Source organism: Ixodes scapularis, unplaced genomic scaffold (genome assembly GCF_016920785.2).
Source record: "Ixodes scapularis isolate PalLabHiFi unplaced genomic scaffold, ASM1692078v2 PGA_scaffold11__112_contigs__length_91849675, whole genome shotgun sequence".
Taxonomy (NCBI): Eukaryota; Metazoa; Arthropoda; class Arachnida; order Ixodida; family Ixodidae; genus Ixodes; species Ixodes scapularis.
The window spans coordinates 18,314,955-18,459,133 of record NW_024609837.1 but is presented as its reverse complement, the minus strand read 5'-3'; the positions used below and the strand labels follow the sequence as shown (position 1 = coordinate 18,459,133).

At 41.9% G+C, this 144,179-nt stretch overlaps 1 protein-coding gene across 1 annotated transcript; it reads right to left on the bottom strand.

The window, feature by feature from the left end:
- Positions 1 to 44,201: 44,201 nt before the first annotated feature.
- Positions 44,202 to 121,507, bottom strand: LOC8031865 (zwei Ig domain protein zig-8). The gene is made up of 7 exons (XM_042289149.1): positions 121,480 to 121,507; positions 121,002 to 121,267; positions 68,762 to 68,972; positions 61,284 to 61,589; positions 59,624 to 59,626; positions 57,643 to 57,824; positions 44,202 to 44,619 (listed from the first exon to the last, which is right to left on the bottom strand). Exons 1-6 carry the CDS (start codon positions 121,505 to 121,507, stop codon positions 57,691 to 57,693), a joined length of 948 nt encoding a protein of 315 aa, XP_042145083.1. The 3' UTR covers positions 44,202 to 44,619; positions 57,643 to 57,690.
- Between the last annotated feature and the right edge of the window lie 22,672 nt (positions 121,508 to 144,179).

Genomic DNA, 144,179 nt, shown 5'->3' with positions numbered 1-144,179 from the left:
TTTGACCCTAATAAATATGGTATGCATGTTCGACCTCTAAAAAAGAAAACGTAGGTCGCGTTAGACAGCAAACTGAAAAGTGGGGATCTTTTTTCTTTGGTACACAAGTTCTTTAATGATTATCGGTCCTAAGTCCTATTTTATGCGGATTTCCCAAATGATATGTCCAGCACAATTATTGTTTTATTTTTAAAACATTACACGCACTCGTGTTTAACGAATCCAGTTTTCTAGAATCCAGTAATTTTCTACATTACCCCTTCTACTCGCAAATCTGCTCTATTATTAGTTGGGAACATAATCGGAGCAACAACGGTTGTTATAAAAGTGTATTTTATATGGCACTGCAGATACCTTTTACAGCGACACCTTTCAGTGATAACCTCCCAAGGAAATGGCACGGTCGACTCGAAAACGCCCGGTGATGTCATCAAATACATGATTTAAACTGTGCGCCAGTGCTGAGTTTGTAATAACAGAAAGGAAAAATTTTCTCGCGTCGAGCCTGATTCGAACCTGCAAACTTCGAATGACAGCGATCGTTTCCTGCAAAGTCGACCGCTCTAACAACTGGGCTATCGACATGATGCATATCGACGAATTAAAGGCGGTGTAACATTCCACGTATATCTATCTACCTTCGATAAGGCTTCAGCGTCTTCTTAGCCCCGAGCATGCCCGCAACACCAGAGGTGTCAAAAAGCCAACGAACGCGTTCTAGAGGCCGCATGTTCTAAAGCGACACCCCGGCGTCCTCCTCACCTTGTCAGTGCTTTACGGGTAGAAACTAAGGGAGAGTAGGAGAATATAAGCGCCCGGGGACGTCAGACCATCAAGCTCTGGTCGAAATTATTAGTGGTTATAGACTTAAGCTAGCCTCCTTTGCCTCCACTGGCTGTTCAAAAGCGAACGCCGAACGCCAGGCGCCCGTGTTCGGCGTGTCAGCACGCTAGAACAGAGGTCCAGACAAAAGCGGCTGACTTCGCGTCTATGCCCACTAAAAATTCCTTTCAGTGCTTGGCCTTCTGATATCGCCATGCGCTCGCATGAATATCTCTTCTTCAGTTCCTACCACTATAGGAAGTGTTGGCACTAGCGATGCCACCTATAGACGACAAAACAATGCAAATTTCTCCCGCATATGCCATCAATGGGGGATTCACTCAGAGCGAGACGAACCCGTCTGGTGTTCTTGCAGCGACTTCAGTCACGCGACGGCCTTCATCCTCTAGATGGAATTGGCCGAAGAGGCTCGTCGTAGAAGAAGCGGGAATTTAGGACGGGTGGGGAACCGAGAGTGGAATCGAACACAGCACGAAAATCCTCAAGAAGAGCGTGCTCGGGAGTCGGTGCGGAAACGAGACAAAAGGCGCCACAACGATAACGAATTACACCAGTGCAAAGCAGCTGTTTCTGTCACACACGTTATGCGGAATAACGTGTATTCACGTATTTCTTTTTTTTTTTAGTTTGGCATTGCGCTGAGAGAACGGCGATACTTTTACTTTTTTGCGACCACAACACGACACTTCCTTATTGTTTTCTTTTTTCAACACTCGCCGTCAAAGCGATGCGAACATTTTATTACCAGAAGTATAGTCGCAAACGTATAATGCTACAACGGGAACTTTCCATGCTCCGCGTCACTAGAATATTAGGGTCAGGTGTGACAGGCCTTGACGACGTGATCTTAATGAGAGCAGGCACGGCTCTGCAACGACGTTGGTTGAGTTAGCGGAAACGAGGTTGGCTAACTATCATCGCGATCGAAAGCAGATTAAAACCCAGTTTTAATCTGCACTAGATCCACTCGGGCACTTATATAATAAAACAAAAATATATAATTTAATACAAATCGCAGGATGGAAGTACTGTTTTTGCACATTCACGAATGCGCCTTCCAAGAGCCAGCCGCAGCACATGAAATTCCAAACCGCCCGCACCCACAATATCGGAACGCAAAAGTTGCCGCTGCAGGGCGACCCCTCCCGATCGGAAACGTCAAGCCGAGCAGTCGGGACTGGTTTCATCGACAATGATGGATGAGGTTGCAATCTCGCTGTAGAGCTCGCGGTCGGAGAACCGCGAGCCACTCATGGTGTCAACGGTGCATCGCCTTTGCCAGGCTGATACACATACTGCAGTCTTGGTCTTGTGTTTCTTGTCTAATACCACGTCACTCCCACAAGTTTAGACGGAGTCACATATTGACGCCGCGGACAGCTTAAAACGCCCATGCCTACTTATGTTCGTATATTTTGCTGCCTCATTCTTTCTTCGCCATTGTTATCGGCTTATGCTGACATGTTATCGGATAAGGAGTGATAAGAAAAACCTTGAAAATCGCTGGCGTTTTTTAAGTTGTCTGCGAACATAGTTTGTTGCACAGTAAATAGAGATAACACTGTTTATGTGACAGTTTAAAGTTTGTTTCACCTTAAGTTCAAACGCAGTGAACGCTCCGAGCTGATGAGACCAATCGGCAGCGTTAAACTCCCATCATCATGGTGTCCATGTCTCTGTAACTCTTATATCATACCGGAACCAATTACAAACCGAAAATGCCTAGTGCCCCGCGCTTTCGGAGCTCATTGATTGGTCCCTTTAGCTCGCAGCCTCGGCTGCTTCTGGACTGAAGCTGAACCGAAGTATGGCGTCTCTAGAATTCGATTACAGAAGATTATAAGTAATGTTATACTAGAATCTTGTTTCAGACGGAGATGCGACATAATCTCAGCTCCGAATAATGAACCTTTTCTGGGAAGAGTTTAGAAAATGCGCGGCTTTTCGCTGACCCAAAAGCTTTGGTTTGGGAGAACAGGGAGGTAGGAACATAGCATACAACACGCCGTTCAGGAAAGTGTTCATTTTTTTTTACAGTATGTTTAAACAGGTTTCGCTCGAGCGTGCTATTCAAGCTGGATCAAGGGTAACTGAATACTGTAGGTAATGTTTGCCACTACTTACTTAATATTTAGCGTTAGAACGGAACCTGTCAACGACCGTTCTGAATACTGGACCGTGACATTTTCTGACTTTGTTTTCTGACATTTTAAGTGAGGAAGTCTCAAAAATATATGAGCCAAAACGAAGAAAGTGGCGTTATTAAGTAAATAAAAAGCCATACGTTCTCAATATGTGCCGGAATAGCAAGAACAAACATCGATGACAAAATGCCAAGGACGTAACAATATATTATTTAAATCCTCGTCCGTTTCCATGTATTCATGTTGTTATTCCAAAAAAAATAAAGAAAAGACGTGTCTACCGTGAACTCACAATCTCATCCCTCAAACTCGCGAAAAAAAATCTGCAATGCGAGCAAACAAAAGCTAAGCCAGATGCACAAACAAAATAAGACTTGATCCCACCAAAAATCATCCTTCTTATTTCCCACATAGAAATTATTGGATACATTTTAAACCTAAATTAGGGGTGAATAATGGCAATCACAAAAAAAAGCCACAGTTTCTTTGCCTAATATGAGTTATCATCTTGATTATCCCAACTAAAGTAGTTTGCAGTTTTGAAAATTGCCATATCTCACTTGCTTGACGCTCTAATCACCCGGCTACAACGTGCAATTATAACGAAAAAATTTAATGGTGATAATTTAAAATTTATAAAACAATTATTCATTTTATTTTAGTCTGAACAAAACAAATAAAACGAACAAAATATAAAATACTATATAGCAGTTGACTCATCACCCAAATTTCAAACTACATGTTACTGAAACTTCTACATGGTGATACTTGAACGAGTTCAATCATTCAATGATCTTCAAAAGGTATCACGTACTTGAAATAAAAAACTAAACAGAACAGAAAGTGGGCTCTCTTTGATTAAAAATGCGCTACGCAATAGCCCACACACGCGGACTTAGATTTGTGTGAAAGTGCCGAAGAAACGTGTTCGTGCTTCTTTCCTTCTTGAAGCCCCAAACCGTTGCAACATTTGTTTCAGTGCCATAATAATGAAAATATATCTGCAACATCTTTTGACACTGCTACATTTTGTAGATTAACTTCACAGTGAATAGCTTCGAAAAATGACTTCTGTACACTGTTAGGGGGAGTTTAAGGATCTCATGGTTACTGCCCGGCACTAAATTTAAATTAACCTTGCTTCATTAGGTTGCTGGAACTAGAAAAATTTAACCGGCTTAACCGCTTCTGCATTTGATCCTCTGTATGCTACTCGTTAAGCAACCTGTAGCACTGTATAAAGAAACCTTATTTTTTGACGTGATTTTTTTTTTAAATACACTACCGCGGGGAGCGCGGAATATTTAGAGCCCTCCTTAAATAAGCAGTTGCGGTTGACACGCATATCACCGGATAAAGATTTATTAAATTCCCATGTATTGTCGAAGTGAAATTAAAATTTATAATTTGTTCTTAAGTTATGTTGAGAGAACTTCCTTGAACAGTGTTATCTAGCAACACAAGCCCTCGTAGCTTTTCTTGAAATAACTGCTGATTATCCTGGCCTTGATAGATAATAGGCTCCAAGCTTCAACATAATTAAGTCATTACAAAAATTTAGAAATAAACATAGGTAGTCGTTATTTAGGTTTCTACCAAGGCAGCAAAGGTTTTCGACATTGGCCTAAGCAATGCGAGAGTCCCGGCTATGTCGAATATGGAAGCAGAATGCGAACAGCTTCCGGCAACAGCAGCCATCAATCTTCCATTAGGCGAAACATATTTCCTTAGCTACGCCATTATTGACCCTTTGCACTCTTCCCTGAAACCACGGACAAATTTATACGTAGTTGAATCCCAGATGCATACAAAAATAACACACCAATGACAGCCTAGAGAGAACTCTCCAGATTTGTTATATAAGTATGAGTATATTCTTTAGCTACCCTTTGTTAACCTAGAAACGTCTCACAAACATGTCCTTAAATACAACAGGCCGTATTTGGTTCAGGGTGCTCAATGGACGAAGTACTGCAGGCATACATTATACCGGGGGGGGGGGGGGGGCCGAAACTGCGGCTCGCGAGCCGCATACGGCTTTTCGGGGGTCCAAGCCAGCCTTGCGGCTTCTTGGTAAGTATGCCCGCCTTTTCTTCGTGTCCCCAGAATCAAGAATTGTTTTACAGTTTAAACAGAAAGCTCACAGTCGTGTTCGTCTTGTACTACAACGAATGCCCTACGTATGTACAGCTGGACTGCCTTTTGGAACATAGATCTGTCCACCGACACTGATTCTTTATTGTGTTAAAAGAATTTCGAAAAGTATATGTATAGCGGTAGTCACGGGCAGTGGCTAGCTAGCGCACCATGCAATAATATTTGCTTAATCGTTGAAAAAACGTTCTGCTGCCTCGTGTTATGTGTTGAAGTGGTAAAATATATTTTTTCCAATTTGTAAAGAACTGTTCCTTCCATATCGTTTCGTGTTAAAAGTAGCACCCCCCCATATTGTTTTCTCGTGTGCCTCTCTGACCTTGTTTAAGGATATATAGGAAGAAAAAAAACCTTGGTGAAAACAGCACCAACGGACGATTTCTTCTTCGACGTTTCGGCCGGAGTCCGGCCTTCGTCATGAAGAACTTTTACAGATGAACGCGGGTGGTATTTATACAATACTACGGTCGAGTCCAAGCTTCAAAAATTGTGAGATGACGGTTGGAGTTTCCAAAGAAGCGTAGGAAGAGTTCCAGATGGGCAAACGTTTATACAATACTACATCCGGTTCAAATTTCGGCGGGATGACGGTCGTAGCTTTCGCGAGAGAGAAGCGCACGGCAGTTCGTATCCGGGTGAAGAAGCTTGACATATTATCGCAGAGAAAGAATTATCATTTTTTGATAACTTCCAATTTGTTCTGGTTCATAGAGTACAAATACAACTGCTTCAGTAAAATGTCGCATACTAGGTAGTTTATGTGAACGACACTCGTAGCTTTACAATGTGAAAGAGTATATGTGTTGTCGGAGAAAAGAAAAAAAAAACACAGAAAATTCTCTTTGCCGAAAGCCAATATATTGCTGTTCCAAAATAGATGGTTTACCGCTTGTATATTTTTTCCTTACAACTATGGTAGTTGTGCACCAGTACGGCGTAACGAACGAAAGAGACATTATTTTTTTTTTATTGCAAAAGGTAAGAAATCAAGATAGCTTAGAATTTTGAGCCTGCAACCTAGATATAATTGGTATTATACTTATATTTTTTTACTGTACCAGAGTCGGCTTGTTATTCGTTTTTTTTTTACATACCCTTATTTGATTTATTTTTCCTCCATACGTCGGTGAGACCGTTTTCTTTAATGGGAAGCATGCATGTCGGGCTAACTATATAAGATTTAGATTTCAGGTCGGAAGTGGTAAAGAAATGAAAGATTGAATGCGTAACTGAAAGAGGTAAATTTAACCAAAAAGAAAGTGCTGGATTTTCAAAACAGAAGGAAGCGCCATTGAAAGTTGTAAAGGCAGAAACGAGGTCGAAGTTCTGGCAGCTAATTTGGACTAGGATCGAGGCCAAGAATTCCAAGTTAGTATTGATGATCTCACCGTCGCAATTGGGGATCTCAGCTGCGAAAGAAATCCGCCTTTTTGCACTTTCTTTAAATTCGCTTCCATTTCCATTTTTTTTTTGTGGCGGAGGTATATTTGAGCAATCAATAAAAACACGTAAATGGTAGGAAGGGGTACAAAAGGCTCTGTCTGGTGCGATCCTATTGTGCTGTGCAGCAAATCTTGAGTATTCCTACATATAATGATGAACATCAAACTTGGTCTCATTGAATGAGTCATATCATCAAGGTTGGTAATAGAAATCAAGGTAGTTTAAATTCTCAGTTAACTTTTGATCTAAATCCGGATTTAAACCAGATTGTTTTTACTGTGACAATTTAAATCAAACCTTACCTGCAATACATAATCCCCAAAATATTTTTTTTTCACTTGTCTTTCAGTTGCTATGTTCTGTGTGCAGTTTTTAGTACTGAAATCAATAAATGATCAACAAAAAATTTTATATCAGGCGGAACGCATGAAAAACGCTGTGCCTTGCTGAGCAAATCGGAGCACTCGGCTTTTTTCCTAGCTTCCATATCAGTGGTCAGTGACGTAACCGAAGTCAACGATAATGCGAAAAAAAAGAAACGAAAACCGAAAAACCAATATTTATTGAAAGCTAATCAGAACGCGAAAACAAAAATAAAACCCAATTTTTCATCTTTAAAAAATATCAAGCTGATTTTTCCTTGTATGGCGGAGTTTATTGCATATAATGTTGTTAATTAAACTGTGCTTCCAAAATTACATAAATCCTTTCCTCCGCATTGCTTTCAGAATCGAACGAATTAATCGAGTAATCTGCCATGTTTATAAATGCGCGGAGTAAATAAGAAACACCATTCTCTAGTTTCAGAGATTTCTATCAAAATATTTGATCACATAAATCCGAATAATTTAATTTAATCACTGAAGCTACAAAAACTGTTTCTAAAATACGAATTCTAATCACAAACCATTCTCACAAAAACCAAATAAATCATATTTATTGATTTAAGAAAAATGTGACCTTTTGTACCCGCTCATCACGCTGCGCTTTTGCATAATGCGGGAATTCAGTCAGGAACGTACTCACGTAATTTAACTTTATGATACTTACTCAGTTCAACCTGATATGGTTAATTGTATTGTGCCCTTTTGTACACTACTAGGCTGAAATTACAAAAGGTGCTTTTTAAATTTTATTTTACATCTCTTTTAAAAGGAAAAAAAAGCCGTAAAATCGACACGAATGTGGTTTATGCAGGTGAGCTACACGGCGAGAGGTACATAATATGGGGTCGTTAATTATCACGATAAGTTAACTAATTAACTAAAATGCCCTAATTCAATTTTAGCTACTTAAAAGGAAAACACGGTTCCAATGAGAAAGTTGCTGAGCGTCATCAAAAACTCTAAATCAGTCCATTAAACCCCAAATAAACCCCATCTATCTATATATATATTAAAAAAAGTGTAGCATATGGGAAACCTGGTGGAGAGCTAAATGCATCACTCGTGCCGCAGGACAGAGCTACAGGCACCATAATGCGCACGCGGCCGTTTTTTTTCCGTCTCCTATCTTCCACACTTTCCAACCGACAGCCTGCCAGTTGCACGGGTGGTATAACTTTAGCGCACTAATGCGCTTCCCACAGGCTCAAATTGTTTCTAAAAATACTAAGTTAGTGGTTTTCCAAGACGCATGGCAGGTTTATACTTATAAAGATATATTTATTTTTACTAACTAAAAAAGTGAATTAACGAATCTCAGTTAGTTCGACTTATCCGGACGATCAGCACCATGTACCCCTGGCCTTATAAGTCACCTGGACTAACCGCATTAGTGTGACTTTCACGGGTTTTATATATATAAAAAAGCTGTAAATCCTAATTAGGCAGGAACATCGAAATTAAGTCATTTATGTTGTCGGCATGTTTGCTGTTTACGCTGCGGATGGAGATAGTTGGATTAATGTAAAAACAGTTTTTGTCTAGTGAACCCTGTTTTAAACTGATAGGTACACACACATATATCCCCTTCTAGTAAAAATCAGCCATAAAAGTGAGAAAAAAAAAACTGTGTTGTATTTCTAAATTTCGGCTCCAAATTGGGAAGTCGGGTATAGTATGAATCATACGCAGTAAAAGAAAACTTGTGATAGAAGCCGAGGAGTCAGATATTCTAAAAGTAAAATATATTTCCTCTGTCACCGAAATCGACTTCTTTTCTTGTTATATATGACTAAGGTCTAATAAAAAGTCGAGGGCGTGTGAGCTAGTACTTTCTCAATTATTCACAATCGACCAAAATGTGGTGTATCTGCTTATGCTATAGCAGATGGCGGGACATGTTGGGAAGCGCGCGGTCCTCACGTGGTGAGAGCGCGCGGTTTGAAAGAGCACGGGTCTCAGTCAGTCGGGAGCCATGATTAAAACGAACGAGTCGAGCGACTAACGGCTGCAAGTGGGTCTTACTCGCGATACACCACACAAACCATGTAATATAAGCGATTTATTAAGTTTTTTTTTTTTAGTTTACAGTTTTTAGTTGTGACAATGTTTGAATACGAGGTTCTAAGAAAGCTTTTCGTTAAAATATATTCTTACATCCCAAACATACGTTGGATGCAGCTCTTTGAAGAAGGTAAGAGGTAGTTTCTGTCCTTCTTACCTCTTGAGATTTGTCTCTTTCTAATTATTATTTTAATGTTTTTTCCTTCTCCAACCTCCCTCTTCTGGTGCTTTTAAGGCATCCAGGTAATGCAAAGATATACAAAGATTAGGTTAAATGGAGCAGCGCAAAAACATTTTCGTCAAAACATAACCAACAAGAAATATTTTTCTATCTTAAAAGGTTTTTTCTTTCGACACATTTTTTTTTTAACTCTGTTCATGCGCTTTATGCTTTTCTCTCGCTCTTTTCTGACTTTCTTTTTGTCTATTTTTGTACCTATTTTAGCATTGTGTTTTACACTAAATCGGGTTGAGGCACAAGACGCCCGAGGCATCGATCGCCCGTTTTAAATATTGGCATGCCTAAACTACAAATGCTTCTATCCTGCTTTTGTAAGCAATCGCGTAGTCCCTGGGTGCGTAAAGCCATTATAATTTTAACTAAAGGCAATCTGGACAATCATATTTTTTGGGGTTTTTGTAATAATTACATACAGAATATCCGTCTTCCTGCATAGGACGGTTCCGAATGAGAAACCTAGAAGCGACGAAATCAATCGAAGAATTATAACGACGCCGAGATAAATTCTAGGAGCGCTTCCATGCAAGGGTAATTCATCATTCGCGAAGGCTGATTTGTTATCGCTTGTTTCCGCGTTGCCGAAAAGAACATTCGCTTTTGTGTATGTGCGTTGAGGGGGGGGGGGGGGGGGGGGCGCGGTGTACTATTCGATGTACGGCCGAGCGTGTTGATGTTAAAATCAATTCGTCGAAACCTAGGCCTTATTTCAGAAATCTATCGCTATTTCAAGTATAACAGAATGTAATTCTTTTCGCCGTATCTCGCATAACTCAATATAATGTTTAGCTTGAGTTTAGGTCGATAGTTTAAAGTAGTGTATGGTTAATATATCGACGCAAACTTTTTGCGCATACCAAAACTTGTGCTCCTGAATAATGTGTGGGATTATGCTTCAGTCCAACACGCAAGATATCCCTTGGTTGGTTTACATTAAACGCAGCACAAGGTCTGATAAAAAAAAGGAAAGTCTATGACAATAGCATTGTGAAAGTATTTATGATTAATTGTTTTTATTTCACCATTTACAGTTATCCGTCAATTCAACTACGCATTGTTACCGTTTTCCTGTGATCGCTGTAGAGGGACTCGTCGGGAGAAAAAGGGCAAAAAAATATTTGTGACAAACAAGCATGACATTTTATTTTTTATTTCTCTTAACTATTATTGAGAGTAACGCTACTAAGAATAACAATTTAAACCAAAAAAAAATAATTCCGGAAGAAAAACGTGCAAATTATAAACATGCCATCAGCGTAAGTGTCTCTCTCTCTCTCTTTTGAGTAGCTATTCTCGCGTTTCAGATATGATGACGTCGCAGGGATGCATGAACACAGACTTCAATAACAGAACATGCAGCAGACGTTTTATGGAATGGCGAAGAGAGTTCGCCTTTGTAAGGTTCATATTGTTTGCTACTATTTCATCTTTCAATGTGATAATACCGAAACGCACACAGACATAAGTGGATTGAATATTTGCAACGTCGGTGAACATTCAGCTTCAGTAGTTTTCCTTTGGTTGATCTCTCTAAATACAGTGACACTTGAATATACTTCGGTGACTGGGTTCATTAAGCTGGTTCACTACGTTTTAAAGTGAATGCTACACTGAAATCAGTGCAACACTCCACCGTAAATTGAAACCTGTCTGTAGAAACCCTTTTACAGTGACCAATTTATATAATGCCGGTCTTTGCATAAACAGGCTAAAAATGTGTGTGCGGTGGTTAATTTTACTTAAATAAATGCATTATTCCCAGCCCACATGAGCTAGAAAGTTCATTTTGGTTCCCACAGTCTTTGAGAAGGCACTCCGTCTATCAAAAACCACCACACAATTAAAATTAATTTTACGCAAGTTAAATTGTGACTAAAAAGTTCACAAATAAAAGTTTATATCGTAATATAATCAGACCGTTTTGGCGCCGTAAATAGTCCAAAGCTGCACAGAATTGGGACATGTGGTGGATTGCAGCCAAAAACTCCAAGCAGAAACACTACTCTATTGAAATGAACAAGATCGGTTTGGGATATATAATGGAGCATGACTCAAAACGGAATTATTTTTACTTGACTGCATGAAGTTTTTCTTTTTGAAGTGTGTGATTAAGCTTTGGCCATCTCTCCTCAGCCTATATGCTTTAATGTCTCATGTTTTTTATATATATTGTTATTAATTTTTGCTTATGTTGCACGTTCAAAAATGTTTCAAAATTACTTGATCAATAACATGTAGATTGATATTATAAATATAAAGCGATTTAAAAAAATCACCCGAAAATTGTTAGCATACAGTGTGCTTTATATTTAATCGCGACATATAAAAAATAAGTGTCTAGCGCATAAACACTGTATTTGTTAGCTAGTATGTGAGGCTTGGCGGACTTTCTATCAAAGAAAAACGTCACAAACAAGAATAATTAGCTACAATTTGTTAAAAGCCTTGATCTTATTGTTTAATAAAAACCGAGTGTGCTGGTAAGGTCAATTTCTTTTTTGAACACGAAGGAATAAGCAAAAAGGACGGTTTTGTGCTTTATCCATTTTGTTTCTTCTTTCGAGTAGAAAACAAAACGTAATATTTAATTTGCGAGTTATGTTCAATTTTGAATGTTTAGTACAGTCACTATTTGATGTAATATTAATTTAAAAAATCTAAAATTTGAAAACAGGTTTTGAAATATTCGTCGATGCGCTTTGCGGCTGTTGATTTCGGACTCCGAAATGAACGAATGAAAAGTGCCCGAGACGCTTTCCACAACGACACGTAGACGAGTGACGTAGTCGTTTCGTGTATCCTGTTTTTATCTCGGAAGCCTGTCATTGGTAGATGCACTCGGGCCTCGTGGCCGAGATAGTGACCCGATGTCTAAAACAAGTACCTCCCATTTCTGCACTGCGTTAGTCTTAGGATACGTGGCACTTGTCAAAGTTTCAAAATCAAGCGACAAAAACGCGAAAACTACTGTCGTGTTACCCAATACTCGTTCCCCGTCAACCCATAATGAAGTGTTGTATATTTAAATATATTGTCAAGTTTATGTGGTGTCATTTTCTACTATCTTATGTCTAATATTCCTGTAAATATGCGGTGGTTTAAAATAAAATTCACCCTTTATATACTGCATAAGTTCGGTCATTGTGAAAAAACTACAATTGCAGTAAAATATTTAGCGGGATTTGCAATTAAATAGCATTTCAAACAATCCCAGCCGGTATTTTGTCATAGACTAAGGGGCAGTAAATTACTTCGTACTGGAAGTAACCACAATATGAACAATTCATAAAACAGGACCTATAAATTTATTTCTTATTTTTTTTTTTTTTCAAATGTACTCGGGTCAAGATTAGGGCAATGCTTCTTCAATGCATTCGGATTAGTCGAAGCAGATGAACGCACTTTTTACAGCAATTCACTTACGTATACAAAAAATCTCTCGAGAACTAATGGAACAGTGCTGCGTACAATATCATAAAAAAGGTTCTTAAATATTTAACAATTCCGTCCAGGAAAGCTTACCTTCGTTCCTTCCCGAATGAAACCATCTGTCATTCCTTGTTCAATACCACTTCAGTGATTGCATTCCAACAATGCCCGTACAACGCGTGTTTCTCTTGCCGTTTTGAGATGAAGTTCTTTGTACGAAAAAAAACAAAAAAACATAGCGGAATGAAACTGAAATATAAACTTGATATTATTCAGATGTAATCTCGGGCCCTTTGAAGTGTTCGCTCTCCTGCATTCATATGTTTCTCCGAGAATGGATGACAGGCAGACGACTTGTGCTATGCGACTTGAGAATTAATTCCGGACAAATGGCGATGCTATGATTCCTCTCATGTTAGCCATAAATTTACGAGCAGAAAGTTGAGAATGTTATATTTCATGACGAATTGATTACTCCATTTTCGAGGCCGGTATTGTAGCACGATTCTTTACGCGCCATTTCTGAGTTTTTAAAAATATATCTTCTATTTTTGCATTTAATGTAGGTGGAAGAGTGTTGCAGAGGCCGGAACTCATTATGATGAAACAAAGTACACCGATCGACTTTGCACGGGATACGAGAAGTCTGGTTGAATTGCAATATTTGTTATGTAAAATCGGTGTAGTTTTTTCATCCTTTGAATCGCTATCATTTTCATTATCCTAGACACGGGTTTCAATAAAACTCTATTATATTTACTTGCGCTGCGGGATGGCGCCGAGTAAAGACGCCTGCCTGATCTGTTCCCGCTGCTTCTACGGACGACAACAATATCTGCAGTGTTCCGGATGCAGACTGCGTGCGCATACCAAGTGCGTATGTTGGCCTGTCGACGTACGCGGGTTTCTGCAATCCGGCGTGCCCTCTTTCACCTGTGCGAGCTGTGAAAAGATCAGCGGTGGTGCTAGCCCTAACCACGTCGCCATGGCCTCCAACGACCACCGCAACGTGGCCCCCCTCTCCCACTTCTCCGTGTCGCCCTCACCCACCGACGCCGCTCGTCCCGAAAAGGGTGAGAGGTCACTTCCCTCCTCTCCCTACATCGGCAACACGGGCGTCGATTCTCTGCGGGCCCTTCTGCTCGACGCGCTTCAGGGAATCTCGTTCCTCACGGATCAAGTTGCCGCGCTCAGGGATGAGAACGCGCAGCTCCGTCGAGAGCACAAGCACGACGCCCAGCAGCAGGCAGCCACGCTGCACAACATACAGGCGGAGTTGAGGAGCTTCCGCCATGAGCCCAAGCAAGGCGGAAAAAAGCCCCCGTCGTCCTACGCTGCGGCGGCCAGCCTCCAGGACCCGGTTGGTTTGATCCGAGACCAAAGAGGCAACACTCGCCCTGTAACGGAGGCTACGTGTGCGTCAGGCGCCGCTGCACCTGCTGCCATTGGAGGCGAACGCTGCGTGGTCTCTACTCTGGATTCGAGGACGCACCCCCGCCATCAAGACAAGTTGAACCAGGACGGAGGAGGCTTCCGCGAGAAAAGGTCAAAGCTCCCCAGGACGAGGCGTCCTTTGCTCAAGGGAAGCGCTTCAGCCAGCGGTATTCCCGTGGCACCACCTCCCTCTCAACCACGGCGACAACGTGCTGTGTTTGTGACACGACTGGGCCCCAACTGCGACGCTCCAAGCCTCCAGGCTCACATCGAGCAGGGTGGCACCCTGAGTGAGCTTGTGTGCACGCGACTTAAGACGCGTCACGATGGTTACTCCTCGTTCCACGTGACGGCTGCTGAGCAGGATATCGAGAAACTGTTTGACCCCCTTCTCTGGCCAGAAGGAAGCCTTTTTAAAGAATTCACTGGCCAGCTTACAGAGAGCCGCATCTATGAAGCGGCCCGCCAATCGCTGCCCCCCTCCGGAAATGCCGACGAAAATACATAACCTAGATATCTATTACCAGAACGTCCGTGGTCTTCGCACAAAGACTAACGAATTTTTTTCTAACGTTGCTTTTACTGCTGATTCTATTATTGTTCTCACTGAAACTTGGCTTTGTCCAGATATTTCTTCTTCTGACTTTTTCCCACCAAATTTTACGGTATTTCGGCATGATCGCGAATTGTTTAATAAGAAAAAGACGGGGGGAGGTGTTTTGATAGCAGTTGATGCGTCATTACCGTGCATCAGACGTCCTGACCTGGAGACATCGCTTGAGTCAGTGTGGGTAGAACTGCAACGTGTCAATGGTGAACGCATTCTGCTTGGCGCATACTACTTGCCGCCCGACACCTCTCCTGATGAATTCAACCGATGTCTTCTTGCTATTGAAAGTACAACTAGTGCTCTAGATAATTTCAAATTTATTGTTCTTGGTGATTTCAATGTCCCCAATATAAGCTGGGAAACAGCTACAGCGTCTTCTAATAATTACTACCTTGCTCAGAAATCTACGTTCTTACTTAACTTTACATCATTTACGAATCTAAAGCAACACAATTGTATTCCCAATTGCCAGGGAAACATGCTAGATTTGTGCTTCTCAGATTTAGATGATATACGTGTAACTGATTGTGCCTCAAGTTTAGTTCCACCTGACAGATATCACCCCCCTCTGGAGATCGTGGTAGCTCTTCGAGAGGGCATGAGGCGTTGTTTACAGAGTCATTCTAATGTGACTAGTCACATTTTTTCCGCTGGAGACTACGTTGGTTTATACAACCATTTTGCCGAGTACGATTGGTCATCGAGCATTCGATGCACTGACGTCGATGAACAGGTTCGTGAGTTCACACGCATCGTTCGAGAAGGGATGCACCAGTTTATCCCGTTACGGAGAAGCGCAAGTTCTAGGTTTCCCTTTTGGTTCTCACGTGAATTACGCAGATTAATGAATAAGAAGTTGCACGCTCACAGAAAATTTAAAAAGAACGGTCTCCCTGGATGGAAATCAGAATTTAGGCGTCTAAGGTCTTCATGCATGGAAGTTATGAGGCGTGATCGTCAGAGGTACGTTAATTCTGTTGAGCTGCATTTAACTCAGAATCCCCAGGAATTTTGGAAATACGTTCGGTCTCGATCAAAGACAAAATGTGGGAGGGAGATCGCATTGCTGAACTCGCAGGGAAACTCGACCACAGATGTTTGCGAAATTTTTGCCCACCACTTCCAGTCCGTATTTAGGCATCAACAGAACTCTCCCATTAACGCCGCGCCAGCTGCCTCTAGTAATTCAACCTGTATTGCGTTTTTTGATGAGGAGCTATTACACGAGTGTAGAAAGAAGATGAAGCCATCTTTGTCTTCTGGCCATGACGGCATTCCGTCTGTCCTATTGAAGGCCTATAGTGCAATATTTATCCCTATTTTGGTACACATCTTTAACAACTGCGTAAAAACCGAAGTGTTTCCCGTCTTGTGGAAAACAGCACTTGTTGTACCCGTACATAAGTCCGGTTCAAGAACAAGCGTCTCAAACTACAGGCCTATATCTCTTCTTTGTACATTTTCAAAACTCTTCGAAATACCTTTACACAAAATATTGTCGTTTAAGCTCAAACATTCTCTCATCCCTAGCCAACATGGTTTTATGGCGGGTCGCTCAACCACGACTAACCTCACTTGTTTCATGTCAACTGCTGCTCAGGTCGTCTCTAATAGAGGCCAACTTGATGTAATCTACTTTGATCTAAGCAAAGCGTTTGATCTTGTAAATCACGACATGTTGCTGGCAAAGCTGTCAAGGCTTGATGTCCACAGGTCGTTACTTTTATTGCTCAAAAGTCACTTGCGTGATAGACTGTGTTTTGTCAGCTCGAATGGTAATTCGTCTGCTGCTTATCTGGCTACGACGGCTGTACCTCAAGGTTCCGTTCTTGGCCCCCTTCTGTTTTCAGTTTTTGTGAATGATGCTTCGGCTGTGATCCGTCACTCTTCCTTTCTACAATATGCAGATGACATTAAGATGTTTATAGAGGTACGGGACGAACGCGACTGTGTTCTGCTACAAAATGATGTATATGCATTCGAAAACTGGTGCAATCAGAATGCCCTAAAACTAAATAGTTCGAAAACTAAAGTCATGTCCTACACTCGAAAGACACATAATATTATATTCTCTTATGACATTCAGTCAGTTCTTTTGACACGTGTGAATGAAATCAAAGACCTTGGAGTTGTATTTGATAGTACATTACGCTTTTCGAGTCATGTTGACCATATTGTAAGCTCAGCTTTACGTACGCTTGGTATCACGTGCCGCATTACTAAAGAGTTTAATAACCCTAGTACTTTTGTCACACTGTACAGTGCTTTATGTCGACCACACGTCGAGTATGCCTCTGTTGTATGGAATGGAATCTGCGCGACAACCTCGGTTAGAATCGAACGTGTTCAGAATAAGTTATTTTGTATCTACAGACATCGTTTCCCGTCGCGCAATGAGTCCACCTCAAACGATGATCCAGCAGTCCCAGTCCAACATAGCTTGGCATTACCCACCCTGCGGCGTACGAGAGAACATGCCGACATCCTATTTCTGTACAAACTTATTCATGGCATCACTGACTGCACATCATTGATATCAAATGTGCGTTTGAAAATTCCCGTAAAAACTACAAGGCAAAATGCATCCTTCTACAATGCTCCCGTAACTAATCTTCACGACCCCGTGTCGAGAATTGGGCACACCTACAATTCCTCTTTTACAGACTCTATTGATATATTTAACAATAACACACCGGAGTTCATCAGAGCGCTGAAGTTCCTCACCTAAATTTGACTTCCCATTTTTTTTTTTTTTGCACCTGATTAAGTTCCTCAGAACCAATTTTTATCCTCTCGCTTTCCTTTCCTTTCGCCATCGTGGTGGTATAGCCTAGCGAGTTTATGTGACATATGTGATCTTTTTTAAGTGTTTTATTGTTTACTGTTTGTTTGTTGTGTGTAGTGTTGATTTCCATGTTTCCTGAGTGCACCTGTACTAAGACCGCAAGGTTGTTCCTGGGCACTTCAATAAAAACATTGATTGATTGATTGATTGATTGATCTCTACGTGGATCTGTTAGTGGGATGGGGTATTTTTTTGCACGAGTGTTCACGAATACATAAATGGTCTTTTTTTTTCGGGGGGGGGGGGGGGGGGGGAGCGCAGTTTTTAGATGTTTGTTTCTGGGCTAAGCGGGCGTCAGAGTTGGCGGCGGCGTAACCTCGCGTTGCATTATGGGATGTTTCAAATAACCACGTGACACGTGACGTCACGTGTAACGTCACAAAGGTTAAAGTTTCCCGGTAAATTTGGAGAAAACATTTTCTCTTAATTTTGCGATAAATATTATCTCTAAATTTAGCGAGACGTTTCCCATAATCAGGTCATATGTTAACTCACGTGTGACGTCACGAAGGTTAAAGTTGCCTTTTAACTTTGGCGAAAACATTTTCCGTAAATTTTGCTAAAACTTGTATCGCGAAATTCAGCAGGACATTTCCCATAATCACATCACACGTAACGTCACTTGTGACGTCACGAGGTAAATTTTCCCGCTAAACTGCGTGGAAAAATGTTTTGCTAAACTTTGCAGTGAAACCTTTTTCGCTAAACTTGGCGGGAAATATTTCCGCCAAATTTAGTGGGGAAATTTTTCGGACAAATTTAGCGGGAAAATTTGACCCTCGTGCCTCCACGTGTGACGTAACTATAAGAAATGTCCCGCTAAATTTACGGGACATATTACCGCTAAGTTTAGCGGCAACTTTAGCAAAAATATCCCGCTAAATGGGAGGAGGAGGAGAGCAGGAGAGCAGGAGAGGAGGAGTAGAGGGGGATGGGCATATCCTTCCTTCCGTACCCTCTCCTCGTCCTCGAGAGCTGCGCTCTAAATCGGCATTACAAAGTATTGTAAACGTCTTTCATTTTTTCCGTTTAATTACAAACTGTTCTAAAAAAAGCTTGTAAAAGCTACAGAACTGCAATATGAACAAATGAGTTACACGGCCAAGTGGCCTTAATATAGAGGGCTAATTATCACGACAAGTGAAATAAATAATTAAAACATTTGTATGAGCTTTTTAGATGCGTAAGCTAAATATATGGCTCCAATCACAAGCTTGCTGAGCGTAATCGAGAACAAAAAAAGACTGAATTTTAGAAAGACTTGGAGCGCGTGGGATGCGCGGTGGTGCGCTAAATTTATTACTCTGGCAAAACGGAAGGATGTGCTGAATAAAAAAATGCCATGAAATTTTTCCAAGACGCATCACCTGTTTTTATTTTTTTTTAATTCGTTAGTGGGCACTATCGTAATTTCCATGTCTTTCTAATCTGTAATGACTTCATTTGATGAAGCTTAAAATTTTTCTAATTAAGACCAGATGTATATTTAAAAAATTAAAACAAAATTACAGATTTAAATTATTACCTTAGTTATCATGGCGACTAACTCTTAAATTATGTCCCACTGAGAGAAGAACTCGCTTTACCAGATCATAATACTTCAATTTTCACGTCGTTTTTAAAATAATATATGTAAAGTCTAGTAACAGCGCCCAGTTTTCAGATGCTTAGTATGCTATATTTTTTCTAAGTTCATTACTTCACCCCCTCAATGAAGACCTTGTTGTGAAACGTCAATATTAGAAGCAGTCGATTTCACAGTACCCGCATGAGAGTTGTATAAAACAAACGTATTAAAAATATAATAAAAATACAGGGTAATGTCTAAAAGTCCGAAAAGCCAGCGGTATAATTCAAAGTCCAACTATAAAAACATGCATTCAACGAAATAAATCGTACACCGAAAATATTAATCAATAAAGGATGTAAGGCATACTGGGTTTAAAATACACAATCAATTATAAATATATTGTAGCACAGTATTTCCCTGTTTATATCATATGTATTATAAAAAGGAACACGCAAAATTTAATCTGAAGAGATGAGAAATTAGCAACGATCATTTATAGAAATATTATTTACGTGAGCCTAGGAATGAAAGGACGTATATATTGTCGTGGTCCTCTGCGATGTACATCGAGATCATGTCGGTCAATGTATGATTTAGGCGTTCGACGAGGCCGTTGGTTTGATTGCGGTAAGCGCTTGTGATATGATGGACAGTGCTCGTGAGGCTACAAAGCTCATTGAGGACTTTTGCGACGAAGGGAGTGCCACGGTCGGTAATTATGGCTTGCGGGGCTCCGTGCCGTAGCAGGATGGAGTGCAGGAAGAAGTCAGCAACTTCAGAAGCTGTAGCGGCTGACACTGCTTTAGTTTCAGCGTATCGGGTAAAGTAATCGATGGCCACTATTATCCATCGGTGGTTCTGTGCCGAGCAGGGAAAAGGACCTAAGAAATCGATACCAAGGCGTTCAAAGGGATGATTTGGCGGTGGAATGGGTCTCAGGACTCCAGCAGGCTTGGTCGAGGTTTTTTTCTTCGTTTGGCACTGGTGACATGCCCTGACATATTTGTTAATTGAGCGGTGCATACCATTCCAAAAGTATTTTGTGCGTGTTCTGAAGTACGTCTTGGCGAATCCCAGATGACCAGAGGTTGGGTCATCGTGATTTGCTTTAATGAATTCTTTTTGGAGACGGCGGGGGACGACGAGTAGCCAAGGTCGTCCTTGTGGCTCATAATTTCTTCTGTAGAGGACGCCTTTGTGAAGTTGGAAGAGCCGGGCGCGACGCTTGATGCGCGGGGTGGTGGAAGGCGTGCTGATTCCTTGAAGATAGAGAATTAGTGGTCTTAGTGCACCATCTTCCAGCTGACAGGAGTGTATATTGACGGTATCTAGCGTGGCCGTGGCAGTAATATCGAGTGTAAAGGAGTGCTTCGGACCAGGTATGCTAGAAGGAAGTGGACATCGGGATAAACTGTCAGCATCGAGATGTTTTCTGCCTGATTTGTATACAACTGTAAAATCGAATTCCTGTAGTTTCAACGACCATTGGCCAAGTCGTCCCGAGGGATCCTTGAGGGTAGCTAGCCAGCATAGTGCATGGTGGTCTGTTACTATCCGGAAGGAAGAGCCGTAGAGGTATGGCCGAAACTTTGTGATTGCCCAAATGACGGCCAAGCACTCTTTTTCTGTGGTAGAAAAGTTTCTTTCAGACTTGGTAAGAGTGCGGCTTGCATATGCGATGACGCGCTGCGTGTCGTTGATGACCTGAGCGAGGACAGCGCCGATGCCATGGCCGCTGGCGTCTGTTCTTATTTCAGTATCCGCACCTTCAATGAAATTACCGAGGATAGGAGCGGATGTTAGAGTTTTCTTGAGTGTGGCAAAAGAATCCTGCTGGGCAAGAGTCCAGTTGAAGGGAACCCCAGTACGGAGCAGCTGGTTAAGTGGTTCGGCAATATCTGAGAAAGCCCGTATAAACTTGCGAAAATATGTGCATAGACCCAGAAATATGTGTACATCTTTTACTTTTTTCGGGACTGGAAATTCGGATACTGCCTGTATTTTCTCAGGATCCGGGCGTACTCCCTCAGAATTAACGAGATGACCCAAAACACGAATTTCGCGGGCGCCAAAAGTGCACTTCTTGGAGTTTAGTTGCAACCCAGCGGCACGGAAGCAGTCAAGGACCTGGCGGAGCCTTTGTAAGTGGTCGGTGAACGTGGTTGAAAAGACGACAACATCATCAAGATAACACAAGCATATGTTCCACGTGAGTCCTCTCAGCAAGGAGTCCATCGTGCGCTCGAAGGTCGCAGGCGCATTACAAAGGCCGAACGGCATTACGGTGAATTGATAAAGACCTTGGGATGTGATGAAAGCAGTCTTGGGTTTATCGGTATCGGCAAGCGGAATTTGCCAATAGCCACTGCGCAGGTCCATTGATGAGAAATAAGAGGAGCCTTGTAGAGTATCGAGCGCACGATGGACAATTGGGACACCATTCTGCCCTACGTCACATACGCATACAACACTGGTCGCCAAGCTACCACCAATTATTCTCCATATTATCTCTTACACGCACGTGAACCTCTGTCAACGATGGACACCCTCTTGCCTTACCTTGATGACACATCCCTTGATAGTTACGCTGAAGATATATTATGTCGTGCGGAGGAAGCTCGCCAACTTTCGCGCATTTACACATTAAGGTGTCAGCAAGAGCAAGTTCTCCGCTATGCCGACACTCATACTCCGGTTGAGTACACAGTGGGTGAAGAGGTACTCTTATGGACACCGTCTCGAGTGCCAGGCAAGTGCGATAAGCTGCTCAAAAAGTTCAAGGGGCCATACCAAATACTTCGCCGAATCTCAGCGACCAACTACGAGGTCGCCCCGGTTTCCCCACACTCGGACCATCGCTCAAAACAAACTGACATCGTTCATGTTGCACGCCTCAAGCGTTACCACCGTCCTGCACCCTAACGCCGGATTCCGGCGCTTTCTGCACGGAGGAGTAACTGTGGTGGAGGAAGAAGAAGTCAGTTCGTCAAAGACCGCCATCGTTCAGTCAACTATCACCCCATTAAATCAACCCTTCTCAAGTCTCACAATATTTTGAACTACGCTAAAGTGTCACTTGTCGTAAGTTGTAAGTGGCTTTAAATGATATATTAGAACTGCTAGTGAACGTTTAAAGAGTTTAAAGCGTTTAAAATATATGAATATATACCGTGATGGTTTTATTCTAACCCATACTTCTAATACATCCATATATTTTAGACATTAGTTTCACGTAACCGCAGCACATCTAGCATTAATTAACTCTATTTGCATTGCATACAACTACAACGAAGCGGTGACTTTGGCTGCGGCACTATAGATTTTTCACCTCCATTCAGACGAGGTGAGCACATAGTACAATATCTGAAGTCGGTAACTTGCCTGCTACGACCAACGAAATGTTTCAGAACACTTGCAATCCGTAGCTCATTCTCCAGGTTACCTTAGATAACTCCGTGAGAAACAAAAAATAGCGAAGTGGTTCAGTACTATATTATCTACACAATGTCAATATCAAATTAAAGGGATAACTAAAACCTGCGAAACCGCTCTACATACTCGCGAACAACTTGTAACTTGAAAGTATTTCTGGGATTCTATTTAATTTATTGGTGACATCGAAGCTCGTTCTTCTTAGAAAAAATTGTGAATCTTCGGTTCCCCGTTACAATTCTGCCTATTATAGCACACAACACTTACACGGCACCACAACCTTCACATTCGACGTAAACACACTTGTTGACGAAAGACCACATGAAAACAAAGGCTCGTGTCTCGTCTACGCATATCGAGTGAACTTCTACGTCACACACTCAGTCTTAATAATGCTGTTGTTTTTTTTTTTCTTTGTTTTTTTTGCATGCCGGACGTTTAGGATTTAGGTGTTAACAACGCGAAGTTGGACGCAAAGGTTCACGAAGTGCGTCCATTGTACTTCGGCGAAGAAATGGCGGCACCATCGTCGAGGGTCCAATCGGTGCGCTGCGTAAATTTCTGGCTGAACTATTTGTTTTACAAGTCTACACTTTGTTCCAGCTTAAGTCCAGACGCTGCCAACGCCACGAGGTTATAGGACCAATCAAGCCGCGCCAAAAGCTGAAGTCACCTGGCCTTTTCTGTTTATGACTTGTTTAGCGATAATAGAACACGCACAGAAACATAACGAAAACTCTGATGGTGGGCTTTACACGTTCTCTGATTGATCTCATCAGGTCGTGGTGTCGGCTGTGCCTGGACTTAAGGTAAAGCGAAGTATATGGCCCCTAGAGTCTAATAAAGTTGGATAGCCACGTCGTGTAAACATTTTTTTTTAAATTAGTGCTGAAGAATTTAAGCAATTAAAACCAACATCTTACTTTCACCTTCACCGCCTGGAACAAACAGAACATAGGTGACAATAAACAAAGTAAAGAAGAAAAGAAAGTAGTGTGCCCGCATTACTGGACGAGCATCGTCAGCATCGTCAGCATTGTCGCAGGTACTTTGTGGCGAAAACTTTCTGCTGGCCCTGGACGCTTGGCCTGGTTCACGCTAAAGCTGTGCGATATATATAGTAGCAAAAGGAGCAGCCTCGAAGCTGCCAGATAAAGTTCTCTCCTCGCCTTGGACAAAAGCGGCGCAACAGACGACTCTTCGATACGCGGCTAATGGCAGAGTTTCGCGGACCCGGTTTCACACGCTTCTTTAGAGGAGACCTGCTCGTATCCAAACTCGTCTTCTGGGTTCCCCACATAATGCAGGACTTGATACTAGCGCAACGCGTGTTGCTTAGAACATTCTTCGTCATTAACCACAGTTTCGTGCCTCAACGACGGCAATAGCAGTTTATGAACGCGTTAAAGCGGAGGGATCTCCGCCGCTGTGTTCTAGAAAGCGTCCGTCAAAACAAGAATAGACGTTATGAGCGGAAATAGCGCTACCAAGTGCTATAAAGTCCAAACACCTTTTTTTTTCCTTTTTTTGCTAGTACGGCCGCCTCCCCGTCGGCAATACTGTCGGCACAGGCTACTAAAGTACGCACTAAAAGGCGTTTACCTGCTCGATCAAGGCGCAGCGTTTCCCACGGTATGTATTATCAGCTATAGAGTATCTCAATCCGCCGCCGAGATGCTGTGAAGTAGCTGACGTGGCAAAACGAAGTGTGCAGGTTATGATTTCCGGAAGATGTTGGCCTTGGCAGAAATACCTTGCACAGATGCTACTCAGCTCGATGTTTGCTCCGTCCAGGCAAAAAACGATAACAAACCCGTTTGTTCAACATCACCGCCAAAGACCGCACAGTACCTTTTTACAAAGACTTCATCTGCCAGATCGGCTACAAACGAGCGATGTTTTCACCCCGTTCATAAAATGTTTACGAGTTTGTTTTTCATACTTATGACATTTGAGGAAGCTCTAGTTGGGCATTAGTGTAGCATACACGAATACTCTGAAAAAAAAAAGACAGTTGTTTGCGGGTGATACATTTTATAGACTCTTAAACGGATTAGCAAGACTTTCTGCGGAAGTAAAAACACATGCGTCACACCACCCTCATGTGGAACCAAATGCTGCGGTTTGAAACGCGGTAATACAGTTAGCGTAGCGCGGGAAGCCCTGTTCGAACCGTGCGCAAAGACCCCAGACTCAGGGCTCAATGAATCCGGCATCCGAATTTCTTCGGAGCTCGGCATTTTATATTTTGTACTGATAATGAGCGCTTCGGATAACATCTTTTTTTTTTCTTCGTAAAAGCTCTCGATTAAATAGAGAGTGTTTTGCGCACTTACACTTACTTTTGTTTTTAATTGCAATACAAGAAATACCTTTCGATAAGAGAAGTCCTGAATAAAACAATTTTTTTATATCAATAATAAAGTGCTTAGTTTAGTTAAAAAACTATTGTAGAAAATTAAAGTTTTATCAAATGGCATGATCACAGCCACTGTGTTGTAGGTACACGTGCTGTGTTGATTTTAGCCTAATAGCATCTGCATAATATGGGAAGTAATTATGTTTCAAAGCGAGACCACCTGAACGGCCTACTAACACCCGTTGTTTGACCGCTACCTGACGCATCTCGTAGCGTCTTCTCCTTGACAAAGAGTAAAAGGGACGAAGAATGACGCGAAACGCCTACGGGTCCATGTTAGGTTTAATTAGCGCCAATCTGATGTCACAACAAAAAAGGCACTATTGGATGTTCCAAGAATTCAGGGTTCGAAGAAAACCTGAACGTTCCCAGAAATTAGAACGTTTTCGTGGTATCTCAACAGGTCACATTACCAGATCTCGGAATTCCGATTTAATTGGGTCCCAATTCGGGTGTCGTGTTATTTACCCTCTGTCTTACAGTTGACAACTACAGAAGCGAATGTCTTGAAGCGTCCCGTATTGAATTGATTTAGAGCGCAGCTCTTAGGCACCCGTTTCCAGCTTGAGCGGCGTAGGCGCCGGCGTCGGCGTAGCCGCGCGGTGCAAGATGGGTAGATTTCCCCACTAAATTTAGCGGAAAATTTCCCCGGTAAATCTAGCGGAAATTTTCCCGGGTAAATCTAGCGGAAAATTTTCCCCGCTAAATTTAGCGGAAAATTTTTCCCGCTAAATCTAGCAGAAAATTTCCCCCGCTAAATCAAGCAGAAAAATTTCCCCGTTAAATTTAGTGGGGAATTTTCTCCGCTAAGTTTAGAGGAAACTTTTTTCCACTAAATCTAGCGGAAAATTTGTGCCGCTAAATCTAGCGGAAATTTTTTCCCGCTAAATTTAGCTGAAACATTTTCCCGCTAAATCTAGCAGACAATTTTCTCCGCCAAACCTAGCAGAAATTTTTCCCCGCCAAATCTAGCGGAAAATTCTCCCCGCAAGGTCTAGCGGAAACCTTTTCCCGCTAAATTTAGCGCAACATTTTCCTCGCAAAATTAAGAGAAAAATTTTCTCCGCTAATTTTAGCGGAAAATTTATCCCGCTAAATCTAGCGGAGAATTTTCCCCGCTAAATTTGGCGGAAATTTTCCCCCGAAAAATCTAGTGGAAAATTTTCCCCGCTAAATTTAGCGGAAATTTTGCCGCTAAATCTAGCGCAAAAGTTTCTCCGCTAAGCTAGCGGGGAATTACCCTTGCTAAATTTAGCGGGAAATTTCCCCCACTAAATTTAGCGGAAACAATTCCCCGCTAAATTTAGCCAAAAGAAAAATCCCCGCTAAATTTAGTGCAAATATCTTCCCGCTAGATTTAGTGGAAAATTTTCCCCACTAAACTTAGCGGAAACTTTCCCCACTAAATTTAGCGGAAAAAACTTTTCCGGTAGTTCTACCGGACAAATTTCCCCGCTAAAGTTAGGAGAAAATTTTCCCCTAAATGAAAGGCGAGCAGGAGAGAAGGAAAAGCATAGCCCTTTCTCCGCACCTTCCCCTCCTCCTCCTCAACAGCTGCGCTCTAAGTCGGCCTTACAAGGGAGTTGTAAACGGCTTTCATTTTAGAGCGCAGCTCATAGGGCCCGATTCCGGCTTGAGCGACGTCGGCGGCACCGTCGGCGTCGCCGTCGGCGTAGCCGCGAGGTCACGTGACCTCCCAGGTCATGTGACCGCCTTAAGTCACGTGACCCCCTTGAGGCCACGTGACCGCTTGAAGCCACGTGACCGAGTCACGTGCCCCCTAAGGTGTCGGGGCCCCCGAGTTCACGTGACCCACCTGAGGCCACGTGACCTCCTTGAGGTCACGTGACCCCCTCCCCCGAGATCACGTGATTCTCCTGATGTCACACGACCACCCTTTAGGTCACGTGACCTCAAGGAGTCACCTATCCCTCAGTAAGCTTCCATCCTCCTCCTCAAGAGCTGCGCTCTAACCAGCGTTACAGGGAATTGTAAACGGCTTTCATTTTTTTTTATCTTGCTTTATATATTAAAACAAAAATTGACAAAAAATAGAAAATCGAATTGTCATTTCAAATTAGTGCTCGCACTTTTCTTTCAAGCTTTTATTAACGTTTTTGAGCGCGAATATTTATGTAAATGGGGAAACGCACGAAAACCACGGGTTTTATATTTTTTAGGCGATTCAATTCATTCGAACAGTCTCGACAAAACACGCTCCTCGAGTACAAAACGTAGATAATTTTCTCGTAATATATTCTTTATTTGTTCCACCCAATGATATATAGCACAAGGTTAGGCTGCCTCAATCAGCTCACTTCAGGATACATTAGTGTAGAGAATTTTACGTTGAACTGTAAAATATACCCTCGCACCGCTTTGGTTCAAATGAAATTTGTAACACAACTACGTTCCAACATCTTTCCTTAATATTGTGCGGCAAATAAACAATATATACTTAATTATCATAAGTTTTTTAAAATCACTCAAGTAAACTGCGTTCTTCGAAGTCCTCCGAAGCAAGCTCTATTGTGTTTAACCCAACTGCGCTGAAATGCTCACAGGATTAACCGCCTTTTAAAGCGGGCTGGAGATTTTGCGAAAGTCGGCTGAGGTTGCGGAATGATTTGCATCACAAGAGAGCAGTCGGTAAACAAACCGTCGCACCGGGTTGTCGGATTGGGTAAAGGATATACACCCTCGCTCAGGCAACGGAACGCGGCATTAAACTTGTTGCTAGGAGTATTTTGAGAAAAGTGCTTGCTTGTAGGGAAACCATGCGTACACGAACCATTGTAATAAATTAGGGAAGATTCTTTCCGGTTAAAGTTTTAGAAAAACTTAGATTCTTTGGCTGTTGTGTCCATCTTTACAAAACTCGCAATCGCTCATAAAGTCTTCGGAATATTTAAGTAGCGAAGTCGGTTTAGGTGTGAAGTCAACTCCGGCTATTGGTTATAATTATGCTCAAAAAGGCTTCCACGGGCTTCCTCTCATCTTTGATTCAGAAATTAAGAAATGGGTTTTCCTGTTAGTTTCTGATGGTTGAGTTTTACCACGATGTTACATCTTGTTTCAATAGCGGATTTAAAGTGGATTACATACTTCTTTATCTTAAGGTGGTCTTCAACGTGAAGCCTTACGCATTCATTGTGCATTAACTCTCAACATCAAACATTTCCCTTAACATGCTTGCATGGTTCGCCGATTCTTTATTTCAAAGAAATAAATCAGGTACAAATAATGGCAAGCGATCAAACTATGTGGCGGTCATATACGGAGTCTCACGAAGCATTGTTCTGCGCCCAGTTTTTTGTTTTGTTTTTTTTGGTGGGGGGGGGGGGTTAGAACGCTGTCAGACCAAAAGATCGTCACAATGTGAAAAGGCACTGAACGTTGAACTCACTTCAAACACGGCAGACACGCAACGAATATTCAGCTGGCAGGAAAAGCAGTAATACCGAAAGCCGCACCACTGATTGGCTGTGTTTCGTTCAGTAACATTTACGCAATACAGGATCGTTTCACCAGACGCCGCAGGTTTGCAAAGCATAAATACTATAACCCTCTGCGCACCCCGGGCTCGCCTTTGCAAATATAATTGCTCTTGTTCTCAATAGTGAAGTGAATGTGGCACATTCGCTAAACTCTGTTCCTCCGTACTCTGAGCCTCAGCGGACGCTACGTGCCCTCGACGCCAATGCAACTCCGTACAAATGTCACGTGACCATCGGAAGGAGCGCAGCGACACGCAGGGCACGGAGTAACGTGGTATATTGGCAGCGCTGGATTGTTTGGAAGGGCTCGTAGCACCTGCTGCGGCCCACCGAAAGGTGAAACGGTGTATGACGAGCCACGCGGCATCCTCCGTGTCATTTACACATTGTGTTCCATGCTGTGTGTACAGGTTGCGTCATGTTCAATTCGGCTTTACCGTGTGACGCGAAACCATAAATAGCCGCCATTAAGAGAGTGCGCAACAATGCCAAACTGGGGAACGTAGCACGGCAAATGCTTCTTGACAAATCATACGTCTTGCGTCTTGCGGTCTGTCAGTTGTAATCGAACAACGGTAGGGACTTGAGAAATCCTGCCATCGTCCGTTCAACAAGCGGCCATAAAGGGATGAAGCAATGTTGGCTGCAAGGAACCTTTCTCTCGTTGTGATTCACCGCACCTGAATTGAAAAGACCGCATCAAGTTTCGCAACGACAGCGATACGAGGTGTGGGTGCAAGACTTAGCCAAAGGATTTTAGTGATAAATGGCATTGCTCAGTCGGAAAATGCTTAGCTTATCGTGTCTTCGCTTCGGGGTGCCTACACAAGTAAAGTTACTTGGCAATAAAACGACATCGAATTTTTCATTGGGTCTAAGAAATAGTGTTGCAGCTTGTTGTTTTAGGTGAGGTGCTGCTTGGGACAACTTAGTTTTTTTTATTATTTCATAAAAAATAGGTAGCACCACTTGGATAAGTTTGTAAAGTAAAACCTGAATAGTTCAGATATGACTTTCCGAATGTTTCATTTTTGGTGCTGGAGCACATCAGTCTACAGATAACCACATTGATAGAGGTAAGCGTAGAAATGAAACCTTAATCACGTATTATACTCTGCGACCTGTAGCCCCTCAGAATGAAAAAAAAAACACTTCACCTGCTATCTTATATGATACTGCTGAATATTTAGAGAAATAACTTCCCATTTTTGCAAGGTAAACGTGTTGTATCTATAATACCCCAATATAGCATAGTTGTGAAAATTGCTGTGGTACGTAAAAAACGCACCTGTTTGGATTTTTATTTAAAACTATACTACGGGTAAGTAAGCAATGGGTAGGGTGCAGGCTAGCTGGTGTAAATTGGGCATATTTGTAACCCCGAGACTGAAGATACGGAAAAGGGAGAAAGACAGAACGACACGGACTTTGTCCGTGTCGTTCTGTGTTTTTCCCTTGTCTGTACCTCCGGTCTTGGGTTCACAACAATGCTCACACTACAGGTTTTTTACAATTCATGCAAAGACATCATAAAAACACTCAGGAAAAAAATAACCTATGCTGATGTCCTTTTTTATATACCTATTCTTCAAAATATGTTTTGTATTTCATGTAAAAGCTTTGGTTATAAGAAGTCACAATAACACCTGTAGTTTCAAGAGCATTTAATTTTTTTTATCCTCTTAGTTATCTGAACACACACGTAATCCACTGCAAATCAGTTATCCTTCCGCCAAACAGTACCTCCGGTTGGCCTACACCATGTGATACCCGAAACGGGTATTCGGGGTTTAAGCCACATACCCAGTTTCTAGGAAATATTTTACCGGTCATGTTTCATTACAGCTAACACAAGGCGGCAGTAGTGTTTTTCGATTTTAAGGTTATCGATGCTAGGTGAGCAGTTTTTAAAAGCGTATTTAAAAGCGCATTTATTTTCCTTTCTGTGTGAACTATTATCTGATTTGACAACGTTGTTTCTATTTCCCACTGCGCTTTACCCCCTCTAATTTCTTCTTAGGGGTATATAAGCATTCACAGGCTGTAGACTCGTTACCTGATGAAGATCGGTCCCCGCTCGAAACATCGTAATAAACTTCGAATTTGTAAGTACGACAGTACATATCTTTGACTTTATATATATATATATATATTGTATATTGTATATTGTATATTGTGTTGGACGTGCAGTTGGCATTCCAACGCCAGATTCGAATGCGCGATTTGTCTTTCAGTAGTTCCTGTGTAGCGTTTACTTTTTGTTTTGTTGTCAATGACGAGACCCTCCTTCACTCCACATCGTCTGCAATGCTGCAGCGCATGACACCTTCACTCTAAAAAAAAAGGGTATCACCTTACACCATTTTGTCCCATATAATACACCCCAAAACTTCAATTCGACGTACAGCGCCCTATAGTCGAACAGACGGCACAAAATTTTACCAGGGGCTTGATAACGGTACGATATAACTTATTAAATTCCTAAAGTACGTATCAAAGACCAAAGAAAGAAAACACGGAGCTTTTGCAGTACGGCCAAGAAAACTCTGATAATCTTTTTTGTAGTCAATAATACGTACATCAGCTATCTTAATAAGTTGTACCACACGGCTATCAAGCCCCTCGTAAACTTTGGGGCCGCCTGTTCGATTATGGGGCGCTGTACGTCGAATTGAAGTTTTGGGGTGTATTATATGGGACAAGGGGTGTAATAATACACCTTTTTTTTTTGAGAGTGTTCGCTGAGGGGCCAGGGGCGAAGTCATTTAAAGCGTTCGCCTTACTACGGTTTGGTTTTCATTGTGCAAGATGTTTGGTATAAATTTCAAGATATATTTAAGAAGAGGCGGTGATCGCTGCATAGGCACCGTACTCCCTGCTTGTGTTTCAGGCTTAGCGGACATTAAATGGTGAGAAAGCCTCCCACCGCCTACTTTCAGTAATCACAGCTTTTTGTAACGACATGCGCCTTTTATTTAATCTTGTAGAGTAAGAATGATGCTTTAAATTCACAACTGTGATCAATTCCACCCTGAATCATGCCTGATAGACAATATGTCACCGAAATCTCGATGGTATATTTTTTTCCGAAACTAATTATTTCTGCTTTATTAATGTTGTATTATACGTGTTGTGTACCAAGCAGAAGACCATAAGCTGTTTGTAGATTCGTAAAATGCAGGCTCAATAATATTATTATCAACATAACAAGGAGTATAGGAACCAAATAAAATTTTTTCTGTAAGTTTATCTTTTACTTTTTTTAATGAGTCAATTTGCGATTGTACAACTCACGGCGCCTCAATTTGAGGATAAAGGATATAAAGGCCTTGCATAAATGCATCGGGGTTTTACCGGCACATCAGTTGAATTTCCCCGCCCATTTTTTGGGAAAAAAAAGAACGCGTAACCTATAAACCTATTGAGTTTCCCGGTAATAAATTTAGCAGGAAATTGATGAAAAATAACCTCATCTTCACTTTCAAAACTATTGCTCACCTACTTCTAAAAAACCCTCGAGAAAAATCATGTGTATACGAATTTTGTTTTGGTTCAATAAATGCATAGGGTCAAATAGGTTCATATAAAAGCATACAAAAAACTTATAAGAAGACTTAGATACAATATAATATTATATAAGAATTCTAAATACGGATGAGTACTTTCTTGCAAGTTCTTATAAAATCTAAAATCGTTCTTATATTTTCTTAAAATGTTCTTGTGCGGTTTTGTATGATCGCATTTGGTCATATGCGTTTATTGGACAAAGGAATGTCTGATACATATAAGAATGTTCACAAGGGAAATATCAATGATTGCTCCTTACACTGCAGTTCATGCTTTGTACGTCCGTAGAAATACAGATTGCTGAAGAGTTTTGTATTTTAGACCAGTCATCGATATATAAAATCACGTATACATGACAAACACAACATAAAATATATTGCAATAAGATACAGTGTTATATAACGGCTGCCTTTTTGAAAACAACCTTTCCAGATAATAAAACAAATTCCTTCAAATCGAGAAAAAAAGAAAAGAAAAAAATTAGGAGGCCTTCTTCAGGAGAACCAAAGTGCCCCTCTCAGGTTCAACCGTGGAGTCTAGTTCTCAACCCTGCCTTCCAAGTCAGCAAACTTGCTAGAAAGGTTTGGGGAAGGACTGGGGGGGGGGGGCGGTAGGAGGGTAGCTAGACGTGAATGAGAATCCTTTTATCGACCAGAAGGCTCTCCATCCTCTAGATCCGACTACATGTCAAGCCAGTCGATCGATTTTGGTTCAAGCCTGACAACACCAACGGCACCGCGAGGCCCAGGCTTCGTCAGCGGCGTTTAAGTGTGCGAACGGGGAGTCAGCTTTGGGTAAATAGAGTCACTTCTACGGTGGCACAAACTTGGACTATATTTCCCGTAGTCGCTTCAGTCGCTCGGAGAAAGTTGGCCAACAAAATATAATTTTTAAACCCTTTTGATGGATTTAGGTTGTAAAAATAAAACAAAATTTAAACACGGTCTCATAGAAGCCACATGTAATAAAACTTATTGTAGCAAGGGTGCGTTGGGAGGGAAGGAGCCAGAACTAAAAGCGTTCAAGGCTCTTATTTATAAAAAGAGGGGAGAGTGAATGGATACCAAACGCCCGCGTCTTTACTGTGGCTCGCCTAATATTTTTTCACCGCAAAACAGACACCTCATGCTAATCAATTACACTCTTTTGTTTAAAAAAAAATCTTCTGCGTCTATGATCGCTTTCTTATCTGATTAAACACAAGTGGTCTACAGATGAAAACCATCATTGTGCTTGGACGAACTGTGATCACCTCTAAGTAAAAGCCCTAGAATTGCATTTAAAAAATAAAATTAATAAGCAATTTAATCGGTGTTCCCAATGAAAGTGACAACCGTGATAAATGTATAATACATGACATTAAAAAAAAACTTTTATACACCTACCAAATATATGCTGATCTTAGAAATTGACTCTACATATTAGTTCAATCACATGCGCTAAGCAGACGGAAATATATGATGATTTATTTTTCTTAGCTACAATGTTCAAACTTTTCTGCAAAGTTTTAATTGTGGTTTTTCTTGGATATTATAAAATTATAATATTGCCGCGCGCGTGGCCGAGTTTTCAACGCACGAAGCTCCCATGCACCCATGGGTAGGGCTAGAGCCCTCTTAGTCTAGATTTTGTTTTTAAGGGTTTGCTTGAAGAGTTCCAGTCAATTTTCGGTGTTTTTGTGTATTTTAGTTTAGAAGTTCTGTGAATACCGCGGGCGCGTAAAAAAGAAAACAGCAGTATCCTGCTGAATTCAGTGAACCTTTCGCCAGCGCTAGATCCTGCTAACACACTGACAATCACACCCGCGACGACACATTTGCATGTAAGTTTGGTCACAAGATCTCTACATTAAACATTTAGTGTTTTTTCCGCAGTTGATTTTTGAATCTCATGGCATTTCTGAAAAAAATGAACCGTTATATTAAATTAACAGATGTTGTCCCACAATTTCGTAATAAATTCTACAGAAGAAAATCCAAGATCGGTAAAATCAGTTTAGGTTCAAAGATCGCATAAGAATGGCTATTACCACCAGTCGGTGTCAGATTTATTGCACAAAAAGTACACACCCTTTTCACAAAAAAAGGTAGCCACAGATCTATGGCTCCATCTTTTGAGCTTCCTGTTGACTGTTGCACCCTTTACATTTTTTTTATATTCGACTTTTAGTGTCAAGAATTACGCCGGATAGTCCGACTCTCACACGTGGAAAGTTGAAAACCTCAGCAATAGTTTATTTCAGTGTGAAAACCTCTCCATTTCCCTGGTTCGATATCAGTAACCGGCGGATTTTATCAGTCGGTCACAACTCACCTAGCCCTTCTTAGAAATTTCTGTTTTTCCAGTGCCGCACCCCCCGCCGCCCCCCCTTGTTCCCCTTCTCAGGGGATTATTTTCGACAGTCATGTCCAGCTCGCTTACTCCTTTGCGCTTATCCCTACAATATCATCATAACATTTAAATTCAGGCCATTCATCCATGTTGGTGTTAGACTGGTTGCAGCTAAGAAAACCCGTGTGTTCTACTAACGTCTAACTCCTGGTTAGCACAGTTGGTGCCGCGCTCCACAGTAAATGGAGAGGTCCCAGGTTCGGTACCAGGACTGGCTGGATCTGTTAGGTTACATTAACAGTAACCTAAAAGTGTTTGGAGATTTGCATTTTTCTTTTGTCGCCATTGTGACCCTTCTCCAGGGATTATTCTCGTCATTCCTGTCCAGGTCGCTTGCACCATTGCATTCAATTGGAATATCATTTAGAGTCTGTCGGCCTTTGCTAGCCATATACGAGAAATAAAGCGCTAGAAACTGATCACATCTCAACACGTTAATCTGAGGACTCACACCATGTTAGCAGTTTCAAAATGTCAGCTGCGGAGGGAGCAAACATTCCTATATGTGATGACCTTGATCGTTTCATTATTTTGTGTATATATTATCAATTTCATTCTACACAACACAAAAGGTAATTTTTGTTCCAAAAGGGTGTTTCCGCGGTGGGTACTATATTTATTCCGTTATACCCCCCGCTTGCTGGTTTTATTTTTAATTTCCTGGACGCGAAAGTCTCCTCAGTGACGACGAGTCAGACTGCGGGCCTACGGGTTTCCAGTTTTAGCGGAGTATTAACATATTCAATAATTAATGAGCAAGCTCTTTCAGCTGTCAGCGTAACAGTGATATATTATTAATATGGACACCGCCGGTCCCATTAAACTTAATTCATAATGTAATTCATGCATTTTGACGATACAACATGCTTGTATTTCCCCAGTTTTCTCACGAAAATGGTGATCAGATAGCAGGGTATGCCTATTAACGGGTCCATATAAACGAGACATGAATGTATTAAAATGCTTAATATCAGGATAAGTTCCTCGGGGTTCCTAAAATGTCTGCAACGTTGACAGGATTATTTATGCCCTGCTGTTGTCAAAACGTACCAAGGAATTTGATTTAGTTTGTATTGAATATCACCCTGTGGGTTTCTTATGTTAGAAGAATATATGTATAATCCCGATTTCGTGCATCTTCAGAACTCAATAATGTCAGGAAACACTGATATATATATTTAGCTACTCGAAGTTTAAAATATTAGGCACAAATTAAACTTCCATTAGAAGATCACAAAACGTAAGGTCGGTGCAAGTACTTCAAGAAATATTTTTTGGGCCTGGATCTAATAAAGACGAAAAAACTTCACTTTAGTTTAGAGAGTTGACCCAACAGACAAAACATAAAGCTGTCTAACTGGTTTACTCCTATATATAACAGCCCACGAATTTCACAGAAGAGTCCGGTTTCCCTACCGAGAAACCCAGTATAACCTTTCGTGATCTGGATTTTGAAATTGAAAATCTAACTTTATTCCATCTGTAGTTCAGGGTTTCGAAAATTATTTCTTTGCCTGCAATCCGGATTTTAGTTTTATATAAACAACTCCAGTGATATTTCCAGTTACACAATTTAGATAGTGCAAAGTTATACTGGGTTTTTCTGTAGATTTCTAACCTAGTTTACAGTATCTCATGAACCACTAGCCTATTTGCTACTTCGGCTGTAAAACTGCCTAAGTTGTTTTTTTTTTAACCTGAGAAACCAGCGATTGTTTAACGATTTTATTTCGATTCAAGAGTAGGTCAGAGATTGCAAGTAACAAGGTGTGTAGTTGGGCTAGTTCACTGGTCCTGTTGAATTGGTATTCAAATAGCACGAAAAAAACCGAAGGACCAGTGCAAGGAAAAATCATACGCAACGCCTAAAGGACAACGTCCAATAAATTTCCGGTGTTGAAAACTATAATTTTAAGTCTTTGCCTTCTAGCTTTACATAGAGAAAGGGAAGGTGCGGAAGTAGGTACTATTTCTGTGTATTAACTTTGCGTGAATTATTTATCCCACTTCCGCGTCTCAGTCGCAGTTGTATTAGTGTGAAAAAAGAGTGTCTTACCTTAAAAAGAATAGGGAAGAAAAGTACCCGATGTTGACGAAAGAAAAAATAGTGAAAGTTAGAAAGTGAATGAGTGAGAAAGAAAAAAAGAAGTAACAAAAGGGACAAAAAGACTAAATGCACGCAAGAGAATAAAAAGTCAAAAGAATATTTGAGAAGAGAGGGGGACAGGCAAAGGGCAAGGGCGAACAAGAAAATATAAAATATGGGAAAGGTACACCAGACAAGATGTTAATATAAAGTCACAGCGTGTTCTCCTTGTGTCTCTTGTAGTATTGTTGAAGAGCCTTGGCTCTTGGTAAAAAAAAAATATGGTGGACCTTAATCAAACAAAAAAAAGGAAGAACAAAGGAAGACGGATTTAACTGCATTTCTCTGGTTCAGGAAAATAAGATGAAAGTTGGTGAAGCCGGCTAGGCTCTGTCGAAACGTTTTGGCTGAAGCAATCCTTCCGTTGAACCAATTTGGGAGTCTGGAAGGGGCAGCGGTCTTGTGGTACAGGATCCGAATTGCACAATCGTTGTTGCGGTAGAATTCATTTAATCACAATTTTTGTTTTGTTGGGTCGCATTGCTGCGGAGGCAGAAGTACAGGTGCGGGTCTTGCAACGTCGTACGTCCACTGGAGGTTAGGGGAGCTTGTTTGCACTTCACGCGGCCGTGGTAGTGATTCGGTTGTGTTTGGAAGACCAAAATGGAAGAGTAGATCAGAATTAATATCTCTCTCAGGTGCTGATCTGTCGGCTTATATTTGACCCATAATATGATTGCTAAAGAGCAGACATGCAAATAACACGTTACCAGTAACGAGTTACTTCCAAATAGATACTTTTTGGTAACGAGAAAAGTATTTAGCTACATTTTTAAAAAAAGGAAGTAGTAACCCGTTTACTTACTTTTCATGCCAGCTTACAAGTAACGGAATCTCGTTGTTTTCATGTGAAACGTGTACAACTCCGTTTAAACAGGATCGTTAACCTGTATAGGCACCTATTTGCGACAAAAGCAGTTGGGAAACCCGAAAGACAACTAAACAGTAGGACTCTAAAGCAAAGTCTATCGCTGAGCCCGTCAGTCGAACAGTAGAGCTGGGAATGTCCTTCACCAAAAGGATACAATAAGGTTTGTTGGTGGAACCTTGTAGAATTTTGTACAGACCGAATGTAAGCCCGGAGGTTGCCAACACGAGAAGGCACAAAGCCCACTGCAAAATTGGAGCGTTAGAAGTGGAGAGAATAAAAGAGAGAGTTGAATAGCAGATTCGCCAGGCCTTCCTGAAGCACAACACTGCCGTTCATTCAAGCGCGTCAATAAAGCAACTCTCACGCGTCCCCGGAGATGTATTTACAAGAAAACAAGAAAAAATAACCGGTGAAAACTTGAAGACGCAGCTACTGCTTAACTGCAACGACTGATGAAAAGAAAACAAGAAACCATAAAACGAAAGGAATTGTGTATTTGGTCGTCAAACTAACGAGAAAAGTAACTCGCTACTTTTGAAGTAAAATAACGCGTTCCTTTTGAGAAGCGGTAACGAGTAACGTACTTAGTTACCCTCTGAGCGAGTGACAAGAAACGGTATTTAGTTACTTATTTAAGTAACAGGTACATGTCTGCTAAAGAGTCGGAGAGTTTTGCAAAGTATTTTGTTTTTTTGTGTCTGCAAAGCATTCGATAGTATATTTGCGGAGGTGAACTGGGTTGTTTTGGGATTACGTCAAGTAACGACAGATACAAAATGCTTAAGTTTCCGGCTTTATGTTTGAGGAGGGCGCTACATATTTTATAACATCCGAAACCTCTTCACATATTCAAAATTACGGGAGGATGTATTGTGCAACGTTCACAGTCGAATGCGCCGTGAAGCAGTGGTAACATATTTGTAATTAGGATTGTGTAAAATAAGTTTAGCCATTAAAATAAAACAAAAGGTTTTGTGTCATGCAGCTCTCTCCACGCGACTCTTTAATCATTCACGTCATGCAATGTCCGTTGCAGAGAATAAACGATGGCACATTTGTATAATAAAACGTTCCTAATTATATAGAAGGTGCTTGATTTTTAATTCAAACTGAATAATATTTTTTAAAAAATTGTTAGCGAGCTTTATAGGTAAGTGGTGATAGAATTGACGAGAGAAACACTTCGCGTGTTTTCCAGGGAAAGCTTTAATCAGCACAACACCAATCAAACAGTTTCATTAACGCGTGTTTGACGGTTACGCGGGCAAGATGTTTCTATGACTTCAATGTCCTGGTATAGTCACTAACAAAATAAAAACGGCAGGGCGTGTTTTCCGAACTTCGGTCTCTAGCACGCGCTCCAAGCTTTCCGCTGTGCTTCGGGAGCTTGCACTCACTCGAGGCCCAAAAGACGCCGAAACATCGTTGAAAGTTGAACGCTTGCCCTGAAGGCGGAAGAACTAAGGTTCTTCTCCACCATTATAACCTTGTCATTGACTATAGTATGTTCTTTATGCAAAACTTTAGTACTAACACATGCAAACCTTACTATATTACAGGAGGACGCTTAGGCTTCGCCTTGAAGAGTGGAACGCGATAGCTACCGATATAAACCGTTGCTCGTTCTCCAGACATGAAAGCGGGTCTGCGTGGTCTCGTTAAACATGTTTGTACAGGTTGCATAGCGGATCGCTTCCTGTAACAGCTTGGTTAGTTGAAAATGGCATACCAGCAGCGTGGTCAGAAAACTGCTTATTATGCAAAAAGCCAGAAACCATGCAACATGTGTTCCTAAACTGTTGGGACGCAGTTTTTTTTTTGCTTTTTTTTTGTTTTTTTAACGTCCTTTAGAGATCTCTGAAACTGAAAGTCGTTTGCAACTCCCTGTAACGCCGAATAAGAGCGCAGCTCTTGAGGAGGAGGATGGAGGGGTACTGAGAGGAGGGTATACTCCTCCTCCTCCTCCCCACATTCTTCAATCTCCTCCGGGGGGGGGGGGGGTGGTCACGTGACCTCGAGGGAGGGGGGGGGGGTGCTTTTTTTGGAGGTCGATACGGGGCAGTGACGTCCGTGACGTCCCTGCCGGAAACGTAAAAACAAGCAAAGACATGTCTATTTGTTTTTGTTTTTACGTTTTGCGGAGAGCTTGTTGCAGGTTGTTGTGTCTAGTGTTGGGGCAGGGGGAGACGGCGGTCGCGGCGTGTTATTGTTGCAGTGCCATACACTAAAGAACAGGCCAGATACACGAAACGATCTTACGCCAAGAATGTACGTACGTCAACGGCTCCCGAGCCGTCTTTCGATGATCAAATCAACCTGACCGACAACGTCGCTCAGTTACTTGGTCGTGACGATCAACGAACATTTATTTTTCTACGAGCTGCCCCCGCGGGTCCTGACTTCAAGCAAGAAGAAAAAAAGAAGGAAGTACTCGAAACCGGCCACGACGAACATGAACGCTGCATCCACAAACACCCGGAAAAAGGTACAACGGCAACGATGCCACCGACCGAGCGAGCTCGATGCCTAGCCGACACTCCGACTGGTCGCAGCGTTGCCGGCGTTGCTCCGACGGTCCTTGGCCAAGACCGTCTGCCCGAGACCGAATGTCCGAGGCAGTGGTGACGAACGCTGTCGTCGATTCTATCTCCGTGTTTTGTGCGATATGGAGCTCAAATAAACACCGTATGAATTACCTTCGCAACACGGTATGTAGACTTTGTTATAAGGTAGCCATATTTTATTCAGACACGCTTGTCGCCGCGGAGGCGCGTTCACGCTCAATTGTTTCCGATAGTACATTACTGTCCGGTTATAACTGTTTGTGGGAGCTACGCAATGCCGGTCCCACCTTTCTTTGCCGAGAGTCACGTCAGTATCCACTGGTACTCGTAAAAGATCGGTTCCGAAGCACTTCGATCAAACGTGCACTTCCGCTCCGAGTGTGCACAGGTATTTATGCGGCTCTTGCTGACACTCTCGTAGTTGAAACGTCAGCTCGCTCCTGCACCTCCGAGGCCGCGGAAAACGCCGCGGCGATTTGCTTCTATCTGCGTCGCTTTGCAAACGACTGGCACGGGCCGTTTTTTACCAATTATGACAGTTGTGTTGACTTCGGAGAAACGAGCTGGGAGCATACTGAGGTGGAGTACGCGAAGTGAAGATGTGAACCATGACCGGCTTTGTTAAGCCGGTCGTGAGGTGAACACCGTGGAGGTGAAGATGTCAAGGTAACAAAATAAACCGGACGTCACGTCACAGATGTCAAACTACTATTCTGCTATTTCGCTCTGCCTCGTATCAATTTCCGAAGAAGGCAACCCGATGGGAAGTTACGTGACCCCCCTCGCCCCCCCCCCCCCCCCGAGGTCACGTGACCTTGGGAGAGGAAGGTGGGCTCGCGCGGTGCATTATGGGACATTTCCCACAATGCACCGCGCAGTTACGCCGATGGCGACGGCGACGCTGACACCGCTCAAGCCGGAAACGGGCGCCTAAGAGCTGCACTCTAAAAAAAAAATCTCTTTAACGTCCCACGGAATTGGGCTCGCTTTTACCCTTGTAGTCTACCTCGATAACTATATGTGCCACCATTGACAAACAGGCAATAAATTAAAAAAAGAGAAAAAGGTAATCGTTGCCTAGTCGGTAACGTGTCTGGCACTCAACAAATTTTTGTAGAATCTAATCCATTCTCCACCTAAAATTTTTAATTGTTTTTTAAGCAAATTAATTACTTTATAAAGTGAAATCATTTAAGACATGCGGCTCCTTTTAATTCGCATAACATGCTATGTTTTAAACAACTTCATTCCACGCATGAAGTTTCACGAGAGGGCTTTTGGATGTTTGAGATTCCCGCGCGAGGACACGTAGCTCTGACGTCATGACCCTGTCGACCAATCAGGATTTTCTCGTCACGCCGTTTTTTTGGCACGCCATAGAGTACGGCGCAATGCTTCAAACAAATCATTAGTGGGCGCTTGTGTGATGCGTTTCTGGCTACACTGGACGACACGAAATAGACCAGAAGTAGGCTAGCCTCCAATCTTCCATCATTCTCGCGTGATTAGAATGTGTGGCTAGTGAACAAACTTTTTTAAATAGAATAATATATTATCATAATTAGCACTGCATTGATAGTCCATGCACATGAAACGTGCACAAATTATAAGAACTGCTCTTGTACCTACATGGTGGCTTACCTTATCCTGCTGTTGCACGGCCGTTCCCAGGAATGCTATATAAAATCCAGTATTAAAACCAAGCTACACATTTCCCGGGGAAAACAAATTGTCACTTTAGCACACGTTTTGTGTTGATTCATTTCACATATATCAATAATTTAGTTAAGACTTTTTCATACTTTTCTAACAGAAGTTTGAAGTATTCGACAAATGCCTAATGGAGCTTTAAAATCATCGTACACTAACACTGCAACATGTGGAACGACACCTTAAAACCAGCTAAGTAAATATCATGTTGCGTCTCTGGCCACAGCTAGATACCTCCAACCATTTCGCGCTTCACTTAACTATATCCCAAGGAATCATTCTGTTACTTTCCCTAATTGGCCTTCTGCTGTTGCGATCGCTCTTCCTATTATCTGATCCAACAATCGATCGACTGTTACTGAACATATCAATTAACCGCACTAAACCAATATCCTCGACATAGCGTACTAGAGCAAGGGGCAACTTTCTTGTATGCAGTAACTTTAAGTCATGCATATTTTATTAGAATGTTTGAAGTAATGTATGTGCTTTCACGTTTTCGAACAATCAATTCAGAAACTAAAACTGGAATAATAACACTCTTGTGTATGACGGAATGCACGATATAGTTTAATGTTAATATTAAATTAAAACAAGCCATATTAAATTCAACGCGGACGTTGAAATAAGCAATTTTTCGTTTTATTTACAGATCGTCAACAATAAAAGTTCTCGTTCATATATTTACAATTTCATGCTGACTATACAGTATGATACATTTTTGTTTTAAATTGGAACACAGTTTTCCTCAGTTCAAAAATTACTATTGCACAACCCGAAACATCGTGGGACAATTTTACGAAGGGGAATATTTCAGATGTTTGAAGCCCGGAGGAGTTATAAGCACACCCGACAGCTTTGATATCCTCATTAAAGAAATAGAAAGTGCGCTATGCATTGTCAATTCTAACGGTTAGTGAATAAATACAGTGGTTTGAGAGATGAAAGTCAATCTGATGTTTGTCGTAAATTTATAATGAAGGACCACAAAAGAAAAATCATTTCGACAGGCTCTTCAGCAACATCCGCTGTCGTAATAATTTCAACAAGCAAAACAGTCTTTTTTTATAAATAACCTCGTACTCTATGCCGACAAACTACACAGAAACATAAAAGTGTTCACACTGCAAGATAGGACTTTGTCGGAAGTATGTTTTCTCCGTAAGCGCAACGTGTTATTTTCGGTCGCGGCATTTACTGCAATAATATATTTTGTCTTGGTTTGCATTCTCACGTTATGAGTCGCATTGACAAAACCTGTTCATAACCTCTCAATAAACACTACAAGCTACCCTTAACAAAGTTCATTACTTTTTATTGAATTTCATTCGTGAATCTGTTTTGGATAGATTTTTTTATCAAGTAGCAAACTCAGCTGTAATCAAGCAAACATGTATTAAAAATAAACAAGCACTAAGCAAAAAGAAATTCATGATTCATATTCCCTGCTTGCTGATGTCTTCAAAAATATTTACGTTTTAGACAACTGAAAATCAATTTTACTTAAATGAAACCCAAACGACCTTGTGGCTGACGCTACTGTTTATGCGATTTTTGAATTGTCACAAACTTCAAAAACGTGCAACAAAACTCTGCCTTCAAAAAAAAAACAGCGCTGAAAACACATGCACCGTCACAGCAGAAAGTTTAAAAAAAGTGCTGCGCAGGAAATGTTTTCTAAAAGGCAACATATGTGCGCAAAGGGGTAAGTCCTTCTAACAGTTCGTTTAAAATTTCATTTGTTTTAATAAACGTAAACGTTTAGCGGCTTTTGCCTAAAGATCCGTGTAATTTTTAATATGTTTTTTGGAAAGAATGCTTTTTGAAATCTGCTATTTCACCAGCCTTCAATTAGGGGCTTCAGACATACTAAGGGCTTCAGGTTGTGGAAGGTTTTCCACTAGTTTTTGGAGTGAAGCAGCCTCTCATTGAGAATTCTATCAACTCATTTAGTGGTTAGAAAAAGTGGCCCATATAACAGAAGCATTACTGCACGAATGACTTGCTTGGTGACGTAATGTTTTATGTTAGTCTTGTGTTCAGCTTACCGCGATATAGCCCACTGGTTGCTGTCTGCGAAAAAAAACACGTAATCTCATCTTGGCAATCATGTCTGCCGCATAACTGTTTACCCCTAAAATATAGTAGAACTAGGTTGTCAATTTACACAATCCATTGAAAAGTCTATAGAGCACTGCACATTAAAGGCAACTAGAAAATCAATGAATACCAGTGATAAACAATTTTTCAGAGAGCAAGTGATAACTCAGTAGTAAAAAAACGCCATTGCTCACAACGGAAATACCGAATAAACCTTGAAAATTGTATTACAGTAGATTGGTCAGGCTGGAATAGGGCATCCGGCCCCAAGATGATGGCCACATACTGGAAACTGATTGATCAGGAAAGTTTTGCTTCTCATCATCATCTAACTTGTAAGAAGCCTGAGCTTGGCGACCCGATCTAGCGGGAGAGACCAGCACCAGAACTCCTTAACATTACCATGGAATGTGTCACCTTGTATGCCACAGGACGTATTTACAGGTTCCAGAAAGAAGTTCACAACTCGCCCAAGATTGTAGCTGTCCACGCGGGTCGATTATATCAACCAATCATTCCTACACACAATCGAGCAACAGCGAAGCACCACCGATGTCCTTTTGGTGACTTCATTGGTGCGCCTTCGAGGTCCGTTCTTTCTTTCAATGCGTCAGTCTGGATAGCGGCGCTGGGGCACACGCCGAGGTTGAGCCAAGGTGTCAGCGGCGTTCACGGCGTCCCTGGAGCCACGCGCATACAGAACGTGATGGCCAGGTTTCCGGACTCAGTGCGTGTTCAGGACGCCACTTGGGTGCACTGTGAGATCTGAAACGTAATAACACAAGCATATGCTCTAATTAACGTATATAATGCAGCGAACGCCCATGCCGCCTTTCTTTTTTCTTTTCTACTTTAAAAACGCAATGCGCGACATTAAGAGACTTTACATTTAAGAATATGCAAATATGGAAGCTCGAAGATTGTGCTAGATTACAGAATATGAGCATTTCTATGTCTTAAATTATGCTTCTATCGATGATGCAACTTAGGACATAGATTGCCCAATAGTTTGAAAGATGACTTGTGCAACATTCTAGCCACAAAGATTATTGGACCCAATAGCAGAAGTAAAGTTTGTTGTCTCGACAAATAGGTCCTACCTGACGGCATATTTCTTTGTTTCCTTTCGTTGCATGGCACAGATTTAAAGAGACACCGCCGAATATTTTAATTTGCTATAAGTTCGATCACATGCATCTAGATATAATCAATTTCTACTTGATTCTCGCTAAGCTTAAATTTTGCTTAAATTTTTATAAGAAACATTTTTTGACAAGGTCATAAGATCACCCCTGATGGCGAACGATAGCGTCAGTTTCGAAACATTTTGTTATTCAATTCACGGAATATCTTTCTTTAAATGTCAGATAGGATCAGCCCCGTCGCGTTTTTTGGATAAAAATAAAAGAAACTTAATATCAGAAAACTCAAAAGTGGCTAAGTATTGTTTTCTGTAGAATTATTAGTTTAATAAAAGTTAGTCGGGTACAAAAAATGGGCACTGCAATTTTTAATTAAACCTTTGATTCAGAATTTGTATGTTTAATTGCTGACCCTCATCAAAAATTCACGTAAAATCAAAATTTTCCCCCGTGTGGCAGTGTGGATCACTTCTGAAGCCAAAATCGCACCGAAGAAAGACTGAAAAAAGAGCGTTACATTAAACTGCCTGTCCTTCCACTGATGAAAAAGGTATGTCGGAAAAATTAACGATGATATTATATCTTACACAGAGACCAAATTACGTGACGCAGTGGAACAAAACACATTATCATTATGCATCGAAGCATTGACGTCGAGCGGACATATACTTACACGCAGTGCGAGAACAAATTTCTAACTGGAATGGAGGATCCCCCTTTTTAGTGGTCCCCAATCTCATCTATTAGGGAGTGTCACGAGGAAACCTCAGTCGCCTTTCGTACTACCAAATCCCACGCCAAATTGAAAAGATTCTTGCTGACGGAACACCGCCCAAACGACTGCGCAATTCTTTCGACCCCACTCTTCGTAATAGAGGTGAGCAGTCTGTAAAGCACAGGCAATGAGATACAAAAATAGAAGTCCATGTGTGACTTCACTGATGCTCGCATTTCAGGCGGCGCGCCACATTTATGACACCACGCCACAAACCTGTCAGTTTAATAACTGGGTTGCAAGCTCTACAGGGCGAACCCCCTATAACTCGAAGCTGCGAACAAAACTTTTTTCATTAATATAAGCATGTTTTTTACTGTGCTTCATCAAAACGTTAAAAATTTTGGGATGTTCTTATGCAGTACGTCCATTTGTTGTTTTATGTAGCACTTTATGAATTATGCACGTAAAGCTGTGACGAAGACGTTTCACTAAGCGTAACCCGGAGTTTATTCAGTTGGCCACCATTTGAGGGTTAATACGCGCAGAAATGTACAGTTTATTAATCTCTTGCTCAAACGAAAATCGGTGCATCTGCGAGTTAAAGAACGCTATTTAAAAGCCTAGTTGAACCGCAGCCATAATGTCTTAAGGACAAAAAAAAATAAGTGACTATACGGCCGATAAATATATATATTTATATAACTGTTGCTTCAATATAATTTTAGCTGCAATTCGTAAAAACTTGCAGCGTAGCCTTCGGACTGCCTTTAAGCTATCTCCGGTTCCCAAAAGTCCTAAGCGTGTCCCACAGACCGCGGTCAGTATCTCAATCTACGCGCCAGTTTCCTATTTCCAACCAAAGGCAGCGATCCAGACAGCTGGACACAGTGAAATCTGAAGAAAACGAAATGACACACAGATGACTCTCGATAAGGGATCAAAACACCGCGACCCCAGGATATCAAGTGTTGTTTTTCGAACTGGCGAAGGCGTCTCTGCGGATCCTGTCCTTTCAGCCGCAGTTTCTCTCTTTTTTTCTCTCTCTTTTTGTGGGGCGTCAATTTTTACATCTAGGTTATCACAACATTACCTCGCCTTTGGGTTTTTGTCGTGTTTAGTCGATAGCTTTAATGCACATCAATAAACAAAGACATATTTTCGAAAAGGAAGAAAAGAAGGAAAGCGAAGTCTCGCGGAATCCCGTTTCTGCCTGATCTCTTGAGCGACCCATCGCACGAAAGCCGCTCTGGCACCTCCGGATTTGTGTGAAAAAATTTTTCTTTTTTTTTATCCTTATTTTTTTTTCTAGTCGTTTCGTTGAGACACTCATCTCTTTTCTATCGTTTCATTGTGCTCCGTACTTTTTTTTCGCGATTTTGATTTTGGGGGCTCTGGTGTAAGAGAAAAACAATGCGGCCAGAAAGCTTTGGCAACGTTGGCAAAAATGCCGCAGGAATGTCTTCATAGTTTATTTTTTGCAATTTCATTTACGTTTTTTTTTTTTTTTTTTTGTGGGATACAAAGGCAGGGGGATGAACAATAGTGGCTGGGGGGAAAGATTCACGTCGCGGGTGAAGTTTGTGGCGCTCTGAAAGTTTCTTGTTCAGATGATGGATGCTGAATATGATTGACAGGAGGTCGGCTTGCCTGTTAGAAAGCAGAAATGGAAACTGTCGTCATTATTTTTGTTTTTGGCATGTGCCGCGGTCAATTTTCTGAGTTTTCTGATACTTGCAATAACTGTCTTTCAACAAATACACGAATTGTCTATGAACCGTGTGCTGTAGTAGTGCCAGACAAGGGTGCACACGAGCTACCAGAATTGCTTACTTTGGTAAACCCATATCAAGGTAGGAGGTCGCAACATACAAAGTCGTCATTTTGGAAGTACTGTGCACGAATGACTTTTTGGTGGTGTCCACGTCATATCGTTCAATGAAGTTTCAAGCTTCAATTGTTTTTTTTAAATATTTATATAAAACTTCAATTTTTATAAAACTTCAAGCTGAAGTGTTTTTTTTTTATTTACATAAAACATACATGGTCTTTTTTGTTTTTTAAAATATTTTCAGATTTGTTTAAAATATACCGTGAATGTTACTTTCGCGGTTTTTCCAGGTGAGTAACACGACCAGGGGGACATAGAATAAGTAACTAATCGCAACGATCACTCGGCTAATTCTTTAAAATTCATTAATTAACTTTTTAATTTGTGACAATAGAGATATGGTTTTAAATATACGCCTACTAAGCGTCAACGAAAACTACTAAATCAGCTCATTTTAGACCGACTTGAAGCTCGTGGCAAACTCGGGGACGCACCAAAGTAACCACTCGTGCAGCAGGCGCAAAACTAGAAGTTTCGAAACGCGGATGATCAGATTATCATCGCGTTTTGCCACTGCTAGCTTTGCGCCTGCTGCAGGATTCGTTACTTTGGTGCGCCCCCGAGTTTCCCATGAGTTTCAAGTACTTCTAGAAAGAGCTTATTTAGTGGATTTGGATGACGCTCGGTAAGTTTATATTTAGAATCATGACTTTTTTCACTAATTAAAAAGGTTATTCATGATTTTTAATAAATTAGCCTAGTTATCGCAAAGATTAGTCACCCATATAATGTCCCCCTGGTCGTATATTTCACCTGCACAAACACAATAAGTGTAGCTTTTACGACTTTTTTAAACAAATCGGTAAAGCTTGAAAATAAACGCTCTGGATATGTGGAAGACATGTTCTTGGGCTTTCAGCTACACTTGAACGTTCTACCTAACGTTCTTCCAGAAAATTTAATTTTCGATGTTTGAGGCGTCAAGATTTCTAGGGTCTTTCTATGGTAATTCACAAAGCCGCCAATTACCCACCTTAGCCTGCACGTTGTAATAATCTCTTCTACTTATTTTATAAAATGTTCGCGACAACTTCGTAAATTATTCGATATTACCGGTATATATATTTTTTTATTATTTCTTTAAAAGCCACGAAACACTGCAAGTCAACACGTTTGAGGCATATCGTCAGAAATTATTTACCAACAAACCATACTAGTTCGAAGTCTGGGAAACTTGTGAAAGCGACCACTCACCTCAATCAATTCTCAAAGGGATCCTTAACGTGTTGACTAAAACGTTAAGAACATCTGACTTCCTTTCTGGTAAAAATCCAGAAAGGAGGCCAGACGTGGCGTCGCTGTGCCGAACCAGGCTTCGTACACCCGCGACTCGTCTAGAGCGCGATGTTTTTCGGAGAGCTCGCTCCTGTGCCAGCAATATCAGGTCGCAATCCACGAGGTCTCTGTTTGGATGATGCTAGCCAAACCTTGAGGACTACAATCCATGCGTCGATTGCAGAGGGTTGGCAGAAAGGATTTTCACAACAGTGATGCCACCGTATCGTTTTTTCAACCGCAACAGAAGATAAGACATGTGCTTCAGGATGCTTCAAGTGGTCCTCTATTCTCAAAAATTCCAAATGACACTGCATGCACGATCTTCAACGAGGTCACCTACAATGAATGTACGTATTTTTTTTCATACAGCAGCGTGGGTAAAGTTTCATGCTCAAGGCCACACCTACAGAGCAAGAATACCTGTTCATTCTACCATAACGTCATGTGATCAATATTGACAAAGGCGTCCCTATGGGACAAGGCCGTGGTGACGTTTCGATAAAATTTAGGGTGACATAAAATTTATTTAGAGGTTGAAGTTTTTTGGAATCCCTCGTCAGTCAGACAGGATGTCAGGGAAGGTACCGCGTTCAGTCTTTGATGGAACGTTTTCTTTTTTTGTTTTTTTAGCTCAATGAAGACTCTTCGTCATTTTCGGGATCAAAAACTTCCACTTCAAACTTCAAGGTTCATTTCAATTGGCGCCTCAAACAAATTTGAAAATTCATTGCAGTATCAGTATTTCTCTATTTGTTATCCTGCCGTCCCTAAAATGCATTCTTGTATTTATATTTTCAAAGACGTTTTGCCTCTATTTAAAACGTATTTCCCATACGTATCGCGATATATTTTTACAGATATTTTTGTATCAGTATTTTAGCTACTATTTAAAGGTATCCCCAGTATTTACATTTCCAAATACATTTTTCAGTATTTCTGCCTAACCCTGCAATCAAGCAGCATCACTATCGTGTCACGTGGCGTATTTTGCTTACAATCGATTCAGCGATAACAGAACCCGTACATAAACATCACAAGGACCATGACGGTGTGCTTCTGACGGCGTCTGATTGGTCCCATTATCTCGTAGCGTCTGCCATCTCTGTAGCGACCGGAAAGGCTCTAGGCGTGAAATGCGTTTTGAGATATTTTCTAGTTGTGTGGTAAAGATGGACGTCAAAAACGTGGGTTAAATTATAATATGGGTGATTGGAGAAGAGCGCTTTCCTTTTATTAAGGAGATCAAGTTAAATCAATATGAAAAGGGGGGTAGCAGCTAAATTTTCCCGTAAGTTGTTTTTAGTCTTCGTATCCTAATAGTGAGCCTTTAAAGTTAAAGCTTTCTATAAACCTCTACTGTATCTTCCAGAATATAGTCCGCAATCTTTACATGCTTAAAAATTAAAATTTCTCCCGGTACAAACTATCTACAAGTGCGGACTATACCAGGTTTTGTATTTTTTTTTTAGATAGTTCATTGTGACAAAGCTTGAAGAATTTTATGAGTAAGAGTATATTATTAGTGATTTATGTATGATACAATATTCTTTGTGAGCTAACACACCAAGCATTTGTCAAGGTGTGCGTGTATGATAAGTTTTACGTTCGGATTAGACACTAAGTGCGCACTATGCACCGGGTGCGAACTATTTGTGCAAAACCTCTCCTTTTTGACCCCAAATTTACCCTTGCGGATTATGCACCGGTTGCGGAGGAAAATACGCTACTTATCAAAGCTATAATTCAATTAAATACGTCGTCTTCACGCAGGGGAAAGTGGCATTCATACAATATTTTCAAGCGGAGATAAAGGCCGACCCGCCAACGCAGCGACACACTAATATCGCGTTCACAGTGGCGCATGAGATTCGATAGTGAATTCGGCTGCAAATGCGGTTCACGAGCGACCCCGTTCAGACACGCTGGGACACGCTTGACGGTTTCCGGCGATCACGCGTGATTTGTTGAGAAATGCCTTCGGCACCCCTATTTTACAATACAAAGTCCAGATTAATCCAGGATGTAAAGCAAAAATATAGCTCCTTTGGCACTCTGCGGATTTCTCTTCAGGCTCTTCGCACGCATCACGAGTTTCCGGAAGCAAAAAATAAGACATGGAATAGCAGAACCCCCCTGCGATTCTCTCGATTTTGTATATCAGCAGAGAACAGACAGGGGTCGGCGCACCTTGCTGGCTCACGAGGGATGCCACCGACCCTTTCTTCGAAGCGGACCCTCCCCTCATAAGTAGCTAACCTTGTTTTGGGGCTAAAGTGCCCGTTTTTCCTCCACATTGTTCGCTCTTATCATTTTTGAGTTTGTGAGCGGCCTTGGTCGACCTTGGTGCGGGGGAATGTGTTCGGTGCTACCCGGTCGTGGCTTCGTCGGTGGCAGACTCTCCCCCCGTCCCTCGCACGTGGATCGAGCCAACTGTCTGTTTGACATTAAGCTCAAATGCTCGTCTGGTACGTATACTTTATTACTTGGCATCGTCTGGTGCGTATACTTTATTTCTTGGCATCGTCTGGTACGTATACTTTATTTCGCATCGTCTGGTACGTATACTTTATTTTTTGGGGTAGGTACCCGCTATTCCTTTTGTAGAAGTAAACGTTACAGGTCGAGCTAGTGCAGGTACCCTGCTAGCTTCGCGGTATTATTAGCTGCGCAAATGACCTCACGACGTGTCTATCGGTCTTCATGTTGGTCAAGCACGCTGTCGAAAGCATTGAGGAGTTCACGCGACTGCCTTAATGGTTACCAAAGCTGCCATTTCGACAGATAGAGCGAGGGTTTTGATCTTCTAGTAGGGACAAAGACTAACAAGGCAGAAAGTGACGGGCTTTGGCACCCCGAATAATAAACAAACTCCTACCCGAACCAAATTACAGGAGCGAAGCCTGTTAAGATTACGGGTCAATTCTTTTCCCGGCGGATTCAAGTTACGGATGTGTACATGACGTTTCTTCGTTGATTTATCTGCTTCAAGGCTAGGACTACAGCGACTTGGATGCCTCAGCAGCGACAGATGCCATCTTGTTTCCAAAGCCACCAACGTCACGCTAGCGTCACATTCCGATTTGTTGCCGCTTCGCGATTCGTGAAAGCGGTTGGGGCGAAATCAGTCCCAAGGCGATTGATAGAAACCCGCCCCAATCGCTCAATCTCATCCGCTTTGTGGCTGAGAACTCCCGGATCGAATCCGCTTCCAGTGGGAACGCGCCATAGAGCCCGCGCCCAAGCAGCTGTCCTTTCTCCATTCTTTTGCCTAGCTACACTGACATCAGGTAGAGGGCGCGGTGGCCTTAGTTTTTATGTTCAAAAAGCTGAGGGAGGGAAGAAGACGATAGCGCGCGAATATGCGAGAATGTCAAACCCTGGTTGGAGTGATTAGAGGGTCACCTTACAGCTAGCTCCATTTATTTTTACTGCACTCTTAGAGCACGATAGAACTCGAATCGCCAGCGTCCGGCGTTTGACTTTCGCATTCAAACGCATTCAACGAGTGCAGTGCAGTGAAATGCACTTAGCATTTGGCTCGAGTTAGGTCTCGTTAGGAAAGTAGCTTTCTGTTTGAAAATTGCAAAAAAGAAATAAGTATAAAATGTGTTATATGTTTCAGGTATGTTGAGGAGTGCGTTAAAATTATTTAGAATGTGTCTACGTTTACCAAAAATTAATAAAATGCCAGCACTTATTTTATAATGAAGTATGCGTTTTGATTTTTTTCTTCTATTCTTTCGATTTTGTTGAGAAATCCCACTTTTTCTAAAATCCAAAACCCCGTTTCAAAAATAAACAAAAGTAATTGAAACCGGAAAAAAAATATTGATATATCCTAAAGGACCTACAAAGACACTCGACAGCTGACGTCGCCTCAACCGGGAACTGGATAAAAACGTTGCGAGGATGAATGGGGCAAACCAGCAGTGAGAGTAGAATTCGACGCCCGAACTTCCGCATCCACGTGTCCCGGAAAAAGGCCAATAAGAGTTTACCCGAAAGACGAACATTGTAGCTCATACTTCCAACTTGCCGTGCCACGTGTTGTCCGACCTGCAGCCGTACAACAACAACCGGAGCCACGAGGAACATCAATCAAACCCGATAGAAACGCAAGAATAAAAGAAATAAGAAAATAGAGCGAGCGAAGTAAAAGAAATATATCGATGAAAGGAACAACCTTACAAGCTTCAAGTCGCAGACCCACACTCGCATTGAGCAATATTGGGTGCGCGAGGAACTTTCTCGGATGTAGTGAGGCATAGAAGGGGAGAGAAGGACGTCTACGGTCTTTCTTTGTTTACTTGCTCCTTCTCATATTAGTCTCTCTCACTTCGTTCTTTCCTTGTTTCTTCGGGGGCAAGTTTTGAGGTAGCGAACTTGTCAATTTCGAGCCTGACAATACGGCGGATCCATAACAGCAAAAGCCTCACTGCCAAAGCGTGTGCCTGGCTCTCGCGAGGTTCTGGACACGTGGGAAAGGGCGTTGGAGTGGAAGAGGTGGTGTGAGAGAAGGAAGATGAAGTTGGAGAGGGGTTGCTCGATATCACCACTAGTGCTCCCCTAAAACGCCAGCGCCAGATGTTCCTGTCAAAATCGGGTTGCAGAGGAATAAAGAAATCGGTGAGAAAGGGGAACTTGACAAAACTGTGTAGCCTTGTGTTAATCCACAGTAGAGATGCAGCGAGAGCAGCGACGCGTGGCGGCGAAGCCATTGAGCATCGGTGTCACGTTGACGCACACTGGGGTGCGTGAACAAAAGCGTTCGGAACAAAACAAACATGCGAACATTTTGTTTCGAACGCTGTAGTTTATTCTTTTCTTGTGAAGCGAGTGAAAGTGCGTCTCCCGGCACAAACTCTTGGCATTGTCAGGGCTACGACTGCATTTTGTGATCGGCCATTTTTGTTTTCTTTCTTCCTGTGAGCGCGTGCAGTGGGCATTGTGTACTACAGGAAACCCGAGTTTAGAGCAGGTTTTAAACGCCGTGGCGTAGCTCTGTGGTAACTCCTCCACTTCGCACGTAGCAGACCCGGATTTGATTTCCGCGGGGGGCGGGAGATCTTTTTCGAGGATTTCGCGACATCAACGACGGACAGCCTACGTCCTACTGCGCCAACTTCAACGTTAGCAACGGACGTCATTAACAGTGGTGAGAACAGCACATACCAGCTCTCGCTCTAAGACGGAGAGTTCCACCCTCTAGCGTTAACATTTAGAAAATACGACGTATTTGCGTCTGGCGATGTAGGTCCTCAACATCGCGAGTACAGAACGACAAAAAATAAAACAGTGCTAGGAGCTCCATCGTCAATATAGGGAGAGTATGATTGAAATTATTGACGAGGCATCGCCAGCGTATCCCAAGTATTATCGTGTAAGATTGTGACGTATCAACGTCGTGTGATGTCATCGTATCACGTGACATAACAGTTTAACGAGACGTTATGACCTACGTTATTAGATTGTCATTCAATGATTTCGGTCACGTACCTGCCCATAGACGCGGCTTGCTCGGGCAGCAAGCCCCTTTCCCCTAACTGTCCTCCTCTCGTCGTTCGGCGCATCACCCTTTTGCCAAACGGCTGCTATGGTAACTGCAGCGTGTGCTATAGACTGCGTATGTTTCGAAGCACAGCGTCTAGTTGGCGCTGAACCGTTTTTTTTGTGGAATACACAATCTTTAAAAGAAACTCTAGGTGGGGCTCTGAAAGACGGGAAGCAGATGGTGCGGTTCCTTCCTCCTTTTATGAGCTAATCAAGTGACGTTGGTTGTGGTAACTCGTGACGTCCCTGTGTCAGGTGACGTCATGGTGTAATGTGAATATCAAAGTATAGATCATTTTGATTTGTTGACGGACTTTAGTACCCACGGACCTCTATCGCGTGTTTTATGCAAATAACTTTATAATCGCGGGGGAAGTTTGTGTGTGTGTGTGTGAGTGTATATGTGCGTGTGCGTGCGTGCGTGCGTGCGTATATATATATATAAAAACCGCGACGTTTCGCGGTTTCTGTATATATAGAAACCGCAACGTTTCGAAGGGAGACCCTTCTTCCTCAATGAGGAAGAAGGGTCCCCCTTCGAAACGTCGCGGTTTCTGTATAACTTATACATGTTAAATTAAACCTTTCAAGTTTGTGTGACCCTAGGTGGCTTCCACTTTATATATATATATATATATAAGAAGGGTCTCCCTTCGAAACGTCGCGGTTTCTGTATAACTTATACATGTTGAATTAAACCTTTCAAGTTTGTGTGACCCTAGGTGGCTTCTACTTTATATATATATAGTGAAATCCTGGTTTGGTCAGTTTCGTTGTTTAGAAGGGTTAAGAAAATAGACGAAAACGAAAAATTATATTGTTGAGAAGCTCTGAGAAACATTGAAAAGCTCTAAAAAGGTTTTTCTTAATATCTGTTCAGCACATGGCAGAAATTTTAGTGTGTAGATTACAAAATACAAAGGTCTAGAACAAATAAAGTAATAGAAACCGTAGACGAGTCGCGCGCGTACGAAATGTTTGCAAAGATATGTGACAATTTTACCTGCAAACATATACTATAAGTCTCTTTTTGAGCGGTCAAATCTGACTACTTAATAAGCTTTGTACACATATGAGGCGAACAGTTTTGAACGCTGTCAAGCATTTCGGGGTATTTGTTTTGGCAAACAAGAATGTCATGCCTGACACGCTTTACATAGTATTCGTGCATCTGGCCTATTGTAAAAGACAGCCAAAGATACCAAATTCCACCGAGCATGTAGCGATAGTAAACAACTTCTCAAAAGAAGGCCCACTAAACTTTACAAAAGGATTGAAAATAAAAACAAAATTGTTGTTTGGAGGCCACCATTAAGCTTAGAAGGACGTTAAATAACTTCGTAAAAAAAAGTGGATAAAAACACTTTTTTTGGAAATGGGGCATTGAGCTAGACAAAGGACAGAGAAACTCAACTGAACTCAAATAATCAAGGAAAAAATTGAAAAGAAGCTTGATGCTTAACAAAGCCGGGATGGACACCAAATAGTTCGTGTCTTGGAGTGGGTTGGGCAGTTAAAAAGCAGCCTCACACGCCCACGTCCAGAAACAGTTTAAATCCGTCTCCAAACACACACAAAGTAAAAAAAAAGCAGAGCGCTTCAAAGGGGCACTTCAGGGGACGGATCAGCAAATATTTATCCAGAACCAAGCACTACGCTCCAAAGCGGACGATGTAGAAGGAGGAAAAAAGAAGTAATGTTTCTAAAAAAAGGTTTAGCGCAAAAAAATAAAAAAAAATATACAGGCAAACGCGGAAGAATTTTTTTTTCGCTTCCACGAATAAACGATATTTATAAAAAAAAACATTGTGTGAAATTTCATTCCATCTTATATAGTGACAGCCGCAAATCTGAACCTATAAAAGAATCTCTCAGTTTAAGAAATAAAGAGCTTCACAGAACAATCTTTTTTTTTTTTCAGAGACAACCCGACGATAGTTTTATAAAAAAAATTGCGAAGAATGATCTAAATAAATGAGCGCGCTCAATATTAAACTTGGCAATCTATTGAATTCTGGAGACTTATCTTAGAGTTCGTTCAATGAATTAAAACGGTCAAAATTACACAATACAGCTAGTGCTCCCAAAAAAGTTATCCTCGATATGAGGATGAAACTAGAGCTCAGTTGATTCATACAGTTCAACTGTTCGGGGAACGAAAAGGTAGCAGGAGTATTATAAACGAAAACTACGGTTTTATTTGTGAAACCGCAGTTTTCGTTTAAAATATTCCTTTACATAACTTGGAGCCGTCATTTCCGCCTGAAATGTAATCCGGCCTTTCGATTGCGCCTTTTTGGGTCAGTTTTCGTAGTTTTTTCAGCAATCTGGGTTATTCTTTTCCAAAATAATATAATTATATTAGTTTGGGAAACAATTACTCAGATTGCTCTGCTTCGGTTATCTTTGAGCAACAAGAAAACAAAGGCTGCCGTCGAAGAGTTGGAGCTTTAAACCGGTACAATAGAACACTTATGAATGCAATGTTACTCATTAAGCTATCTGAAGTGTCGTCAACAAAATATAATTCGGTGTTATGTAAGAAAATTAAATGCACCTGAACACTACGACTAAGCTCGAGCTATAGGACTGAGCAGCAAGTTCTCAGTTGCCCACGGTAGTTATTTGTTAGCTTCTTCGAGCTGGGCAGTCACAGTAAATTCAGGTAAATTTAGCGGACTTTCGTCCCACTACGTGGGCGACAGCCGTATCTCCCTGAATTTAGTGAAGAATTTGTACTGGAGCATAATTGCGCACCAATTCAGGTTTGTCTGTTAAATTTAAAGAGGTAATTGAAATGGTGCAAGAATGAATATCAATGCAAGTTTCCCCACTGAAATTAAATGCAGAATTAAATTCGTGCATTTAGTGGCCTTACCTTTCCCTACACTTAGCGAGGTATTCCTATCGTTGTGGTTCTGTTCATACAGTTTGAGCTCTTCGCGCCAAATTCACAGAGGAAATTGAATCGCTCATTCTTATACGCCTAGCGATTTTCCCCAAATAAAAATAACCTAAAATCTAGTCAAACGGGTGTAAAATCATACACGAATCGGGTTTTTCTTTTGATAAATTAGGAGAGTAGTGAGGAGTCACATTTCTTCGTGAAACATTGGTTGAGTATCGGTGGAATCCTAAACAGATTCCGTGGAAGAATTACTGCACTGCCCGCAAATCCACGCATGCGAGATTAGCCCTGAGGCAGCACTCGCCTGTTGTCATCAGTGTGGACGGAAGAAGCGGAGAGTGCCCCCTGGCGGTCAAGAAGAGGTGAGTCGGGAGGCGGCGCCTAGCGTCGTCAGGACGGCGCAGAGCACCAGGCTTGAATCCAACGTCACCCGGAGCAGCGCCCCCGACGGGGACAGGTCGTGCTGCATGGCGGCACGTTTCTCGCCTACGCAAAATCAGAAACACTGTCAGAAATGCAAAAAGCAACACGCTGCACAAAAAAAAACAAAAAAACATCGTGAAAATTGCAATAAAGGACAAGCTGCTCAAAAAAAATCGCTCTATCTCCCTCTCTCTCTCTATATATATATTACGAATTCAAGGAGGTGTTTGTTGCAACCTATTATTTCCCCCCCCCTACTGTTTTAAATATTTTTCGCAATTTTTTGTTGACATTAATTTTTGCGAATGAAAAAATTGAGCTTAAAATTTATTACAATACATTTGTGCAAAAAATCTTTAGAATTATGGGAACATGTTTCTAAAATCGGGTCGACGTCACGACTTGCTTGCATATTGCACGTAACTCAACGCCTCTAGACGTAAATACTGCTCTAAAGTTTGTTATCTTTTTTTTCCCGGAAACGTTCATTTTGCAGAAAACATATTCTATCCAGACACTAGATAGACCTTTTTTCAGGGGGTGGAGTTCACTGTGTCCTAAAAACAACGCGACCCGATCCCTGAGATAAAATAAACAAAACAAACGCATCGGAAAACTTAAGGATTGCATGGTGGCGTTTGTGCAACAGCTCACAACCGTAGTTCTTCTTGCAATTATATAGAATTAAATTTTAGAAAAAGAAGAGGGAGGTAATATAAAAAGAGGTTAAACCTTTTTAACAGCTAAACGCTAGAACGTATGTCCTTGGACTTTGAATTCCAAGTATAATAAGAAAGCAAGGCCATGATTTCAACAAAGACATACTTCTTTGCCAGCATACGCATTTATAGGACAAACTCAACAATGAGCAAACTATTTTAATGTTTTTTTCCTCTTACATGTTAAGTTATTCTTCAACAATGAGTGCACCATGACGACGTAAACAAGTTACTGTAGGAATGTTCCAAATTTGTAAAAGAACAAATTGCGGAACTACGCAGTGCTCACAGTGCATCTGAAAGGAAGTTCTTATTATCTTTTGGCCTATACGTCGCTAAACGTTCATTGCGAATTGGATTTAGAATTAATAACGAGCACCACGCCTCTGGAGTTCGATATCAAATAAAAAAATATGAAAACTAAAAATCAACATTTTGTTAAACAAATTCTTAAAATAAAATAAACTCAAAGTAAGCCATAACTAAAAAAAAAGAAGACACATAATCTTCAATCACTCATCAACAATCATTAATTAAGCGAGGTGAGGAGAGAACTAACAATTGGAACAAAAAATATACTAAAAAAAATATTTAGCCTAAGTTAACCAAATATAGAAATGGCGAACGTAATAGAGGTGACCAAGTGAGTTTTCATTATCGTTTAGACGCTTTAAGAAGACCTAACAAAATTATGGTACTGGTATGTCTTATTGCCGTGTGTCTGTCTAAGCGTGTGTGGGCGAAAAGAAAAAAAAGAAAATATAGTCACCTAAAAAAAAAAAAGAAAACTGCAAGGGAAAAGTGGAGGGGGGGGGGAAGGGGGGACAGATATTTTGCAAATCAAAAGAGTTTCGCATGGGAGAGCTAGAGAGGGATAGAGTGCATGTATGTGCTCATACTAGAAGATGAATCAGTGATGTCGGGAGGAGCGTTACATCTGCAGAGAACGTCGGAGTCGTAAAAAAAAGTAAACAATAAATTGCAAAAAGAAATATAAACCAAAATGAAGAATCACACACAAAACATTTAAGCAATAGGTCTCAGAAAAGAAGAGACTGACTTTATAGATGCAAAAAAGGAACAAAACTATTGATGAAATGAAAGATGAAAGATAACCACCAATGACTCTAAAATATAAAACACCTGCTGAATTAAAACGCTATCATTTATGCCATGCATATAGATTTATATGCAAAATTCCTACGTTGGGTCGAAGGCATTGCTTTCATTCTATTCAGCCAAAACCAGATCGTCGTATAAATAAAAAAAAAAAGAAAACCCGCGACACTGAAGAGGTTCTTATCAATCTTAAAACAAGTTACGGACATGAGTGTACTATGATTTAACTTGAACAGTGTTTCAGCCCTATCGTTTGTTTCTTATTGTAGTTGCATTTTTTTCTCTTTTAGGGAACTGAGTACGCTAAAAGTATTTCTTTCACATCTTAGGATAGCTCAGACATGACAAGGAGTGTTGTCAGTTTAAGCGACTATCGGCAAAAGGGGCCGGTTTTTAATTATTCTTAACGGGTGAGAGAGCTTGGTGTTAATGGCATGACAACAGCTGGCATACACCTCTCCTTTTGAAATTACGAATTATTTCGAATCAAAATTGCACCCCTAGATGCTGAAATGTATATTAAAGTAACTTAATACAGAACAAACATCCAACTTCATTCAAGCAACATAAACAAGATAACCCCTTTTTAGTAACAAAAAAAATTACCAAAATAGTATTTCTTAAATGCAATATTACCAAAGAAGATTAAACGAGCTTATGGGTGTCTCAAACTGAGCTGATATATTTTTATACGATAGAGGATATGCATTTTTAAAACAAGAATTGTGCGAATGGCGATTTTAAATACAACCCCTACTCAGTAAATGACTGTTGCTGTGTACTGGTTTACTTGCTCACGTTATTTACCAGATTCGAGTTTCAGTCTGCGAGTCTACGCTTTGGTGGCAATCTGCCATTTTAATTCTCTTTACGACACCATTCTCACCAGTCAAATCCCGTGGCTGAAATTCCAGTCAAAATAGGGAGGTATCTTAGCCCACCTACGGAAGGTACCCTTGAAAGAAGCTTCCTGTTCTTCTTAGTAAAGCACAGCCGAAATGTTCTTAAGTTCCTTGATGAAGACAATATTCTTAGCAAGACATGTGCCTACTCCTAAACTTCCACAAGCTCTACTTGCAAGCTCTGGTCGCAATGAATGAAAACAAAATCCCGGTTTCTTGCTGATTCTTGCAAATGAACTGCGGCGAAACCCAAAAGACTGCTCAGTGTTGCGCCCATTTACACTGCCATGGTGAAATTTAGCGGACTTCCATCACGCTAAATTCAGCGGATTGTGTTCATGCGGCACAGTGGCGTCACGCCGCACCATGACGTCATGTGACACTGAATTCCACACAATCTAGAAGAAAATAGTTCTCACAAAATGTAGCAGAAAATGTTTTCCTGCTCATTCTTACGAATAGCGCAACAATTTATACGCTATATTTAGCGGAAAATTTTTGGCCCCGTGACGGCACAGTGAATCTTCGCGAAATTCGGCGGAAAAAATTGTCCCGTTAAGTGTAGAACAAATTTCCCCCTAAATATATCATAATATATTCTAACGCAATGCGAAATGACGTCCCACTGTCATGACTCGGTGATTCTCCCCCCCCCCCCCCCCTTAATTTAGCGGAGAAATTTTACCGCTGAATTTAGCGGGTCGCCACTTAGGTACACGAAACATACGCAAGATTTGCTTCCAAAAACACTAAAAAATAGCTATCACCGTAAAAAGAATTACCGTTTAAAACGTGCACGACGACGCTGGTTGAGTCGGCGTTCGACGGGCCGCACGTGTAGTTGCCCGAGTCCTGCGGTCTTGCGTTGCGAATGAAGAGGCTACTGACGTAGGCGTCCTGGCCTCGCTTGCCGCCCGAGATGTGCCCGGGTCCACCCTTGGCCGCGTCGTAGTTGATCATGCGGTCATTGTGGTACCAGAACACGAACACCGGGGGCTCCGGGCTGTGTTCGATGGCGCAGCTCACGTTGATCGAGGACCCGCTGTTGATGAACAGCTCGGGGGACTCCAGGATCCGGGCCCGGGGCACTGCGGGGCGAGAGAGGGATTCGCCCGCCGTCACTCGTGTCTCCGTCATTCAGCGGCAACGTCAAAGTGCGTTCACACTGGAGGAAAAAGAGCACGTGCCATGTCCAACTGGTGCGTTTGTTTTTTTGCGGGGGGTTCGGTTATACGTTTACGTACGCCATCCTGAGTGTTGCGTGAAGTGCTGCGAGAGGCACCAGATGACTACATGCGAACTATGGTAGGGCGTTTAGATTTAAGGGTTTCCAGTTGCTAGGTCGGAGTTACGTGGTTTGAGGGCGGAGGTTGCGATACAAGCTTGGACGGGCATTCAAAAGTGTCAATCATCTGGAAACGTCTCCACTTTGCCCCATCTCTTCATCGTCTCTATTCTCCTCGCCACTGGAATACGCATGCGTGTGCACCCAATCTGCCCAGGAAGTGTCCGCCATTAGATTGCAAACGTTTACCATTATTCAAGTTGCCCCCTCTCTTAAATCTAGGCTATCCAGTGCTAAAGTCAGCTTTTGAATGGGCTTGTTTACAGAGCTGTTAGAACAAACCTAACATTTAGTAAAGCTCGAATGTTTCGCATTTACATATCTAATGCTTGCACCATACTTTTCTCTTGTGCGGTACCTGGAGTATTTCCAAAAATATTAGCAAGGTAGTTTTTTTTTTTTTGGATAAATTACGGGTGTGCACGAATTCTCAGGTAATTTATAAACCAACTTATATTGAATCATACTTTGATCCCTTTAATTTTAGAGGTTCTAAATCACTCCGTTAAGCTATAATTATATAGGCCTGATTTCATGTTATACTTGAAATATTACTGCTTAAAAACTGTAACTAAATTTGCAATTACTTTTTCTTTTTTAGTTGCAAGTGCATCGAGAATATCTGTGATCAGGATGGCTATAAGGCTTTTTTTACTTGTACATACGTGACTACGGTAATGCTTATGTCACTTACGTTTTTCTGATGTGCAGAATATATCAACTAATGCTTAATTTACTTCGTTCTGGTTACAAATATATTTTCCCACCAATATTTAAGATTGAATACATGCAAAACGCAATTAGCGATATTTTTGTGCTTTTTAAAATAAAGGCTATGCGTTTATTGCGAACCTCTAGAACTTGTATCGCTTACAAATTTTTAGATGTGAAGAACACCGTTCTTTGTAAATCTATTCCTCGAAAAACTGCTTTTAACAGTAAAGAAAGAGAAACAAATACGCACAGAAGATCTCTCTATGTCAAACGGGTAGCCGAAAACGAAATTCCTTAATAAGATTCCTTTTACTGAAGACATCCTTTTGTGCTTCAGCGAAAGCAACCCTCGTCTCCGTCTTTCAATGCTTCGATCTTTCAAAAGACGGCTCTGCCGGAATTGACTCATCTCTCTTTTATTCTTCCAATAAAAAGCAGCTAACTATTACAAAACGAAATATTCAAAGAATACGTATTAGTCTGAACAAACAGTTCTTAAAATAAAAATGAAGACAAATTATCAAAGGGTTGAGGTGAAGGATTTAATTTCCTTTGCCGTACGATAGTGCCCAGAAAAAAGAAGAGAACGACTGGAAAAAAGTGTAATTTTTAAACCCTCGTCCTTCGCACCCCCAAAATAAAACGCAACAAAAAGACTAAAGTATTTTTTTTTCTTGAAGAATCCCGACCGAAGTACAGCATTTTAGTCTCGACGAAAATATACCTGTGGTTGGGACTAAAATACTTCCTGAATATTTAAATCGGTGGAAGCGTCTGGCTCGAACCGCCCTTCTTTTTTTTTATGAAAAGGTTGAAGTAAAGACCAGAACAATGCTAGTAATAGGTCAAACCCTGTTCATTCTTTGTTGCGCTCATGAAAAACTAAACAAACGAGAAGAAAGTGTAGTACTTTAAGGTGCCGGAAGTTAAGCGTGCGTGGAGTTTCAGAACAGAGATCCGGTCATTGTTAAAATGTAAAAAAAAAAAAACAAAAAAAAAACAGTAAAGTAGCTTACCTCCCCCTCGTACCATTGTAGAGAAAGACTGATAATTAGGGTGACCATATTCCTCAAGGTAGAAAATGGGACATCCCAACCGGAGAGGGGGGTGGGGGGTATTAGAGATTGAGCTTGGGAGAAAAAAGTTTAATGAAATAACTGCTGTTTCTTCCAAACGTCATGATATTGCACTAAATTTTACTCTCTGGGTGAATTTCCCCCGCCTGAGTTTACGCCGCTTCACGGCGACAGTATGCGGCTGCTCATTGCAAAACTAGTAACCCAGTTGGCCCCACCGTACAACCAGCAACCCAAGCAAACCCAATCCGCCGGAAAGGAAGTCCCATACTATTTAGCTCAGGAAAGTTTCGTCAACAACATTAGTTTTTCTTTTCACTGTTAATTGTAAAAACTAAATATAAATATCGCCAAATGCACGACAAAAAAAATGTTCGAAAAAAAAATGTACGCACACTTTGTGGATTGAACCTGGTGGGTTCAATGCGTGCGAAGCAGGCACCTTTCCACTAAGCTACGCTACCTTTCTTTTTTTCGAATTTAAGTTCTTTGTAATTATTCGTTCTATACGAGACCCACCAATTTTCGCGTCGTGCGTATAGCCATTTCCGGTCGAAATGCATGTGCTAGCTGCAATAATATTTTAAAGTACCTAGGGTTATTTTTGTAAAATATACTTGTAATAAGTAGGCATCGTTTCGATTTGCTTCAACTCGCTTTACGCCAATTTCGAAACTATGCACTCCTGCGATAACGGGACATGATTCCTTATGGGCACAAAAAGACGGGACGGCAGAAGCGGACCTCAAAAACGGGACTGTCCCGGCCAAAACAGGACGTCTGGTCACCCTACTGATAATCATCCACTGCTATATACATATCTAAATATTTTTATTGGGAGTTCTTGCACGCCATCTTATGAAGCCGTTCGGAGACACGACGCACAATGTCATGTCTCGCGACGCTTTTCCAGAAACATTGTTTGTCTGGCAAATGTATATTTTTTTTGCTATTTCGTGAAACACGTCTGTTCATGTTTTTTTTTTTTTGTTGTTCAATCAATACGCAGCTATTTGTTTACTGTGTATGAGTGACGAATAACACAAAATTACGACAACGGCTCGGTGCTAGGCCTCCATAGAACGACGATATGGATTTTCGCGGCATCTGCTCTTCAAGACTGGTCCAAAACATGACAGCTCCGAAGAAGCCTCGTGTACTGTCGTGTCAAACCTGCAAATATAAGACCGGGATTCCGGAAATGGCAGTTAAAGTTCAGGGTCAGGGAGTCGGAAAACAACCTACGCATCTGCATGAATATTGTCCGGATCTGAGCTGAACAAAATACATCAAAGGAGAAGTGTTGTCTTTACGGCGCGCGTCTATAAATATATATTTCCATTCATTATTTGCGTTTCGACATTAGGAGTGCGTGTCCGTGGTTTGTATATGAATAGTAATATCTTATTTATGTATTTCAATGGTTCTGAATTTCGTAATATCTAGGAATCTAAATGAAGCTGGACCTTCATTTACGTGTTTTGGTAACTAAAATGCACCAATTTCAAGGAGTTGTAAGAATGTAACTTTAATGGCAGCAATTGTGTAGTAGAACATATTTGAGCGAATAATATTTTGTTTTATAATTCGGCATTGTTATAATTTGGCATAGCAGAAAGGCTTGCAGCTGCTTGACTCTGGTAGGTCGGGGGATGTCGAGCACCGCCAGCACCTTCCCGTTGTCCAGCCTATATTGTCCAGGTCTTATTACATGGCCCAGAAACTTGGGCGACTGGCAGCACACCTGAACCTTGTCGGGATTCATGGTGAGTCCTGCTAATCTAATGCGCTCCAGAACTTCTCGGATATGTGCGACATGGCTGTCTCGCGTCTCTCAATAGACAAGTACATCGCCCATAAATGCCATAGCAAATTGGTTATTGATTCCATCCAGGACTTTGTCCTTCAGCGTTTGGAAAGAGGATGACCACCTGTAAAGACCTAACGGCATCCTTGTAAACTCGAAGGTGCCCTGGTGGCTAATGAACGCCGTCTTCGAAATTTCGTCTTCGCGCATAGGGATTTGTGAAAAAACCCTGCGAGAGGTCAAAGCTTGAAAATCACTCCGCTCTCCCGAGTTGTGCCATCAACCAGTCGGCTCGGGGCATCGGATAGTCGGATACACAGGCACCCTGGTGCGTGCGTTGAGCGGCCGGTAGAGTATGGCCAGGCGAAAGACTCCGGACTTTTTGCCCACCAGAACAGGTGAACCGGCCCACTCACTGGTGCTCTGACGCACAAGTCCTGGTTCCAGCAAGACTTGAAGGCAACTTTCAATGATCTTTTCTTTCTTGTTTTTGACGGGGTGCAACTTGCAACGAACGGATGGACTGTCTCGTGTGTCATTTCGCTGTTCGGCAAGGGAAGTGCAGCCAAAAGGTTTGGTAAGGATTGGCCCAAACATCAACAACATTCTCTTTATAGGAGCATACACTCCCGGTCTCTTGGCAGAGTCTCCATCGCCTTCAGTTGCTTTATGTCTGGATGAGGTGGCGCAAGTTGACTCCTCTTTGTAGAAGTTCTCCAGGCAGAACGAATATTCTTCTGCCCCAAGCTCGCTCCTTGCTTGCTTTAGGGCCTTCACAAATGAAACAATGCGCTGGGGCTCTGTTTCAATTGTTCATCCCCAAAAGCCACATGCAAGGAGATATATGTCACTGTAAGGAAATCCGTTTCTAAAACAATGTCTCCGCAGAGGTCGGGCATACACAGTAAACGTTGACTCCGTGAACCGGTCGCCCACCGATTCTTGCACCGAAGAGATGCAGTGGACTGGGACAATTTTGTTGCCAGTCGCAGTGTGCGCTCCTCCCTTTTTTGACTGGAGCCTGCGGCTTGAGCAGCTGCGATGGCCGGCCCACCCAAGAGACTGACGCTGGAGACTCTGTCGAGCAACGCCTTGAACGTTGACGACCCAATTGTAACGTCAAGGAGAGGCTCTTTCCCCCCGGCAGTAGTCACCACTTGCAGCGCTTTGTCGTAGATGCTCACCGGGACAGCATCTACCAGTGTCCGCTTCCCGGACACTGTGCTTGAAAATGAACCGGCTGTTGGAACCTGAAGCAGAGACCTGGACCCAAACGCCCACTCGTGGCACAGCTGCGAGCGGTGTGACCGATTCGTCCACATCTCCGGCAATGATCGACTCTTTGTTGGCGCTGATGCCACTGAGACATCGGCAGAACTGAATGTGCAACTCACCCTGACGTTGCGGGTCCTGAAAGCTGGTGCCTGTTGTAGGCTGGTTCGATTGCCGCAGGGTGGAGTGGCCAGCGATACGTCGACGGCATAGCCACTGTTGCAGATGACACAGCGGCTGCTAGAGCCGGTGCGAGAGTATCGGGCATTGGAGCCTCCGTCCCGGCAAAGTCCCTGTTACCTTGTACCCGGAAAGCTAGGTTACGGGCCACCTGGTTGCTTCTTGTGGGGGCGGCTTGTACTGAAGACGCCGCAAGGCACGCTCAGTGAGGCCATCCGCTGCCTTGGCAAGCTCGCTCAAATTTTCACACTGCGTCCCTTCTGCCAAATCCGGGAGCTGGGGATGCATTTGGCTTAGCACGCGGTCAACCTTTTCGGAGTCGGGCACCTCTTCGCCGATTCTCTCGTAAAATTCGGCGATGGTGTAAATAAGTACCTTGAGGTTCTCCTCGGGGTGTTGAGTGCGGCGTCTCAACTCGTTCTTTAGACTTCGCTTGGCGTCGATCGAGAGAAACTGGGCACGAAACAAAGCTGTGAAATCATCCCAACTGCCCAAGTCACCGATAAAACATCACCATAATTTGGCGCTCTTTTCCAGTGCCGCGGGAACGACCTGGCTGAGACGGTTTTCAGTGGCGACTCCCGTAATCAAGCAAACGTTTTCTAGCCTCTCGATAAATTCTTCGGGCAACTGTCGATCACTGAAGCCTGTGAACTTCGGCAACTGCGCCGCAATTCTTGGCAGAGGGCCCCAGATGGGTGGACTGCAGCCGCGGTTACCTCGGGTCCGTTGGCTGGGGGCGCTGCAGCAGTCAGTAGCAGTTGGCGCGCTTGAACAGAAACTTACTCCCGCCGCATCGCGGATCCGTCAGTTTGTCTTAAATGCATTCGGTACCTCCAGGTTGTCCATCTTCAATCCCGGACGAGCCCCCAGTTGTTAGGATGGAACATTAAATATCCGTTTGCAATCCAAGGACCTAACTGCACGTTCCCCCGGTCCGTCGTTGTACTCTTTCCAATCCCGTATTTTTCCCCTCGTGACCATCTTAGTGTCTACTGGGGCACGTGCGCCTGGCATAGTCCTTCGCCAGACACTCCTTACAGCGTTTACTTAAAAATAAACATCTGTGCACATTTCTTTGCTAGTGGCTTAGTTCTCAAGCCCGGACAAAACCATGAAGTTTTTCTTGTCCAAAAGTTGAAATATCAAAATGGAGGGCTGATTGGTTGCATTTCGGCACTTAAAAAATAAAATAAATAAATGTTAAATTTAATGAGTTTTGATTTTTGCCGCTCAAAGGAGATGCCACCTTATTCTTAGCTGGGCGCCTACACTGGCACGAAAGCCTGCATTTATAAGTCCAGGGACGCACATTGAAGACTTATCATAGATACCCTTTCAGCCTGTTCAAACTGTGAATAGAATGATGTCTCTCATTCTCCAGTGTCCGCGTAGCTTCAGTCGGGCACTCAGCTAACATCCCTCCCTCCTGAGAGCTCCCGATACGAACAAAAACTGAAGAAGGCGAGAAGAAATGAGCGCGTGGTGTTGTCAGAGCGCTGACCTCTGATTCGAAGGATGGTCGGAAGACTCACCTGCTTTCTCCCTTTGTCTATAACCGCTGTCGTCCTCCAAGCAGAGCGAACGAGCTCGTCGTCTGTTTCTCGACCAGGATCTGAAGTTCGGTGTTTGACGTTCGAACGCCAGACCCTGATTTCGACTTTCTGCGTTTGAACGCCAGAACATCTGCGAGGAGCTGGCCACACTTTTGTTCGCTCTGCTTGGAGATAAGGTGGCAAAGGCAGCTAGCCTTTGTGCCTACCTCCTGTCCTTCCTATCCGAGCTCGCCGCTCCGACGCCATCGCGGGCTCTCGTCACCTTCTCTCACTCAGTTTGTCTCCGTACAATCTCCCCCGGGGTTCTCACCGAGCACGGTGAGGCGTACGAAGTAGGAGATGAGTGGGTGCATGTTTATCTGGCACTCGTAGTCGCCGGCGTCCGTGGGCTGGGTGCGCTTGATCTGGAGCATCCAGTCCTCGGAGCGGTCCATGTGTACCGCCTGGAAACGCTCGTCCGCGGTGTACGTGGCCAGGCCCACCGTGAGGACGTGGAAGTCACGTCGGCGGATCCAGGACACCTGGCGAACAAAAAGTCTAAAATTAGTTTATTTAAAACATTCCTTTTAGATTGCTGGTACCTCCTTATCTTGTTGTTTAATAAGAAATATACACCCGTATTTTCCCTGCCTTAGTATATCATGACCGGTAATGAATTCCATAGAACCCATCACATAAATCCGTTTTGTTTTTTCACTATGTAACGTAACTACAAGAAAAAAAATGGAGTTTAACCCTCGTTTGAGCTTAGGACCAGACGCAGCCCGATGCTACAAGCTAATGAGTCAATCAGACAGCATCCAAAAGCGCCCCATCATGGTGTTCGTCATGTTTATGTGCAAGTTCTATCAGTGCTCTAGATTCGGGTACAAAAAATGCCTAGTTAAGCTACTTGGTTGGTCCAATTAGCTCGTAGTGTCGAACGCGTCTGCATGTAAGCTGAAACGAAGTATAGGCTGCATTTTCGTGTGGTTTAGTGCGGACTGCGCATCGGGCATTCTCAGTTTGGCATTTTTTTCTTAATTTGAAACAGCCGCAAACCTGCATATTCGCTAAAGGATTAATTGCCACCCAACAAAAGCCGAGTGTGAACGCAGCGCTCGTGCAACAAGTAACCGCTCGGATGATGTTGATACGAATAATGCAAGGGTGTCGCCCAGCATTATAATTGGTAACCGCTTGAAGCCGTAAAAAAGCCCTAACAGAGGTTAGAAGTAGGACACTCTTATTGTATAGAATTCAGAATGGACAACAAATTCAACAAATTATTTTCGCGCTCTATGCACTAGTCTTTGAGCCTCCTAATAATCAAATTACTGTTAGTAAAATTTTAACCTAAAATCGTTTCACGCTTTGAAAAAAAAATATTAAACCACCACTTACATTTTTCTATTACTTGTTTCTTTGTTACGTATTGGGTTATGCTAGCGGGAAAGATGAATCGGAGAACGAGTACAATATAAACCAGTCGCCTCTAGGAAGCGATCACTCCTGACATCTCCATCGAAAGGACAAACACTACTCGGTTTTTTATCTCGCCGATCCATCAAATGAGGTCGATACGTTCATCCGGCGTGTGGCAATTTAGAACTCGAGTCGTGGACACGACTACGCCGCGACAAACACGTCCGCATGGGAGCGCACGCGCTTCATTTTCAGGCTGCTGTTTTTTTTTTTGTGGCACATATTGGGGCATTATATCCTAAAAATTGGACATTTAAGTCACTGAACTAGTACTCACCACTTTAAGCCGCAATTTTTTTTTTTTGAAGCAGGGGTTAGAGGATAAAAATGCACCATCATGAATGAACAAAAAACTGGGGAAAGTGCTGATTAGAAATGTCAGTCTGAGAGTTACATGAGTAGCTAGATCAAATCTCGTTAGTCTTAATTCGATAACAAATAAACAATAGCCCTACATTTACTGAGTTCACTGAACTGTTCCTAGATATTCCTTGTCGGTATATTTAACGGCGTACGAGATTTTTTAAAAATCTTTTATCTTTTTTATCTTATCGTCTTGTCCTGTGTTGTATGTTTAAGTGTACAGCCGTCCTTTAACACTGGAAAATACTTCTGTGTACATCACACCAAATGATATATATTGTAAGCAAGTTCGGACAATAAATGTACAACTTGTTTAGTTTTAAGTGATAATTATACCCCCCCCCCTAACTTATTGTTTTATATAGTTATGGGTAAAATATAACCTGGACAATATTTTTAGAAATTTTGACCTTAATGTGATGCGGTAAAAACTTGCAAAACACTTCATATTTATTGAAAAACTACACACACAAATATCACCACCAAAGTTTATTTAAAATGAAAAAAAAAAATAACAGCAGAAACGAGCCCGAGCTTTACTCGCTAGACATTGTTCTCTCCTTGTGCATAGTTCTTTCTTTTTTAATAAAAAAATCCTTACATTACAAATACATAAGCTGCTGCATCCACAAAAGTAGCGCGCCCTTTTTAGGTCTAACGTTGCTCCTTCACCTCTATGCTGTGACGATGTAACATCAAGACATTGCAACTTGTCGAGAAGTTTAGATTCTTCTCAACACAAAAAAAAACATCACAAATTTCACTCCTTCCTGCGACCATATATTGCCTCACTCTATGAATAATATACGCACACAGCTAGCCGTTCCCTATAAACAAGCACCGTCCTGTCAGGCAAACATTTTCCTCTTACGTATCCCACCACACTGCCTTTGTTTCTTCGCAAAAGTAAACTTTTGCTTAAAGTTTTTTGTTATTTTTCATCGCGTGAATGTTTGGAACGCAGCACATGGATGATGCTACTTCCGCTGTCCTCAATATCGATGGGCCGCTGCGGAGTGCATGAGCGAGAAACCTTTTCCGGAGAACAAAAAGCGACCAAAGCGGGACATAGTCTTTGCGGTGAAGCCTCGTTCGGAAATCCAGGGGAGCGGAACGTTCGCACGTTTCGGGGACGTGACTCGGTACACAGTGCGACGACGGACAGTTTGACCTGCGCCACGTTCTCGCACTTCTCTCCAAGTGAGAGGTTTGGGTTGCCGTTTGGTCGATTTCAAATATCGGTTCTTCTAGTTGCACCTGTTTACTCTTTTTGTTCAAAAAAAGCAGAAGGGGCAATCTGGGACCCAAAGCTCTTTATGATAGCATCGTTTCCATGTGTTGTGGAGACAATCGCCGTAAATTATCGGCGTATTGCTTGAGCCGTCGATTTTTGAGGATCGTTGAATCGTTGGCACGGTCTTTCCGTTTTGCTTTTCCAAGCGCCTCTTTCAGAATCTGCTTTCTTTTGGCCATTGAATGCTGGTATTCGGGATTCATTGTAAGGAAGCTACGGTGGAAAGGATTGGGTGATTTTTTTTTTTTCAAAGCACAACGACGAGTGCTAACCTTTACATCAAGGATGTTCCAAGTACCGACTCATTGGATAAAATTAATCACGTATTTAACGGGAGTAATGGCACAATTACGTCGCTTAGCCATACAATTGAATGCTATAATTCGTAAGATAATCAGGTGTACAACGTAATGTACTTCCATCTTGGAGTGCACGGCCTGTTCTTTTTTTAGTTGCACTTTTTTTTTGTAATTTCCGTGTTTCAACTTAACAAAAATTAAACAAGTTTTTCTTTCATTTTGTTTTTGCGTGCATATAAGATAATTTGCAGCTTAATTCGATACCGTTGCGTACCTGAGAACAATTATGTGTGCTGCTTTAAATACCACAATCAATTAGATAAATGAACACGTTTCACCGCGCATAGTAACATTCTTGTATCTTAATTGCAAACGAGATTTCAATTATTAATCCTGGAAACCGTAGGCGCTCGCGCATGTAATTCAATTTGAAGTCGTGCAAAGTAGCTGATCGCTGCAGGCTAAGACCTCGAACACACATAAACTATTTTGTATTAAACAGAAGCCTGTTTTTTATTATACAAAACTCCAATGAGCGTCTTTGTGCATGTTATAATGTTAGTTCCTTTGTTCTTAAATGGGAAACGAGGACGGCGTTCCCTAGCGTCGCGCAGAAATTTAAGCTGACGTTATCCCACTGACATATTGTTGGAGTATTAATAGCTCTGAAAGAGTGATAGATGAGAACCTTTTTTGCTTTTATTTCTTACTGAACAATTATTTTCACGAAGTTTCTCAATTGTAACAATGACTATCCGTCAATCTGTCAAAAAAGCCGGCGTCGGTGGCGTGACGGGAAAATCCTGATTGGTGGATAGGGTCGTGACGTCAGAGCCACATGACCTCGAGCGGGAATCTCAAACAACCCACGACGCCCACGTGCAACGTCACGTCACACGTGGAATGAAAGTGGTTAAAACATGACATGTTGTGCGAATGAAATGTCGCCACATGTCTGGAATAATATCACTTTATCAAGTAATTCATTTGCATTAAAGAAAATTTCAAAGTGTTTTAGGTGGGATTCCAGCCCACGACCCTTCGGTTCCGAGCCAGACACGCTACTGACTAGGGCACTCAAGGCACGCTTGCACGGAGAATGTGAAGGCCATGCGAACGAAGGGGGGGGGGGGGGCTGATAAGGGTATCGCATTCTACTCTTGAAGGGGGAGGTTTAGCGTGCTCCAAGTTTTATATTTTATCTGGAACCCTTGACCTGAAATATTTTGTGTTGTAATCTCAGGCCAAATACAGACTCATTAAACGACTATTCTTCCTTTTTTCGGTAAGATCTAAGCTAGAATACTCTACCTATTTATGGTCTTCATACCAATAATGCATATGTAACAATCTAGATGCCGTTCAAAATAGAGCTTTTGTTTTTATTTGTTGTGGCTTCCCTTTACATACCAGTATATCAGGCTTACTGCTGTTAGCTAACTGAGACACATCGTATAAAAATTCAAAAGCGCAAGCACCAAGCAAAAGAAGAGGGAACAGGAAGGAGCGCTTACTCCAACTGGAAGTTTAATGCATTCCCCGAGGAAGACTTAAAACAAGAATTAGGCTTGTGAAGGTAAAAAAGAAGAAGAAAAATTATTGTGATAGTTTATAGATGCATTAAAAAATTCAAACTAAACCTGACTTCGCCCCTTGACACTAGCGAAAAAAGAATGTAATAAAATTTCAGAAGTATAAACAAAATCAGCACGTCGAAGCTAAGGTTAGAAAACATTAAAGCGACCCGCGTTAAGAAAAAAGGTCGACGTATCTCATCTCTTTCTCGGACAGCGCTATTGATGGTGCGCTTATGCAAGCTCCCCCGAGAGACAATATGGTTTTTGGCTTCATAGAGTTCTCTGGATCTTTTCCTTGGTGTTTGCGCTTTTGAGTTTTTATACAATGTGTAGCCAGCTAGCCCAACAGTTAATTTTGAGTCAATATCTTAGACACACCTTCTCTCTGCCGCAGTGTGTCCCGCCTCTCTCTCTTCATCAAATCTTTGATCAGAATATCCGCCACAGAGAGCCTTTGCTCTCATCTCCTCACCGTGTTATTTCTAATTTCAGAAATTCTTGTAAATTACATGCGATTTCATCGTCCCCCGTACCTTATCAAATGCCAGCATTACCATTTGCTATATAAAAATATATAAACTTCAACGCACCTCCTGTCGGTCTTTTTTATAATAATACAAATATATTTTTGCAGTCACCACGTTCTTCCTTTCTACCTTCGTAAGAATTTTATATCTTTAATAACATGCTTATGTTGTAATGGTTGATTTATGTGTTATACGCACATTCCCTTGGGAAATATCCATTCGGCTCCTCAAGAAAAATCAAGGATGATGTTGATGCTGATTATAAAACACGTGAAAACGTGAAAGGTTTTTTTTTTCTTTAAACAGCTTTGGTGAAAAAAAAGTAATCGAACAAATATTACAAAAAGAAAAACATTTTGAGAGCTATATTTATGGCGCGAAACGAATTTTTAGTTGGCGCGCGCAGGAACCCATGGAAAAGGAGCAACTAACAGGCACCTGACATGCCACCATAGTCACGTGGTGCTTGAGCCTTTTCGGGGGCTTCATATGGGCTCTAAAAGATACTTATTAATCTTCGCTTGAAGTACAACAAAAAATGAAGATTAATAAGTAACCTTTAGATGCCAAAAGAAGCTCCTGAAACAGCGCAAGCACCACGTGACAGAGCTGTGCGCCGGTCAGAAATCGACGGAGGCGGCGCGCCGGAGTGTTCTTATCCGGAGGCGGCGGCGGGGCGCCGGTGGTGGCGTGGAGAAACGCGTTCAGCCGGCGGCGCACTACGCTCAGCGAGCGGCGGCGGCGTGACTTGGTGACGGTGCATGGTGGCGCAGTGCGGCGGCGCATAGGCCTACCACGGGAAAAGTGGCGGCCCTCCCACGGGCTCTATCTACAAATTCGGTTCGCACCGTAAAAATAGCTGTCATAGATTATGTTTGTTTGTTGTTCATTAATTTTAGGCATCCTTTTCTCGTCCAGGCTGTTTAACAAAAAAATGTATCTGTTTGCATGTGTTTTTTAAACGAATAATGGTTTTCAGGTAAGGTTTCTTGCCTTTCACCCCGGCCGCGATTCTAGCTATGTACGCATGAAATTAAGTTAGCCTTCGTTAGCCCTTCTTTCCGACCGGAGTGTAACAAACAATTCGATAGCTAAGCCGAGGTCGCGAGGTTAGTTACATCTTATCCGGACCCAGACGAAAACCCGCCTATTCGCTGGTATTGACCATTTCGCAAGCGAACCTTGTTTTCATGGATGGGTTGCTTTTATCTTTGTATTTGTCCGAAAGGTAGAAGATGTCGAAACGAGTGGTCTGCTCGTCTGGCAACCGTTACTTTGCCGGCCAAGTCATGAATATTCGAGCGCCGTACCCATTCCTGCTTATAATCCCGTACACGCAACGAATGAAAGCTGCGAAAGTCTCGCGGTGATCGCGATCCCGCGAGAGCGTTGCGAGGAAAACTTTCGTTCGTCGGTGTTTGAGGAGCACGCCCTCTTCGCTCGGTGTGCCTTTCCGCTCCAAGCCCGGATGTATATTTCATGCACGCACGCAAATGTGTCAGCCAGTTTATCCCGGGGACAGACCCTTCATTTGGTTTCGTGTTTCTTCAATGTTTTAGGAGCTTGTCTTTATTCTTTTTTTTTGACGAGGAGCATACGAACATTTTGGCAGCATTGACTAGCGATGGGTAAGTGCAACTCCTGGCGCTAAATAAAACATCCCTAACCCTCGTAGAAGCCGTTCACGTAGCAATAGCTATTAAAGTAAAAGAAAGCTCTCCTATAACTGCCCAAAATATTTATAAAAAAACGATAACAGGCGTTCTGTAGGCTATTTAAGATGGTGCTCGGTGCAGTATAAAGATTCCCAGACAAAGGCAGGCAACTGAGCCGTTTGTCGACGCGGCCTCCCTGAGGGATTGATAGTCCTAGCTAAGAGAAAGTAGGAGTTCACTTCGGAAAACGAGTGTAAGAATGCCTGATTTCAGCGTTAAAAAACACGCATTATATATAAATTATTGTAAACATGATAAAACTGCTCCTTTTTAATCTCAATTTAGTTTATAATGAGAGACAACCAACCTAAAGTTTGTACAATAGTAAAGAAGGAAGGAATAAAGGCGAAATAATCAAACATAATGTTATAGGTTTATGCTGCACTTTATTGTATTACTTTAAGCATACACTTAATTTTCTACCCTTGAAGACGCAGCGAAAAAGCCTCTTTGATGGAAAAGTTACTTTCAATTGTTCGCCCTGAAAAAGAAAAAAAAAAGGCGCTAAACGTTGTTTGAAAGCTGTAACATGGCCCATACAAACCTACTTCTGGAGTGACCAGGGGCCATAAAAATTATAGAGTATTTTCTTCCTGTTTAAGATCGGATAGGACTATAAACTAGACAAAAACTAGACACATTGACACCGTTTGCCAAAATTTAACCTTCCGTTCGCGTCAAGTCAATACATTTTTCTACAATAAAAAAGACACCCCTCATTTATCATTTAACGCAAACACGATTAAAAGCTCGTAATTTCTGCGTTTCTTCAATTTCTTTAATCAAGGTGCTTTAATAATTTTAGATTTGGATATCGCCACACCTGTCACTGAGCGAGCGCGCACGTAGTCGTATGATTACCGTGCTTGGCTGTCGCGCGGAAGATCTGGGCTCGATTCCAGGGAGTGGAATGTCGGGTTATTTATTATTTCTACTTGGCATTCTCGCAACTTTGAGAACTTTCTCCTCTGATCGAGCTCCAAATGTCCTACGCGCCCAAAGATTTAGGTTGAATGTTCCAGAAACCCACGCGGCTAAAAAAAGGTACTCCGCATGGCAAGCCGGAGTCAGTCTCGCCCCAGCGTTCGATCCTGCTGTTGCGCCGACTTCGACGCCCGCGACACGCTACTGTTCTTTTCTGTTTCCTTTTTGTTTTGGACCCAAGTTCGCCCCATTAATTGTGTCAGATTTCTCAGTTGTTCGTACTTTCTTCACCTTGTCCTTCGTGACAATATGGCACGAATTTTAGTTTTTGGTAATGAGTCAAATTGCCGCGTTTTAATGACTATATTTTACAAAATTAGACCTCCACCACGGCAGGGAGACAAACAAGTATGCGACTGTTCTGTATGAGAGCGCACGTCTCCAAAGGTCAGCGACACCGGAGAGACCCCGTGCAGACAATGGACGCATACAAGTCCAGAAAAAATGCAGGGTAGGGTTTGTTAGGCTTACGTTTCTAGCGTTGTGATTGGCTCTTCTGCAATCTTTTACGCAAATGCCGGACTCTTATTGGCTCATGCGCGGTAATTAGATGCACGGGACTGGCCACGCCCTAGTCTTCGTGAGCAGTCAGTGACTCTTGTATAGATCAAAAAATAAAAATTACGGAACCTTATCAAAGCGAATTCAGATCCTTTTTACTGCCCAACTCTACCCTAATAAAAGGTTCTGTTGCGCGTGTGAGCGATTGCGTTTGCTGATTCAAGCGTCCTTTGAAATGATTCGGGATTTGGTGCATTTAGCTCACGTATACCCAAACGTAATTTGATTAATCTCTTCGATAGAGTCGCGTTATTAATTAAAAAGCCCAAAAAGTTCTCTCGATTTCTCTTTGCTTTGTACTTTTTGGAATCCAGGATTAATGAGCTTCCGTAATTATGACCTTATCTGCTCACAATTCGGGTTTCGGAAGTACATGGAGTATAGCGAACGTTAGCGCTCCAGGAAGAGACGAGAAGAATGATTTTAGTTTCATCATATGTACTCCGGATATTTCTTGCTATCAAGAATTTTCTCACGATACGGAACGCTTCAGCGTAGAATGAAGAATTTTTTTCTCGCCGTCTCGCGAAGAAAGCAACACGAATGTTACCGCCTAATGCTTCTCACGGGAACCGAGTGCCTTTTCGTCCTCTGTTTTTTGGAAATTCAGACAAATTACTCTTGACCAGCATATAAACTATACCGACGACGATAAAGATGACGAATATGATTGTGATAAGATAGCAGCACTAACGTTTTGACATCTGTAGTTTTGTCCTTATCAATAGCACCTGAACAAGGCCTAACCCTAATCTATTCTTCGTAATCTTCGAATGACACCCAAGGCTAGGAAACACCTCAAATAATTTTGTGCATCTCGGACGTAATGAGGCCGTTTTGAAAAATATTCGCTCTCAAGCGAACTAAAACTCACTTGTTCTTTGCAAACTTGAAAACATCAATACGCCGCAAGCGATATATCGACGTTTTGCAAAAGTCAAGATCTATATTGCTTAATTTTTTTTTTTGTATTTCATTACGATAATACTTAACAATTTCTATGTTTTCTCAAGTCAGAAATAATAAATGTCAATATGTTCGTTTCGTTGGTTTCCGTCGTTCTTTGTAAGGTTCGATTAATGTGTTCGACTATGGTAGACGCTGTATTTCCTAAATCAGTTGAGATCTCTCATTTTGACTCAAAATCGCCGATAAATTGCGTATAAGAAAGTTGATTCTGAAGGCGTCAGAAATGCATTCTTCTTTTACAATAAAACGACGGGTTATCAGATGATTGCAAATCTATAAAACGCATATTTTGTTATGGCTAATATAATTAATCCGTTTAGCCGATCTTGTCCGATCACAGAATCAAGTCGATTTTGATACAGGTGAGATTATGTTTTTATTGTCTTAGATTAATTTTAGAGGGCCTTTTTTAACTGTTTTGAATTGCTCCATATTCCTGTGTGCGCAGCTAGACAAGTTGGCAGCGTGCTTGTCCCCAACACTGATGGCCTACGTTCAAAACCCGCCACCGCATATTTTTTTTTAATGTAAAAAAAAAAATATTTTAGAAAGTGGAGAGAAGTGTTGTTTCTTCATGTTTAGAATGCGTACTTCCACTATGAAAGACGTAGATTATTTTAGAATCCCAGGGAAGGCTCAAAATCAACCATGCCGCGACGTGCGGAGTCAGTCTGGCCCCTGCCCTCGATCCTGCTGTTATGGCGCCAGCGACGCTAGGTTTCTTTTATTTTGCTTTGAGCACAAATTCGCCCAGTCAAACTTTTAATTTCCTTAAGTCATTCGTCACTTTATAAGTTCTCATTAGTGACACTGTGTATATAGATATATTGAATACATAAATAACAATACTTACATATATGCAGGTATGGTAACTATTATAATCGTGATGCAACTGGCTGTTCATAGTAAATAATAACGCCTTGGCTAAGTGACTGTTGTACTACACTCAAAACAGTAAAACAAAAAAAAAATCACCAGGGTAGCTTGGGGACCACGGGAAAGGGGGGGGGGGGGTTGTATTTACGCGCTAACGCGTTCTCTTTAATGTTCTAGCACCAGAGTAAACGGTCATAAAACTACAGCTGTCTTGTCTGGCTTCGTCACAGTATTTATAACTTTTCTACCGAGGCACTTTCTCCGTGCAGATTTCTTAAAAAGCACTTGAAGCACTTATAAAAGCTAAATGCTAAACATATTACGTGTCAGATATAAAATATAAAATAAATTACGCGAAAATAAAATTTATGTATCGCTTGATTATCTAGCGAAAATTTGAGTCATAAGTAAGTTGTCAGATACATTTTATCACTTTTTTTCTGATATCGCATAAACCAGCCAGAGGATACTTGCAGTCAAAAACATGTCAAGGTTAAGTTTTTTCATATATTTTTTTTATTTCGTTTTTATTTTTTTAGCCTCAGCCGGCGGAGGGTATCACCATCAATCTTGCCAGAAAGCCCACTACCCTAGATTGTTCACTGCCACTGCCAAAATCCAAGCCGCGCAAATAAAAAAAAAAAAAAAAAGAGATGAGCGGGCCTTGGCGTACACAAACGTTAGGTAAATATTGTGCTTGGGTTTTTTAACGGCGTCCACAAACAACCCTGTGCTTTCGAGATATATTTTACGACGCTTCCCCCAAGCTATCAGTCTAGAGCGCGCTTTAACGATTGCCTGCCTCTTACAGAGTATCATCATGCGCGAGAATGTATACAAATGTGTGTCCGTGCGCACGTGTGGGTCGTTGCGTGTGTGAGTGTGTCGGCATCGGGCATGTAGTGTCGTTTTTTCGACTGCCTTGCTGATTCTCAAATGAAACGAATAAGAAATTCACGAACGATATTCGCGAAAGATACTCGCGAACTAAATATTTGTAGTCACAAGGAAAAAAGTGAATTGCTTAGGGCAGACTCCCGTTTTTACAGAGGCTGAAGAATGGTTAAGAAATGTGTCCTACGCTTGAAATAAAGTAAAAGAACTGAAATGGTGACCGCCAGAAGACAAAATAAAATATAGAGTGAACGTTGCAATACAAACTAGCCTTCCACGTTACATCGTTTGCGCAGCCGAGCCGTAATTGTTTGTGCAGGTGAGGCCCATATTGAAAAAAGTGTATAGTTACACCAAGATGTAAGTTTAATTTATAGAAGCAGTTTAAAAACTCAGGGACCCTGCTTGCGGATCTAGAAAGCTCTAACCAAGGGAAAGAAAATGCATCTCAGATATTAATATAAAGTTTAAAACAAAACGAGTTAAGCGGACTTACAACAAGGTACTCCCTCATCTAAATCAAAAAAAGGAACAAAACGAGGTTAGAACAACCAGGGAAGAACGAATATCGAGCCCCATCAAATTGTGGACATGTGTGTAAAACACCCCTTATTAATACAACTAAACATATACGATTAAGACAAAATCGAAGCAGGCTTTTATGCCAAAACTCTCTTTTCTATATGGTAGAAAAAAAGTTTCGGCGTGGTACAGCCTAAAAGGAGGATCAAAATGTGTGTTCGTTGCCCTTGAATTCGAAAATGTAAAATTCGGGTATCCACTGTCGTAAAACTTTAAATTAAAATACAGCGCATGGTAGTCGCACCTCGCGTGTTTTTTGTTATTTGAATTAATTGAGGAATTTAAGGCATCTGTTATCAATTTGTTTTGTAGAAAAACTGAGAAAACCAAGCACTCTTGCTCTCTTAGAAGCAGGGAAAAAATCATGACTAATTTGAAAGTAGAAAAAAAAAACTAAATCAATCACTTTTTTTTCAAATTAATTTTATTTAACTTAAATTTTTTTTAAACACTATTTTCGAAAATTGACCAATGTTTCAGACAACTGAAACAATGTATAAAAAAGTATTTCTGGAAATTAATTTTTTCTAGAGTACAGTTCAATTAACAATGCATTTTTATTGGTGTAAAGCCCGAAAGGTTACAGCAAAAGCAGCTTAACATTTTTAACTCGTAAAAGGGCGTTATTATTAATTTCTCGGTAGGGGGGATTTGATTACAATAGCACGTTACTTAACAAACCCATGAAGTCGAAGGTAGAAATAAAGCTCTACGATCTTATTTTCTAAGAACACCGCTATTTGTTCATGTTCAGGCTGCTATCAATAATTCTTGCTTGATTATTTCTTTATTTGCTGCAAAGGTTTGATTGAAATAGTCATAGTAAACATGGTGTGATTTGAATCAGGATTTAAATCATGATATAGATCAAAATTAAATCACGCTTTATTTTACCATCCTGGTTAGGTACAATGTTTCGTTTTCTAAACAAAGTATAACAGTCTAAATAGCCTTTACATACTTTTAGCTAATTATTCTGCTCGCGCATTTATAAAATGTCGTTCACAACATTGATAATAACTGGAGCAAACCCCAAAATTTTGAGGCATGATTTTTTTTTTTTTTTTTTTTGATAACCGGTTTTCAATTTTTGCACGTATTTGTTCAAGTGCATAAAAATAAGCTATATTTTTTCGTTACACAATGCGGAGCGTAAGTCCGTCTTCTTTTGATAGAGTTGTGGTGACGTCATATTGTTGAGCTTTGATTGGCTCTGATTGAATGGTAGTGGGCAGACCTCAGAGCATGCTGCCTCGAGATCTATCCACTATCTTTCAATCAAAGCCAATTAAAGCTCGACTTTTATGACGTCACCACAACTCCTGCAAAAAAAGCAGACGAAATGAAGCTCCGCATAAATTGCGATAGCCAAGAGATTTATCCACCTAAATAAAGATATAAAGGTGAAATTTTTTAACGGGAACTGAAACACTGCAAGCACAAGTGGTTTGACTTCGTACGTAGACAGAATGCAGAACGCGCAAGAAAGCGCCAGCTTACTAAAGAAAGATAAACAGGAAGCACAGTTTTGGTAATGCAGCATGTGGGACGACTGTAATAGCAGCGGATGACTGTCCACGATAAGGATGACAGCCTGTATGCTTCGATGGCAAGGTGCCAAGCATGGCAGCAAATAGTCAATGATTTGTTTGCCGTGTTACTTGTGATGTCGAAAATTACAGGTGGTGAGTAAGGTGGGCAGTCTAAAAGAGCCTTGAGTGGAAGCGACGCGATGTGCTTTTTTTGAGCTTGCCATATGCACACTGCTAATAAACGACGAAATTGCAGTACATCATGGAGTGCAAAAACTAGGCCTATAAAACAAAATAGTCACTTTGCAACGAGAATTATCGTTTTCTTTTCCAATACGATAGCATTTTTTTTTGTGCTTCTTAAACACGAAAGCATTCTTTTTGTGCTAGTAAGGCATTAGTTACTGTAGTGTCCTTAAAAACATGTAAAAACAATATGATTCAATTTCAGTTCTCTGTGACCGAAGTGCACCGCAGGCACAACGAGTACTTGCATGAGTTTGTGTTCCCTACGAGTTCCATTCTTCCGCACCCTCCGCACCCTCCACACCCTCCGCGAAGTGTTTATTTATGTCTAAGAATCAGCCCAACCCAATATTTCCAAAAAATAACACTTTATATTGATCAACTCTCATGCACTTTCTACACCAATAGGATCTATGCATTTTAATACTTTTAGTCGGGGTCACGTTGGACATTCCCCTGCAGTTGCTTCGATTTTGTCAATTTTATAGGTCGGTTGCTGTGAGGAAAAACATAGGCTTGATGACTCGTGTCGTTTGGCACTGTAGCCCTTATTGTCGGTAGTTGGTGGCAAGTCTTAAACTAGGCAACAACTTTCAGTCTTCTTCATGGCCGTATTCAGAATCTCCATTCAACTAATTTATTGCGCACACATGGTGTCGAAAGTAGACGACCTATCGATTTCGACGGCTTTAAAAAAAAAAAAAAAAAAAGATCAACAACCACGCAGTATTTTGTTATGCTAAATATAAATGGCGGGAACCAATATGGGAGTCATTGACTTCTTTATGTTTTGAAGTTCACGTTTCAGACACCTCTACAGCATTAAGTACCGAAAATAAGCGCATTTATACGTTTCAGTATTCAAATAAAAAACTGAAAAACACGACAATGTATGTACAAAACACGCAAATATCTACAAGAGTTATTGTATTGCCCTGAGTGCAATTCTTTTCAATGTTTTGATATTTCTCACTTTATAATGTCGGTTTGTCTTTGACGCTCTGATACAATTGCAAGCTCGTCACGATGGAAATTATAAGCTCTGTCATCGCAGCTTAGAAATCAGTAATATCGTGATTAGGCGCGATAAAGTTTGTTGGAAAGGCAGTAGCGTGCTTATTGCTATCAAAGTAATAGCTATGCATCCCGGAGGCCCAATTATTTGCGGAATGTCTTAAGCACAAATCGTTAGCTACAAGCGTCTAAACACTCCCACAATAGTACATATGGCGATGTAGCTTGGAAAATATTTATCGGCCTGCACTTTCTCCGTTTTTTGGCGAGATCAAACTGTTGCTTTCAAGCTGAAACTCTAATGCAGTTTCGGGGTGTATGTGATGCTCAATGTATATATATTTGCAGACAGGTATTTTCTACCACCTTCGGAAATCTAAAGATTTAAAGTACCAGGTTACCAAGATTAATAGGACAGTGCACGATCACCGAAACATAGAAGACACAAATTAAAAAAAATCCCTTTTGCTAGATTAATATTGCGTGCTCAAGTGGTACACACACACAAAAAGAAAAAAAATGCATCCATAAGCGACGCTCAGTTTTTCTTAAGCAGCGGATTTGCGAAAATAAATGTCATATATTATAAGCGTATCTCGGTCCCCAGGAAGCCGTTTAAAGGAACTTCCCAAAAAAGCAAAGGAAGTCCATTTTTTTTTTCAGGTCTCGGATCTTAGAGACAAGGAGAAATTCTAAGCCATGCTTTTTCAAGGGAATTTATCAAACTCGTTTCCGGATTTAGAGCCGCAACAGGAAAAAGAGGAGGAACGCATGTTGTCTGATCCAAGAGGATTAGCCACACGACAAGACATGACTAAATAAAACATAAATACTACGAGTCAAAAACGAGTGCTTTGATATTACTTTTAGTCAATTGTATTTTTAGGGTCATCTCTTGGCGCTTTTCTGTCTGACACTGGCTACTGGCCTCAATAAAAAACATTGTGCAGTCGTTCATTGCGCTCTCCTCGTGCAATCAACGACGGCTCTTGGACAGAAGGCTTTCATCGGTTTTGTGCTTGGCGGCAGCAAAAGCGATTCACACGTACTATGAAAGCTTTTTCTTGTTGGCTTTGTGTGCAACCAAAGCGGCACGAAAGTGACAGTGGAGCGCTCAGTAAGGGTGAAGATACGAGAACATGGAACGCGTCTGTAATACAGAAGCTACTGTTTCAGCAGCCACGGAAAGCCAGTTACCATTACACACCGGCCGACCGGCCGTTCAAGAACAAGTTGACTGACTATTCGTTCGGTGCTTTGTGTAATGTGTGTGGCTGACCGGGGTTTTAGGTGGACGTGAAATAAAGCAATTTAAATGCTAGGCATTTAGAGTGCCTTTAGGAAACGACAAAAACCACCGGCTTATGCGGTCGGCAAGTTCGTTCACTTCTCCTACCGGGGTTGCGATGGTGACAGAATGCCAAGCTCTTGTAAGCTGATTGAAAAGACATAATGGGTAGATCTCAAGGCATTTTGCATTTAGGTCTATTCGCTATCCTTTCAATCAAAGCGAATCATAGCTCTCGTTGTTCTCACGTCACCGCAACTCCTGCGCAAGAAGTAGACGACTTGCTCTCACCATAGATTTGTTTGTTTGCTCATGCATAAAAAGAATGTAGTCACACGTGAAAAGCTAGATTTCCGTACTATCGATAATATATTGCAATAAAACGTCGCATGTTCTTGGGCTGCTATATTTGAAGATGGTAATAAAAACATTAAGGTATCACCCCACTGAGGCATCCCGAGTACGACGTGTGTCATGTTACCAACAAACAAGCAACTTCTACATTTTACGCTGAAAGACACGCGCAGTGTAACACACTTAGAGCAAACACCTCATCGCCGCTTTCCCACATATTGCTCGGAGCTTACAAACACGAGCGCTTAATTTTACGGTTTTGTCGTGTCGTCAATAAAACACAAACGCCGCACTACTAGTGTTTTTTATGATAGTATTGTAATTGCAAGAACAACCAGGATACAAGATCGGTGATAGCTCGTTCGTGTTGCGCCGCGCTATATACGCAAAAGGACTGCATCAATATAATGAAATTTTCGTTTCGCCGAAGAAGTCAGCTGCCTCACATCGCACGTAATAACGCAAACGATCTACAAGGCCCATTTTCATAGGAAGGTATAATATACACTGTACGACGTTTTTACAGCGAAGATGTTTATACCTATGTTTCTGTGGAATGTGTTTTTTGTGCATCAACGAAAGCTCTACGCTCGCCCCGCCACACGCGCCGCACGGGCCCGCCTTCCCCGTAAAAATGATTCGAAGTAAATAACCAAAATAAAGCCTCGATGAACGCTCGGGCAAGATGCCGTTTTTTAGGCTTTTTCTTTAGAACAGTTACTACTGCACACGCCGGCACGTGCCGCGCGTGGAACACTATCTCCCGTTGATGACTGGGTAATTTAGCAATAGGTCTATTCAGTGGATTATTTGTCACTAGGCACCAGCTTTAAGATCAGCAGACTCACACGTAGATAATAAAGGTTCCTCAAAAATTTGCCGCCGTGCGACTCGCGTCGGCCATGCCTCCGCTCGCACCGACCTCTCCTCGTCGTCGTTGCACGCGTTTGCGTGGTTAGTTTCCTTTCCCTCCGCTTTTCCGGCTTTGGGGGGGGGGGGGGGGGGGGGGGTGGACGGTACCGTCGCGCTCCGGCTCCTCGGGGCGGCGATAGTCGTCCACGCGAAGTAATTACTACCGCTCAACACAAACGATGTGTGTGCGTACCTTTCGTCACAATGACCACCGATCAAGAGAATAAATGTGTTTGTATCTTTGTTCAAAATTTTGTGTCACGTCTGTGTCATGTGCTAAACAGCGCCGCTGGTCATTCACCTTCAAAAAGGAAAATAACTCATGAATTTTTTTTTTAGTTTAGGTTGAATAATACGCAGTAACAGTGTTTCTCAGTTTCGTTTTCTTCGTACATTAACACGTTGAAGCGAGAAACCCAAACTGCTCTGTAAAGGGTGCACCCCCTTCGACAGTGTAGTACTGCGGAGAAGCAGTCTTTCTCCAACGTAGTATTTATAAGCGCGTTGGCATTAGTACCCCCATGTCAGGGCAAACCTGACAGCGTCCTCCTGTGGACAAAACAGGGGAAAGGGAAGCGCGCCGCATAGAGAGGAGGACAGTAGTGAAGGACAAAGGCGAGAGGGAGGTGACGTCACGGGGAGGAAGCCAATGCGCGCGCGGATGCTGGGGCGAGTCTGAACTCGCAGGTGTGCGTAGCGCGAATGCCTTGGTTTGTGCTACGAAATGGAGCACGAAGAAAGTACTAGAGCTGGTCCAAGTAGGCGGCAAAAGAAGACGGATTGTGAACGAAGGAGGCTGTTTGCCGAAACTAGTGAGCGGCGAAAACAGCGTGATGTAGCGGACGCTGCTGCTACTCGTGCAAGGCGGGCGAACGAGAACCACCAAGGCCGGAAAAAAATTAAGGGAAGATCCAATGGTGGATTCTTAAAGATCCTCCAATAGATCTTCCTTTAATTTGTTGTTTTGCTTTGTCGAGGGATTCTCGGTGCAAACTAAACTTTTTTTCTTTTTTTTTAATCCGAGGGAAATTTAATACCAACGGAACCGCCCTATATATTGTTTTATTTACCATAGTGTTTTGAGACGATGAAGAAACTTAGAAGTTAGATATAATTATGAATCTAAAATGGGAGAAATAGACAGTGATAGTTAATCTGCCTTAATATGACGCCTAATATTTTGGTTGTAATGGGTACTCTTTGTGTGCACTGAGGTACTACGCCTTACTTAGAATTCCACAGCGCCTTCACAAAACAGTGATTAGACTATCAAAGTCAACTTCAATTTCTATTCGTGTTGAAACCGGCAAGAAATTCAATCGGATGATCAGTAAGTTCATGGCATCATAAATGTCGAGCATCTTACTATGAATACACAGCCGTCAAATTATGTTGATCTTGCCGAAATAAAGCCACACTAGAAGCCCATGCATGCCAAAGAATATTAAACTATCACAGGAATCAGAGATTAATGTCTAAACGCGTTTTATTTTAAACTTAAATATGAACGTCGATCAGTACGACCGCGGCTATTCCCCATACCAGCTGGAATATTTTGAACTTTGAGCTTTGAACTTTATTTCAGCTACATTGTGCCGAGGACACCGGACAAAAAGCTAACAGAAGCTAGCTTGACTGGGTCCGGTGCCTTTGCATGTACAGGGAACACAATCATATTTAAACAATCCTATATATTTCTTACAATATTCAAATCAAACAATTTAAAACGTTCCTAAAAATTTTTAAATCACCGACACTAGAGAACAATTTTTTTTTCTTAATTTAACAACAGAAAAAAGTATGCAATGTTTTCTTATTTATACAATGAATATCGATGCTGTTCATTACAATGTTGTTAAGCAACGTAGGTAGATTATGAGCAAGAGACTGCAGTGCATAATTTGTACGGAAATGACGAACCTTCCAGAATTCTCTACGACGAACATCGAAGACTGATTCACGCTCAGTCAGGTTTGCTAGCTCTGACAAAAAAGAAATAAACTCCAAAGTTGAAAAGGCGTAAGAAAATAGCAAACGATAGTCATAAATACAAGAAACTTTCATGATATTGTAGCTCAAATATAATGGTTCAGCATGTGTGTCGTACGGAACATTAGCAATGAAACGAATAATTTTTTTCTGAAGAGTTATTAGTTTGTTGACGTTACTTTTGGTCGTTGTGCCCCAAACTAAATGGCAGTAGTTGATTTGTGAGCCGAACAGAGCACGATAATTTTGAATCTTAACTTTTGTAGGCAAAAGAGAGCGACAGTGACCGATGATGCCGGCTACCTTTGCCAGTTTGTGAGTTAGAAATTTTATATGTTGATCCATTGCATAAACTCTGAAAAAATTATGCCTAGCGTTTTATGATGACTTACTATTTCAATTGCCCTGTTTCCAATTTTAAGAGCATAACTAGCATCAATATGTTTATTTACAAGTCTAAAAACAATCGCTCTTGTTTTGGTAGTTTTTATTTCGAGGCCATTTTTTTCTGACCATAAAAGAAACTTTTCTAAGATAACATTACCTTAAATAATCAGTTTATCGATATTCGTCGCAGAAATTAAAATACTAGAATCATCTGAATAAATTATAAAACGTGAGCGTTGACAAATATTGACGATGTCATTTATGTACACATTGAACAGAAGTGGGCCAAGTATGCTCCCCTGCGGAACACCAGACTTCAATAGTTGCAAATATAGCAGAGAATACTGTAAGCGTCTTCCGAAATATTATAAACAGTCCTCTATCTACGTCTGTGTTCGATCATTTTAGTTTTACTGCTTGCTAACGTGTTGTCGCTGCTAAGCATGTAGTTCTGGTTGCCCCGACAACATGCATTGTCGGCACGGGAAAATCGACGCACCGTTCTAAAGGAATTACTAGTAGAAGAGACCGGATACTTTCATTCACTAATCAAACGCTTGAGATTAATACATTGTCTTACGTTCGTGCTATTGATTGATGTATGACTTTCTAACGTGTTGATTAGGGTACGTGAGTTTATTCATTGTTTCATTTAAGATGTCCTGCAAACAAACCAATGTCCCGCAGTAAGTAGGTTACTGCTAGGAACGCCTTCTATGGCAGACTACCGAGTATCAATATATTTTATATAAGGCATATAAAACCAAGCATTTTATGGAAAAAAAGAAAACTTTAATTAAAATGAGTGTATAAATTTAAAAAAAAATAACCTTATGAGCGAACGGGTCAAGCACTATTTCTTATGAAGTTTTCTTCAAACGTATCCTCCCATTACAAATCTCGCAGAGATTGAGCCACCAAATTAAACCAGCAATAAAGTAGCTCACTCATTTGTTTTAATTTACTCCAGACGTACTGCATCTGTATCAGGTATGCTAATACAAAATAGCACGATAAAGTGTTTTTCTTTTTTTATCCGGTCACAATATTGTTTTTTTTTTATTATTATTCAATGCATAAACAAAACGAAAGTGTCCAGAGCAGCGCATGGCCTCGCTTGAGGACCCTCATATAACTCGCTTGAGGTACGTATACAGCCAGCACATATGAGTACTCTAGCCTAGAGTAACGTAATGACTCTGCCATTTAGCTGATCGTGTAATCTGTAGAGTGACTGTATCCGCGCGGGGCCACGCGCTCTACTGGTCCATTTCGTTTCAGTGAGCACTGTACACCGTTTTACCGATTCCGCAGTTTCTTCGTTTTCAGGAGAATAACATCAACATGCATAATAAATAGTACCGGTATAAATTTGCTTAAAAATAAATCAATGTCATTATTGCTATGAAGCACCGCGGGACCACGGATGCTACGTGGTTTGCTACCGAAATATCGCGAGTTTCCCATTCGAGAGAAAACAAGCCTATTTCCCCGTTGAAATAATTACGCCAGCCTTAATTTCTAAAGAAAATCGCATAAAACACATACTTTGGTGTTATTGCTAAACGTTCTGTTTGTAAAATCGAGGCACAGTATCTTAAGGCAAGTTAGCAGCCTAGCGACCATCGAGTTTGAAAAACAAAAAACAAAACAAGCGGTCTTAGAGCGCCTAACTCGACAATATGCCAAACGTATTTAAAACACCCCCTCTCGGAAAAAATATGCCCAAATCTGGAGACACACCATTCTTCACGATGAAAAACGCTTTCTCGAACTCGACACACGACACCATGTATCGCTGCCCATAAAAAATTCAAGGAACCTAACAAACGAACGACGCATAAAAAAAGAAAAAAAAAACAGTCAGAGCAAGGGCACAAATACGAAGTCAAGGGCAGCGAAACTATAAAAAAGAGAAGGATCCTCGTCTAAAAAAAAGCGCCTGAAGAAAAATGACACTGGTTTTATGTTTCTCCATGACCCGAGCGTTTCGTTGCCTTGGTCGCAGCTTCTATTATTACAGGCTCCATTAGAGGCCGGTGGCTGGACGACAAGCTTCATAATCGCGGACACTGAGATGTGTCGGCGAACACCAGGATACCGCTTGCAAAATACAAAAGAAGAAACAAAAACAGCTAAATAAAGAATCAGGCATTAGCCCACCGATGTTGAAAATACAGTAACGACACGTAAAGCATCAAGGCAGGAAAAGCTGAACAAGAAAACCGCATTGTTTAGTGAGTCGTTATGCTCCACATGATGTTTAGGAACAAGAGACTGCTTCGAATCTCCCAACGCTATTTATATTCTTGCATTCTGAAGAATAATGTGCCCCCAAAATAAGATCAATGAAGTCTTGGTTGTCTGTCCCTTTTAATGAAAGCATTTTTTACTACTAATACGTAATCAAGTGACATGAAATTCATTCCTGCATTCCATAAGTAGTACTAAAACGCTGGATGTCCTAGACCACTAAGGGAGTCAAACACTTTACTTCCATGAGGCTAATGAACACAAGAAACCTAATCGTACATGTTGAATGATATTCCGTGAGCAACGTTTTCCTACAATCAGCGACATCAGCGATTAGGTTATGCGACCTACATTATGCAATTATATGTCTCGCGCCGGAAATATCCCTTTTTAGTTGCTTAATTAATTGATCTAATTTGATAAGCCGCGTAATATTGTGATGTTTTTCACTCCAACTTCTAACCTGATAATTTTAAAACGCGCAGCGAACATGAGGAAAAAAAACTACAAAAACAAGCACAATATGCTTTGTTATAACCGCTGAAAGCATTCCTTAAACGTATCTCCCCCACAAAAAAAAAAAAAAATAAAACAATCATAATCGTCTTAAAAAAGGCTTTTAAGAATTTTTTGGCTTTTTATATGCATGCTTAACACACGAATACCAGACTCGCGATAACATTAAAATTTAGTACAGTCTCGCTTTCCCAAATCATACCTTTCGCGAAAGTGAAAAATAAACAGATAAGGTAAAGAAATACTCTGCGCTTCAGACAAAGTAAACAAACGCGCAACTTTGGTCTTTCTATTCTTCGCCGTCACACGCTCCGTGAATACAGCCCCCCCCCCCCCCCCCCCCTCCCGGCCAGGCAACGGAGCGAATATTTTACAATTCGCGCTACGGCGCACAAAAGCGGCCTTCCTCAAAATAGCCGAGAGCAGCGGTGTTGTATTATGAGATCGCTGCAGAAAGCTCAGAGCGCTCTGAGATATTTTGGCACTAACTCACGGCCGGGCAGACGCGCGCACTTTGCCAGAGGACACGTTCGCTACCCATAATTATGTTTATATGCTGCCTCTGCTTTCTAGATTCTCGGGAACGAAGCTGCCTCTATTTCTGCAAGTGTTCTCGAAAGACTAGCGTCTGAAGTTTTCTGGCTGCCTTTTTCTTTTTTGTTGGGATTAAAATAATATTACATGCCGTTTGCATCTCCACGGGATAGGAACACAGCGTTGTAACTTGAGGAGGTATTTTGATATATGTTGAAATGAGTAAATATTAGTTTCCGTTTTTGTGACTAATGGTAAATACAGCGGACTTGATGAATATCTGACATGCCGCGATGTAAACTTAAAAATGAAGATGATAAAAACAAAAACACGAAAAGAACGGAAGATATGGATAATAGTTCTGGTTAGTTTTTATTTCTAGCTCTTAACCATGGAGCTCATCTCTCACTTTGTTTCGTAGAAGTACTTTTTTTATTTAAGGCATTTGTCAATAATTACCGCTGTATGTTATTTAATAGTAGAAAAACTTAGGCTCCTTCATATTTTAAGATTCGATAGGTGTCTACTATAACAGGCAATCATATACAGAATTGGGAACCACTATTTCCTTCTAAATTAAGTCGAAAGCAACGCCGAAAACAAATCTTCTTTTCACCTCAGATAGGGGCTATTTAAATACAGTTTAAATATATGCACATTGAATTCTCCTAACCGAAGCCCACCATGCATTGTAAATCTATGCTATCTCTAATTACCCATGTCATAATTACTTTAGATCCCTTAAAATTTTGATAACTCGTGCGTTTTCCCCATTTTCGTGCATAAAATGACATTTTGAAAATAAAAACATAACAGATAAAACATAATAATTAGCACAATAAATTAACCGTGAATGTGCCAATGGTGTATATAGAATAGCAACAATATTATTAGAATGTCTTGACACTTTTTCTAATTAATTAAAATTTAAAGGCCACAAAACACGTTTAAATAAACAGAGAACATATTTCATGTCATCTACGACTTTTGTATCGTTTTTCACCCTTCCCGGCAAAATAAAACAACATACGTCCGTAATGTATTTTATAGCATTTTTAAAGTTATGCTTATCCCGTTTTTTTCTCTTATATATTGATAGGCAAATAGAAACAAAAACCAAAATATGTGCGAGATAAATAATGCAAGGTTTCCCGGAGCCCGGAAGGAAGATTTATTCAAGTAGTGCGGTATGTCAAGGGGAAACCCCAGAATTCATTAATTCGGACGACATCCTTTTAGTCGCTCCATTACCGCCCTGCTGCAATCGTGAGAATAACTCGCACTTTGAGTTCATTGAGTTAATTCTCCTGGGTCTGTGAACTAATGAGTTTCCTTCAAATCTTAAGGATGGCTAAATGCGCTCGTGTTTAACTGATAAGGTGTTGGTTCCTAATACATCAAACGAAACACCTAGTCTTATCATGTTCTCAGTAAACGTTCGTGCTTTACGTCATGAAAATGTATATTAAGGGTATTAGCAATCAGAAGATTTCATTAATTATGAGAGATGACGTAGCATGATCCTCAATATAATATATTAAATTAAAAATTATAATATAGCAAACGTAAATAAATATCATGAAAGACTATTTTATGTTGGGAAAGTTAAACTAAGTCCACACAAAGCCATTTAGGGTTAAAGGTTCTTATGCTCGAGTTTACAACAAAATGTATCATCTCGGAGACGCGGGAAAGTTTATGTATATAGCAGCTATTTTCAGGATGAAATCTAGGCTTTATCAGTAACTGCATAATAAGTGCAAGTAAGTATACTAGAATATAATGCATAAGCGGTAATTAAATGGTACTAAGATCGCAGCCTTATTTTATTTGCTACATTCGTCATCTTTGTTTTTTGCTTGCTTTTCAGCTGGTCGAATTAAGTCGAGTTTGGGCAGCGTGAGAGAGTTATATCAGCTGAAGTAAAATATGGGGGTTTGGGGCCGCAAATGATTGGGTCAGGTGGAGTCGGGTCGGGTCCGGTCCGGTCAAATAAGTTTATGATGTTTTTTGGTTGTGTTGAGGAAGTCTCTTCTGCTTTAGACTTTACCGGATAACTTTTCAGATCTGTCAAATGGAAATATATATCTTTGACAGAGTGTTGCTCAGGTCCTCCGAATAAAATGAAGGGCGACCAAATATTGGTAGCCCTTTTCAGTGGTTCGTACTTACCTATCGATTAACGATACACAAATTCGCGGGCAAGAAATAAATTGAATTCAATATTTATTTTGCATTGTAACACTGCAACATTTGAACAATAAGATTCTCTTGCTTAATAGGAGCGTATAAGAGGTAAGCGGGCGTTTTCGTTTCTGGGAATTACAAGAACAAATTGACAACGCCAACTCGAAGAGAAACCAGGTTTGGGACGAAACATTTGCTGTACATTCATTTTTTTTTTTTGACAAGCGTTTATGTTGCGGACAACCGGTCATAATAGCGTACAGCAAATATATTAAAAACACAACCGTGACCAAAGGTTACAATTTCTTGTAGAGGTTAATCGAAAGTGTGCGCCCAACCAAACACTGATCAAACAACCGCGAATGAGTACCAGCGCTGTAAACGGGCGACCACCACGACAGCCTGCAACATTAGTGGTGTGCGGTCAGGCTTTGAGCATCGAACATTCGTTCCTGCGTCTCCTATTGTATGCTGCACCTTTTGTAACTTTGTTTTACTTATTCGAAGTCGGCTCCCCTTTTCCATATGCGCGTCACTTGCCCGGCCTTCGATCCCCCCGGGCGGCTCAGTTGACTGACTGCCTGATAGTGGCTTTGGAAACAAACAAAACAAACAAAACCGAAAAGTAAAATGAAGAGGAGAAAAAAGGTCAGCCGGTTTAGTTTTCGACGCCTAAACGAGTGAGTCGAATTGCTAAACGAGTTCACGCGCCATTTGCGAAAAGTTCGTCGCACTGTGATTCATTTCGAGCGTAGCCAAAGCCACGGGATGTGAGACTGCAATCGCTCGGGAGTTGCCGAGGGAGAAGGTGGCGAAACAAAGCCCGGGCCGGCCCAAGTGGGAAAACGAAGGGGAGAGAAAGATCGAAGCAAACAAAAAGAAATTATATTCAAGCACGCCCAAAATGGGGACGGGGTGACTATTCGGTTATCTCGCTGAATGTTCTATTTGCCCGCCTAAAGCGGGATCCGTTTCGCTGATAAGCGTGTCGGGAGCGCGGCAGCGATCTTACAATAGAGTAATCGAAAAATGGAGATTCGTCAAAATGATAAATAGACGCACTCGCGTCTTGCTTTAAGCAGTATTTTGGTGGAAATGTTTGGGTGTTGTGCCAATGTTGAAGTGCCGAGATAGGAAAGGGAGATTGAGTGCGAGGAAGAGAGATGAGAGGGATAAAAAAAAAGGGCCTGGACGACGCGTAGAAATGCGAATTTTATGATCGGCTGCAGGGCCTTGTACTGCGATGGGAAAAAATAAATTCGACTAGGGGAGGGGGGAGAGTAGGGGGGGGGGGAGTTTTCAAATAACTGAAATTAAAGAAACGTGATATGACCATGGCCTAAGTACTCCGCGAAATGAAAGGGACACCGTTGATTCCACGCTGTGTCGGGAAACAATAGGGAATGGAAAACGGGAGATACGATCGCCATCGATGGTTGTGTAACCGTCCGGCTCTACGACCACTCGTGAGCAGCGAATTATTTATGCGGACTATGCCACCCGCTTTCTTGCGTGGTTTATTTTACGGAAATATAATTCTGTTCTTCGAAATAACTAAAATAAATTTGAGTCGAGGTTGTTCACTAAATTTAAAGAAGTTGTTTTTTTCTTTGTGTCATCTAAATGAAGCTAATAGCTTGTTCAATTAGAAGTGTGTTTCTACTATTTTTGTTATCAGTTTCTTTTTATTATTGCTTACTGCCTGGGTCATTAAAAATGTCTTACGGGTGTTATTAGATAGGTTTGTGCTTTATGTTTTCGAAGATCCAGAAGTATAGTATCTAACATATTTATACTACACTATTTTGTATCAACAGCGAATGGGGCAAACACTGCCAATACAGGAATTCCAGTTTGTGTAGTAAATTTGAAAAAAAACCTAATCTCCCTAACGTCCGTTAATTTACTTACCAATTACTTCCAAGTAATCTCGTTCCGTATTTCACTTGTCACTCAGTATGCATGACAACAAGTCGTTATCCCTGGCTTTATGAATGCACTCTTTTCAATAGAGAAACTCTCTTCATAACACAACCGCTATTCCTCTGTCTTAAATGTGTACATTGAGAAGCAGACAACTTGACCTTGAGACGTTTTGTGCATTATTATCGCACCATGTATTCTTAACTTTTTTTTTATATAAAATTGTTGCTCCATCTTTTTTTTTTTAATTATAAACATTTTTTTTTTATTTAATGCATCTCTAATGAACTTGGCTTCCCCTTGACATTTTGGGTGACACCTATTTTCTTAGACATAAAAATGTGCTTTTCTCAACCATAAATTAAAGGTTGGTGTGAACATAGTAGTCTGGAGATAGCCAACAAATAAACATCCGATTATCTGTAATGTCTATCCGCAACCAATGCCATAGATAAATAAGTGCCTCGAAGGTTGAATGCAATGAAAGCATATATTGGTGTGCAGTTTTTAAAAATAAAAACGTATCAGGCAGCCATACGGATACAAAAGAGAAATAGCTCCAATTACTTGCTGTCTTATACTTGTCGATACTTCATCGGTTTATTTTCCCTGTAATTTAAATATAACTATAAGTGCATCACAGCACCAAAGTTCAATTGTCATGAGGGTACACAGTTAATCAAAGGTACATAATTGTAGCTAATGAGGAGATTGCAAATATACATCTGACATGCAAATTTTGCCGCAAAAGAATAACCAGATGAAATAAGAAATAAACCAAACAAAATTGAATCAAATCTTGCTTGTTTCCTCTTGTTCTTTTTGTGGTATATATTTTATCCGAAAGGAGATTGACACATCCGTCTAATAAAGAGAAATAGAAAAGAGAATCTTTTGAATCACATCTGTAGCGCACTACATACTCCGGCTGTGTACACTAATCAAACTAAAAAACACGAAAAAAAAATCCCGTTTTTTCTTCTTTTTTTTCGAATTTTAAGGCCGTTATCAAATCTACGAGTGTGATGCAAAGCGCTCATTTGGGGCGCTATCCTAACCTGCAATTTTTAGTTACCACTAATACCTCTTTAAGGTGAAACGTCATACATCGCAAATGTTGAGCTTGCGCTAACCGTGTCGCGCGGCGTAACACCGCGTACCCCAAATGTTCCGAACACGAGCTCCTTCAGGGATATCACCCCTTCGTCGCTGGAAGACACTAGAAGAAAGGTAGAGTGACTGCCAGCTTAACAAATGCGGAGCGTGAATTCCTACGTATGTTCGAGCGTCTCTAGTGAACGGCACGATCAGGGGCCCTAATCTGGACACTTGGCAAAAAAGTCGGCGAGAAATCTGGCGGCCATGATTGGCCAACTCCGCACTTGACCTTGGCGCCGGCCAATCAGAGCCCCTAGATTTCTCGCCATTTTTTTTCGACAAGTGTCCAGATTAGGGCCCCAGAAGGGTATGAAAGACGTTCACAGCTGTCCCGCCTTTAGGGCGAGCTTAACATCGTCAAGGCTTCGGTGCCTCGTGCCCCTCAAGCGCGCGTGCAGCCAGAGCACGGCGGAAGACGCGGAGCCATAGCCGATCCTTTATTCTAGAAAGCCTGTTGATTCCACGGCGGAGCCATCGAGCTCGAGGGCGCGGAAAATACACGAGGAGCGTCGCCAAAACGGTTACCCGTATGGCAGCGCAGAGTTACTTCTCGTGTAACCCCTCAGCCAGCCGCAACGATACGCGCCGGGTGCCTCTCTGCTAAGCATCAAGGAACCGCAGTGGGGAAAAAGAGAAAGGAAGCTACCGGCGCGTGGCGAAACGGGATAGGAGCGGAATGTGGATGGGTCATCGCAAAATCTACTAATTTCTTTAAAATATATTTTAAACAACAAGGAGGGCGTTCCTGTTTCCGGATTTTACCTCTGGGGCATTGTATGGCGCTGCCCGAGAGAGCCACGGCGCGCACCCACTTCTGTGACCTTCTTTTCCTTTTACAGCGGCCACGTTCTTTCGCAATTTCGCAGAATTTATAAAATAAAGAAGGCTATATTAAAGCGTAGTAAAAAAACTTGCTTTTTTTTTCTTTTTTTTTTTTGTAAGTGGTTATAACTTTTTAGTACGTCCTTCGGTTTTCATGTCCGCTGATGCCGCAGTTCTCAAAGGTTGAGGAGCGCTAATGATATACTCGAGAATCCGCAGGTTCTTCGTTTCTTAAACCGTCGGTCAATATATATATAGTGTTTTTGAGTGCTATTTGTGCGCAAACAAAACTATTTTTACTAGAAACAGAAACAATGCACCCAGCGCAGTCAATCTTTTCTCAAAGGTGTGTGTAGGAGATGCATTTGATATATTAAATATTATAAATGTAGTTTTGGGGGGAAAAATGTATACCGATATATTATGGGATTATTTCTAAGCACAGGAAGGAAAAAACAAAAAAAAAAAATTGTCTGTTTGACTCCTCTACTTACAGATTGCGCAACATAAATCAAAAGCGTTCATTTTTTTAGAGTGCAGCTCTTAGGCGCCCGTTTCCGGATTGTGCGGCCTGCCGTCGTCGTCGCCGTCGGCGTCGGCGTAACTGTGAGGTCACGCGACACCCCCTCAGGTCACGTGACCCCCCCCCCCCCCCTTCCTGAGGTCACGTTACCAAGTTTTAATGCATTCCTTTGTTGCTTTACTTTGTACAATGCTTTAAGTGCCGAATCGCGGTTAAGATCACCCCGTATATCCTCAGGGCAAACCTTTCTTAGCAATGCAGACAACTACACGGGCACGCATGCCCTCTCCTCTTTTCCAAGCTAAATACAGCTATGCGCGTGCACAACTTCCCTGATCGGAGAGGCCAAGAAAAATATGTCCCCGAGTACGGAATACTCTCCGCAGGTAGTATGAAAGCCGGACTGGGAAGCTTAAATGAGAAGTTACGGGGCGTGTTTTTGGAGGTTTTTTTTTTTCGTACTCTGTAGAGACGAACATAAGCGGAGGAATGGAAGAAAGCGGAGTAGTGTTTGCAGGAACGACTCGAGATTCCAAGATGAGCTGAGTCGACGGTCTCTGACGTGCACGAAGATTAACGGAACTAAATGCATCCCCCCCCCCCCCCCACCAAAAAAAAATACCGTTCCGTCGTGTTTCTCGCGCCACGAGTCTTTCTCGGGGTGCTTAATGGCGTTTTGTGAACACTTCCAGAAGCGGAGCGGAGGCAATGCGCGTCGTTTGCCTTTGGGGCGGCTATGAGCTTGACTTGGCGTGTTAGACTGGCCTGACGTGTGTGATATGTCTCCCTTGCGTGTGCTTTGGTAGAAACGGTTGTATGGCGATGAAGGTCTACTATGCAGGAGTTGTGCTGGGGACTGAGGCACTCAGAGTGACGGGGAAGAGCGGGTACTTGAGGGAGGTAAAGGTAAACTTCAGGACACAAAATGGTGAGTTTAGTGTGAGGGCTGAGATAAACAATTAAAAATGCATAATTGAATATTAGATAATTTTCTAGGTATCTATTGCGTGTGATACGTGCCCTCGAGTTAAAAAACGGCTGATAACGTCAACTCGATCGATTTAATTCACAGCTTAATTATTTTAGCACGAATGTATACATGCGTATAAAGTTTAATAAATACCGATATAAAGAAAGCTTGAGTTCTCCGTTTTCGTACCAACGCAAAATACGCCTCCGTGTAACTTTATTCGTATGAGTTAAAGAGATTACTCAATTAGACAAATATTTTAAGTAATTTTAACGCAAAGTAGAGGCGCATACGAAGGCTAAGAACAGTTCGCGTATGCGTAGTTTTTGCTGTAAATATTAAACACAATCTGGCGTTATATCCCTAAAATGTGATTTTTTTTGGTTGTTTAATAATTGTAATAATAATGTTACAAGTGAATAAAACGACCCGATGATACAGAAGTGCAGTCTGTCAGAAAAAATTTTTTGATGCGATAAATTTCAGACAAAGTAAAAAAATTAAACATTCATCGACAGATTTGCGAAATCTATCGACTAAGTTAAACGAGCGAAGTAATGGTGCGGGATCGGGTTCCAATGTTTAATGAACGGCAACTGAGCGTTCATAATCCACAGCGGAACAGCAGGTCGTTTACGCTCACAGACGATTTGGTGCAAACTACCAATGAATACATTTTGGACGACTGCTGTTTTACAACTTCGAATCTTGCAACATACTCCCCTGATATTTTAAAAATAGTTATTTCACAAAACGGTGGCAAGACAAGCCAGGATCACATTATTCATTTCTTTCATTTATTGATCTCTTAAATGTCCACGTAATGCTTTGTATAAGGAGGTCAGGCAGTCTTTGTGCCATTCACGTACACACTACAATAAAGAAAAACAAACAAAGGATATAACGCAATTAAGTCGGCTCCAGGCCGTAAAAGGTGGCAAGTGCTTCTCTATTTATTGAGATATCCGATATCGCTACTATTGAGTCTGGTAATTTATTCGAATTAATAATAGAATGCTGCACAGGAGAAAATTTAAGTATACTTTCCTAGGAATGGATAAATGAAGTTTGCAGGAGTCATCTAAGCAACGGGAGGTGTGAGGTGCAGGTATGCAGTCTAAAGGTCTCTGCAAAGGAAGATAAAAGTAAAATGTATCTAGAATGGTTAAGGCGGATATCGTCCTATGTGTTTTAAGAGAGGGTAGGACAAGTTGAATTTTAAGAACACTGACAATAGCCGTAAAATAACTGATGCGGACTCCAAACTGATGAGGCGTTTTTCAGCTGGGGGTGAACAAGTGAGGTGTATGCTAAAAGCTTAGTTTCCCTAGAGGCAAGACAAAGGTTGAGTCGCAAAAAGCCGAGCGTCTGGTTAGCTGTGCTGACAGTGTTAGTTATATGGCATTCCCATGAAAGACATCTTGTTAAGTAAACCCCGAGGTACTTCTAAGGTAGTACATTTTCGATCCTATCACCAGAAATGTAGTATTGAAAGTCTATTTTATTACGTTTCGTAGTAAACGTCATTTTTTTGTTTTATTTACGTTTGTTTACATCTGCCTTGTTTCACGCTAAGATCCGATAGCGTGTAAATCATTTTGGAGTTGCGCACACTAAGAAGGATCGGTTATTTTAGAATACACAACACAGTCATTGGCATATGATATAATTACAGACTTAGTTAGGGAATGTAAATCATTGACGTAACCAAGAAATAACAAAGGACCCAGCGCGGTTCCTTGAGGTATTCGGGATTTAACTACTATAAAAGACGAGCAACTGTTGTTAAGCGTGACGTACTGTGTTCGGTTTAAAAGAAAATAAGCTATCTAGTTGATCAGAGTTCCTTCAATTTTAGGCGAACGTAATTTTAATATTAAATGGTGATGAAGAACCTTGTCAAACGCTTTTGAAAAGTCAATACAAATAGCATACAATTCAATATAAAGATGAAAGTTTTTATGAATGTCTGTTTTAAATTTTAAGAAAAGTTGGTCTCACAGAACAGAGGCCGTCGGAAACCGTGCTGGTTTGCAAAAAGTAGACCATTATCAACCACGTAGTTCATAATTTTTGAGTAAACGATATGCTCCACCAACTTACTTGCAACACAGGTGAGCAAAATGGGCCTATAATTTGTAGAAATATTTTTCAGCGCTCTTATAGATTTTGCTAACTCGAGCATGTTTCCAGTAAGGCGGTACGTCACCGGTCAATAGAATGTTGGAATATCTTGCATAAACGAGTACTGGAAACAAGTTTAGTTAATTTGAGCAAGTGGCGATCGAATATTGGGGCGCGTGATTAGGTAAGGAAAAAAAAACACTTTTCAGTAAAAACATCGCCAAAATACGAGTTAAGTGTCTCAGAGCTTTCTCTTTCTGAGAGTTTATTTCCACCCGAGCCAACGATGCGGGAGGATGTTCTAATTCGCTTAGGTTTTATAGCTGACCAGTGTTTGTTGGCGTTTGTTTTCAGTAAATTAAAGAGTTCTGTGTAAAGAACTTACGCTTAGCTTTTTTTTAATTTCATAATTACATGTCAAAGCGCATTCTTGGTATTTAGAGCACGCTTTTGAGGTTTTTATGACCTTTGCGCCTATAAAATCATTGCTATTTATTGAGAACCGATTGAGACCAAGAGAAAACCAGGGGCGCTGGGTGCATGACCTGATCTAAACTCTCGGAACAAATGTGTACAAGGCATGGAATTCATTCCAGATTAGGATCCAATTTTATCAAGAGAAGAAGAGCATTTGACGGCTCGAGGACAACTAAACATAGTCTTACTTAATGGGCACAACATAATCGTTGGAATTGACAATTGGACGTAAATAGACAAATGATCGCTAGCAGGAACTAGGAGGTTGACAGTTATAATTCATTCCGGATTGGTAGGAAGAAATAGGTGAAGAGTTGTAGAGCCGCGAGTTTGTTTTTCTAGGATTTAAAGGAGTGAGTGCGCGCTGCACCAGTCAACGAAACATCGGGCCTGAGCGAGAAGAGAACGCCGCAAGTCGAAGGGCATGCGGGCAGGTACAACAGGCCATGCAATTTCCGGGTCGTTGGAGTCACCAGCGGTTATAAATACGTCTGTGTGATACAACTGGGTGAGTGATTCCGTACATTTCTTGAGAAAGGACGGCAGTCCAAGAGAGTCTGGTGGCTTGTAACAAGCAATGACCAGCACGAAGTATGAAGGTGTCTTAATTCGGACTCACAACGCTTCAAAATCATTCACTACTTGGCTTTTTAGAATATACAATGTATTCTTAACCGCTATAAAGCACGCTCTCCCCTGCGTTCCACCCTGTCTGCAAAAAATCGAATGCGAGTCGTTCAACAACATTATTTTACAATAGAAACCAAAGATTCTTTCTCGAAATTCTAACGGCAGACTATAAAAAGGAAGGTATCTAAAAGCTTCTGACACGGTATGAGAAATTCATTGACGTTAAAATATATTATATTGCCGCGTGCAGGATCGAGAAGATAGCTTCTCGATCCTGCACCAGGCTAGAATAATGCTTATTTAGTCTCGCCCTAGCTCTTTCCCAAACATTCTACTTCGAATATTCTAGATCAAGACCATAGTAGATAAAAACCCTGCAATGTATTGCCGATTAATTCACTGATTGTTTCTCGCGATAGCAGGCTGTTATGCCGACGCATCGTCGCTTACCGCTGTTGCCTCCGACGCTCGCTGCTACCTTCTCGACATGTGTTTTTCTTTTTCATTTATGGCACAAATTCGCCTCTATTAAATCTTTAGTTCATTTCGCTTCCTCCTGCCTCATCGTCTGTCCTTTGTGACAATATTAAGAAAATATTCATACAGACAAAAATATGCTGATCTTATGAGGAACAATTTTATACGTTTTCTAATTATTATGTTTTTACTTTTTGGGAGACGCGGCGTTATTTTAAACTGCTCATTTGCTTAGGAAAAATGTGAAGAAAAAAACGTTTATTATCGACATTTTTACTTAGCTCTCTTATTTAATGTTCATTCCACGCACCATACACGATCTCGAGAGAGATCTTTGACATTCGGAAGATTACGCTAGTATCCATTGTGTGCTAAGCAACAACATAAACATACATTATAAATGCGCGAAAAACACCATTCGTCTCTAAAATACAGGAAACAAAAACGAAGCTAATCTTTCTGTTTACCGATTTTTCAATTTCGACGGACACGAGCCTGACCTTTCTTTCACTATTCTTAGTGTTTGTTTTATCTGAACAGACTTGCTGCCTTTCAAAATATTGGCTTCACACAAAAACATGTCGTCTTATGGCGCCGGACAGCCGGTGCGCCTTTCATTTCCCGGATGTTGGTGGAAGCCTCAAGCTAGAACAACCCTATGTAACAATTCTCCCGCATTGAAAAATACAGCTAGATTGCATTGCCGCTTCACGGAGATCTCAGTTGTTTTGTTGTTTATTTATCACACCACTTTAGTGTTTCTTGTAGATTCGTTACACATTACCAGTTTTACAGTCAACAGTGGAGAGCCTTTTTTATAATATTTGTCTAGAAAATGTAGCCTTGCCTTCACTTCATAATGTTTCATGAAAAAAACACTTGTTTAGAAAAAAATAGCACTTTGGCTAAAACTTTGATTTTTATACTCCTTGAAAATGGTTACTTAATGAAGCATAGAAGGTTTCGGGTTCGAGTTTTACAAAGAGCGTATTACAGAGTGTGACGCAACTAGATCACGACATAAAGAAAACTAACAAGTTGTTTTACTTCCGTTTCGTTAGTTAGAAAATTAAAACATGTATTTTTTAATAACCACTTATTTAATTTGCGCGTTGCTAATGTGAAACATGGTGGCTCAAATTGGCTACACAAAACATTTATCTTTTTGTTCAGGACTGTGAACCAATACAACAATAAATCGTAATATTTTCACAGTTCGAGGAGGTTAATGCTGTTATTTTATCTAATAATTTTATACCAGGTCGCAAGTGAAGCTATCAAGTAAAACAGGTTTAAAATAAAGAGTTCGTACATTAGGTATGAACATTATTCAACATATGCCATAAATATCTGTATTACTTATCAATGTCTGAGTGTTCATAGTTGTCGGATTATGAAGTTGGAGAGCATTGATTTTGCAAAGTATGAACGTCTTAGATCCACTTGTTTATTGTTGAGCAGAAGGAATGGTGGCTGATTTTTATGAGAATATTCCAGTAAAACACCCTACCTACAACACACGATTCGGTTAAATTAAGGTTGTCTGAACTTAGTAGTGCAAACTCTGGCTTAGGGATGATATAAATGCACAGTAAATTTCTTTATTTCTCACATGATCACCCATCACAACATATTTCTATCAAGATTGGCTGCTAAAATGACATGACTTAAGTTACGGTGAAAACGGTCTCACCCCGGACGAAACAAAAGTATGATAAGACGTTATAGAAGAGCGAACGGAAAAGTTTTGGATTTTACCATCCTCGTCAACAACATTTCACGAGCAAGTTTTTATGCCAATTCGTTTTGTATCCAACAGGTTGCATAGAAAAAATATAAAACATGACGACTTCTCCTGGAGCTTTACTCATTTCTTCTTTATGTAACGAACTAAAATTGTTTTATGTGCTTTGTTATGTTAGAGTAAACGTGCACGATTCATACTGGACAGTTTTTTTGAGATTGCAAAAAGGAAAACAACAACGAAAGAAAACTACTCACAAACAAGTCTGTAATGACTGTGGGGAACTCTATTATTTTTTTATTGCCACCGGAAATACAGAGCATTACAAAGTACTTCCCGGAAACTCGAACTTAGAGAGTCAAAATTTATATCTAACGCGCTAGAGTGTGCTTAAATGTGTGGAAGCGACGATGTTGTACTCGCACAAATATTCAGGGGGCTCCTTTTAACGTGAAAAATTCTTTGGATAGGTATTCGAAATTTCGAGGAGCCCGAAAGTGAAGCCTGGATAAAAGCGTGGCCGCGAGGCTCGAGACTGATTGATTTTGAGTGAGGGGAGGGTGGAGAAGCCATCGCAGTAAAAAAAAGTGTTTGCGCCAGGCGGGAATTGAACCCATTTTATTTAGAACTCAAGGGTATGTAAACGTTTTGGTTAAATGGCCGGATCTGGAATCTGTCGCTGTCTTTTGATCTGTCTGAAAATAAATAACTAATAATGAGGAACAACTAAACAACTCCTCCTATAGATAAAAATTTAAATACATAATTGAACGATAGAGTGAAAATAAAAACATAAATAAAGGTGATTAGTATATATTATTTATCTTTATATCCAATATTGAGTTACTTGTGATATTGCACAATAAATAGTACTAAGAAAACACTCCAGGCTAAAATCAAAGCGCATAGAATCATTGGGATGTTACGAGAGGGCAGAAGGCTAATGAGACTAATAGAAATGATGCTGACAAGATGCAATATATACGACACAGGACACTGAGTACAATGGATACATGAGAACGCAAGGGAATTTAAACGTACGTAATACACATAGAGAACTGGGGACTAATATTATAAATATATTTTTATTATTATTCCGTGCATTAGAAGGGCCGAACTCTTGATACGGTGATGCTGGTGATAAAAATGTCCGATGAATAATATGACGAGAGGACATACCTTACGATAGGCAGCGTTCTCTTTCGGTTTCTCTGGTGTCTTCGTTTACACGGTTGACTCGTGTTGCGGCGCCGTTAGTCCACGCGAGCTTTTTGTCTTTGCTGGTTTTTGTGCCAGAGGGCTGTCGGAAGGGGGCTGCTGGGAGCGGGACGCGGGCCGGGCTTCATTGGCTGAGCATATATCTGTTAAACATGTATGAGCAAAATTAAGCATAAACCTGTATTGCTGTCCTCTTTTCCGCCGAACGGCCTCCGGTGACCCTTTTTTTTTTTTTTTTGCAAATAACGTGCGTTGGAGACGCGCTTCCTTCACGAGTAAGGTCCGTGAACTTCACTTTTTAAAAACCGGTTTGTACTTGGCAAAACCGGGAAACCGAGCCGTTATATGAGATTCATTACTAAACCGAAACCGAATCAGAAGAAAAGAATGCGAGGCTACTGAACCCGAACCGAAGCCGAGTTGGAATAACAAACGGGTCAACTCTTTGGGCTGAACCCGTGTAAACCAAACTTACGATTGTATGCCTGCGAAGTAAGAACTCGGTTTGAAAGGAAACACACTAAGCTATAGATAGCAATGGGGATTACATTCCTTTGGAGGGCATAAAAAGACCCAAGGGATTAGGTCGGATTAATACAATTTTCAAAGGGGAAAGTGAAAATATGTTAAAAATGCTTTGAAAAAAAAAAGGAACGGCCAAAAATCGCGATAGATCCACTCAACGCGCAAATATAAACAAAATATTTGAACGTTTCCAGGGATTCAGATTATTCGTGAACTGCTTCTTTATTTTGATCGTTTTTAGAGATTACAGTCTTGAGCATCGGTGGTCTTGTTTGAGTAAATTACATTTGACTATGAAAGCTATAATTATATGCCAATCTGATATTTTAACAATATTTTTATGTGATTCAATCATTTAATCATGCGTTCAATCCTTCATTGATTTATTTGTTTGTTTTTCCGTGTTTAAGAAGCGACAAATTCCTTTTAAACGATGCAAAAAGAGCGAAACTGCAAATTAGTAAGAAACAATATACAGTTCTAGACAAACCTCTAACCTTGAAGAGTATTACGAAATGCTAAAACGTGTATGCTGAATCATTACAAGGAAAGAGAGTGGACTTGAATAGTCTGACGTAATCATGGCAAAAAAATATATATATTTCCAGGGTGCAATCCCTACAATCAATCGGAACCACGTCGTCTACTCTAACTCAATGGGATAAGCGCCCGAGAAAATGAGCCATTTAAAAGACAAACGCTTCTTGCACAGCTGCTCTCATCGAAAGCTCGAAATCAATACGCGTGAGAGCTGCTCAGTCATTATATTTCCAAACAGAAATTGTAGTATCACAAAGGCTTTGCGTTGGAGCCTGAAATTGACATCTCGACCTATTCTCTTCCGATTCCTACCCTACCTGATCGAAGAGAGAAAGCATTCGAAGAAGTCAAATTGGTATTAAGCTTATCTTTTTATTTAAACACTTGCCTTTCGCAGCACAACAAATTTGAACACACATATCTGAGAACAAGGTCAAGATTTATAAGGCTGGCTATCGAACCGGTCCAAATGAGTATGTTGCTTCACAATCAAAATCAATATACAGAGCTGAAAACAAAAACAAAAAAACCTTCAAATAAGGTTTGTGGAATAGCGTAGCATATCGAGTTCCCCAACTTCCAGCGAAAATGATTAGACGGATAACCATTGGTCCGAGGTGCTTTCACTCAACTCTGCAATCTCTCCTTTTCGCTTTAAGCCTGTGATCATTCCAGAGCTAAAGCGCGTAGAGCTTTTTGTTCATAGCCTTCCAACATCGATCTATTTTTATACAATCTCGATCTCGAAGAGTTTTAGATAACATATGTATTCGAACATCATCCCCCACACCTAAAGATAGACAAGAGAAAGGGGTGCCATATAGTTGTTGTTTTCTTCTTTGTCCGTTTCCAAACGCTGCAAACGCTTGTAAATGAAAGCAACCCGATTCCACTTCTGTTCAAAGAATGTGTATTATCCGAAATAAGAAAACAAAAAAACAACGTTGTTTATGGAAGGAAAGCTAAAGGATCAGCGCGAAAATTTGTTTCGTCATAGATATATCGGAAGTCACGTGGTTGTTTCACTCGGCACAACTTCTCGTTCCAGTCGGTTTTATTTTTTTAGTTAATAATATTACCATGACAATAAGCGTTGCGTCTTACGAAGCCGTGTAATATTATTATCTTTTTACAAACTAAAACAACTTATCTTCTGCCCTGTGCCGTCATCGCAATATAACGAGTAATGAATAAGTTATTTCTTAAGGCGGCGGCAATAAGCTGACACTCTTTGAACGACGGTCTTTATGTAAGCTAAAACCCGATGTTTCGAAGGAAATACTTCTCGTGCTACCAAACCTTTTTTTCTTTCTTTTTTTTCTTTTTTTTTTTTGGGGGGGGGGGCATAAAAACGTTATGGAAGCGAGTAAATGTTTCTTATGTTTACATGTCAGAGGAAAAAAAACTGAAATTAAACCAACCGCTGTCTAAGGTTTCTCGTCTCGTTTTGCATTCCAATATACCTTACTGAGAACCCTACCTCTTCATCCGGACCACTCAAGCTCACTATAATTATTTAGTTCATTTATTTTTCTGATGCTCTTTTTCTGTTTCTTTTTTTTTTAACAAAATCTACTTGTAAACATTTTTCTTTTGGCTTTAAATTTTACTGCTTCCACTTGGTAACTTTCTCATTTTTAGCGTCGCATTCGCCCTCCCCCTTCGTTAAGCCCAAAATTAAACCAACTATTTCACTAGTCAGAATACCTTTGTCGCTGTAAGAATAAAGGTGAAAAGTAAATAACTTGAATACCAAGCAGATATACGGCGTGAACTACAGAATCCTGCTACTTATCGTACGTATGTCTTCCTTTCAAATTTTTGTTTTGCAATTTACGCCCAGCTCGCCAAGCACACACCCGTCTACCTTTTACGCCGCACATTTGTATTAAACGTCGCGCCGACAAAGCCAATATGTCCCCTAGCGGTATGGGCACTTCGCTTCCAAAAGCACGCGTGCGTATCGCGGGTGTCCACTTTGTCGCGCAGTCCCGCGACACTGAGCGAGAGAGCAGGCGACAGAGCACCGGGATACCAGGTTCGCCAAGACTGCAGAGATTGTTGTCTCAACTGGCGCCCGAGTGCCCACAACGATACATGGCGATAGTCTCCCTTCCCAATTCAAAGGAAGTGGAGGAACCCCTGAGGCTGCAATGCGTCCAGCCGTTCCGACCGCGCAAAACTTGTGCGCACCGAGGTCGCTGGTTTTTTAGCGTACATCCATACTAAAGCAGTTTATGAAACTCCAAAACTTCGTCGAGTGCTTTCGCATTGTTTTACGCTTTTATAGTTTATCCCTTGTCTAACCCGCAATCTCAGTGTTATTTTTTCTTTAAACCCCTCGACATCTCATCCCTCCGTTCGCGTTTCGACCAGCGTCGCAGCCGGCAGTCACTCCTTCTCGTTTCGCCAAACTTCCTCCAACCAAAAACGCAAGTCTCGCCTACGCCCCAGCACGCAGCACACTTCCGTACTCGTGGTACTACGCTCGCACAATCGCGAGTCAAGAATCAATCTTGAACCGCCCGAGCGCGAACGACAAGCGAGTAATATGAGGAGCCGAGTACGCCGAAGAAAAGACGAGGACGAAGACGAAGCGCTCATACCCGCCCCGACCGTCAATGAGAGAAGCGAATATTTCGGAGGTTCTACTCTCCGCTCCACCTTAGCCTGGATCGCAGCGGACGTTAAGAGCCACCCCTAGCCAATCCAGCGTTGGGAACGTTCCACGTGACTACGCACCCTCTTTGCTCGTCGCTGCTGCTCTCCCCAAGATCACGTGAAAGATACACGGCATTGGAGTGGCTGCAATGTATCCTAGCATTCACTGCAGTCCTTCGTAAGGTGAAACTGTCAACACTCGCGCTCCAAAGTGAAAAAAAAAAAAAAAAAAAAAAAAACGCTCCGAGGTGTTGTGAAAAAGAACACAAAAAGAACAATACAGCGACTGCTCCACGGCGCAGAGTGCGAGCGTCGCCGTCAAACTGTGGCCTTCCTCTTGGTGTCGACCGTCTTCCTTTTGCATCTCGCTCACCTTCTTTTCTGGAGTAGTTGATTTTGCATCGAACACTCCGCCTGCGCGTCTTTATATGCGGCGGTTTATTCTTTGTTTGGTTTTACGTTCTCAACGACGAAAGTTTCCATGGGAGCGCGGGCGACGCCGAGATTGTTATTGGATGATTTTTGGTGTCGTTTTGGTTTCTTTTACGAGTTGTTGCTGTTGGTGTTGTTGTTCTGGCCCGTAACTTTGAGGTGCGCCTGCCTGGAAAGTTCGGCTTTTGTTCGAGCCGTGCGCGCGCGATTGGAAGGAAAGGGGAAGCACAAATGTGAGATACGGCTACAACGCCGAGTATGGCTTCGCGAAAAGGTAGAAAGGCGTGATCAAAAAAAAAAAAACCCATAAAATTCGAAAGATATTGAAAATCAAATATGCTGTGACGACGCCCCCTCCTGAAAATGTGCGAATGTGCGCGGAGGCACATTTATCAGCGGAAAATATCGGAAAGGCAATTTGAAGTCATGTTGGGGTTCGTTGCGACATCCTTAAATAAGGGAAGATAAAAGAATTTTGAATAAACTGAAAAAGCGAGTCCTGTGAATAAACTAAAAAAATAAAAGACGTTCACAACTCGCTGTAATGCCGAATTAGAGCGCAGTTCTTAACGAGGAGAAGGGGATTGTACGGCGAGGAGGTACGCCCCTCCTTCTCCTCCGTACCCTCTCCTCCTCCCCTTTCCTCGTCCTCCTTTCATTCTCCTCCTTCCTTCGTTCATCCTCCTCCTCCACTCATTCTCCTCCCTCCCACCTCCTTCGTTACGTCACTCCTGACCTCACTCGTGAACGCCTCGTGAAGGTCGTGACCTTCACGAGTGAAGGTTATGACCTTCGTTCTGACCTTCATGAGTGACCTTCGTGAGACACAACAAATGACGTCACTCGTGACGTCATTTGTAACTTTCGTGACGTCACTGGTGTTGGCACACGTTACGGCACGTGTGGCCTAAATACGGAAAACGTCCCATAATGCAACGCGCGGTTACCAGTGACGTCACACGTGATTTTACTTTCGTGAAGTCGCTTATGACCAGTGTGACGTCACACGTGACCTCACGTGTGACGTCAGTACGGAGAACGCACCACAAGGAAAAGTGTTGTAACGCCGAAGCCGACGGCGACGGCGACGATGCTCAAGCCAGAAATGGGCGCCTAAGAGCTGCGCTCTAAAAAACGAGAGAAAAGTGTAAAGCGACGTCTAGAAGACTGATTACTCTTGCGCCGTATTCTTTTACTTATGTTTCAAAACGTGTTAATATCTTTAATACCAATACCGGTCTGTAAAAGACTCAGACAAACAGCTCTCAGTGTAAGCAAAGCTAAAGTAACCCGGTTGTTTGTGCTTGAAGCTGATGATAGATATCCTAACGTGTTAATCGACTCGTGCATTTAGCCTACGAGAACGCTAAACTTATTTTAATATTTCAATAGTCGAAATTCGTTTTTCAATATTTTGCCAATCGTGATTACCTTACATAGGAGGTTAACATTCAGACAGAACAATATTGACAACTTATTGTGTTAGATTACCAACTATTCGTTCAATGGACACTGATTTTCGAAGTATCATCTACAATTTTTCTGCTCGCATCTGGGTTAATGTAATATACTTCATCACCGCGCACTAATCACCAGTCATACGTCAAATCGCTACAAAAATAGTTATGTAAAAGTGTCCACCAGAAAATTCATGCATACGTATTCACCCATCCAATGCTGCGCCACGGGCCGAGCATACATCAGTGACGCCACGTAACACCCGTAATTACGTGGCCACGTTATACATAGTACCATGAACGACGTCACTCATGGTCTTTGACATTTAACAGCCCAGAAACACATTGTACGCATGATAAGTTCATCAGGTATGTCCAAAATAGTGCAAAATTTGTTTTTGTCGTTAATGTAACGGTGCCTCGAAACCCAATCAGATTGTTTTGCGAAACTTTGTAGAATTTCGTCCTAGAAACTAGTATGCAAGGTTCTGGCTGCTTTTATTTTGAGAAGAAAGTCCCATTGGTCCCCCGATAAATCACATTCACTTCAACCGGACCCGATACTTTCGACGTGGCACCCCGTAATGCAGATTCGGAATCGCGGTAATCCAGGTAAAACAGCAATTAATAATAAAAAAAAACCTTTTCAGTTTCTAGCTTTATCTGGTAATACAACCGTCGGGCTTACTTTATCCGAACGATCTTCTTTTTTTGTATCTGATGGCACACAAACAAAGTCAAGACGAAACACAACAAAAAGCGTAAACAAACGGACGCCCATCAGCTTATTGTTTTCGTCTCCTAACGTTCATTGTTCTCGCTTCCGTGACTCATTTGAGGGAAAAACTGTCAAAGCGTCTGCACTACGGTCTGACTCAGCACGAACCCCGCAGACGGTGATGAACAATAGCGCCTTTGTTCTCCGTTCAATTCGAGTCGGGAATCGCCGCAAATTTCAGGAGCGGGGCACGTTGATTAGGGAAGAGCGGGAAGGCTCCCGCACCTGGCTTTACTCAGGGCGCTTTGTGAAGAGGCACAACGCGACGCCGTCCCACTTTTTCCTCCCGCTTCTAGTGCTGTTTCGTCTCCTTCTGACCGAGCGCTAATGCATCGAAGCCCCGAATGTTTCTCGGTACTTCTGTTCACCTTGCAAAAGCCACGAGCCACCTTAGCAAGTCAAACGCCGCGAACTCATCCCTTCACTACTCGCCCCAAGGCGTCGCTGCACCCCCTCTCTTTGTAAGATCACGTGAAACTCACATGTCATTGTAGAGGCTTCGGCGACACGCTGCATTCCCTCGTGGTTCAACACCAGGTTAAGCGGAGTTTAGGATGAATCGAAAGGCCGGTATTGCCTCATTGTTTGCACAATCTCTCGAGCGCAGTGGTTTTTGAGCGGCACGTTCCTCCTGATTGAAATTCCGCGTGCCACACACGCCCGTGCCTACGCATTAGAAGCTCGAACATTTAGGCCGAATCCCTTACAGGCTGTAGCACTGCCTGGTCTCGGGCTGGTTCGAACACTAGAGAGTAAGGAACGATGGAAAAATACGGTAAAGCTGTGTAGAAGAAGTGAAGAGAAGAGATCAATTACTAATTAAACTTTATCTCAAACTCCTATGATGCAGGATCTCAGCAAAAAACCTGCAGATTGCAGCTCGACAAAAACTCCGACCCGTACAATACTGAATTACAATCGTGCAGAGAACACAGCATACACGCACGCAAATAAGGACCGAGTGAAAAGTACGTTTGAAATCCAGATTTCTACACAATGACGCTAACTTAAACTCCTTGAAACGCTGTGCCTCACTTAGGATATAGAAGAACACCAACAAAGTGGTACGCAGAAAATGAAGCGCTTCAAGCCATTCGCTGTCGTTTAGGTACGTTTTCCGCAACCAAATAAAAACGGCTTCATTTTGAACACAAGCTTTACACCGATGCTGAGACGTACATTTACTAATTTATAAGATGATATAAAAGGTACTGAAAATATAACATCCAATTCCCTTTGAGACATCTTAAGGCGTATTGAAGGCCTACTTCCTGAACCGTACATGGATTCCGGAAACTTCCAACGAAGGTCTAATTAATTATTTAAGCCACCGTGGAAATCTTCAACGCGCAGCTCGAATTCAATGTCCGTGTCGTCTGCTGCGCAATACGCTTTCGTCAAATAGGAACCGCGTCGTAATTTTATGCCTTAGAGGTTCATTTTTGTGTTTTAATCCCCCGTGAAAGGAGGTTCTTCGGAGATAAGTTTACTAAATCTTTAGATCGCGTTTCTAATATTCAGCTCGACGTATTCTGACCCAACTTCAGAAACAACATCGGGTCAGAATGACGGAGCACTCATTTTTGATGAATAAAACAGTTTCTATTTCAGCGAACGATTTTTGACCTATTTTACCAATATCAACACATTCTTACGTAACAACGGTGCAGCTTGCAAATTCTACGTTTGTACAACGGAGCTTTCCATTTGAGAAAAAAAACGAGGTCTACGCAAACTTAACCCCAGCTATATACGGGAATTTCACGAAACGCCTTTTGTACTTCCGGTTACCCTACTTCCAACATGTTACTTAACAGTGTCTGCCATTTCCTCAATTAGACCGCATGCGCGACATATTAATAATCATAATAAATAAATAAATATTTTTTCCCTTTCAGTTTAGAATCAGAGGACGTCAAGAAAAAGCTGCTGTGACAGTTTGACGAAGGTCCGAGAACCTTTAAAGCAGGCGAGTCCCGAACAGTGAAAATTAAGTAAACAAATAAAAAAAAATTGTATAATAGTAAGATAAACACTCGGCAGGTCACATCAAATAAAGCCCAAAAATGCAACATAAAAAACAATTAACAGAGCGTACAATAAGGACAGTGCTTTTATACATCAGAAGCTAACCTGCCTCCAGTATAAGAAAAGACGGACAAAAGCTTAAAAATATGCACGTACCCTCACCGGTGTTATTTGCTTCAATATCCAAACTTTTTAGAACTAAGTCATTTAATGCACATGCTAATTGGTTATGTCATATCTGATTTAAATGCTGCGTGTGCGATAGTGTAACAAGACAATTGTTTTAAGGGAAGTTTATATCGACAAAAAGCTTAGGTAACTAAATAGCATAAACTACTTGTCATTTGTAGAGAATTTTTTCTAGGTGACGAGGTCTGTATTGATAAGCAAAATAAACGAGTCTTATATTAAACAATAGAAAGAAGTGGCGATTATTTATTGGTGTCGTTTTGATGCTGGAAAAGCGCACAAGCGTGGCGATTGTCTTCATTCACTACAGAACGATGTAAGTATGACCGGAGACGTATTTGGGGATTATAAATGTATGCTTACTTCGGTATATTTTTTTTTTCTTTCGAGGTCTTTCGGGCAGTAACTACGGAGGCCATTTTTGCCGCCGGCAGGTTGATTTTTTTATCACCAGGTCGTCTTTATAAAGACCGGTATGTAAAAAAAATCAAGTACAAGCCGAAGTTCTGTTATGCTCACGACTACCTTCGTTCACGCAGTACCTCAGGTCGGGAAAGGACTCGAGCGAACAGGAAAATATTTCATTTACGCGAAGAAACTCAACGGGCAGAAGTGCATCAACATGACGCTCCTCAAGATGTCGAGCAGGAAATATATCAAGTGAACTGTCTTATTGATGGCAATGACGAGAAATTCTGAATCGAACCCGTAAATAAACTAGACCCTCCAGTGATCACGTGTGTACCAGAAAATCATTACCATGCACAGCGGAAAGAGAAAGAAAAAAAGAAACCTACACGAGAAAAAATAGGGGCTTCTCCACTACACTCCAGTGCATTGTGACGAAGCCAGAGCAACGTGGACGAGGTTCCTCGTCGAGCGTACGTTTCTGTCTTTCCCTCCTAAGCCTCCACCCATTGTCCCGTACAGGAGCAATTTCGGGGCGGACAGGGGCCCGGGAAAGCAGTAACAACGAAACGAAAAATAACTCGAGCACAGCGCAGACCTAGCCGGCCAGCGGGAATGTTAGTGGCTGCCGCTACCACCTGCTTTTGACACGGGTCTTTTGTGCAGACCGCCAAAAAGGGGCGCCCCAAAATATCGCCGCTCTTTCCCCGGAGTCGCCCTCCGCGGCTTCTCCTGTGTTCCGGTGGCACAAAAGTGCGTCTCCAGCCGAGCGAGATAGTTAAACCCGAGAGCTCGCTGTCTTGAGGCCGCTGACGTTCGTGGCTCTCAAGAATGGAGCGGCCATTAAAAACAGCCCGCGATCAGTTTAAAAAGACCGCTTCACTCAAGAAACACCTCCCCCCCCCCCCCCCCCCCTTCTCTGAAGTTGCTGTCCTTTTAGTAATATCATTATTATTATTTTTATGAAAAAGGAGGAACTAGGTCTGAGAGGTAGTGCCAGATAAATTATGTGCGCTCGCGTGACCGAGAACGCATCGAATGAATGCGGCGCATCTCAAATTAGAGCTTAAAATTTTTACTTGAACAGGGAGGACTAGACAACTAGCAATAAAATCCCGAATGGTAACAGCTTCATTCAACCGCTGTTTTGGTTACACCAGTAGGAAGCAGAAAAGCCTGATTTCTAGTGGATTTACGTTGTGCCACAGAGACTTATGTTGCTAGACGTTTAAAACATTTATATATCTTCATAGGCTTCTTTTCGTAGTTATTGGATATTGAATGTTGATATAGTTTAATGTACTCAATCGTTTTGCCCTTATTTTGTTGAAATATTTTATTGATGGTGTGTTCAATTAATAGCGTTCCACGGACAAAGGAAGCTTATATATAAATTAGATAAATAATTTTGTACTCATATATCCAGCGTTCGGCTGGAGTTTGTGTTCTCCGTTCGCTTGAGGGGGAGGAGGAGCTCCTTTGTTACAACTCCGGCCTGCATGAACAATCCAGCACGCACGGAGCATGTGCCGAGCTCAGCACAAAAGCCGAAGTGGACCAAGCTCCCCTTCTCTGACGACCGTTTTCGGGAGAGATCCGACGCTAACAATATACCTCACTCGTTTATTGTTAGTATTTTCATGTTAGGACATGGACATGCCCAAAAGGCCTGTGAGGATGCCCACAGGCCTTGTGTTGGGTAAACTCCCAGGTGAGGGGAGAAAAAGCGGGTAAGAGTGCCCTGTAGTTCAATCTCATCGCCAATAGTGTTTTACAAGAGCACAGGTACTAACGTTGCTATGTGAAAAACGGTTTTCCAACATTTAAGCTTGGTTTAAGCACATCCTTTGTACGAGGCGGGTTCAACACGACACCTTTATTGTTTCCGATGTGTATTACTCCTGCCTAGAATTGACCAGAACAGGCGCAAAAGGCTGCCATGATTCATTGACCTAGAATGCAAGCAACGTGAGTCGATGGGAAGAGTTCGACGGAATGTCACCTGAGGCATCCGCCGTCGCCCTCCAATCAGATGACAAATGGCTGCAGCCACGAATGCTTCCGCGAGCGAATACCAAACTGCGAGCAACTATGTGGCTGAACTTTCTGGTATTTATTCAATCATGGCCCTAGAGACGGTTTTGTTTTGTATACATTCATTGCTATAGGTTCCTCCCAAATTCAGAGTGGCACATCAGGAAAAAACCGTCCGTCACGTGATTTCAATTATCGCATGTGTATAATGTTAAAAAAAAATTAAAGTCGTTTACAACTCCCTGTAACGCCGAATTAGAGCGCAGCTCTCGGGGAGGAGGAGGGGAAGGTACGGTCAGGCGGCTATGCCCCTCCTCCTTTCCTGCTCGCCTCCCATTTAGGGAAAATTGTTCCGCTAAATTTAGCGGGAAAATTTTTCCTCTAGATTTAGCGGGGAAATTTTTCCGCCAAATGTAGCAGGGAAATTTACCCATAACGCACCATGTGGTTACGCCGACGCCGACTGCGACGGTGACGGCGACGCCGACGCCGCTCAAGCCGGAAACGGGTGCCTAAGAGCTGCGCTCTAAAACTTTTGCTGCATTGTCGACATCCTCACAGGTCTTTTGGGCATGTCCATGTCAAAACATAAAAATACAAAAAAATAAATGAGTGACGTTTACTGTTAGTGTCTGATCTTTCCCGAAAGCAGTCGTGAGAGAAGGAGAGCTTGATCCACTTCGGCTTTTGTGCTCAGCTGAGCATATGCTCTGTGCTTGCTGGATTGCTCACGCAGGCTGGGGGGGTAACAAACGAGCCCGTCCTCCCCGTCAGGCGAACGGAGAACACGAACTCCAACCGAACGCTGGCATGGCGTTCGGATAAGTAAGCCGAGTTCTGAGTCCTTTTTATTCGTTGCCCCCACCAGTGTAGTTTTAAGGTTAGCCGCTTGGGGCGCCACGGCCTGATCTTTTCCCCAATAGTTAGTGACAGATTAAGGACGGTGGTTCGTGTCTTCAAAAAGCTAATACTAAATACTAGTACTAATGCTACTAATTATAATACTAATACTAACACAGATGCTAATACTAATGGTAACTGGGAGCTTAAAGGGGTCATGAAATGAATCTCTCACGTTTGCCTCGGCAGCTCTCCTCCTCAACTCAAACGCAAAATGAGAAATCCCTTGGATGAGACATAGCATTTCCCGGTAACCGAAAGTTCTCCCAGCCATTTAGGGTCTCCAGGCAGTTGTCTTTGAATGTCGAGCTACCATTCTTACCGACCGGCAAACTGAGTAATGTCTGCTTTCATCAACGTCAAATTATAGAAGTGTCAGATTGTTGACTTTGACGGCATTGGTTTCGGAACGCGATAACTCCCAAGCATCCACCGCGCTGTTTATTCCGCGGAAGTGATAATAAGTGCCGTCACAGCACTCAGTGACCCACGGACGCGAATCCAAGTATTCTTCGACGGATTGATCGTCGACGAGCTTGTACGTCCATGTCATGCGACGGTTGTTTACAATGCGTGAGCTGGGACCGGCTGACTTGCTTCGGGTACCGAGGACGTATTGCAGTGACCTTCGAAGGAACGGAGGTACTAAATAGTTCGCCATACCTTCAAATATTCAAACCAAAAAACGGGCTTTTGAGTGACTTCTTCTTTTTGGCACACCCAATAATGTGTCATTAGCAAGATATAATTCTAAAATTATTTATCCCAATCAGAAATCCATTTCAGACCCCTCAACTAAGGTGGGGCGTGATAACTCCCAGCCATCTATCACATTATTGGACTGCTGTCAATGGGATTGCGTGACAATCTAATACAGAGACCAAGTTTGTCTGCTTTTCGCGAAACGGTTGCAGTGACGTCAGAACATCAAAATCTGATTGGCTGTTATTGGAAAAGTGTAGCTTCACCTCAATGCTAGCTACATTTAGGTCTAGCCACCATCCTTCCTATCGAAGCCAATCAGATATCGGCTTCCTGAAGTCAACGCAACCCCTGCGCAAAAAAGCAGACGAACTTGCGCTTCGGATACGGAGGTGAATGAAGTAGTCGCGAAGCGAGAATATTACAAACCTTGCGTCCCTTAATCTGAGTGTGGCTATAACAAAGACTTGTAATTCGCTTAGTTTTCCTAACTAATATACCGTTTCATTCTGGTACTGTTTGCTATTGCTTACGTCTTTAGAGGAAGTCCAAGGGTAATAAAATATATAGAATTGGTCCACAGTACACCACATATACTTTCAAAAATTTATACCTTTAGTATTTTTTTTGTTTATTCTTTAGCGTTTCATACTCCGCCACTCTGTTACAGTGGCCCTAGTGCGACAACATCTACGTTGAAAGTTATTCAGAAAGTCAAGTTTACTGAAGCAAATATAGCTTAGGCTAGAATACGCCCCTTCAGCAACCGCAACCGGATGACATGATCCGCACAGTGCCTAATGTTTCGGTCATTGCTTTCATCTCATGTGTGCTTCACGTAAATCCAAATCTACGCTAATTTTATGCTCATATCAATTGAATCACTATTAAAGATAAGGTTGTTGTTTTCTCAGAGAATACGGTGTACTGGTGCCATGGAATGCACAGGCATCTCGACCTCACCTACAGTTTCCACGAATACAAAACCCACTCAAAGTGCGTGGTCAAGATCGCAGCTACTAGGGGCGGTGCTCGCGATTTGAATCAATAATTCTCGCCCCGATGGAAGGAAATCCGATCCCTCGGTCCGCGCCTATTCAGATTAACTGCTTTATCAAATTTTGTTTTTCATCAAATCAATATGAAACACTTCACAATGCGCACCGCGCCCCCACAACCAGCCACCGTTTCGGTCAATCGAACTGAGTGGGTATTTCATATTGATGAATACTGTACTACGATACACAACGGCGATAGTAAGGCACAAGTATTGTGGCCTGGACTAAGGAATACCGTGTGGTGCGTAAAGACCGCCTATCAAAGTACAACGGAGTTTGGAGTTCCGAAGCTAGGTAGCGGGTCAGAGAATCGCCCCAATTTCTCCAGCTTGGCAATCCTAGCGGCATAATACGGGCCTAATGCGGGTTTTCTCAAAGGCGGACGTTTATTCCAATATACTATTTCCTAGCGTATGTACGGACTTTCTTTGGATCGCCACATAGTTGCCACCAAAAGAGAGCCAAGGATATCACGTATAAACAAAACAACCAGCAGTAGACACTAAATATATATCATGCATATTAAAAATCACGTAAAAATGACTGGACAAAAGAACGTTGAAGCACACAGGACAAGAGCTAACTGGCAACTACAGTTTATTGAACGCTTCAAACTTTGCTATCACTGTGCACGCGTGTTTTCTTATCTCAACAGTAATCCGGCGTACCGCCAAACCAGAAGGTATAACCCGACCACCCCCTGTTCAAAAAGTCGGCGAAGCCGCCACATCATCCCGCCGCACAACCCAAACAAGCAAAGAAAACCACGCAGTGGTAATAATTACAAGCTAGATAGTGTTAATGAGGCTGTACTTTTTGAATGGCATATACACCGATGCAACTCGAACGCAAACGTCTTTGTCGCAAGCATGTATTTTTGCCGCCTCCAGCAACTGTCTTTCTAACCTTCCTTTGTTGCGTACCTTCCCTTGCGCATCGTCCAGCATGGGGAAACAACCACAAGTTTTGTAATGCCCCGGCAACTGAGTACCGTAATTGTTGCCAAGAGAAGCCGCATGCTCTCCAATTCTATCGTTTAAGCAGCGTCCCGTCTGGACTGTATCAACACGACCACAAGTCAAAGGAATCACGTAAACCACCACAGTGGCTATTTTTATTATGAATGTGAATTACCAACTTCCCCAGCAGACCAAGCTTTTACAATACCTTCCTAAAGATGTCCTTTATTTGGCAATCTAGGCCCAAAGTTGTCGCATAAATACAGAACAACCAGAAGCGAATCCAATCTATAGCAGTTGTTTGGCGATATGTTTGGAAACAGCGAATCATAGCATTGGGACGTGTTTGGCAAAGTAAGGGAGAGATGCCCTGACCCCGGCCGAAGGGTTAAGTTTTGCTCTATATTGGATTCGTCGGGCATTTTAAGGCCCTGAAGTTTACATCCAAACCTAACTTTTTGGACCAAAGAGCTGTAATACACGACAGCCCACTCACCGTTCTTTCTCCGAGGTTATTGACGATGCAGTGCAGATACACTGTCTGCGCCTGCTGTGTTGTGACGCTTCTGGGAGTGCTGTTGTCGAACGCGGGCTGCTCGATATCCGGGAATAGCTTGGGGTTAACCAGCTCGGGCGCCGACACAATGGATGCCTCGGGAGATGCCGACCGGCTGCGGCGAGCTCGGGGCAACCCTCGAGAAATGGCCGAAGGGCTCGGCGACCTGGACTCGGCTGGCTGCGGCCCCCTATACCGGAATGACACTGCAATTGAAAGAAACGAAGAAGAATACGTTGAGACTCTTTCCGCCTTTTTGTTAAGTTGAGATAGAAAGGGTAGAATATATGGAGCTAGAAGTAAGTACGAAAAATAGAGTTCAGGAAATGTGTGATTCTAAAAAGAGACAAGGGCCCAAGGAACCCTGGGAGAGCAAGTGGTTGGTCTATAAACAGTCGTACTATAAGAAAAAACTAACCAAAAATATGTCTTATATAGTTCTTCATATTTGTGCCCCAAAATAATTACAGCTGTCTTATGTTTAGTGCACTATATAATCAAAACAAAAAAACATTATCATAGCATATTCACAAAAAAGTTATAATCAAATTATAAGGTTATTCCATTGATGGTTCTAGGATGAAACTGAAGTACAGCAATCAAAGTGAGGAGTATCGATGCTGCTATATGATATCTGAATCCGAGTAATCGGTGAATTACAACATGGCGAACGAACGTCAATGCATACAGGATATCTGGTACAACGAACGTAAAGATAAAAAAAAATCTTTGATAAGCAATGGCGGCGAGTCAGTGACACCATTTTTAACCTTATGTAAGAATACAAAATCATGAATAGTTGTTTTGATAGACAAACAGTCAGCGAAAATAATTTTAGTATGAATTTGTAATCATAATAGAGGCATCTGTCTAAATATCTATCATAAGCAATACGAATTGGTCTTTTCGGAACATGTTCGATGATCATGGCTTGTGTTTTAGATACGGAGTTTCATATTACTGAAGCAAATTCCAATCGATAAATATTTAAAAAGGTTGGAGTGATGCAACGAGCTATATGGCTTTCTAAAATTCTGCCTCAGGCGTGATAATCTTTCAAAGATTCTCATTGAATTTACTTCCTAGTTGGATCGATTGGCGGCAGCTAGAGTAACATTTTCTGGAGTAACATTTGCTGAAATAGTTGGCGAAAATATTCAAAACCCCATTAGGTGGTGAATGGTAAATAGGAGTATTTGATGCACCTTCACGGAAACAAATACTCCGACTTGCCTCGTGGGAGTGGTCTTATACAAACTTCCAGGACATTTTGGTTTGATGCTTCAAGCTATTCTCTACACTATCAAGATTACATCGCATATCCCGCTTGAATAATTGTTTTGCTGTGGCACGATATATGCTAAATTTGGTGTAGCAAAGAGTGGAACCGTATTTTCGAAGTGCCTGTAAACATTTTTCCTTTTGCGAAGGTTCCTTTTGCGAAGGTTCTTTTTTAAAACCACTGAGGATATATGAATGGTCTGTTTGGAAGTTTTGGCACAAAGATATCCGTACCCTCTTTAACAACTAAGAAAAGCGTCTCGCTAACGCGATTAACATCCGATATAGCTAGAACATTGTCAAAGTTTTCGATACATTTATATATAATTAAACAATCCCCTTTCGGAAAGCAATAAATAGTAGTCCTACATAATACTTGCGTCATAAAACCCTACAATAAAATGAGATGAAACAAACAATATTGATCTTTCCACAAATTTGGTACTGGATTTCGGTTTGATAGTTCCCTCTAAGGTTTGTGCTAACACTTGGATGTTATATTATGTTATTTGTTTCTATTAAAATCTCCAAATATCGTTCGGCCGAAACTCAACAAAGTATTCAAATATATTTTTGTCAATTGATATACATATATAAAAATGCACCTTAAAAAGTTGCTGACAGATATTACTTTAGAATAGCTAGCTGCCTCTAGACATATCAAATCCGCAAAGAAAAACTGTAACATAAATCGCATAATTTCTACTGGTACATTTTTGCTAAAAATCCCTCTATAAAGTTTCAGACTTCCAGTTTAAACCAAATCAAATTTGTTTAAACAACGAATCGGTAATATTAGTTCACATGCTGATAATTGCAGTTCATGACGGCCGCAATCAAACTACACGTCTAGATCGAACAAAAACGATACGTGAGCACTTGATTCGGATTCGTTGAAATCAACGCCTCGACGAGCATTCCGGTAGTGACCTGAGTCCAACCCCTGTAGTGAAAGGAATAGCCGAACACCAATAACGTGAGAAAAACTGCACGTGGCCTGTGATTTACCAACCCTTGCATGTGGCTAGTACAATGAACATTGACGGCACACAGCGAGTACGTGATCACGTGGAAGCTTTTATTTTGTCTGCTAGTTGAGGGGCTCAATGCTGCTTTTTTGTGTTGTTTCTGCAACTTTTATTGTGTGGAAAGTAGTTAAATACTCTTTTCTCGTAGACCATGAACGTCCATTTTTAATTTTATATTTTTTGATATTCTAAGACGAGCTGTATGGAGCACAATTCCGTGCATCTCAGTAGCGCTCCTTGACCAACGATATTTTGACAATAGTTCAACCAACACTGGAAAATTAATCACGAAGCTTGTTCGTGAACATAACATGCAGCACCCCGCGTTTGGTAAGCTGGAAGTGACATATATAAAAATGGGGTATTTACTGAAAGCACACAACTCGTTGCACGGCCTCTTGAAAGATGCCGAGTCATCAAAACTCAGGTTTTAGAATTGTTGGGCAAAAATGAGTATGACATCTTTTATCATCCGAGACAACGTAGAATCCACGGAAACGCCGAAGATGTACTGCTTATTGCGTTAGAGGATTTGGCTTCAATCGATGAAAGTCAGTAGATAGAAATAATGAAAGAAACCAGGCTACACAACTGTGGCTGTGGTAAAGAAGGCCTAGAAATGTTGTGACGTGCTGCGTTGGTTATGTTCCAAATCTTACCGGAGTGATCTGTCTCCCACGTCAGCCGGTAAGATACCAATCGATATCGCGACTAAACGACCCGATAGTGGATTTTGGAACGGCCGGAATTATCGCCTGGATACTGCGCGGATTTGCTTTGTTTTGGGCAGCGGCAAAAAGAAAACAGCAGCAATGGCAGAAAATAGCAGACGACCTGTATTGATTACCGAGAAAGCACTCGAACAGACGATAATATTTACCGCAGCGAAGATTTTTTTCGACAGTAACGACGTGGTGCTTTCTGAGGTGGCTCTTTTTGCTCAAATTCTGTATATTGAAACCAAAGTCACTTATTCCTTTCAGTTAGACTTCCAACATTTCCTCTTTATTAGTCAGCGCAATCGCTGTAAGTTTATTTCAGGTGGCCTAAACGCTCACGTTCCACGCTTCGTAATTTGCACCGATTAGGCTTTGCGTGAATTGCTTTTACTTCGTATAGCGGCACAGCCCAGGGGGCTTCTTCAAGAGTGATATGTAACTTGCGTGCTCTTTTCCCCAAATAGGATTAAACAAATCAAAGAGATAACTTCCAAACAGCTACATTTCTTAGGGAGGACGTTAGGATGGGGTTCTTGACTGGCCATTTACATAAAATCTTCGACGCTTTCACTGCTTTACAAGCGCTTCGCTCTCACACTCCGGTAAAAAAAAAATACTTCCACGTTATCTGCACGTTCGAACATGTTCAGCCTTGAGCGTAGAAATACAAGTTCCCTCCAAGGCCGAGGACGAGGATGCGGAGAAGCCCCTTCTTACGCTCGCACTCTGATAAGAAAAACATGTATACTTTCCTGTGGAAGGTGCATGGTCTGGATGTGGTGCACAGTCAGTTTGTGCGTTGAAAATAGCAAATTGCAATAACCAGAGATACATGACTGCCCCTCATTCTCTGTTATTTCGAGTGCCTGCCACCAAAGTAAACAGAGAAAACAAGCTTTGACGGCCGTGGGCGCAGAAAGCAAATGACGAGCAGACGGCGAATAGATCACGTGACGTGTTTACTCGATTTGATCCATGTTACCGATCAATCCAAGAGGGTAGCGTAAGTAATCACTCCGGAATAAACAACCCGCTTCTAGAACGCGAGTTCTGACGGCGTCGAGTAAGCGCAAGTAAGTTTGAGAACGCGACGATACGAAACCTTTGCTCCGGATTCGGATGGAGTACAATTTAGAACTCAGCCATGGTGGCTTCGTGCGTTAGCATGAGAGGAGATGAAGAAGCCTGCGCCATGTCACGTGTCTTTATTAGCACACGTGTCCGCTGGATATCATTCCTGCTTCTGGTGTGTGACATCTTCCCGCCATTCTTTTCTCTAGCAATCAGAACTAAAATAATATGTAAAAATAAACATTCATTAGAACTTATTTATATTATTTTTGCGTATTCTATGTTACACTAGTAATACTATACTCGTTAACTGAAAACAAAACATGTGTAGTGCGTTAAAAAATTAGATTGCTATAAATAGTGCGTACATTCTTATTCAAACTACGAATTGCACAGATTGTTACATTTCAAAAATTGGTTATCGAAGAAAGGGTAAAAGCACAGGCGAGCTGGTGAAGAACTTCCATCGTAAACTGGAGACACGGAAAAATAAAAAAAACGGACAAAACAACAACAAGTCTCAAACACAGCTTCTAGTTTATTTGAACACCTCCGCTCTTATATATACACAACAACCCTCCTCTCCAAAGGTCGACACATTGGTTATGTTTTCGTATTTATGAAGCCATGCACTTTTGTTCTTAGCATAAATTATATACATAAAAAGTAACGAGTCATTTTTTTTTTTGTTGCGTCATCTTTGATTGCATTTTTAAATTTAGAAAAGTTGATACAAAAAACATCTGCTTGAACACATATAAAAGTTGTTCCGTGCAGCTTGATAACGCAGTCAAATATTATTTTTTTCCAACTGCACTCAACGACCCATCAGAAGCTTTAAACAGATGGGTCTCGTTTCTCACTTTTCGACTGACTCCCCCCCTTCCCGCCCCCCCCCCCCCCACAAAAAAAAGAAAAATATCCAAAATTTTCTTAACTTTTTATATTGTCCCCATCGCGGCTAATTGAAATTCTTTGCAGAATTAGCGAAATTTAGTCTTGCTAATATTTCTGCCATTTGAGACATGTATTATAGAAACTCGGGTAACAAAAAAAATGCATTTCTCTTTAGAAATTGCAAGGATAATGTTTCAAACCTTAATCTGTCTGGCCCCGATATTTCAAAAAGCGGCTTCTGAACGATTTTTTTTTTTCCAAACATGATTTTGCGTTAATATTCCCGCTATTACATTTCAATTGTGAGCGTTTTGTAATCTTAAAGACCGAAATCTTGGTTTTTATGCTCGCTGTCTTGAGGATCAGGTTTATGAAATATATTTGTCTTTCGCAAACAGCCAGTGGCAAGATATTTATTTGTCTTGCAGGGAGTTTCATCGAACATTCAAACGCTGATATTGGAGGGATATAAATTTGATCCCGACTCTGTTTTAGCGAACGTATTCACAAAAAAAAAAGTTATAATCTTGTTTTGTTGCACATTGTCTAAGCTTACTTTGCTGTCGAGATAGCAAATCCCGCAATAATATTGTTTCAGCGAAACTGATATGAAGCATAAACAAATGCGATGGAAACGATCTGGACATATATTTCGAAATTGAAATGAGGATATTGGTAAGAAGATCTGCCACTCACGTGCTGTTTCGCAATAAAAATTTGCGTTACCGCGGCGAGAAGGCCCATACTTTAGAACAAAAGTCGCTGGCTCACAAAAAAAAAATATTGAATTTATATTTCACTTTTTAATGAATGTAATATTTTCGAAAGAAACCAATTGTATTGAGACATCTACACGACCTACTGTCACGATCGCAGAAGTTAAGTAGTGCGAGAGAAAGTGTTAGAAATGATGAAAGTGTTGTCAAAGTTGCGATTTAATTCCAAATCGGAAAATGGTAGGTTTTCGTACATAGTCCGCTATAATGTGCAGTAAATAGTATATAATTTTGAGAGTAAGCCAGTAGTTTGGGCACATGAGCAGTACCCTCAAAAATTGTAACGTGGTCACTGGATATTTTTTTCAACCACTGCTTATGACAACATCTTTGCGATTTCATCCCTTTAAATTTATGAAAAGATATTTCGCTGCTCCATTACTTGATATCATGTGTGAACTTCCAAAACAAGCAATATGTCGCTGGAGCTTGTAACATATATTTTATGTTTTATTTAGAATGTTTTTCCTCAAGCACAAGCGCTCGTTGGTGGTCTTGTGTCCGCCTCAACCCACATCATACCATTATGCGGTCATGTTACCATTACTGCATAATTTGGGTCACAGAGTCCTGGTTAGCAGTCGTAGTATAGTGACCAAGTTTCTAATGCAGACCGTGCCCGCTGGCATTTAAGGTGGACTACATTCCCGCTGTTTAAGCGCTTACACGGCAGAGTTCATGTTTGACATCGGTTAGTGACAATTTATACACGCATAGCTCAAACTGCGGCAATTCTTGCGGAAAAACCGCGTGGAAAAACGTTATTTGAGTAACACAAAAAAAAAAACTGGAGGAATACACTCGCCATACAGAACCACACGAATTCACAGGAACCACCACAATACTACCACAATAGGACCTACAATGCTTGCAAGAGTAGCGAAGAGACTACTTCGTTCTAAACTCCACGAGATACCAGCCATGTTACGAGAGTGCTCTAGAGAGTCGCTCTATTGTGAACGCTGAGAGAAGCCCGAGCGGTCAGGTTTGCCGACCCATCGAAGCACCGAAATCGGTGGGAAAGGTGCGAGCGTCCACCGGACGCAAAGAAACCACGCACATCGTGCCAATTCCATCGACTCCCATACCAAAGAAAGAAAATCTAAACAAGAACGCATTCCACAAACCCGGAACGAACACAAACAAGAAAACTGTGCCGGAAACGACGGAAGTCTACGGGAAAATGAGGCCAAGAGAGAAAAACACTTCGTGTACACCGTCAAATCCCCCGAACAACACAAACTGCGGAGGCGGGTAGTGGCAGGGCCATGAGAGAGCCACGTCGCTTTCGCGTGAGGCGAGGCGAGTCTCGGGAGGGCTTCGCTCGAGAAGTCTGCAAACACTGGCGGTGGCGCGGCTATTCGGGGCAATCGACAGAGAGCGGTGGGGGAGTTTTGTCGGCGGGGTTTCGAGTTTTCGGCGAAGACGCTGTTATGGCGGTCGTTCCCGATACAGGGCGAACACAACCGCACGAGGAAAATGAGTTCTCGTTTTCAATGGTGGTGGTGGCGGTGGAAGTGACTTCGTGCGCTGTGGCGGCTCCTCGTCATTTCCTGCTAAGGCAAGAAAGGTGGTTGTTGAGCGCACTGTATGACACGTAAAGTAGGGAATTTCGATCTGGGATTCCGGAATACAAGTTGATTAATTTAAGGCAGTGGTGCTGTGTCTCTGATGAGAATTGTGCATCGATGCTCGTAAACACAGACAAATCTTTTCGCAATCATAAACTAAAGGTGTGTGTGCGGGTGGCAGAAAAAGGGGGGGGGGGGAGGGGGGAGAGAATGGCAGTGCTTCCTGTCTGTTTGTTATACTACACAGAATATTCTGCGTGTACGTTTCCCTCAAACGGGATTAAATGTTTGTGTAAAGGGACACAAGAAAACGAAGGCTACCGGACACTGTTCTAACCCACTCCGGTTTTCAGAACGACAAGCTCATGTAATCCTGCCAAAAGATTGTTAATTAACGTCACGTGTTTAAAATGATACTCTTTTGTTTTAGAGCACAGGTCTTAGGTGCCCGTCCCCGGCTTGAGCGGCGTCGGCGTCGCCGTCGGCGTCGGCGCAAACGCGAGCCCCCCCCCCCCCCCCCCCCCCCCCCAAGGACATCGGGAAGACCTCGGGTTCCCTCGGGAGGACCTCGGGAGGACTTCGGGTACCTTCGATGACCTCGGGGAGGGGGAGGTCACGTGACCACCCCCCTTCCCTGAGGCCAAGTGACCCCCCCTCCGTATCCTTCCCGCCTGCTCCTCAATAACTGCGCTCTAATTCGGCGTTACAGGGCGAACAGCGTTCATTTTTTTCTATACTATGGTTTTGCTTTTTACAGTGAAGCTGTTAAGGGCTAGTTTCCCCAAGAATGTGTCCCCCGCAAAGAAGTGAAGACACCAAACTCTAGACACCTACCGCCATCTATGAGCGACGGCGGCGAGCCACGTATCTGGTTACCGCCGTCAATCATAGGTGGCGGCAGCCTTTCCACTCTGGCTTGCCGACTTGCGGACGGCCATTACTTTTCATTGTACAGCTCCGCTAGTCGTCCTTCTTGACCAGAGTAGAAAGGCTGAAAGTGTTTTTCACTGGCCTGCACCAAAACAGGGGCACAAATGTAGAAGTTCTAATTAGGGCTGGGGAATCGATCGATTAACCAACCGCTCAATCGATTAATGCTTCAATTGCGATTAATTTTAGAACCAGTTAATCGGTGAACTTTTGACGAACCAAAGTAGTAAAAGGTAAATGGTCTCACCACCCAGATGTGGACGAGAACACCTGAAGGGCAAACGGTTGGTCAAAATTTAGCCTAAAGTAAACTGTAGGGGCAAGATTTGTAACTCCTGCTAATGGTGCAGAAGGTTACACATGAACAAGCCAATTTAACGTCGCTCCAGTATCCGTTCGGGGCAGCAAAGACTAGGGTGAACAATCAAAGATGGTCGCTCTTCTGGATAATATCAACGAACCTTTTTTGTCTTATGCAGCTGAAGTGTAATAATCTGTGTGTGTGAGTGCCTTTGAGCTGTTGTCACCTAAACAACAAGGTTGATTCCTTCTAAAATTTGTATCTTTAGGTTACCTCATATTCAACAATTGCATCAACAATCAAATAATACTAATTTTGACATAAAAAATATGCATAGAAAGGTAATGAACCCGATTAATCTATTAATTTAATCGGTTACAGGATGGCGATTAATCGGGTTAAAACTTTTAATCGACGCCCAGCTCTAGTTCTAATAATGCTGGGCTACCTACCAGTGTAAAATTGTATTCCCTGGAAAAATAGAAGGATCACATTAATATATATAGAAACGCGCGTTGCACTGGCTTTTCGGAAATGATTGATAACTCTAGCTTACAGCCACAAAGGCAGAGTTTCTCACAAAACAAAATACGAAACGCCGTCAGAAAAACAAAAAGAAAAGCGTAAAAACTCGTGTGACCTTTATGCTGGATTTCTTATTCGCCAAGCTAACTGCATAAAAAAGAAGCAAAACAAAAAAAAAATATCGAAAAGACAAGATTACGACACTTGGTATAGGTTCCCAAATAACCCCTCCCCCTTTCCCCATCCCCCCCGTCCCCCCGGGGGGGGGGGGGGGGGGGGCACAAAAAAGAATTGGTCTAGGCTTTTTTTCTGCTTCAGTGGGATTATATGTGTCGTTGGTGTCCTAATCAAACATTTACGAGGGAAGATTTTTTCGGTACTACAGCTTTGATTTGAGGCAGTAAGCCTCACTTCATTATTGACGGAATGCAAGTTTCATAATCAGGGCGGAGTAAATGATGATTGAATCCCCAAAAGTACTGGTTGATTAACACAGAAGACAAAACCTAGAACTACTGAAATACGGATGACTATCGCACAGAAATGAAACAGTCGTGTAAACCTTAAAGATAGATTATGCTAAAAATTGCAACGCATTTCTTTAGAAAAAAAAATAGACCCCAGATTGCCCGTTTAAGATATGTGCAAGTTTTCGAAATTTGACAATATATTTTATGCACAGCCTGTGTTATGCATGTTCACCGAGAATCATTTATAAGCCACCAGACTAATTTAATGCCGATTGCACAGAACCTTGATTAATGTGGGATTTCAAAAAAAAGCACGTATATTCTAAAAAAAAAAAACTTCTATAGAAATAAAAAGACTGCGTCGGACTTCAAACGCAACAATCACATACAGGCTAGATCTCTCAAGCTGATGCTTTAAATGTAATCTATTATAAATATTCCCACCTGATAACATGTCGAGACCTTACAAAGCGCCCCTTAAAAAGCCACTGAAAAAAAAAATAATAGACAGCCTGGGTCAAAAAATAATTTGACGCGAAAAAAAAAAAAATTACATATTTGGCGGCGCGGGACGTGATTTAGTCGGCAGTCACCTTCTTTCCACTTGTTTTCTCTCTCTGCATTTCGGGCACGTGGAGGAGAGGTGGATCGGCTTCGCCTTCACTTTGAGGTGAAAAGAGCGATCGACCGAGATGGTCATTCCGGAATGACCCGTGACGTCATGGACTTTTGGGGAACAAATTTCAAATACATCTCTGGCGTCAATATTGCGCTAAAATATTTTTTGGCGTAAAATTTATTTCTGGACACGCGTGTCCCAACCAGGCTGTTTAAAAACCATTTTTTTCCGAGACTTTTAGCCTGCTCTACTTATAAACTTGCTAATTTATATAAAAAAATATCATGATTTAGGTTTCGAGCGAGTCAACGAAGATGAAGAGGCATCACAACGTTTGAAGGTTTGTTATAGGCGGTTACAGATAAGAATACCAAAGGATATTGAGTACCGTATTTACTCGAGTAATAGCCGCACATTTATTGAGGAAAACATGAGGGTTCGCTTTTCCGCGGAGCATGCGGCTTGCCAATCACCGCGATCGGCAGCATGATTCCAGCGGTTAACAGGACAGAGATAACGTCTTCGCACACAGATACCGTCTGTGAAGATTGCTTTTGTATTGAGAATCGTGCTCTCGATCTAGCTTTTTGCTAGGTTATTTTTGCGCAAAGCTATGATTGGCTGTATATGTGCACTGCGGTAAAGCAGACGGAAGGTGCCTGTTCATAAATAGTGCGACTATTACTCGAGTAAATACGGTAAATCTATAATAATTTACCGTTTAAATATTGTCTACTGACAAGATATATTACTCCATAAATATCCTACAGGCAACCTTTTCCAGTCGAACATCAGTCACCCTGCTGGGTTTTTGTGATTTGTGTTTGTCCTTTGTTGACCTTCTCCATGGATTATTATCGTCATTCGTGTGCAGCTCTCTTGCAGCTTTGCATTAATTGCATTATTATCCGAACCTTAAAATGCAGGCCGTTCACTCTTGTTGGTGCTAGCTAGACTGGTGGCAGCTGATAAAACCCGTTTCCTTTACTGACGTCTAACTCCTGGTTCGCTTAGTTGGTAGAGCCCTCCAGTGGAAATGGAGAGGTCCCTGGTTCGATACCAGGACGAGGCAGATGTTTTCGATCACGCAGCGGACACCTAGCTGCTTCTGGTGGTTTGCGTTTGTCCTTTGTTCCCCTTCTCCAGAGATTAGTATCGTCTTTCTTGACCAGTTCGCTTGCACGTTTGTATTAATTGCATTAGCCACCTTTCATATACTAATGCAAGCGTGATGTCATTTCATGGTATTGAAAAATGTTTCAAACTAGGAAAGAAGGAGACTTTGAATGTCACACCAAACAGACACACACACACACAAAACATTCAAGCTTACCCTCACTCAGACGCACAGACGCACACACACACACACAAAGACGCACGTACCCACGCACACACACGCACGCATGCACGCATACACACAAACACACACGCACGCACGCACACACACAAACACAAACAGTTAAACAGAAGCGAGACGCGCCTAAGAACAACCCAACGAGCTTAAAAGAGAGCGACTTGAAAAGCCTTCAAAAACCACGTAAGTTGACGCGGGACACGCAAAGGCGAATTCTACACAACGCATGCGTTTCGAGCCGGGCTCATGTCGCATCGCCCGTTCCTATCAATATGCAAAACAGACTCGGACTGACCCGACAATAAAAAAAAAAGAGAAACACAAAAATGAGGCTAGATCGCTACAAAAAATAGAAAGGCATTTAAAACGCAAAAGCTACTACGGCGATCCTAAAGGAAAGTAAAAATAAACACTGCAAAAACCTTGACGTATGCTAAGCGGAAGCCATTCCGTTCAGGTTATATTTGTTCATTGTTTCCGCTCTTCTGGCTGCTCCCGTCGTTTATTGATCCAGAAACATAGCAAGGCACATTCGCAGAATGTAGCACGCGCATCCGGTTGAGGTGGATCTTTCAGAGACGGACGGGTGGGCGAAATAGGAATACGCCTGATTCGGCGAAATCTTCCAATCTCGACACTTTCGCAAAGAAGAATCACAAAATAACCCCCTGGACTGGAGCCGGTAAAACGAGTCGCATGGGACCCACGGTTGGACGGGGAAAACGCGAAGAATGCACGGCGCCCTGAAGGCGCATTTATTTTCGTCAGCATCTCTCTCTCTCTTCTTTACCCTCCGAGCCATTCTTCGAGAGTAACGAAGTCCCAGGACAACGAGAAGAGACGCGATGTTGTTTTCTGGCGGTCTTCCGTTCGTTTGCTGGGGTGTCTGATCAGTCTGCTTCGTGTTCAAGGAAGACAGACTCGACCACGGTGGGGTCCTGACTTTGTTACAGCTGCCACGTTAAATAACGCTCCTGAGCGCGAAGCACTCTGTTTTTTTTTCGTTCGTTACGGCGTGACGTTCGTCGGGGCGAAACTGAAATTTAAAGGACGCATTCAAAGACGATTGAATGAAATGTGATTTAATTAATCGTGCCATAATGGAGTGCATGGAGGAACTTTAGTTAGAAGTTATAAAGTAGCTCGGAGTATTGAATATAATCTTTTCCTGGAAATTTTCCAGAGCGATAACGTAATGGACCATTGTTATTCGTTCCAATCTGCGTCATTCAAGGAAGTCACAAATCACAGCACGCCAGAAAAACGCAGATGTTGTTTAAAAAAAAAATATATTTGGGGGTTCGTTATATTGTTTCGGCACCCAAACCGCCATACAGATATTAAGGAGTCGTAGAAGACCGTGTTCTCTTTCTCTCTACGCTCTACGACACAAAGTTTGCCGCTACTGCACCTGCGCGCAACTTTCCTTGTTTGCAGGATTCGGAAACTTTACGCGGATTCCAGAGAGTATTGCGGGATGGCCACACAATCTACAAATGCTCAATTATTGGTGTTGTTTTTACTTCATTCTATATCCGCTTACTCGTGTATACTTATGTAACACAAACATTTCCTAAGCATCATGGAATTCATTAAACCTGACGCAAAAAAAAAAAAAAATGACCGGATCTCCAAGCGATGAATGATATTGATTGGAGAGAAGCTCTGGTGGTGCTTGTCTGCGTAGACGCTGAGCCGCAGCATACCGAGCCTTTCGTTCGTTTTCATCCATGTCAGAAAGAGAATGTGTGGTAGGGAACGTAGTTATATACGCATTTGAGCATTTGACTGAAGCGCCCTCTCGTCTTGAGCCAATGCATGCAAAGTTTAACGCGAATATATACGCATTTTACGGCAGCGCCCTCTCCTGTATAGACGTTGAGCGGCTACATGCAACGTTTCATCCATGACATGCCTAGCTCTTGAGTTAACTACCACATCTCAGAGCCCCCTACTCGTCCCGCAGTAGTGGCCGAGTCCTTAAGGCGATGGACTAGAAATCCTTTGGGGTCTCCCCGCGCAGCTTCGAATCCTGTCGACTGCGCAAACATTTTTTTCATCCTTTTTTTTTGTCCTACACGAGCACGTGAGCTCACGAGCACGAGCACGAGCACGAGCACCAGCACGAGCACCAGCAAGATCGATGTGAGCACGGACGCCGGACGGACAATGCTAAACCCTAAGGAGCTTCGCCCCTAAAAGAAGGAAATTTCGCATTCCACAGTCCTTATACTATACCCATTTCCATTTTCCGAGTCGTCTCCTTACTGTGCATGCGTCGCATTCAAACACACCCATGGGCACAAAGGACAACGAGGAACGATGGAAAGAAGGGAAGGCAGAAGAAAAAAGTGGTCGAGGATTCTCGGGGGAATAGATTGCATGCCGTTTGGGCTAGGTCCGCGATGCCGCGTGCTCGAACGCACTAATCGCTCATAATTGCGGCAGAAAGGCAGGTCACTTGGAGGGGGAAAGACTCGAACCAGAGACTCGCGGAGATCTCGCGAGATTTGGCGATACCTCGCGAGAGCTCGAGGAGAATGCATGAGAGGGATGGAGAGGAGATTAGGGGAGGAGGGAGAGCACGTGATCCTTTTCGGACTCATTAACTGCTTTTCTAATTAGTCATTGGAGCACGACCTTCTAGAGCGTCCGAATCTTTCGGAACGCGCGGGCCAAGCCGGTCCCCTCTTTGTTGCCGGGATACATTCTGGAATTAACGCGCAGAAGGTTTAGCAATTTCGTAGCTTAACCAAAGGGAGCCTTGTTCGCTGGAAGTCGACTCTCCATTTAGTGTGAAATATTCCAGTGTGCTGTATGGCGGAAAAATAACGCCCAATTGAGAGCGGCAGCTTCGACAATTTGTCTTTCGAAAAACAAAAAGGGTGGCACACTAATTTCCAGGGTTTTTGTTTTGTTTATAGTTAATTGAGTTTGCGAAAATCCATAAGAATTTATCTCATGAAAAAAACAACTTCAATGCTTTTCTTTTTTGCTTTTTGCTTCACTGTACGCATTTCGATCATTATTCACTGTATTGTACGTATTGTAGTTATCTTTTACTGCGCTGTACGAGTTGTACGTAATGTATACATTCAAGTGCATATTTCAAAGTTTTTTTGTATTCTTAGAGGGTTGAAAATAGGAATGAAGCATCGCCAGATATATTAGCCCGCCTTAGCTCTATCCTCTCAGAAAATTTTTTTCTAAAGAAACATTCACTCATACCGATAAAGCACGCTGCTCTAATTGAACGCTCACATGTCTTTCAAGATTTGACGCGCGAGTTTCCCGACGGTGACGCGTCATGAATGAGCATAGGGCACAGGCAGAAAATATCTTTTTTTAAAAACTAGGCGTTAATTCTATTCGGAAGAACAACTCAAGCATATCGCCCATATTCACTGGGAGCTTAGAAATCCCAGTGCGTCGGGATTCGCGAGCGGCTTATCCTTCCGCACCCGGGCGGTTGTTGCATTAACCGATAGGGGTGCGGAAGAGCAAATTACAAACGAAGCAGCGTGGTCGTCAACCAGCTACGCCCTGCATTTTAACGTGAAACATGTATAGCCTTAAAAAGCGTAACGGCGAATTTCTCCGCTAACTTTACCGGGAAGAATGACCGCACATGCATTCGGAGTTCTCTTCGAAGATGGCTTACATTTTATTGGTTACACGGCGATTCTATTATGAGCGTGACTCGCCATGTCCATGCCTTTCTTTAGTGGTCAGTGACCTTACAGTGTAAACAACATCATCTCTCACTCAAAAAAAAAAAAAAAAGATTAAAAGTGTTTATGTAAGGTTTGAGCGTGCCCTCCGGAACTTTTCAATGAAAAATTCAGTTTGCCTTCTCGGCAACAAAAATAACCACCCAATTTGTATTTTTAAGCACTTTTTACATTGTTTCAGTTAGACGGAACGCGATACAATAAGATTGTGCCCCGGGAATTTCGATTACTATAAAAGGTGCTGCGATCTCGGATGTGTGTGTGTGTGTGTATATATAAATATATATATATATATATTAAACATTAAAACTTTGCTCTTCGAGCTTAAATTTCGGCTCCACAAGTCCGGCCATTCTTTATTTGTTGAAATTCTATTGCCAAAACGGAAGCAAAAGTGAAATAGAAAATAACGGTTAAAAAAAACGAAAGGGAAAAAAGGCATCTGAAGAATAAATGTTTTATGTTATTGAATTACGGGAACGACCCTTAAAAAGAAGCACCCCTTTTAGAGCCTTCCTTCGTTAAATATATATATATATATATATTATATATTAATTTAATTGAATCGTAGAAGTTTGAGGCTCCGATCGATTGAATATTTAATATTGAAGGCGGGCCGTTTAATTTTACTGCATATTTTTTTATTTAGTTTATACGTTTTTTTTCTATATTTTAAGTTACTTTTTTGGAGTATTCGGTTCTGTATAGACGATTGTTTTCACCCGTATTGTGTACTTAGGTACGCAGAGTATTGTAGTATGTACGTGAATTGAAAAAAACAATCACACGCTAAGACAATAAATACAAGAAATGGTGTAAAAAAGATACGTAATTTGTCACCATATTTTGATAAAGGAAGAGTACTGATGTCCGGTTTATTTTTGTAGAAATGTGGCATTTACCTCTAAAACTATTTTTTAGCAGTGAACCGCAATAGTTTGGGCAAATTTGAATGGAAAATTAAAGTTTCAAATATTTGGTTTTACTATGAAGCCTAATTTTATTGTTTTTGTTCATTTATATATAATTAAAGTGAATAGGGGGACCTTCTTTGTTAGGAGAGCTACATTTTAATGACCGAGATGCTTTCTCAAAAATGACAATAACGAGAAAGCCCCAACATAAAAATCACCTTTAGATTTCAAAACACCGAAGGTTTAGGTCTGGGTGAAACCAATTCTGAGGTGGCAGTAATTTCAACATCTGCCCGAAAATTAAACTAGGTCAAGATATAATGTTATTAGTTTTAAAGAGCTTTTATTACATCTAATAAATATTTAAAAAAGGCGATTATTTTTTCTTAGGCACAGGGTTGTAAGTGGTTTCATGCTAAACTACTTCTGAATTTGGTCGATTTTCATGTTCCTTGTCGCGTTGCCAGAAATGTGACTGTATTACTTTCAATTTATGACTAAACTCCCGCCAGTGTCCGTTGTGAAAATTTAATTTAATTGAACCGCACCCTCTAGCTTGGATATTTCCACGGATCCCACAGTTTTCTCCGGCAGTTGGAGAGACTAGTTGAACGTTGAAACTCTGTTGCACTATATGTGTGAAGTGTGCCCGCTATCTTTAGCTATGATAATTTGTACTTTTTATGTGCGCGTGTGTTGTGTTTCTTCTTTTTTTTCTTCTAGCATGCGCCCATGTCTAGACCCGCGTGGCTGTTTTTGGGCACATAAAATAAGCAATCATAAATTATACTTTGCTTATTTTTAATAGTCTAGAATTGTTTGAATTCCCGATTGTTATAGTTAATAATAATTATCTATTAACTATAATGCGTTTTGATGGGTACTACATCCGTCCCTGTGCTTGCACACATAAATCGTGTAGTTGTAAGCGAGCATTGAGAGATATTTGAAATTCTGGATGCTTAGATATTTAGATTACACAAAGACTCCCCTCGGCACAAGTATTTGCGGTTTTCGTTTAAATCGCAAGTGAATATACCTTGTTTTTGCTATGGCCCCTGCAGATGGCATCCGCAGTGTTGAGGGTCTATAATGATTGACCACTGGAGCAAAAGGGAAGGTATAGGACCTTGCCAAGTTCTGGGGTGAAGTAGTGATTCGGATGGTGCTTTTTGGTGTGCAATGTAATACTAAATATTTCATATTTAAAGCTATAGCTTTATAAAACTCGTGTCGCAGAAAAGCTGGCGTCGGCGTCTGCGGCACGGGAAACTCTAATTGGTCGATAGGGTCATGACTTAGCAGCCACAAGACCTGGTGCGGGAATTTTAAACAGCACACAATGCTCACGCGAATCGTGACGTCACGCATGGAATGAAAGGGATTAAAACATGACATGACATGCAAATTAAAAGTCGACGCATGTCTCAAATGATTTCACTTTATAAAGCAATTAATTTATGCTAAAAGACATCTGAAGAAATTTAGGTGGAGGCCGATTTGAGCCCATGACCCTTAGCCAGGCACGCTTTTCACTAGGCAAGGCAGACACGCTTTCACGGCTTGGGGACGAAATGGGGCTTATATGTTCAGCTATCACGTTCCACCATTAAAGGAGAAGCTTAAGCGCCCTCCTGTAATTGTGATGTGTACCTCACTTGGCGAAGTCTCAATTACTGTGTTTAGTCAGTCTAAACACGTAGGCGAATGATTTCAAGAACGCTGGTCCAGATCGTTTTATCAACTTATTAAAAATATCAGAGACTGGGTTAACCTGAAAAGTGTGATGCAATACTAAACCATCCGCGTTAAATAAATGCGGCCTCTTGTTTGCTTGTTCTAAATCTAGACATCTGTGTCGATACTGGAGGCATGCGTTTTTTTTTTTTAATTCTAACGTGTCACCAATAAATTGAACCGTCGTGTAAATTCTTTAAAACAATATAACGAGATCAACAACAAAAAAGTGTAGAAAAAATCGTAAGGGTGCAGGCGAGCTGGTGAATATTAACCATGTTGAAATAACCTGAGACTGGAGTAGAGAAGAAGCATCAAATCGTAGAAGGGACAGAAAGCTGAGTTTCAGACGTCGTCCTGTCTATTTTCTGTCCCTTCTACGATTTGATGCTTCTTCTCTACCCCAGTCTCAGGTTATTTCAACATGGTTAAAAAAGTGTACTTCGATTAAGGTTTCCAGTTGTGTTAAGCGCAGTACCATACAAAATTTCCCCTGTAAAACTACGCTAAACGACGTAGCCACGCATTGAGGAAAATGAACAAACTAAGAATATCAAACAAATAACTACAACAAAAGCGACCGCCCCCGTTTCCCACACACGCATGCACACATAAGAAGATTGTTCCATTGCTGAATCTACGCCCATTTTTGGTTTGTTGCCTTTCTTGTTCTTCTATTTTGTCCCATAAGAGAGAACCCAGCTTTAGAATCCTTGTATTATGCTGAAAAAAAAAAGGAAAAACAAAGAGGCTACGAAACTTCCCATGAGACCCTCTAACTCCTCGTCTCCAAGACATCTTCCGGCTCTGTCCGTTCTTGTTCCAGGCTCAGCCAATGAGACCGCCGAGGCAATCCGAACCGCTCCAAGCTCGAAACCACGACAAGACAAAAACAAAGTCAAGAGAAGACAAGACGGGCCTGGTCCGATGTCACGCCAGTCAAGTGTCCTGACAGCGGAACTGACGCTCTCGACCCTCCTTGGTTCTCGTCGGGGCCCAGCGAGATCTTGCGTGACTGCCCGCGACAAGTTTGCGAAAAGACGTCGGAGTTGGAAGAAGGCTGACGACTTGAGCCTTACTGCAGTCTTATAACATTTTGTTTCTAATTAAATCTTCGCGCTCACTCGTTTTCTTTTCTTAAGCAATACTATTGCATAATGCCTTCGGCTCGTTACTTTTATTTTTTCGTAATCACCATTTCAGAAATCCGGTCGTCTTTTGGAACAGTAAGATTGGTTTCGTAAGAAGTTTAATTAACCCACCAAGCAGTGTTCTTGCTGCATTTATCGATATAATTTTAGTTCGGGAAGTAATATTAAAACGGTAGGGCCTTTAGATTCCTGTAGTTATACACGTCAACCGTTTTATTTGAAAGACGATTGCCCTCTTTCAGAAAGATGTTCTGCGCGTGCGCGCGCTCTCCTCAAAAAGCGGCGAAAACTCGAATTATATTTGGTAGACTGAAGCGGAAGTGGCAGACACTCCACGGAATCGCGCTCCTCATGCATTGTTAGTTAGTGTATATTCAGTGCTACGTTATAACATGCAACGCGGCCTGTTTTCATAAAAGAGCGCTCATTTACTAAGTTACTAGGTAATGTTTAGGCAACACCCATACAATTGAACCGAAACCGGGTATTATCGACAGATGACGCACTGAATGTTAGACCTTTCCAGAGTCGATTCAACTGAAAAATCGTCTTTCTCTTCGAAAAGAAGTGTAAAAAAGTTGAAAGTTGGGGTGAAATTGTTTTCCAAGATTGGTTTTCTCATAATTTCACACATAAGTCATCGAAATAATTGAGGGGAGCTACGTCGTCATTTTATATATTTCAATTACCAATTAGTTCGAAATAACTACAAATTGCGTAGCTTGGACTTCTATTTCACAACTTTAATAGATGGCGCAAACCGCCACCCAATTAAGACACCTCGACGCGTGCATTCATCCTTTTGTTTATTCGGTTTCCCAGAGCGTAGCTTATGCACCTAATGCTTTATGGCGCTTGTGGGTGAAAGAGGACCATTCAACTAGCAACACTATCCGACCTGCACTTCGTCGAACGCCTGCTTCATAAAATTTCCCCGACTGAAACAACGGCTGGCTGCGACAAAGAACTCGTTCCGCCAAGTACCGCAAAGCAACAGCTAAAGTGAGGCATCCCATGTGGTTATTTAGGGTCTATACGCTCAGCACCGCAAACACAGTCCAGTGTCTCTAGTAGAAGAGAACATAGATTACCCCGTAATTATCGTTAGTCCCTCGCGCTTGCCAGAATCAGGTAAGGGCCGAGAACAAAAGAAGCGAAGCGGCTTGGACAAAGTAACAAGGTAGCAGCTAATGCGGCCATTTTTCTTGTCCGGCAAAACAGGCGCAATAAGTGTCCGCGACAGCCCGGTATTAATTACCCCGGGGAAGCTCGGGCTGGACTTATGGAACAAGACGCTTCCATCGATCAGCTGAGTCACCGGTCGACCTAGACACCATGGTGCAGGGCGCCCAGCACCCTGTCGTCTCAAAAGAGTAATCGAGTGTTCACCGGTTTAATTTATTTTTAATTAATATTAATAAAATCAATAGTAAACTATTTTCTCTAACGGTATCTCGTCTCTTCTTATAAGAAAGTAAAAAGTTCACCAGTAAAGTAACGACGCACACATGTGTTTTACGTCCTTCATCTGCTACAGAGATGACCGGAAAGCTTGCAATTAGAAGATTGAGATTGAAGCTCATTATGTATGAGCCCCACCCCTCCTTTCCTGACGCTAGGCTGGATATTATAACGTAAACACTCTACACAAGAATACATTTCGCGTCGCAGTTATCACAACGCAAGCAAATACCGTTTTCATTTCTTAATATTGTTTTTAAGATATTTCAATGAACGCTACTCATCTGCAGAGTATATTTATCTGCTGTTTCATCCCAGAAGATAAGCTTTGATTTCGGCCCTGACATTTGTGAATGGAATGAGAAAATGCGTTCTGTTGGATTGTATTGTCCGCCTCTTGCTATTTTTTTTTAAATGCATCCCAAGGTGATAAAACCTCTTTACAGCTGAAGTGAGAACATAATCGAAGCCGCGACCCAATGAGGCCACTTAAAACGCAGCGTCACCGCGTTTGCCGTCTTTTTGTGAAATTGTGATCAGAGACTCGGCCAAGCATAACAAAGCAAAAACAGCGCGACTTTACGCTTTATCAACGTTTTTGCCTTTCAAAGTATCGACCGGGTGTTTGTGAGAAGTCAGAATCCGGCTTTTCGCACCGCAAAAAATAAACTAGACATTGTGGGGAGCTCCAACTCCGTCAAAACGTAGACCCAGTCATTCGAGCAAGATGCCAAAATGTCAACACTTACCATTACCGGAATAAAACCTTTGTGGTAAAAAACTGTTTTCGCCTATGAGAGGACGCCGTCCGTGAAAAGCAGCAGTCGAAATGGCTGCGTTTGCGACCGCATCCCACAGATGACGCCTGAATCGACCATGGCTTTTTGGTTAGTTCCGATTTCGGTCTGATGGTTGCAGCACAGCACCGCCACACCGCGTCTCACGTGTTCCGCTCGATTTGGGTACAATTCCAGGTTGTTAGTGGACTGTTTTTTTTTTGTTTTTGTTTTAAACTTAGGGTAGGCTCACTCAGTTGTTTATTTGTATAATGGTTTTGTGTATCGTGAATAAAAATGTTTTGTTGCTTCACCAGCTGGCTCTGCATTTTTGTTCTTACGACGTGAGCCCTTCACTGATTTGCAGGTATACCATTGTGCGCGACACCGGTCTGTATAAGATTAAGGTAATAAAGCGAGCGATACCTGAGGAGAGAAGAGGGCACATACAAAGAATCTAATTTGCATGGACATTCTGAGACACGGGAAAGAAGGTGCATCAAGAGTGGCCAGGCTCCGTGACGACAGCGTTTGGCAGCCCCAAAAAGGGCCTTTTTAGGGTATTCAAATAAGTGAACCGTACACTTGGTGGAGAGGTGTGCGTTCGTTCCGTAGACTGTTGTCAGGTGAGTTCTAGGCAGGACACTACGGAACCAGTGCTTCGACGTGGCCTCCTTGGCGCCAAGTGCCAAGGCCAAGACTGGTCACATACTCTCCGAATGCAACAGATCGCATTTCGTTCGTGATGATGGCGAACGCTGCGTCGATGCGTTGCTTTAAGGCGTCGAGTGTGGGGATCCGGCCCTTCTACACCTTTGACTTCACAAACCTCTAAACAAAATTCGGATATTTTGAGGTCTGCCGATCGGGGAGGTCACGGCATGTTCGGCGATCTCCGGCCCATCCAGCGCCATGGGAAGGTGTTTGTCCAGCCAGTGCCTTACACTCGTCGATCAGTGCGGTGGCGCACCCCCCCCCCCCCCCCCCCCATCCTGCATAAAATGCATACATTCCGCTGCATGTGCTTCCAGTTACGTTGCTTCCAGATACGTTGTCTTGGAGAAAAAGGAGCCAACGACGCCCTCTCTCCCTATTCCGCACCAGACTGTTACCTTCGGTGACTGCTAAGCTTTCTCGAGCGTTCAGTGCGGATTTATCAAAATCCAATAGCGGCAGTTCTGTGTGTTAACCTGCCCGTTCAAGTTAAATGTCGCCTCACCGCTAAACAACAGAAACTGCAACTGTGATGGAGCTTGTCCTATCCTGAGGAGCTCGTCTCGAAAAACGTTTAGCCGCTTCTCGTAGTCTCCAGGCAATAACTCATGAATTAGGCCAAGCTTGTAAGGGCGCATCTCACCGATAGCTTTACGCTCGGTATGCTTGGATACTCCGAACAAACGCGCGGCTCTTCACAGAGACAAATGGGGATCTGCCTCAAACGCCCCGATGATGGCGAAGCGGAGCTCTTCATTTTGAGGAGGAACGTGGAAGACGTGCATTTTGTTCTGCACGACACATCCTTCTGCAAAGCGCCGGGCCCACATACAGATCACCGACTTCGAAGGTGGCCGTAAGTCGTACTCCGAAAAAGCTTGCGCTTGACCTTTTTGAAGCTCCTCAGTTCGGTGTACAAAAGTATAACCTTGATTCGTTGCTTGCGCGTTAACTGCCGCATAAGGAATACCAGTTGGTAATAAAATAAAACTGGATATGAACAATCAATGTCGGTGGGCGTAGATGACTGTCGGCGTTCGTGAAAACAGAAGCAGACGACGTCTGCTTCGATATTTATCAAAATACGTTTTC

Excerpts from the sequence above, each read along its gene's own strand:
- LOC8031865 (XM_042289149.1), bottom strand. The coding sequence starts at position 121,507 with ATGAAGAACTATATAAGACATATTTTTG. Across the intron at positions 121,268-121,479 it reads CTATATAAGACATATTTTTG|TGTCATTCCGGTATAGGGGG; the intron begins GTTAGTTTTTTC and ends TTTCAATTGCAG. Across the intron at positions 68,973-121,001 it reads ATAACCTCGGAGAAAGAACG|GTGTCCTGGATCCGCCGACG; the intron begins GTGAGTGGGCTG and ends TTTGTTCGCCAG.